The sequence below is a fragment of the Eupeodes corollae genome, chromosome 2 (assembly GCF_945859685.1).
Source record: "Eupeodes corollae chromosome 2, idEupCoro1.1, whole genome shotgun sequence".
In the NCBI taxonomy this organism is placed as follows: Eukaryota; Metazoa; Arthropoda; class Insecta; order Diptera; family Syrphidae; genus Eupeodes; species Eupeodes corollae.
The window spans coordinates 30,676,584-30,820,762 of record NC_079148.1 but is presented as its reverse complement, the minus strand read 5'-3'; the positions used below and the strand labels follow the sequence as shown (position 1 = coordinate 30,820,762).

The 144,179-nt window shown below is 32.3% G+C and overlaps 3 protein-coding genes and 1 long non-coding RNA gene across 6 annotated transcripts; 1 reads left to right on the top strand and 3 right to left on the bottom strand.

The window, feature by feature from the left end:
- Window positions 1-34,813: 34,813 nt before the first annotated feature.
- On the bottom strand, window positions 34,814-87,864 carry LOC129944483 (b(0,+)-type amino acid transporter 1). Of its 2 annotated transcripts, none has more exons than XM_056053937.1 (8): window positions 87,721-87,864; window positions 51,042-51,260; window positions 45,028-45,129; window positions 36,966-37,208; window positions 36,276-36,774; window positions 35,528-35,624; window positions 35,143-35,461; window positions 34,814-34,940 (listed from the first exon to the last, which is right to left on the bottom strand). In XM_056053937.1, exons 1-8 carry the CDS (start codon window positions 87,764-87,766, stop codon window positions 34,870-34,872), a joined length of 1,596 nt encoding a protein of 531 aa, XP_055909912.1. In that variant the 5' UTR covers window positions 87,767-87,864; the 3' UTR covers window positions 34,814-34,869. The 2 variants fall into 2 exon arrangements, with proteins under 2 accessions (XP_055909912.1, XP_055909911.1); XM_056053936.1 differs by lacking the exon at window positions 87,721-87,864 and adding an exon at window positions 51,431-52,405.
- Window positions 87,865-98,636: 10,772 nt separating this feature from the next.
- Window positions 98,637-111,943, bottom strand: LOC129946814 (RNA-binding protein RO60). 2 transcript variants are annotated; one of them, XM_056057158.1, is made up of 7 exons: window positions 111,829-111,943; window positions 111,477-111,719; window positions 110,636-111,361; window positions 110,381-110,513; window positions 110,125-110,312; window positions 109,889-110,067; window positions 98,637-99,399 (listed from the first exon to the last, which is right to left on the bottom strand). In XM_056057158.1, exons 2-7 carry the CDS (start codon window positions 111,675-111,677, stop codon window positions 99,258-99,260), a joined length of 1,569 nt encoding a protein of 522 aa, XP_055913133.1. In that variant the 5' UTR covers window positions 111,678-111,719; window positions 111,829-111,943; the 3' UTR covers window positions 98,637-99,257. The 2 variants fall into 2 exon arrangements, with proteins under 2 accessions (XP_055913133.1, XP_055913132.1); XM_056057157.1 differs by having other exon boundaries at window positions 111,477-111,730; window positions 111,829-111,932.
- A 4,760-nt stretch (window positions 111,944-116,703) lies between these two features.
- On the top strand, window positions 116,704-127,870 carry LOC129946885 (zinc finger and BTB domain-containing protein 46-like). The gene is made up of 3 exons (XM_056057253.1): window positions 116,704-116,845; window positions 127,167-127,202; window positions 127,264-127,870. The coding sequence occupies exons 1-3, from the start codon at window positions 116,840-116,842 to the stop codon at window positions 127,678-127,680; spliced, it is 459 nt and encodes a 152-aa protein (XP_055913228.1). The 5' UTR covers window positions 116,704-116,839; the 3' UTR covers window positions 127,681-127,870.
- A 2,983-nt stretch (window positions 127,871-130,853) lies between these two features.
- Window positions 130,854-131,848, bottom strand: LOC129947071 (uncharacterized). Its single transcript, XR_008781680.1, has 2 exons — window positions 131,389-131,848; window positions 130,854-131,333 (listed from the first exon to the last, which is right to left on the bottom strand). It is a non-coding gene; the product is annotated as an uncharacterized LOC129947071 (long non-coding RNA).
- Window positions 131,849-144,179: the final 12,331 nt, after the last annotated feature.

Genomic DNA, 144,179 nt, shown 5'->3' with positions numbered 1-144,179 from the left:
CTTAAAATACCACTTCTACGAAAAATCTTTATCCCTTAGAAATTACTATAGATATTATTGTTTTGCCAAAGATGCTTTTATTTATTTGTCAGTTTCTTGGGAAAATAATTGAAATAGTTTCTTGGAAATACACCAAAACATAAAATTCAATAATTGATTTTTGAGGGTTATTATTCTAAAGATATACAAAATACATACATACAGAGATCTTTAATTTATCCTTCCACACAAATACAAATACAAATAATAATTAATTTTTCATTCAAATAAATTTATATAATATTTTCCTTCTTGTTAAAATTAAGCTATTTAAGAAAAAGTTATATGCAATCTTATGTTTTAAATTTCACTCGTTCTTATATTCTTGGTGCTGGTGTTGTTGTTGTTGTTTTTTTGTTTTAATTACATTTATGCTAACACAACAACAGCCCATTAACACGCTTCATTCACCTTTCCTTCCATAGGAGCACATTCTTTTCGAATTCTTCCCGGGGCTAAGAGATTTCAGTGAGCAAAAAAAAAGGAACAAAAAACACAAATGTTTCAAATACATTGTGCCTACATAAAGTTAAGCAAACTTTTACTGGGTAATTTACCAAACGAGATTCGAAGAGCAACAACCAGAGGGATGTTCTCAAATTTAACAAACATACCACATCACCTTCACTTGATAACAGTGGAGGATTAGGTAACATAATCTGTCTGTTAGAAGGGCGAAGTAGTTGATACTTAAAAAACGAGTATTAAGTATTGAGAGAAAATAACCGATTTTTATTTGATAACAATATCAATATCAATATCCTTATATGAGTCTTATATTTAGATAACAGATAGATCAGAGTTGCAGAAAAACTTCTTGCATGTTTTTGGCCACATCCAGAATTAGATCTTTCCACAAAAGGTATTTGAAGATTCACATACCTAACGAGAATTTCGAGGTTTTAAGCTGCAAATAGAATAGCATTAACACAAATGAGAAAGAGTTTAAGAGACAAGACAAGGCCCTGCGGCCCACCAGAATTTATTTCTTGAATTTGGGACTTCATCCACCCCAAAACTACTTGTATTGTTTGAAAGGTTATTTCCAATCCAACGAAGGAATTGTTTGTCGAACTCGAAGACACACATTTTTGATAAGAGAGTCTAATGCTTAATTCTATCAAAAACTGTTGATATATCAAGCGGAGTCATCTTACTTTCTCCAAAATGATTTACAGATTTGTTCCATGAAATTACCAGTAGACTTATTGCTGAAAAAGCCGTATTGCTGGTGATTAGGAAGCGTTAGGTCTTCGAAATATTTCTTGAAATGATAATTAATCACTGTTTTCATGAACTTCGGATAGAAGGGAACTAAGTTCGATCCGTTGATAATTTGAGGCGAAGGAGGGACCTATTTTGTTTGTATGCTCTCATGCCTTTTTAGATCTACCCAGAATGAGGTCTGACAAATGTATGTTCAGAATTTAGAGATTTTTAACAGCCATTCCTGGATTTTCTTGCCTCAAATTTTGCAATTTCTGCAGTGAAAAATGGCTTCAGCACTAACGATGGTTGTTCGGTCAAAATTTTGTTTTAATTTGATGTCGTTCAAATACCTAAGACAATAACGAAGACATTGCTGGTCATCGATTGAATCCAGTTCTTCTGTGAACTGAACTTTTAAAATCAAGTTATCGTTTGTGGAATGCTAAATTCCAAAAATGTAAGAAGAACAAACAAATTTACATGGTTTTCAACACTTCGGGCATACGGTAGCAATAGTCCCAGTTCCTCTCGATTAATGGACATGGTTACAGTATTTCCCGGCACAAGAGTGCTTTTTTACAACGACCAAAAAGTGCTTATTATTTTGTGAAACTATTGTGTTTGCAAAGTTATCACCATTTCGATGAAGCGTGTATCCTTCCGTTTTTTAGTAATATCGTTGTTCTTAGTTGTCAAACGTCAAAAGAAGAGAGCTTCAAAATTTAAGCTATCGAAAGAGCTGGCTATTCAAAATAAAATGTCTTATTCGAAAAATTCGGAAGTTACTCTGTGAGAGAGCTAAACACAAAATGTCAATTTGACATTTATTAACAATTCAAATTATTGCAAAATGTACAGCGACCCTTAGTTCAAGTTGAGAATGGGCCTAGGGTTAGGTATGGTTTTAATACGCTCCTGATTGAAAAGTATGAAAAACCTACCTACCTCCCTATTCCTATAACACTCTTATTTAAAACAACTTTATATGACAACAACGAACGACTCCAAAGACATCACATCCCAAAGGGAACTCCCTAATGCCCTGAAGGTTGTATAAAAGTGTTTAACTCAAAGTAAAATATTCGCGCGCTCCCTTTCTACAAGAGGATGATAAACATTCAAGATTGTAAATTAAGTTTTATTTTGCTTCCACGGAAAGAAAATTCACTGCAATTACCTGGGATCCTTTTTACACTTTCGCTTCGTATCCAGGATGGCATCACAAAAAAAAAATCGCTAATAGTTGTTCTCGAGGTGAGATCACCTTTATATTCATTGTATATGTGAATTTAATTTAGTTGCGTTCTTCGTATAACGGTATAACGTCAGAAAAATATTCAGAGCCGTACATTCAAACCAACTCTCTACACCCATACATCTATAAATACTTTATATTTTGGTTTTGCAACACCTATACACTCGTAAAAATTCGACAGTCAAGGCGCCACGAAACATTTTTGTTGCCTCAAATGTGTAAAAGTTCGGCGTTTTTTGTTGTGTTGTTGGTTTTCTTTCTTTTTTTCAGCAGGACGATTTATTTTCTTTTTATAACCCTCAAATTGCTACAACATGCATCTTTGTATTCAGTGCTGTTTATTTTAGCGCAAAAACCTGCGAGATTCTTCCACCACCCCCAACAACTCTCTACATACTGGGTTCTTCTTTTGGTTTTAATTTTTTGAGTTCTTTGAAAATGCTATGGTTTTAATTAATTTTTTTTCTGACGTGTAACTTTTTAATTTCTTTTGCTTATGACGACGTTAAAAGGCCTGGTAGGTATAGGTAGGTAGGTAGGTAAGAATAAGGTATAAGCAAGCATGAAATATTTTTCAAAGCGATTAAGGTAAGAATATTACTCCAAATGTAGTCATGAGTGCAATTTTATGGTGAGTTAAAGTATAATTTTATATGGTTAATGTGCATTCATACAACAAGTTCGATATATAATTTTATGAGGAAATTAAAAAGAAGATGCATGCAACATTGGAAATTCACTCATTTTATGTATTTTTTGAATGCATTTAATTCGATGAAAGTTAAATTATTTATTAGTTCATTAAACATTGAAAATTAAAAAAATATGGTTTTTGAAGAAGGTCATCGTTTTTGGCGTTTTATATTTTATTTAATGATTTTTATTTGTCTTAACGAAATTTTAAATGAAACAAATATTTAATATAAAGTAAAACTAACTTATTTACTATTGATTATTTACTTATTCTATTTCGAAAATTAAATGCGATTTTTGTTCGATACATATTTTTTTAAGGAGACTTCATTGTTCCTTTTCTGTTAATAAGTCATTAACCAATATATTTTCTAGTTTAACTTGGAACGGACACCTTTCAACAAAATTGAAAAGAACTTCACTTTCTGACAGATTACGTATTTTACAAAGGAATAGTAGACCTTTACGATGGGCGACAAAGTTTGAGATCATCAGTGCTTCTCTTAGACGTCACTTGTATGAAAGTTCATGATACTCTTCTGATACAGTGAGTTTGATGCTTCTTCTCGGGACTTATGTCTCAAGTTTTCAAAACACCTCGTAATTATCTACTGCATTATCATTTTTCACGTTCTCGTCTTCTTCAGTCTGTAGAGAACTAGGCCCTTATGCCTTACAACTCTCAACCATTCCTTAGTATTAAGGGGACCTACAGTTTGCATGCCAAATTCAAACGGCTAATTCGAGGAAGCTGTTGACAAGGTTACAAGTTTTTTCAATTCCTTGAAAGAAGGAGTACCCATGAAACACACTTTTAGGTGGAACAGGTAAGGATTTACGATATTATTGATGCTAACGGGATCCCTTCCACTGGATCGATCCATTTTATGATTCCCTGGCCACGGCAGAAAACAAACGATCACTGTGAAAGTGCATGTGATTTAGGTAAATGGTTTTTATTATATTTATGAATGTGTATTGTTAGTTTGTCCTTTTAGCATCCGATGGCAATTTGTTTTCTGAGCCTGTAATTCTCGAAACAAAGTCATCTGCAGATGGAGTTAATAATGACAATCTGGATATACTTTTTGAAGAATTTGGTGGCAATATAAACAGAAACACAGGATCTGATAATGATTTCAGTTCAGATGACTCTGTCCGTGATCCCATTTTCGAGCTTTCAGACATAGATATTTCTTCAGATTCCTTTGGAGAAGAACTATTGCAGATGGGAAAGCAACTTCAGGAAAATTTGGTTGATTCTCCTCCACGTACTGCAGTTGAAAACCAATTGGAATATGATTCGCGAAAAGTCATTGCAATAAAAAGAAACAGATTAGAATCATACACTCGAAAAACTGGAGTAGTTGAGGCAAGGAAATGTAAGCCTCTTTACAGCTGTCGACAAAATTGCAAGGACAAAATCCCTTTTGAAAAGCAGAAGGAAATTTTTAAATCCTATTGGGCGTTGGGAACGTTCAACCAAAGAATCCTTTTTATCGGAGCTTTGATAGAAATAGTAGATAAAAAATCACAGACATTAAAAAAAAGCGAGATTCGACCCCGGAACCGACAGCATCATATAAAGTATTTCATTAACTTTGAGAAAGATAAAATTCGTGTCTGTCAAAAGAGCTTCAAACTATGCTTCAACGAAACGGAAAGTTTTTTGAAATACGTTGTAAAAAAAAATTGGAGCAACCGAATATGCCTTTTAAAGATCACCGTGGTTTGGCTGGAGCAAGTAATAAAATGGCTGACGAAAGTCACTTCTCAAGGCGGATTTGACATTGGCAACTATGTACAAACTATTCTGCGAAAAACATCCGGGAGTACTCGTTAGTTTGAGCAAGTTTTCACAAATATTTAAAAGTATGTGTTGTGTATTGTAATATATGTACTTAATTATTATAATTATGTATTTACTTTATACTTTGGTAGGTATGAACATAAAGTTTAAAAAGCCCAGCATCGACACATGTAATAGGTGTGACACCCTGAAAAATAGCGAAACGTGATGGAGCTGAGGAACTTGCAAGCCTTCAAAGTGATTTAGACCAACACCATACCATGACCGACTTGGCATACGACTCTAAAAGGGAATATAAAATACTGACCAAGGAAAATCCCGGAATCAAGGTTTTTGCAATTGACCTTCAACAGTGCCTTCCAACACCATACCTCCCAAACTCTGTAAGTTTTTACAAAGGCAGCTGTGGACATATAATCTTACGGTTCATGATTTTTACTCAAACACCCCGTATTGTTTTACGTGGCATAAGGCAATGGCTAAGCGGGGAGGAAATGAAATTGCATCATGTTTGCTGAAGCATATGCAAAATGTAAGCGCATATTGTAGATCATGCACTGATAGAAAAAAATGAAACGAACAGAAGTACGAATTCATCATCCTCATGATTAGTATAATTTTGTCCGAACCGTGGGTTAACAAGGATTTCTTTGACTTTGGTTCTGTTTCAAAAACAAAACTTTTGTGGAGGAACCGGGATAAAGACTCAAACAAATTTGTATGGAATAAGGCGAGATGGTTGAGATACAACAGAACTACGTTTGGTAAAATTGAATACAAAACAAGCCTTAATAAAAATCTGCCTTTTTCAACCATAAATGTTGCAAAACGGGGAATCAACTCAATTAAATTGAGTGAAATTACCAATGCCCCAGCAAAAAATTTAATAAGTTCACACAAAAAAACCGATCTAAGAAGCTTATTTCCGTTTATTGATCCTGCATTTCATTAATTTTATAACAACCTAGATACGGAAATTCAACCTGTAGCTGACATACATTCTGACCTAGTAGATGTAGACGAAAATGAAAGTTCTAAGCCTTTTCTTATTTTTAAGTTTTTTGTACACTTTAACATATCTATGAACTTGAATTTGATATTTTTCTTTTAATAAGTTTTGTTTTTGTGAATTTAAATACCTCTAATCATCTGTTATTTAAAAATTTGTTTTAATAAAGAATTATCGCTTAAATTTATTCAAAAAAAAAAAACATAATTATGATGAAAAACAGCTTATCTTATTTAAGTGAACATGAACTGAAATTTTCAGTTTGCAATAAGAGCTCATATAGATGACGTGTTGCTTGTCTCCATGTTTGCTATGTTATGTATTTGTATGTTTATTTTTAAATAAAAACGATTATAGGTAGTTTTCTTAAATTTTTTTTACAATTTATTAAAACTTTTATGTTACGAACAATTTTTTTTTAATCGGGCTACTGTTTAAAACAAACAATTTGAATTTTAGAACAATGATTTCTGCCTCGTATACGAACACTCTAATCTTTGGAACCACATAAACTAATCTCTTTAATTTGTTGAGATATAGTTTCGTTTTGAAAACATTGACAATATTTTTAATTTACAAATTCTTTTATTTTGTTGATTATTAGAATGCGGACTTTGACCACTATTTAAAGCAAAGAGTTTTTTTTCAGAAATAAAGGATAGAAAGAAACGCTTTTATTATTTTTCAAAACTATTTCAATGTTCGAATTGGAAAATTGAGAAAGTCTATTTGAAACTTCCCTTAAAGGTTATTACAAACATGTTTGCTATTTTTTTCATTAGTTTTTTGGAGTGTTTTAAAAATATTGAAACAAAATTATTTTGTAAATTGTGTGATTTACAGGGCCAGCCAAAGGCAATCTTGCGTCCTGTGCAGGATAAGTAGAAAGCGCCCCGTTTTTACATTTTCACACATAAACTGATACACAAGCATAAGCCTTTCCCACATTACCCAGGAGGTAGACTTTCAAACTTTTAGTGCGTTTTTTGTTACTGAGGTATCCCAAGTAACTCTAAACCATAAACTAAAACGAAGCGATGAAATGAGCAGAAAGGAAACTTGCTTTTCTGGCCTTACATTTTGCAAATTCAGAAATGAGATCATCAAAGTCTAAAGAATTTAATAATTAATTTTTAATGGACATTATAGATAAGCCTAACAATCTCTCTTGAGTCATGGTTGTCCTAAGCTAATTTTTAATAATTTAAAGTTTAGAAAAACTGTGTTCTCTGTATTAGGGATTTGGTGAGCAATTACTAAATTCGGAGCAAAATCTTCAAGGTTTAAACTAAAAATAAAATTTAACACATCTAAACTTGAGTATTGTGGTGTAACAAGCAGGAATATGACGGTGAACTCTTAAAACAATTCTTCTCCATCTAAATTTTTAAAACTACCTAAACTACCTAAACCATTCTGCAAATTAAGGCATTATTGGTTTGGTTAATTGAACAAACCTTCCCATTAAATTTTTTATCGGAACGCATTAAAATTAACCTTTTTTTTATTTTCTAAACATTTTATACCAGTTGAAAAATTAACGGGCGGACTTTTCAAATATTTACTAGTTTTATTTATATTTTCTAAAACTTCAAACCAAATTTGCAGGCAGCAAATAAATGTAAAATAAAAAATTGTATTTCCTAACGATTCTGCCTCTAGATTTCCTATTTCTATAAGCGCTTCAAGTGTTTCTTCTAAATTTGTTTTTAAAGGCCTCAATACTTCTAACCTGCTCTCTCATCTAGTTTCAGAAAGGGGTTTCAAAGTAAGACTTGGAATTTGTTTCTTATAAATATCCCACCTCGTTACGGAACTTGAAAAAAAAGTTATACAAATATTGAATTGTACCGAAAAAAATAAAAGGAAATATAATGAGCACCGAGCGGCATCATTAACAACTTAATTTAAGGAATGCGAGCAACATTTAAATTTTTACACTCTCTGCTCCTTTTCCATTCTATTAAAAATTTCATCCCCTGTAAGTAGGCACTTAACTCTTAATAAAGCCCAAAATCAAAAAAAAAAAGCAGAAAATCCAAAATCACTAAATCATACTAAAATTCCAAAATAGTAAGATTCCGAAAAATTATATAAAATAAACAAGAACTATTTTGTAACGATTAAGATTTAAACATGGTCCGGTATTTTAAATTATTGGGGTTTTCGTAGTTTTAGGTTTTCTGGATTACATTTCAAAAATTATGTCTCATGATTTACTAAAATAAATGTTGTTATTAATGAGACACAGGACAACCAGTCATCAAAAAGGGTTAAGATAGGAGTTTTCTCTAATCGTGATTTTCAAAGGACTAGTGGTTTTCGAAAATAAATATGGTTTAAATAATTCCCATTTTTTCTGTCCATAATATGGATAGCGTCAAGTTTACGATTCAGTCTTAATGTCTGAATAACTGAAATATTTTAATTTTTTTTCTATCCGAACTTATTATTTCTTTTAAATGAAATGCAAGCCTTATATCATCCTTTTTATCATCAGGTGAATAAAATTAAACTTATTCACCTGTCGCAATGGTTTGTTCTTGTTCTGCATTATGTTGGTTTTATTTTGTAATTTTTGTTTTCTATTTTTCTCTGACATCGCAGAGAATGATGAATAGTTTTGCTTTAAATATTTTACAATTGCAATAAATCCACATTGACAAATGAGCATGCAATACATTTGTCATGGTCACGAATTCATATCGCTGCATCAGGTTGAAATCATCTATATTGTAGGTACCTACATACATACATAATGTATGCATAGTACGTATGTATATGTATGCTAACTAAGGTCTTACACGCAAATCCGCTCATCCAGTTTTATAAATGTCCATTTCAAACGTTTTAAATTATTACTGCTTTCAAAATTTGACTTAAGTTAGGAAAATATCATAATTCTTGTTCTAGACTGCTATTAAGATCCTTCTTCTCTAAAGCTCTACTCAGGAAGTCCCTTGGTTAGACTAAAAGGGACAAAAGCAAGCAAGCAGAAAAAAACAAGCAACAACAACATAAATCTTACCAAATTGAAAAGGATGACCCTACTGCTAGCACTGCTGCTGCACCCACCACAGACACCGACACTACCTCTTCACGGTGAAGAGAAGTGTGTTATTCGCAAAAAGAAAAACAGAAAGAAACCATCCTTCTTGAGAACGTTGACTAGCCCAACACCTCATGCATCTTTTTGGTACCAAAGTATCATTCGAAAGAGCATAAAATGCAAAGTCCTTTAAGTTTTTATATATACACATACATACATAAATGTATATGAAAATAAATCGCAGTGAAAGTAGCGCGCATGAAAAAACATTCATATGTACTATACATACATGACACATGTATGAATCCATGTTACCACTTATCCTTAACGTTAAGGGCTTAGAAGAATCAGCCTTTATATATTTATGCAGCTTCTCCTCCCTATTTTGTGATCCTTCGTCTATTGCGCCATCCTCTGCTATCTGTTTTCATTAAAATGACTACTTGTGCAGAGCACTTTGTCGGTTTGGACGGATGGTTAACCCTGTGTATAATCAGGGGCTGATATGGGGAACGCAGTGGATGGACATGCTCGCGTACGTGCATGTGGTGATGTATACAGAATCATGAGGGAGCAATCGCCATTTGTTTGCATAAGAAGTCAGGAAGCGTTTTTATTCCGGTGCATAAGCTTAACCAAAAACACTGTTGCCAAATTATCTGGATTTACATTTGTATTTTTTTTTGAATATTTTCTATGGAATAATAAAATCAAAAATTGGCTGTTTTTGGGAACAATATTATAATAGAACATGTTTCCATGATTGCAAATTAAAGCTCCGGAATAAAAAAACGGCGAATAATGTACAGGGCTGACGTGATAACATACAAAAAAAAAATTAGATAAAGAACAAATAATTAAAAACAAAATGTAAAATCGGCCTAAAGCAAATTATTACCAACCTCTACAAAACAAAAAAGAAGAGAACAAAATTGTATTTCACGAAATTTAAGAAGTATTTAAAAGTTAAACTAATTAAAATCAATAACAAAATTTAATTCTACAGTTGATAAAATAAAATGTATGTCGAAATTGACACTTCAATAATTAGTTTCAGTTTTTCTTATTTTTTAAAAACAAAAAATCAAGCAAAAATATTCATTTGCACTTGCAAATTGCAGTTAATAATTTCTGGGCAAGATTAAGTTCAGTTTTTATTTTGAAAATAAGACTTATTTGACGAACTAGAAGTAGTTTGTCTACACCAGAACATAATTCGAAGCATCGTTCTTAACGTTGCTGAAAAAACGAGTCATCTATGCAGGTCAAGCAGTTTTAACACGACATTTTTAATTCCTCCCGATTATCAATTCGTAGTGAGATTGAAAAATTATTCTTTACAGCTAGATCGTACCAGTATTTGATAGGGCTGTAAACCTCGCCAAGTCAGATCTTAAAGGCACGTTTTCAGAGATTTTGATCAAACCAATGCACTACCTTAGTTATCTAATCTGCATTTTATTCAGGTTTTTAAAATTATTTGTGGATGGCCGGTTTCCACGTAGATGATTCGTAGATTCTTTTCAAAAATTCCTCTAAACACTTTCTAGTTCTTCCAATTTCTCTTATAACAAAAGAAACTATTTATTGTAGCGTTAAACTTTTTTAATTTTGAAGCTGGATTAAAGGAACGGTTATTGAAAAAATTAGACCACATGCCGCTGAAATCCCTTTTTCATCGCTTGCATTTTTTTTTATTACTTCACTTCTTCAACAGCATCGTCCACGAGGGTCCAGATACGACTATAACCTATTGACCAAATACGTCATCTGAAAGCAATTATTTTTGATTTTGAACTATAAGTTTGCAGGCCCCATATATTATAATATTGTCGAAGCTCGTTAATTTGTAGCTATAGAGTAAGTGAATTGTCAGACAAGATAACTTAATCGTCTTCGTAAAGTAGAATTTTGACAGTTTCTTCGCCGATCCGTACTTCCTTTCTGATGTGATTTACAACATCATTTATATAAAGTGAGAAAAGGAAAGAAACAAAGACACAACCTTGAGGAGCTTTAGCTTGGCATTTAAAATGTCTCGATTTTCCTGGACCGTAATATATAGTTGTACTAGTGCTTTTAAGCATCTTCTCGTAGAAGCTTAGAAATTTGGTTAATAAACCGATTATTGAAAGCTTGTATATTAAGGACTTCCTTCGACGAAAAAAAGCATACAGAAATTCTTGTCGATGAAATGCATAGCCAAGGTAACTAAAACAAGGATTTGATCAAGAGTTGAAAGATTTGCACGAAAGCTGGCTTAGTACCAAATGGTCAAATAATTTTATTCCACCCATTTTGTAAGTCGACGTATAGAATTTGTGACAACACTTTTCTTAGAGAATGCACATTGACATGCACAGGCCCATGTTATTGCTACCTTCTCCAAGACAATACAATAAACATATGTACTTTGATTTCTATTAAAAAACACCGTTTTTAATATTAAAATGAAACCTCTAACGGAATACCCTATATCAACAAAATCTTAATTTTGATTTTCCTCGCTTTGACAATTTTATGATATTTCCTCGTATAAAAATAGAATGGCAACCATACAAAATACTTAAGGGTCTTCTTTGCAAGACTATCGCATACCATAAGGACTATTCACGATAATGTAACATTTGAATGTGACTGCAGTGGTGCAGTAAAACGTTTATCGACGACAACTCTACAACAAAAACCAAAGAACGAACGAACCGAACTGAATGGACAGACAGACGGACAGCATACAGCAATAAGTAAAATGACAGGGATGCCAAGGACGACAAAGCCTCATAGCTGCCTTATAGCCCACCATAAGAGTATAAAAACAAGATTATATTTGTATGTATGTATGGTATATTGTCTCAAAGGGAAAGTAGGTTTCCTTGCCGAAGGAAATCGTATTCATTGTGTGCGCAAGTGTTCAGTCTTTAATGAGATCATGTGCGTCTTATGCTGATGTGTTTTGAGTCTGACGTTGGTGGGGTTGCTGCTGTCTTGAATCCAATCCTCGTTTTTGTCCTTACTTGTCTTCCCTTGTATTATCCTGGATCATAACACATACGAATATATACATACATACATGCATAAGTACATGCATTTAGATATACGATGGCACATATTCTGTAAGGACACAAAGGAATTGCAAATAAATTGTGTTATATTCCTTGGGGAATGTTTCTTTTCTATATAAATGATCAACAAAAAAACAGGCAAAGCTCTACACCTCGGTGGATTGCATCATCCAGGTCCTGTTTTTTATTTAGCCGGTGTTTTTTTGTTCTTCTATTTGTCACAAGCTCACAAGTGCTGCTTCTCATTAATTTCAAGGATGCACTTGTAACTTTTGGAATAAAAAAAAGTTGCATTGGGGACTAGGGAAGCAAAGCACAAAAAAACATATACAAAAATAAAGATGAAGAACATTGCTGTTTTTTTTAAGGAAGGATCCATTGATTCGTTTCGTTCGGATGCGCTATGGCTCTATACAGCTATAAAATGTCTGCATCTGCTCAACGGAAAGGATAGGATGTACTTTTGCATGCATAAATAAGCATTTTGTTTGCATGAAACCGTCATCAGTCAAATCAAGGAGAATTAATTGGAAATTCACGTACCTACGCTTCCGTTCTTTGTTGTCAACATTTTCTTTTTTTTAGTTTTGGTCCACTCTCTGTCTATCCCCGTCTTTCTGATAAAATGCAAATGAAAATCGTCGATCGAGTATAAACGACATACACACACACAAATACACAATTCGTTTAAAAAGGCTTAATAAGGGATCAAATTTAAATTTAACTCGAAATCGAGAGCCATTTCAATTGCAATGACATTTTTGTCTTTTTCATTACAAAATTATACATTAATAATTAAAAAAAGACTTATTGAATGATACAAAGGACTTAAGCACAAATTAAAGAGAAATTAAGTTAAACTATGAACACTATTAGAAAGAAATTCGGTTTGGTTATCGTATTTATGAAAATTTTTCAACTTAAGTAAGAACTTATTTTATCCCTCAGGACATTTAATTGGTCCTCAATTATTATGCACAAAGAGACTCCAGTGCAGATTTGCTTACAAACTTAAGTCTCTATAAAATTCTTAAAAGGATAAAATCTATGAAACCTAGGGAAAACTTTTGTTTAAAACTAACCTCTTGAAGATCTAGCAAACCTATCTATCATAAAATACAGATGTACATTTCAGAACATTAAAAGGAGATACCGGATGGCAGAAAAGATACCGACTTCAAATAAATTTTGTTATATAAATAAAGAGGCAGAAAGATGCAAAAAGGGCTCACAAAAAAATTGCATGGGTGGTTTTTTTTACCATATCAGTTTAAAAAAAAGTTGAAAATTTTGATAAACCCTAAACATCTTACAAACCAATAACGCTAGAGACTTGAATAAAATTTTATATTGTATATTGTAACGTGATACCAAACAAAAATATTTTTGGAAAAAATTCCAACAAATTTTTTTTTATAAATCAAAAAAACTGAAAGAAAAATTTGTCATCTCGAAAATTTTACGAATATAAAATGATTTTATCGCCAAAACAATTTTGTGCAACGAAAAATAACCTTTCTAGCATCTGCTAAAATTTTGAGAAAAAATAAAAAATAAAAACCTAGAGAAAAAAATTAATAACAATTGTTAAAAATTGATTTTCGGACTTCCCATCTATCCTACTCTACTTAGTCCTTGAAAAACAAAATTTCTTCAGTCTTTTAAATTCATTGTCTTCTAGCCCTTATGTACGTCCTCTCTTTCCTATCTCAAGGAATAGGACTTTAATATCGTTTTGGAGAAAGTTAAATAATTGTTTTCTGAAATATTTAAAAGCCTTAGATAGGGTAAAGATTTCATTAGAATTCATGTTAACAGTTTTAGATTCCAAAACCACGAAATAAATGCTGATGATGTGACCCGGTGTACTTTGTGTCGCGGGCTTTATTTTATTCCAAACAGAAATAGAAAGAAAGGCATAAAGCAAGAGAGTAATTTGACCTAAAATTTTCATAATCGCAAACTCCACGAAAAACATCAGCTTTCATTTGAAATGCAGTTCTCAAGTTACAATGGGGTGCCCCGGTAAATCCGGAAAAACTGTTTGCTCCCTTTTATGTAATGTAATAAATTAGGAGACACACAAGCTCGTAAGGAACCAGGGTTTGGTAAATTACAACTTTTAGACGAATTATGCCTGCATGGAAGGGACCTACAGTTTTTATGCCAAATCAAAAGCGACTTATTGCAAAAACCAATCTTCATGACAAGAATTACTCTCAAAATTTTCCAATTCCTCTCAAGTGGCATCACCGACGGAAAAACTTTCAATGACATTGGAAGGGATTGATGCCAAGACCTCTGGTATAATAGTCCTACGCACTAACCATCACGAAACGGGTACTACAATCATTGGTTAGTATTACCTTCTCTGGAGATTATTATAGAGCCACGACCTATTCTTTTCTGAGTTGAATTACCTTGAAGTTATCTAGCCGTGGTTTTATCATGACGGATCTATCGGCCAAAAGCTTTATCAGAAGAAAATGCCACCAAGACCGAAATCAATGTCATATTACCAAGTCAATTTTAAAATATCAAAACGCTCAAATTACTTACAGAAGTATCACCAAAAAGTTGTCATGTGTTTCAACTTTTGAGTATTCTGACAATTTTTTTGTTTATTCATTTGAGTTTTATATTTTATCGCCCAAACTCAAACATTAAACGAACGAAAATGTCAAATCGCCCAAAAATTCAGAAAGCGTTACAATTTATTTGTGGCTGTATTTCACTTTCAGGAAATGAACTAAGTCCACTTTTCAAAGTAAAATAAAACTAAATAGTTTGACGTATGTTTATAGTTTAATACGTATGCGTGGGCATGCTTCCCCTCTGCAACCGACATATGTACTTGGTCTCACTTAAGGATTTGGGGTAGGTGCGATGTTGGGTGTACTCAAAGACTCTTAAAAACTTTGCAAAAACCCAACTTGGCAACAAACGGGGGGGGGGGGGGGGGTTGCAGATATGTAGCACTAAAATGTATGTGGTTAGGTGATAAGACATAAGTAACGATAGAAATCATAATCGTCATAATGCCAAAAATAAAATGTCACAATTTCCAAAGCCGTCTGTCGTTAAACCCAATCTCAAAATTAAAAATTCTTTTGGTCAAAATGACAACTAACAATTTGGGCAATTTTTAATTTAAAATTTATTTAGACATTTGACGAAATTTGCTTTGGGTTTGTTTGAAATTTAGTTTTTTTAAATTTTGGACTTTATTTGGGGGTTATGATTTTGAGCGAAAAGGCCTTACACTACTTACAAGGTGGTGCAATCAAAGTTACAATATATAAGAAGTATTACATTATTATTGCTGGAAAAGTCATAGTACCTCGTAGTTACAGCTTTTTTTTTAAAAAAGATAAAGCAGAACCTCGTAACTAGAAGACTATCGAAGTATTGCATTTACAAGTACGGCGAAAAATTAATTTAAGAATGGTTTAAAAAGTGATTGTAAAATGTATTTTCACAAATCTCAAGGAGTTTTAGATTCCTAACAACAACAACAGTCTGTTCCCTTGATCCCTCCTCCCAATTCTGCAAATTTTTACAAAGGAGAATGAGGCCGAAAAAGTTTTAGTATTATTTAAGTTAAACATAATATCTGTTTATATTTTTATAAGTGCATTTTATTTATTTTACTAAGTATAAGCCTTTTTGCAGTCGTTCTATATTTGTCATTATTTCCTTGCTCTGCAAGAGTAGATTTATGCAACCAATTCACGTGTTTTTACTGAATTAAACTTTGTTGTGCAATTTCCATCTCAATAAACTATGATGAAAAATAAATGCTTATAAGTTTATTTATCAAAAGCTTCAGAAAAGAGATATAAAAATTAACAATTTAATTTAAAACAAAAAATGCTTCGATCTACAGTTCGGCCTAAGTGGACGGACAGACTATGGACTTTATTAAATTCATTAAACACTCTAAAAAAAAAGAATATGGAGACCGCCTCACATAACACTCATATACACATATTATGTGCATACATATGTATTATAAACTGGACTGTGTTACTGTTGTGAGTATGAACGTGAGGCCGAGTGGATTAAGTGCGCATTAATCTGCCATTAATAAGTAGCCTGCCTAGTGATATTGATTATTATTGTTTTTTTTTGGTTCAGAATCGGTATGCTGTTAATAGTCGATGGCGCTGATGCCTCTGTCAGCATCTCGAACGTGATTTATTTTTAACTCAAACCATCAGCATAATTTATTATTTTTGTGGTTTAACAATTTTCGTGCTAAAAATAAACTCAGCCAATCATTCAGTGCAGCAGCAGCAGCAATCCCCATTTGATCCCCTATTTGAGCCCCCAGTTTTCGTTGCTGTTGTGTTCTTTTTTGTAATATTTTTTTTTTAAAGATAAATCATGAGAGGAAGCATTTATTTTTTAAACAATTTCTTTTTTTTGTGTTGGTTCAATTGTTCAATTTCAGCATTGCCGGAGCAAAAGTTAATGTTAACGCTCTGGGAAATTTTAATGGACAAACTTTCCGCACGCCGGTCATGGACCAACACGGCTACATCAGCTGGGGTTGAAGTAAGCTGAAGTTTGGAGCATGGTTATGAGATGATGAGGGGTTGTTCAATGTTGCAATTGAAATATTCTATAAGCTATGAAACTGAATATATATGTATGTACATGTGTAGGTAGAAACAAGTTCTAGCTCTAGCTCTGCTGGAGTGTAAATGGAAAGTTTGTTGGTCTCACGTTGCTATAGGAAACGCCACTCAACTCTGTGTCGATATAATGTCAGTTTTGTCCTTCAAACTGCACTCAACCATGGGAAGGAAAACAACTAACAAAACACAGCAGGAAACCAGTATCAACGATACGACTATGAAACTATGAGAGACTACGACTACGACTACGGCTACGACAAGGACGATGACGAAGAAGATGACACACAATATTCATAGATCCGATTATGTTCTGTTTAATGGTGGAACAGAGTTATACACAAAAAGTGCAAACTTTATGAAATTTGTCATTTTCGAAAGTAACTTGAAATTAAGCAACACCCAACCGGAGACGAGACGTAAGACTATCTATACAATACTTTCATGACAACAAGGACGAAAGTGAAGACGCTGGCTGTGGATTGTCTTCTTCTTATTCTTCTTCTTGGTCTTCTGGATTCTGGAAAAGAGTTTTTTTTTTATTTTTATTTTGAAATTATTATACCAAGCAACCAAGAGTTTTCTTCTTCATTATACTTTGCCTAGGTTCTGGTTGTGTGACTTTTGTGTATATCGCTGTTGTCCTTGCCTTTGATATTTGGATGCCAGGATATGTACTTATACTATATAAATTGTATACTCTCGTCCAACTACTCTATACTAGGAATTTTTGAAATAGGATAGTTTGCTGAAAAAGTTGAGATAAGGAAATTAAATTCATTACAGGATGCGGCTAAGGTGACTCTGACTCTTACTTCCGTGCATAATTGTGTACAATATAAGTTCATAAGGAAATGGGTCAAAGGGAGAGTTATTCAAAATGTATGAGTGTGTTTATGTAGGAGTGAGAGGTATTCAAGTACAAGTACAAAAAGTATTCTTGAAAGTTGGTCATTTTGTTGAAAATGATGTTGGGTAAAGCATTTTTGGTTGAATGTAATCTTGGTTAAGAGAATATAAAGTTTTGTAAAGAACATTATAAGGGTGAAGATGTCTTTTTCTTTTGGTATAACCCCAAATTTATGTACTCATTCAAAGTGACACTTTAAATTCATGAACAAAATAATGCAGTATAAGGATTTATCTTTAAAAAATCATTTTCTGCATTGTTGTGCTGCAATCTGTAAAAATTGAAAGCTTGTGTACATAGTTGCTTAATTTAGGAAAGTCATTTTTTTTTAAAAAAGATGTGTGTATTCTACAAGAATAAAATCCATAAGGACTGAATGACTTTGACGGTTAGTACCAGTTATATTATTAAAGTTATCTGTCAAACTGACGGTCATTTATTAAGTTTCTTTTACCAAACCATCAATCGGATGGGCTGTCAAAAATTGCAATAGATGAAATTGCTTAATAAAAACGGGCTCTTTCAGAGCATGGACATTTTACGTGGGTACGATGTGAGTTTTGCAATGAAATCGTTCAATTAATATTAATATGTTCTAAAGTGGCAGCAATTAGCAAAGTTCGAACTGATATTGGCATCCCTGTCAAAATTATGCGTTTGTACAGAAGTATGATAGAGAATGCACGCTGCTCTAGCAAGATCTTAAAAGATCTAACCGATGCATTTAATGTAAAAAAAAGTGGTACAATCTCATGTGACTTCTTTAACATAGTTCCGGAAACTAAACCGTCAACACTAGAGACTGACGATGATACCAACATAATTGGAAATCAAAGCGTGAGCGGTTTTGAGAATTGCGACGTAAGCGGAGAAGATGGCTTAAGTGTGCTGTCATCAAAAAAGGACATTAAACGACGACGAACGTCTTGGACATAATCTCACCATGGACAGCTTTAACTTTGCGGTAGTTAAGGATTTCTTCTTTCTAGACAGCTAGTTGAGGCCCAGGTCCTCCCCGTACTGTAGCGCTACCTTAAGTAAGTAAGCATATGGGATTTGGAGTACTTGAAAGATGTTTTATATATATTATATTTTAAATAGCACGCAATGTCAGCAGCTGTCACTTTTTAAGTTGTCATATTTATACATTCGCCAAATTAAGATATAAATTTCAAACAGTAACACAATTTTTAAAAATTCACTACACACTGTTGAAAATTTAGCAGCCAAAGTTCGTAGATTTCTAAAAGAGGTGATCACAGTTGGCTGCTGATTCATTTTAATTTCACATCTTTAGGCTTTTTTCTTTGGACCCACCTGTAAACTGAAGTTCATGCTAATGATTCACAGTCAATTCAAGACCTTAAGGTCGAGAACAGACGGATATGTTCAAATTCGTCATCTAAAATTTGCTCAAAATGACAACTGTAAGAGTGGGGATCATTTAACGTATATCATTCCTATATGAATAAAACCACTTAATGAAAAAACCTATTTATTTTACACATAATGTTGATGATATCTCCCAGTGCACACATTTTTTGAAATAAAAATGGTATCAATGTATGAAATTTTGTCACAATGCACTTTTATGTTCCCCTGAAAAATTTATTATGATTCGTCAACTTAGTAATGAAATTCCTAAAACTGATGCAAAGGGGAGTTTTCATTTGTATTCTTAAGCGAGAAAACCGCAAATAAAAGAAATTCCAACATCAAAATTCGTAAACTTGATTACATTTCAAGGTACGAGTATGTGTTGTTAAGTTACTTACAACACCGTGAACTCCAGAAGCACTTCATAGTTTCATTATTTTTTTAAACGAACTCCAAACTATAAATGGATGTAGTATATACATTCTCACCTTTGCCTTCGTCAAATGTTCTACAACAATCTTAACTATTTCACATGTTTTATGACTCTTGGTAGAATTTATGTTACCTGCATCATCATCATCATGTAACACCTCCAACTCTCTTAACTCATGTAGGTACACTATGTAAACATCGGAATTAAAGATCAGTATGAAACTTCGTCAGTTATAGAAATATATAAAAGTTACAAAGTAAAAGGTGTTGAAATGAACTCAGAAATTATGAACAAGTTGTAATAATTGAAAACTTCAAAAGTTCTAGAACATACATTGCATACCTAACCTATGTATATCGTAACGTATCTTCAATGTGAGTTTTTGGAGGAAAATAATTGAAAGTTAAATAATAAGGATAGGTATGGTTCCAATGCTGTTGGCAATGCTAAATGCTTATTTTAATAGTGAGTAAGTAAAATACAAAATTGAACATTATAACAAATTTATATGTGAGATTTTGAAAAGAGACTTGAAAATATAACAGAGAAGTTTTTACGAATGATAATTTCCAGTTAAACAGAAAAAATAGAAGAAGATAGATTTATGACATTCTATTAAACTTGTCTAATGACTAAAATACTAGTGGGTGATGGTTAGTGCCTAAAAATGTCATGCCAGAGGTCTTTTGTTCAATCCCTGATTATGTGACATACATTTTTTTTTCAAGGGTCCTTCCTCTTGCGAGAAGCTAATAAATCCTATGAAAGTGATTCTTGTCAAATAAGACATTTGGATTTGGCATAAAAACTGGAGGCCCCATGAAGAATAGTTAAGAGTTATTAGTACTAGTCCCTATCTCTCTAAGTCTACGAGATGATGCTTTGCCGAATTAAAGGTAAAATATTTTTGTTTGTTTTTTTCTTACCCAGGAAATTGCAATGATAGGAAAACATAGAGTGTGGCAAGGCGCTATACATTCGCGTAGTACGGCTAAGAAATGAATCTCTGTACTTCATAGTACGGCCGAATTAGGCTCAAGGGTAAGTTGATGGGCATGCAACTGGCTATTTCCCTAGAGCATAGCCCGTTAAAATAACAGTAAAAAAGTGTGAGTCAAGAAACTTGGCGTTGATGTTCGAGTGACGTAATCGAGTTGATAATGTTCATTTTAAAAGCTCTTCTTTGAATACTGTTCAAGAGGATTAAATAAGTTACTGGACAACCAGCCCAGAAATGAGAGTTATATTAAAGTTTTGGACGTATATAGGTTTTGTAAATTGTAGCCAAATTAGATTAGGGTTTATCTCGCTTTAACGATACAAGATAGCATTGGGTTTTCGAAGCAATAGATTCCACGCCGTTTACAATGTACAATGCTGTGTACGTCGGAATTCAATAAGCTAATCCTTTTTTCCGAACAGAAGGGTTGTGAGTCTGGAAACGAATATGAAAACGTAAGATAGCTATTGTCCGCGAAACAATGTATTAAATTAGAAGTAGCAGCTAATGGGGAAAAGGGTATGAGATAAAACAGAGCCCTGGGGCTTACCAGCATTTATTTTATGGGTTTCAGACTTGAATCCGTCCAAAACAACTTGTATTGAAGACTGAACTGTTCGAAAGAAAATTTCTAATACAACGAAGAAGAGATTCGTCGATATCAAAAGCACGCACTTTCGATAGTAGAGCAAGATGCCAGATTTTGTCAAATACTTTGAAATATCAAGGGCTCCACTGTTCGGTGAGATGAACCATGAGATCAATAGTGGACCTATTGCTACGAAAGCCGTATTGCCGGTCATTAAGAAGTTTTTGATCACCAAGATATTTCTCAAGCCTATAATTATTCAGCGTCTCCATGACCTTGGAAAGAAGGGACGTTAGTGCTATTGGTCGATAATTTGTCGGACAAGAAGATTCGCCTTTTTTGGGATTGTCTGAGTTTTCCAACTACTCGGAACGAGCCCAGTAGGATAGATGGAAAAGCTTACGCAATGGTTTTGCTAGAGTGGAAAAACACTTCTTCAGAATAACAGCGGCTATGACACCCGGACCGGCGGATTTATGAATGTTGAGATCTTTAAGAACTCTCGCCACAGTACGAGTACGAAAATAGATTGGTCCCATAAAATCATTTACGCGTTCAAAAACTGGGGGATGCATGAGACTATCTGGTAAGATGGAATTTTCGGCCAACTGCCTTTTATTTTTGTTTAGTTTCAGTCTTAAATTCTTACGCCTAACAAGCAATTATAATTGTTCAAATACAATGTTATCCATTTTGCGGTTTCAAAAGTAAACGTAATTAAAACACACATTAAATATTTTTTTTAATAATATTTCTTTTCTATTATAAAGTTTAAACGTTGAAATTATGTATGAAATACTATATCATTTAAATGACCACCACACGAACTGTTGCAAGCATCGATTCTTTTGACGAAATTTTCGACCACTTTTTGAAAAATATTGGACGGTATCTCAGCCGTAGCCTAACCAATATTGATTTAAAGTGCTCAAGAGTTAAGTTTTTATCTGAGTAAACACGATTTTTTTGCGTAGCTTCCCAAACAAAGTGCAACGGTGTCTACGAGCATGATATGGGTGGCCAGTTGATATCGCCACTACGAGAAATTACGCACCAAGGAAATGTGTCGTGCAATAAAGCCATATTCACTGGAGCTGTTTGGCATGTGGCATCGTCTTGTTAAAACCTAGTTGTATTCTTCAATAGCAGACAAAAACAAGTCGGTTATCATATGACCATAAAGTTCAGTATTGACGGTGACAGTCGTTCCATCGTCGTTTTCGAAAAAATAAGGTAAAATAACACCTCCGGACCAAAGAGCGCACTGAACAGTAAATTTTTGTGGATGCAATGGCCTTCTTCAATTACTTGAGAATTCTCAGAACGACAAATACGACAAATTGTAGGCGTAGTTGGACTATTATATGAACCATAATATGTTACTGTGGCAGAATCACCATTTTGTAGTTGGTTTTAACAATTTGTTTGCGTTGTTCGATAGTCAAATGATCCATTTTTCTAAATGTCAGACGCTCAGCTGACAAAAAAAAATCGGTTCAATAACTTAGTTCAACAGATGTCGAATTCCAGACCTATACTTTTGAAACCGCAAAATGCATAACCCTTTATTAATTTAAAGCAAACTTGTCAAATTCTTAGTAGTAAGAAATGTTCTATATTAAATTACTTAAATGGTTTAACGTTCAAAGTTTGGATTTTTTTAATTTGTGACCATTCTTTTGTAGCAACCTTAAGATAACAACAATTTGACATGCAAAATTTATCTGAATATAAATTGTTTATATGTATAATTGTATCTGACCCAATACACCTTAAATTTTGTAACATGAGCTTAAACTTTAACTTTTCTTAAATTTCAAGGTTAGGTGTCTAGAAAATTTCTATATTAAATCCTTCTTCTTTAAAAAATTAATTTTCCCCAAAAATTGAATTTTAATAGCAATGTTTTACAATAAAAAATGTACGTCGTGTTATATAAGCCAAATATTAAATTACCTGTAACAGCCAAAAATTTAAAGTTTTCAGCATCCAAAAAAACATAAATTCCGTCAACTGTCGAATAGGACCTTTTTCACAAGAAGCAGGCATCGACTGTATGAAAATCATATAACGGAAAATGGATTAGTTCGAAATCCTCCTCCACCCGTTTCACCTCAAGAGCTCAAAATTCTCTGATGACGGGTGTTCGAAATTCAATTGACCACGTTTCTAAATGCCAAAGTGACAACAGATATTTTCACGAATAAAAGGGACATTTTTATTCGATTTTAATATTCACAGTAAAAAGAAAAAATAACCAGAATCCAGAATTTTGTTTTGAAGTCCAACAAAATAGAGTACAGTGCGATTATCTAAGGAAAAATCTACTTTAAATCAAATATTAAAAATTTTCAATTGCATCTATTCGTAGATTAATGTGTGGCATGAAAATAATATAAATAAAAAACAATTTTAAATTTCCAGTGCGAAAATACAATATTCATAAATTGCTTATACAAAATGCAGAGAGAAAAACACCCCCTAACTCCTGCAACACGTCCGAAAAAGTATTTTTCCCAAAACAAAATTAGAAGATTCTTATTATGAGCACGATGCAAATGTGAATTTTTGACATTATAAACTTAAATGATACCTATGGCGATGGTGAATCCTGATGGACTGTGACTCTGTCTGGCTCTGGAGCCTCGAGGATACCAACTAACTATAGCTATAGTACACCTATAGATGTATTTTGTGTTTTGGTGCTGGAATATTCCAAATGCAATGACACTAACAGATATACATATATAAATATAAACCAGATGTAGTTTATATCACTTTTCAACACTCTACTGCTATATGCCATAGGGAAATGAGAATAACATCTGAGCTTCCACACTAAATCGATTTGATAGAGCAAGAAGAACTGGAGGAGGACAAGGTCCGGGAAACTAGATGGCAACTGGGTTATGACATGACACTGAAGAAGGGCGTGTAAATTAACCCCCGTGGAGTTGAAAGTATAGTATATATTTTTTGGGTGGTTATCATACATATACATATGTATATACAAACTATCAAAGGTACCTATGCTATAAGATTGCACATTTTGAAATCTGGGTAGAAGGACCAACTTACCCACAGCAGCTGACGACCTACGACGACGCGACACGGACAGAGCGGTCGGTAGCACAGCAACAAGGAGAAATTGAATTTCAAAGTGAAGTTCATTTGCACCATGGTTCTATGTGTACTGTATTTATATACGAACATGCAAATGTACTCACTCTTAGCATAGAGTACATATACTTTTTTTTAAATTTAATTCAGTTCCTAATTATTCGTGGGATTTCGTTTGAAATGAAGAAAAGAATTAATAAATTCACGGCTTCCTTGAATTAATTTGCTTTCATGATTTCAGACTAAAATTCATATACAGTACATTTAATGACCGAAAATGAACTGTGTACGAGTACACACTTGGTTTTTAAATTTATGAAATAAAAACAATGTTCTTATATTTTTGAAATAGTAGCAACAATTATAATTGGCAGTAAGTCTACTACAGAAGAACGTTTACACTAAGTTTACAAAATTAAAATGTTCAACAACAGTGTACTGATTTTGTGTATGTACTGATTGAAAAATTATTTCTTTAAAAGTAATTTTTCTTGAGAAAAATCTTTCCCCCAATCCTAGCGTCTGTTCCGTTTGAAATAGGATATTATATACACACATGGATATGTACATACATTAGGGTGGTCCGTGTTTTGACATTGAATGCATATAATGACAAGCATTACCTAACGTTCTGGTCTGAAAACTTTTGGCATAAATGCCAGTGTTTTATTTCTTAGATGAATGAATTTCAATTCTTATTTGTGGACTTAAATGTTGATGCGATTTGCATTTCTGAATCTTCTGTTCATAAAGAAATAAGTAATTATCTCTGCAGGTTTAATAAAATCCTGCTTGGATCATTTTATAGGCCGAACAAGATAATTGATGTCTCACCCATTATAAACATTTTAGATAATTTATCTTATGCATTTAATCTGGTTGTGGTAGTAGGTGACTTAAACTATAAAATTCTTCAAGATTAGAGTTTAGTTGATTCTTTGAAAATGCTAAACCTGTTCCTATAATACAATACAACTCTACTCACTCACTTAACGAATTCTAATACATTCTTTGCTATAATCAACGCAACTCGCATATTCAAAGAACCAAATTTTTACATGACCAAAAGTTACGGCAAAAAAACACTGCAATGTCCCAAAGGCAGACAAAATTTTTGGTCATTTGTAAAAAATATAAGGAATTCTACCTTTTCGTCGGAATTCTTTAATTCCCACCCTCGTTGTTAATGATACTATATTTTTAAGCTCTCTTGAGAAAGCTCATCACCGCTAATTCAACGCTGGCAGTGAGTGTTATGACTCCGCTTGTCATTAAGCCTGTTAATGATTCTGTGGGACTAATCTTCTTTCGCACTTGTACTGTGGCGAGAGTCCTATAAAGACATCTCAATAAACATAAATCCGCTGGTCCGGATGGCATCCCCGCTATAGTTCTGAAGAGATGTTCTTCAACTCTGGCAAAACCACTCCGTAAGCTTTTTCATCTATCCTACTCCTCAGGGCTCGTTCCGAGCGAATGGAAAACAGCATTTGTTCAGACTGTTCCCAAAAAAGGCAAATCTTCCTCACCCTCTAATTACCGACCGATTGCACTTACGTCTGGTAAATTATCAGCTTAAGAAATATCTCAAAGATCGAAAGCTTCTTAATGACCGGCAGTCGGTTTTTGCAGCAATAGGTCCACTGGTGATCTCATGGTTCAACTCACTGAGCAGTGGAGCAAATCTGTACATCGTTTTGGAGAAAGTAAGATTATTACACTTGATATTTCAAAAGCATTTCATAGGGTTTGGCATGATGCCCTCTTATCGAAAATGCGATCTTTTGGTTTTCACGAATTCCTGCTTCATTGAATTAGTTATTACCTTTCGGATCATTCAATACAAGTAGTATAGGGCAGATTCAAGTCTGAAACCACATAATAAATGGTGGTGGGCCCCAGGGCTCGGTTCTATCTCCAACACTCTTTCTCATTTTATTAATGATCTCCTGTCTGCAGCTTCTAATCTAATTTATATTCGTTTTCGGATATGGAACTGCAACGGCAAAATATGGTTAGTTCATTGAATTCCGATCTAAACAGCATTGTACAATGGGGATTAAAAAACCGCGTGGAATTTAATGCTTCGATAACCCAATGCTGTGTTGTGTCGTTAATTCGAGATACATCTCCCTTGCCATTATCAGTGGATGGCACTTGCATCGAGAAGACGGAACATCTCGATATTCTCGGTACTAGGTATGTGTATCACCAACCACCTTTTCGGGAATGATCACATACGCGATGTCTCCAAAAATGCAGCAAGATGTTTGGGTTTTCTAAGGCGATGCAAGAAGTTTTTCTCCCCCTCTGATCTGGCTATTATCTACTCTCATCTCTGGGATTGTGTTGCCTCTTGGACAGCATTGAGCGTAGAGCATTTAAATTAATCAATATCATTTAGGTCGCTTGAACATCATCGTAAAGTTTCTTGTCTCCCGCTTTTTACCTTTGTTTTAACGGTTTATGTTCAAGTGAAAAAGTCAGCTGCATTCCTCCCCTTAAACAGTTCAACCGTAATACTCATGCTTCTAGGAATTCTCAACAGTATACTTTCGAGCCCAACTTCGGTCCTACTGTCAATTACAGAGATTCGTTCCGTAGCCGTACTATGCGAATGTGGAATGCCTTACCACACTCTGTTTTTCCAAGCCATTGCAATAATTAGGAATTCAAAACTAATTTGCACCGACACCTCCTTTCTCTCCTCTTCCTAGTGTTGAAAATTGTATAAGTTGGGCGATATGTTTTGTAGGCGAAAAGTCTTCAGCATTTTTCCTACTTAGAGTGATACAATCTTCAAATCTTTTGTGGCTATAATCCTCAAGTAGAAGATTTGATCTTTTAGTCTCTTCCTGAGATTTGATCACACTGTCTCCTTGTTTGTCTGACATGATGGCAATATTTTGCTTTCTATAGCCTTTATTGAGTTTTTATTCTACGAATTTTCCTATGGTAGTAATTTCGACATGGAAGTCCCATTACTATTGAGAGTTCTAGGCCCAAAGACCTCTTCACCAGTTTCCTTAAGTGTTATGGGCTCATAAATGGATTAATAAATGTTGTTTGATGTGAGGATCACATGTAATTTCTCAAAGATCTATATAACTTAATTCCCTTTGAAGTTATGAATTTTGATCTCATTCATAAAATGTAAATTCTCCTTGTTTAAATACATATTAAGTCAAAAACAAGTCGAAATGAACATCATTACCGACGAAGATTATTTGACCATAAAAGTGCAAGCAAACATTTGTTAGTCGTACAGATATACATATCGATCGAAGTTCTATACCTCTTAGAAAATATACAATATACACTACTTACTTTTGGCATTGAGGTCCTTCGAGCCCCAAAATTTAAAGGAAGAAATAAAAATAAGGACCACCCTACACAAACCTTTACTCAACATTACAATGTTTATGCTATGAAAATATAAAAATTAAAAAAAATATTCTTAAGTAGGTATACTTTAGCAAACTTCTTAACATAAATCTTTCTTAATTTATTCCCAACACACACATTTGTCTTTGACATAAAAGTATTTTAAACTTTTTGACCATCATCCAACATCAAACATTCGTCCTTCATCTGCATCAGCATCCAAGCATCAGCCATAAGCGTCAGGGGCTGTGGTTGACGTTTGTTGATTCCACAAAGTGGATTATTATAATTCACGAACGAAGCTTGTGTCGTATGTGCTGTGAAATACCTTCCCAGCTTCTCTGTGCAAACAATGCTCCTTCAGACGTTCGCGTTGTTCGTTCGTTGCATACTTGCTATAATATAAAACATCAACAGAAAACAGAACGTTTTTAGCGCAAAATTTTTTGCACATATACAAAATCCCTTTTCCCAAAGTAGGTACGACAGAAAGTTCCCACATACCCAACCTCATACATACATAGATAGATATACAATATAATTCATAATCCTTGGATTCGGCGAAGAAATTATGATACGTGACTGAGATAATTAATTCGAATTCTTTTCTGCGGATGTGAGGCGGGATACCAAACGAACTGTAAACCATTTTAGATTCCGGAAGCAACATAAAGCGGTTTACTTGTAGGGGATATCCTTATCCAAAGACTTAATAATGTATGAGTACTTGAGAGTATATCTGTGATCACGACGACTACGACGACGATGACGATGCTACCACAAGAAAATATTTTATATATATATACCTATGAGTTTGTATGTATATGTGTTAGAGGTACTTTTGATGATTTTATCATCTTTTTTTTTGTTAACGAAGTTAGACAGACGTTTTTATTTTTGAATCCGAGATTTCCTTGAAAATTAGATCAATTATTTGATTAGGATAGCTGGTTAAGGTTGATACTGTGATGTGATGGGACATGGGAGTTGAAACTGGCCTTTTCTTTTTCTTTCCATAATAATAAGTGGTAAAGTGTGTTTGTGAACAATTTAATCAACTACGAGATTCAGTGGTGGTTTTGCAATGTCCTGACGACGATAATGACGATGATGATGGGTTTTCTATTTAAACAGAAAATATAATAATTAAGAACGTGTTGAGAATTTATAGATCCATAAAGAGGGTTTGAATTTATTTAATTTAAAATTATAAACAAAGAATTTTATTGACTTAGGTTTCTACCAAAGGAATGCTTTTGAATTTTAAAATAAATATATTAAATTAAAAAGAAAAACAAGGATTTTGTTATTGGACAAAGGTTTTCGATTATTTGTTCAGGTGACAATAAGTTTTGGAAGGCTAGAGGACTTTTTAAAAGTTTCTTTTGAAAGGTGACTTCTTGATTAATTACAAAGAAGAACGAGTAAATATTAGAACAGATATTTTTAATTTTCTTTGCGTTCGTTTTTTTATATAAAAATATAAATTTAGTTCAATTGAATGCTGCAACATTTTAAACAGTTCTCGTTTAAGGGACCATTTATATAGCTATCATTGAAATCAATGTGAAACATTTTTTGAATAGATGTTTGACTATAATTACTATTGATTAGAAATGAAAATTATATACTGATCGATAGGAAATCACACAAAGAATCTTTTTTTGGTGAAAAAAGTTTAATTGTGCAGTTATTTTTCTCTAAAATGGTTTTTTCTATTTTGTGGATGGAAATTCATTTTCCTGAACAGCTGATACTTTTAGGTTCAAAAGTGATACAAATCGTTCAACTGTTTTGTGTTTCAATTTCACACAATGCCAATGACAGATTTCTGTCAGGAAAATATGTCGGTTGATTACAATCAGGAAATTTTGTTCAATGACTGAAATTTTTAATGATTGCTATAAACGACTTGTCAAAAAAATTTCAATGATTGGTTTCAATGATGAAAACCAATGAAAGCTATAACTGCCTCCAAAGTAATAAAGCCGACTCTACTTAAAGCGGTTTCGTTAATTTTTCTTAATTTCAAACAACTCTTCGAACTAATGAAGGTTTTTCACGTGACCTAACGCATTTGTATGGTTATTTTGTTTTAACTCATCTTTAGGTCATCGCCTTCCCAGCTAAGATGACAGTCGATTCAATCCAAGACATAATTCGTAGAGTTGACTTCGAATTTAAAAATGATTTGGAGCATAGTTTTTAAATGTTTAAAAATTAAAAATTATGTTTTAAAATATAAAAACGTTATCCAACTAAATGTTTCATTTTCGCTTTGAAAATACTCTTTTTTATATTAAAATAGTTTTCAACTCAAATATGCACAAAAGTTTTGAATTCAAATATCGAAGGTTGTATGTATGTATATACAAAATTCTATTGTTGAAGTCTGTAAAAGTAGACGTTTTACATTGATTCAGCGTTGCCAAACTCACGTGCATAAAATTCAGAGTTCAACAAAATTTGTGAGTAATGCTTAAAGTGTATGCTCGTTTGGCCATTGTGTACCTAAACATAAATATTCAAATTTTGTCTGTTATTTATTTATTTTCGTTATACATATCTAAATCAGAAACACAATTTAAAACTTGACTTATTCGAATACAAAGCGACATCTGCTGGATTCTTAGAACATCTATGTTTATCATATGAGTGAAAGCTTTAAATTATAAAGCTTTTTCGTGTACACAATCCAAGCTAAACAATATTTATGTTGCGTTTTAATGAGTGCTGCTTTATATACAAAAGTGCTGCCAAAACTCATATACCAAAACTCCTACAGGGCGTTCCACAATCTTCGACAAAGGAAATTATTTAATCCGAACAAATTGTAAGACATTTTTTTACTCTTCGCTTTCTTTTATACAAGTTTTTATGATTTGTTTATAATTGGCCCTGATTCTCCCAAATTGCAATCGATTTTTGATTTCTTTATATTGTTTAACCAAAAATAAGTAATAATTACTATGCATACAAAGTTTCGCTCGTTTTTTAGTGTTAAACCTTGTAAATATTGTATCAATACAAGGTCTTAAATTGTATTTGAAATCAAGGCCATGTAAAAGCCTAAAATCAAGTATATTTTTTGTTTGAGAATTTCAGTGCTGCATTTTTTTTTTACAAAAATTTGAAATTTTTTAATACAAAATCTTAATGATTTGTTTTCTTTTGTTTTGTTCCAATGAAGAGTATAATCACAGTATAGTTATTAAAGAAATTTGTAAATAGAAATATTTAGAAATTATTTTGTTCTGGATGAAAAAACTACGATCGTTGACACATTCAACTACCGAAAATGTTTCAGAAATTCGCCAGTTTATCTGGAACACTTTTTTATCAACGAGCAAGTGAGCACCTTTAAAATACTTCGCTTTGCCAAAAACCTGTCAAGAGAAAACCACAAATATCTGCATTTTAATTTCATAGTTTGTATTGAAAATCCCTGAATGCTGAATGCTTTCACTTCTTTTTTTCACCTTAATTCAACACATTTTCACCACGAACATGACATTTGAATTCCTTATTATGACACAAACGAATGCAAAACAACATTTACAATTAATTTTTAAATTTACTTAAGCAATTTGTTTTATTTTTATAATTATGGTTCATCCAATGAAGAAGTTCACTTATGTGAAAGAACTTTTGTGATTTCCTTTAAGCTGTTTTACTGACCCTTAAATAAAAGAATTATTTTAACAAATTTCTGTTGTAAAAAAAATGTAACTTTAAAGTAAATTAGGTCAATTAAAAAACTTAATTTTTCTAAAACTAGATTTTTTTATAACTATAAGTGTGCCCAGATCAAAGAAAAATCTTTAATTTCATTAACAGAGATACATATCTGTAATGTTACTTAAATGCTTTTTATGTGTGCCCAAACCAAAGAAACATCTTTGAAACGTTTCTGAAACATGATAAAAAGCAGAAACAGAGAAATATTTGTGAAATGTTTTCTAAATTTGGTATGAAATGTTTCTCTGTTTCCCATTCCCTTTGGGAAGCTTTATTTTCCAAGCATTAACATACGTAGGTAGAAAGTGCGTTAGTAGTTTTAATATAAATATAAAATGTCGCGAATTATGTTTAGCAACAAAAAATGTATCCAATTAGTTGTAATAATGAAAAAAAAAAGTTTTGTCCAAAAAACTATACAAAAATAAGAAATAGAGAAACATTTCAGAAATGCTTTTCAAAGCGTCCACACCAACAGAAGAAAATCAAAAATATTTATGAAAGGTATCTGCTACGTTTCTTAAACATTTTTTAAATAATTTTTCCTAAAATGTTTCGTTGATGTGGGCATACCTTTAGATATTTAAAACGTGTTGAATTTTACCAACAATTTTAAATACGTTTGTTCTTTTCATTAAAAAAATAGAAAACTGTGTGAACAATTCTCTTATACTCACTTTTCCTGTTTCTATACATTTTATATATTCTAAACGGTTCCTTCAATTTTTCTGGATTTAATATAGATTTTCTTTGAATAAATAATTCTATGAACGAAGAAGATCATTTTTGATATCCCAAAACCATTAATTGGAATCCGTATCATTTGTTGATCTGCAGTCCGTTCAATAACACTGGTCGGCAAAGTTTTCTTATTGGCATTGAAATTGCACTCTTTGAATAGGTTTTTTGCCTAAATTCAAATCGGACTTCGAAATTCATGTATCATGTTCGATTTTTGAGATATCACTTTTTAAAATTTAAAAATCACGAACATATAGGCGTTGTTTTTTTTCTCTCTGGCAACAGTGAATAAAGCAGCTGACGCAAGTTTAATGTTTTGTTTCGCTATCAAACATCTTCAGCTTGCTTCTTCCAGAGAGCTACGAAGCTCATTTTTGTCTCATGGGTACGTAAATAAGCAGAATTTTCGATTTTGGAGTGAATATCAGCCAGAAAAAGTCACAGTTTGGTGGGGTTTATGGGCTGGTGGCATCATTGGACCATACTTCTTAAAAGATGATGCGAATCGTAACGTAACTATGAATGGTGAACGCTACCGTGAGATGATATCCAACTTTTTTTTGCCTAAAATGCAAGAGCTTCACTTGCATGATATGTGCTTTCAATAAGTCAATGCCACATGCCACACAGTACGCGAAACAATGGACTTATTGCAATTTAACGCCTTTAGACTATTTTTTGTGGGGCTTTGCTAAAGCTAATGTCGGCCGAACTGTTGGAAAGAGTATGCCAAAATTGTTGAGGCTATCGGAATTTATGAAGTAGCTTTTTTACCCTTATTGCGAGTGTCGTTTTTCTATCGATAAACGACTTTTATCGATAGTCGAACATCAAAAATACATTTTGGTATTGCGAAACTCTATTGTGAATGAAAATTTTCGTCTAGGCTTTCGATCGTTATCGTCTGCATTTTTCTGTTCGACTGCGTACAACGCGTATAATTTTTTGGACAAAAATGTAATTTTTTTTTAATTTGTTGACTTTATTTTCTGGCCTGGAGATTGGACTAGAAATTCCAGACAGCCTAAAGAATAATGAGAATGACATTAATAAGGACAATATGGAAGTCGAAGAAGACCCAGATATGACTCATATTGATTTGTACGAAAATTTTTCGTCGGAGAATTCAACTCGCTTTAGACGTTCTGAGAAAAAAAGAACAAAAAAAACAAACGAAGACGAAAGAATTGCACTTTTGATGAAGCAAATAGATGCTCAAGAAGATTTTCATAAGGAAGTCAAAGCTGCAATAAAAGATCTGAAAAGGAAAATTGGAAGCTTCGAAGAGTATTCCAAGAAGATTTATTATCAAAAAAAAAGATAAACATAAGGAACTACTGGCTATCAAGAGGGAAAAACTCTTTTTCAGTTAAAATATTTATATTATTACAAATAATATTCGAAAATACTTGAAAAGTTGTTAGATTTCAACTGGCTTACAAAAATCTTTTAAAAAAATGGGTTTCTTGTAACAAAAAAAGGCTAAACAGTTTAAAAGTGAGTTTTGTTCTTGTAACGAATCTGTTATCTAAACAATTCTATTATATCAAGTTTTTGAAATATATTAAAAAATTTAAAAGAAATTCGAAAACGGGTATATTTTAAACTTGTACAATTAGTTTAAATATTTAGTTTAGATTCGAAATCAGCATCAAACATTGAGTCCAAAACGTATTCTCCAAATCTATTACAGTACCAAATTCAAGTTTTTCTCAGAACTTCATGTAGATTCAAATAAATACTCATAACTAATGAGAATTTTCAGAAACTAAATAAGATACTTAAATGCTTTGAATTGTATTTAAAAGAAAAGGATTTGTACTTTTCAGAATCATCATACAATTATTTTTTTTAATTGTGCAACAGAAAAAAACATAACTCTATCGACCAGTGAATCAAATTTGTTGTAAAATGGTGACACTAAAAATACAAATTTTAAGTTCCCTTCATAATATGAAAAACGAAAAACTATAAATTCAACTTCTAAAAAATTATTAATTTCATTCACAAAATAATACTAATACTATCACGAAAGGTACTCTTTATTATGCAATTAGTATATTAATCAACTAACAAAATTTTATAAAAATACAAATTTTAAAAATGTAAACAACAAATACATTGAATAAATATGTATACCATATATTTTCTAAGGTTCTCACTTATAATTGTATAATATATAATACCATTATTACAAAATGTTTTTATTAAAAACAAAATAGATATTACTTTTTCGGAACCATTTTTTAAAAAAATTGATTCTTTAAGTTGCATCATGTCTTTAATAAGAAAAAAGAAAAGCACAATGTTATTATTTATAAAAAAAACATTGCGTTAAAATAATAATTACTATTACTTAAGAAAGAAGAATAAAATAAATATTCCAACGACAGCCTTAAATAAAACAAATGATTATTTTTTTTTTGTATTTTTACACTTTGATATAAAGTATAATACATTTTTATTATTTTTTTCTTTTTTTTAAAAACTATTTTAAGTAAATACTTTGTATTTATTGCATAATAATTCTTTTCCTTTTTTATTTTTTGCTAAGTAAACTTTCTTTTTTTTTTGCATTTTTTTGTTTATTTTTATTAAATTAGGTACCTAAAAATATATATGTATCATATACATATATCTTTTATAACAATATCAAATGTACACAATTTGAACATGGTTATCTTTAAGCACATTTCTAAGCTAAGATCTGTTTGTTTTTGTTTGTTGTAATTCAAGTTGAGAATCTATTTTTTATGTAAAAGTAAAATATAAGATTGCAAAGATTACTTTTTATTTAAATATTTAGTTGAATGTTTATTCGAACATGGCCATTGATGATGTTGGCACAACTTCCAGAAGCAATTGGAAAAACAAAGTTACTTTTCCTGAAATTAAAGTGAAAAGAAAGTACGTTATTAAGTTTTTTTTAATAAAGTGTTATTAGTTATAATAATAAAATAATACACTTATAAAAAAAGTATCAGCGTTTAAATCATAACTAACTGATATATTTTTATTTTTTTAAATGTATACGAGACTACGAGTCTTTAAAAACAACTTAAAACTAAATATTGGCTTGATACTTACGCATAAATCTTGGTGTCATTCCTAGCTTAACAAACGGCACATAAAAAATCAATCCAGCAAAAATGAATCCCAAAGCATACAAATACTCAATTTGTGGCTTATCAATTATAGGTGCAACTACAAGATACGCCGAAACAACCAAAACCAAAACTGGAATGATAAGTGGCACTTTATATGGCCGCGGATAGTTTGGTTTTGTGTATCGCATCACAATTAACGCCAGCATAGCACCACCATAAAATATCCACGCAGTAAAACTGAAGAAATCAATTAACGAATCAATTGTCCCATACAGAACCATAGCAGATGCAATTAAAGACTAAACAATAAAAAAATAAAATTAAATATAGTTTTTTACTTAATATTGTTTTATTTCAAAACTCACATGAAATATGAGGCCAGGTGCTGGTGTCAAACGGCGAACATGCACGTAGGAGAGAATATCAAGTAGATGTCCCTCTCGACTTGCAGCAAAGCACAGTCTAAAATGTAGAATATTTTATTTAGTTCAAGTTTTGTAAACAAAAAAATTAAACTGTTTGCAAATCATTTGAATATTTTAGAAAGAAACGTTCAACTTTTTAGACCATTTATTTTTAATCTGTTCTTGACGTATATGACGTTTATGACGTATTTGACGTATTAAACGCATTTGAAGTATTAAACGCATTTGACGTATTAAACGCATTTGACGTATTCGGCGTATTTGACTCATTTGATGTGTTCGATGTATTTGACGTATTTAAGGTATTCGACGTATATAGGAATCTAAGAAAGTTTGCCTAAAGCTTAACTGAAAAACAGAAATGGATGAATGAAGCCCCTTTGGCATATTGAGTATTTTTAAGTTCTACAGGGATCAGTGTTTGATCCAATCTTTTTATTTACATTTCCGCCGGAAATAACGTAACGTCAACACGCAGTGAAATGGGGAAATAATTTTAAGACTTACGTCTAAAAAATGGTGAAATAGAGAAAACGAAGGGTAAAATCTTGAGTAAGTGACCATAGTAATTAAGCTAGTTACACATTTAAGCTAATATTTTCAATTTTCTATAAATATTTAATTGATTTAGCAAACACGTACCTTAACGTAAGTTTGTTTTTATTTTATAGGATTTTGGGGTACATACCGTCCAGCTGCAAATAGAGTACCATTAGCACTACCAAATGTACTTATGGTGACACTAAGTGGCATCAGCCATGCCATTACGCCAAGTATTCGATTACCAAACGTCACTGCAACTGCTTCAGATTCAATCATTTCGGTGGGTGACATAGCAGCGAGATATGAGATATTTATCAAAGCATAAGCCAATGTTACCAATGGTATGCCAATTATAATTGACCTTGGTAGGTTTTTGCTTGGATTTTTAATTTCTTCAGTGACATAATTTAAATTATTCCAACCGTCATAGGCCCACAGACCGGTGTAAAAAGCCGTTGCAATGGCCCCAAATGTCGGTGGTGGTCCTGTAAATGCGTTCTGTAGATGCTGAGTATTTCCCTGAAATAGCTTATACGCTCCGCCACAAATCACAATCAGTACGGCAACCAATTTGGCAGCTGTAAAAATATTCTGTACAGCCATGCCCAAGTTTACACTATAACAATTGACGAACAGAATCATCACTGTTGAGGAGGAGGAGGAGGACATAAATTATAAGTTTTTTGTTTGTGTACAGTTTTTTGTTTTTTTGTTTTTTTTTTAGATTTTTTATTTCATTTTTTGTATTTTGGTTTTTTGACTTTTTTGATATTTATTCGTTTCCTGCTAGACAATGGCTAATGATTAAATGGTAAATGAAAATAAGACTACATACCAATTGCAAATAATGCAACCATCTTAACAACCGACGTTGGTGGATCACATTCACTCACGAAGGCTTCCACTGCATACTGTGCAAATGAAAGACATATTATGGCCATTTGGGATGGCTTTAACACCAAAGTCGATACCCATGAAAATAAAAATGCCGGAGCTGGCCCGAATGCGTCCATAAAATAGGCCCATTCAGCCCCCGATGAAGTGTTCATTGTGCCTAATTCAGCATACGCCAGAGCGCCTGAAATAAAAATTAAAAAAAAAATAAAAATTATTAAAATTTTAAAACTTTGTTTGATTTTATTTATTTTGCAACATTAAAAGAAAATTGAAGAGAAACATTTTCTTAAGGATTGAAGGGTTACTTAAGTAGGCTTAAATCCCTAAAATATGCGACCTTAGTGCACAAGAATTTGTCTGGACTAGTTGAGTTGATAAATCATGAACTTATAACCCAGTTCATGATTTTTCAAAAGACTTTTAACTTATCCAAGTAAGTCAAAAGTTCATTATGAACTTTTTTTATGAAAAATATTTCTTCTGCAAGTAGAAGTGTTGTTGAAAATATGCGTTTCTTGAGAACTTTTCGCGTCGCATGATTTCACGTCTTATGAACTTCAATTAGCACCAAAATCATGTGAAGCAGCCATTTGATTGATTGTTTTTCACACTTAATGAAAAGTTTGTATAATGAAATACAATTTTCAGCAACAATAGCCGCGTTTATGTATCGCTGTGAGTGTTTTATTTAGCTTTGGTTTCGAAGCCGAAAATTGAATGTCTCTTAATATAATTACGAGCTCAATTGGACTAGTGAAATCTTCATTGAGACTCAAAATATTCCTAAAATTATTTTACAAATAATATTAATGAATTTAATTACCAATGTGATATAACTAAACAGCCAATGATTTAAATTATTCAAAGACTAAACGAAGTTTTTATATTGAAAACGTTCGGTATTTATTTTGTTTTGTGAAGACATCATACCAAATGTTCAGAACTATGATGGCTTTTTTGGCGAAAATAAATCAAGGGGCAGAGATCACCAAGCTTTCACCTGTTACTATTCACACCATTCTTCATGATAGCGCCTCCAAAAAAAAGTGAAAATCGCATGTTGTAGATAGCTTTTGGAGGTGTGTAGTGAGAACGCGGACGGTGTTATGGATGGAATTGTTACTGGGGACGAAACATGGGTTCACCACTTAATCCTTCGTACGTATCACCCTTCAAAACCCATTTGTTTATATTGTTGTATTTGTAATGTCAAATAGATGTGACTTAAATAATTCCTGAATTTTTATGGGAAATTTCATAATTTATAGGAGAAATGTCACGAATACTTAAATGAGTTGATGAGTCTAATTTCCGGTTTAGCTTGTAGGCAAACCAAGATGGCTTCCGAGAATTTATTTCTTTATAGAGTGTTTTTGACTATGACCCTGAAAGCAAACAAAAGTCCATGCAGTGGTATAAAAAAGGAACAGAACCCTCGAAGAAGTTCGAAGTCACTGGCCACATTTTTTTGGGTCTAAAAGGGAATATTGCTTTTTGTGTACAAAAAAAAATTAAAATTATCAACAACACATCTAGGCTTTCACTTTGCATAATTTGCGGAAGAAAAAACGGGGTAAACTCGCAACGGGTGTGTTGCTTCTTCACTCTGTGTTGTTGAAAAAATCCAACACCCAACCTATAGTCCAGGCCAGTTTTCTGTGTCTGGATTTGAAAAAGTATATTCGTTGTCAAAGACTTTCTGATGATGAAGAACTGAAGTCGGCAATGAATGGGTATTTTGCAGAGAAAGAGGAAACTTATTTTTTAAGTGTTTAAAAAAGCTTATCTCAAAATGAAACAAATGTATTGATGTTAGGGGACATTATATTAAAAAATAAAACCAATTTAAATTGAAGTTGCATTTTCCTTCATATCAATACCGAATATATTGAACGCCCCTGGTACATTTGGGTCACCAAATTTTATTGCATAGATTTTTCTTAAAATTTGTACATTGTCAAAAAGAAACCTGTTGCACCAAAAAACTTGGCACTGCTTTAAACAAATACATTTTCTAAAATATTTGTTTACATGAAAAAGTCTTTTTCTTAAAAGACTCTCAGTAGAAAATAACTCGGGAAATTGTCTACGGTACGTTAAGGATGCAAGTAAAGGATTCGAAAGTAAAAAAGGCATTTGACAATAGCAGCAGGTTCCATCACCATATTTATTGCTTCAGTGGGTTTTTAGGAACAAAGTATATAGTTTTTGAAAATTATACTTAATTGAAAATGATTTCTTTATCCCTTTCATTTTTATCACATCATTTATTAGAACTTTAAGACCTTCTACTTTCATTAAATTGTGTCTTACATAGACAATATATGTACTCATATACACATACATATGTACTTTTGAATATTCATACACGTGTACTTAAACACTTTATAATTAAAATGGATGTAACTATCTGAGTACAATCATGAAAATTAATATTAAATGAATATGTGATGCATATTATATTTTTAAGAATTTAATTCGTAAAAGCATTTATTTTGTATTTTTCTTATTAAAGTGAAATTAAGAAGACATTTTTATTCATCTTGAAATTAAAAATGCGCAATAAGAAAAACTTAAACAATTGAAAGACGAATCAACATGTAGTAAATTGATGTAAATATAATTCATTTTTGTATATGTATGTTTGTAGGATATTTACATCATGCGACTAATTAAATGAAACACTATAAAAATGTCTGCTTTATTGTTGTAGATAGTGAAATATTTATATTAGAACTTTTTCTTTTTTCTTTTCTTTCAAAACACAAATTAATGATAATTGAAACGCAAATCTTTTATAGTTACTCGCAGATCCTAAACTTGAATGTCTTGCTTAACCTTCATCAACATTTTTGGAACACAAATTGTTCGTAACATGAATGAGAATGAATTCGTATATAAGTAAATATGTAGACATATTTTTGGATGGGACATTTATTGGATTTAATGTTATTATACACAATTCAGTGAGAAAGTTGGAGCCTTTCCATTTTTTTTTTTCAGAATCCTTATGATATCGTTGAACTTTGGCTTCATTAATATATATCACTGCAGTATATAGTTGGGAGAAAACGTATGAAAGCAAAAGTCTTAAAATAAAGAATTTTTTATGAAAGGAGTTCACGAAAAGTTATAAATTAAGTTTTCAATAGGGACACTCAAGACATGTAGAAACATTTATCATAAAAAGGGGTTTCGAACAGAAGGTTTAATTTTGAATACTCCAATATTTTGGCAGTTGTCACTTTTGAATGTGTCATCTTTGAGTTTAAATTCTACGTAAAAATGTTGATAAAATTTGATAAATCGGTTAGCTAGGAGATCTGGGTGGAACTCACAATATAAATTTTATGATAACTTTTCATCCTTACCCGACTGTCGGTTTGTCTAAAACTTTAACAAAACATTAATATTAAAATGTTGTCTGAGATAAATAATTTGAGGTCCATATCTTTCTTTATTCTCCTAATACTTGAAACGACAACCATTTCTTATCAGTTTTTTTCTTTTTGGAAATAAAGTTGTCAATTGAATTTTTCTAAAAAAAATAACTCAAAGGTCGCATCCATATTTTGCGTATGATAAAATAAGTTGGGGTTCAATATCTGTTTTTGTTCCGGAGATTTTCAGTCAAAAACCAATTTTAGTATTAGTAGAATTTAGATTGGATTTTTCTACGCCATCTTATACCAACAAAATTCAGCACAGACCCAAATTATTTTAAAGTCAATATCAAACATAAGTTCTTACCAATTTTTTGAAGTATATTTTGCAGATTTTATTTTGTATGAAAAAATTGTTGTATTTTTATAAAAATGTTACTGAATGTTGAAAAGAACTTTTTTATAAGACAAAGTTAGTATAAAATCAATATCTTAAATGTTTTCTAGTATATTTAAGTTGAAAATCAATTTTTAACAAATATTAGAAATGTTGTTTTTGGGATTTAATGTGTTGTAAAAAAAAACTGTAAATTCTGATTCTTCTCAAAATTTTATCAGATATCAAAAACGATGTTCTTCGTTGCATAAATTATTTTGGAGGTACACTCATATTTTGTTTTTAAAATATTAGAAGTGACATATATTTTTTATCACGTCACATTGTAAAATATACAATACCACATACTCAATTTTTTGAGAGTTCTTTCTGCATCATTCTGTGTTATTATCTGTATAAGAAAATTTATTTGAAGTCGATATCTCTACTGGTTCTTCAGATATGAACTTACGTACATACACATACATTCCCCTTTAGATTCTTAACCTCAAAATCAAGAAATGTCAAAATTTTCAATTCGACAAATCGAACCGATTGCAATAACTAGAATGGTTCTTTATTAGTCTATTAAAGTTTCTGTTTAAAAATACTTTCTGCTAGATATAAAATTTATTTGGGTTTAAAAATTTGATAAAAGCCGTTGTTATCGAATTAGACATTTTTACGAATCCCCAAAACTGTATCACGAAATCCGTTCGTAGTGGAAAGTCTCATACAATTTTGCATTACGAACGGATTTAATGATACAATTTTTCGGGACTCGTAAAAATTTCCGATTACGATGGAATTCATAATAGGGCTGATAATCTTAAAACCTATAACTTATCCTTTTTTCAATCTCAAATAAAATCATCTCCAAACAACCTAGCTTCCCACATTTTATTTCAAAATGTTAAGGCTACTATAACTCCTTGAGGGCGTCTTGAATTGTAAACAAAAACATAACAATGCATATGAGTCAAACAAACAAAATGTCGAAACCTTCGCTTTGCAACAAAAAAAAAACGAACCTGAGACATTTAAAAATGTTTGTGTCTAGAAGATTGGCGCCAATTTGTATCGTCTACTATAATGAAACACAACATAGTGTTGTATAAAATAATTTAAAAGTATTTAACAGACACGCCGCATATACCCTCAACGTTCAAATATTTTACTTATTTAATGCACATGATCTGGTTGCACTTGGCAATTTTCCACATTGAAATAAATAATGATTTATAAGAAAAAAATAAATAAATCTCAAGCCAACAGGTTTCATGTGTGGTGTGGGTCTTCTGTTTTCATGTAAGATAAGGATTTTTTGAATTAATGGCAAAATGTCAGTATACGAGTATATGCAAGTGTATTAAACTTTCATTGCCATTGAATTTTGATATTTCTTCTATTTTATGGTTTAATCATATGAAGGCAATCCTTTATTTATGAAACTCCATGGTTTGATATATAAAATCCTATTGAAGACAGAGTACAATTTTATTTTTGATGAACTTTTTCCCGAAAACCATACTTAATTGTAAAAAAAAAACCAAAAACTTTGACTTTGAAAAACTTCAAATAAGCACAACAATCAGTACAGAAACGTTACGCGATCCTTTCAAAATACTTTGGAATTCAGAGTCTTTGGCACCTTTAATTCACTATAGCATAGTCAAACGCTATATTAGATACTGACATACATCGTGAGGAGTTGCGCAAAAGGCTTATGAAAAATAAAGATCGGAAGGCTGCAGGTCCAGACGGAATCTATTCAATATGGAACAGATAAGTTAATTGAACTTTGTTTAATACCATCTTGATTATACCAGAGGTTATTTAACATTCCTTTTTTGGTGTTTTTGGTCCTCCAAAGTATTGCTAATAACTTTACTGAACAGAAAAAAGTAGCTATACGTCCTTTTTGTCGAGATTTTAAAGCTGCTTTCGACATAGTTGACAATAACTCTAATGTTCGAATAACAATAAAAATTTGTAAAAGGACTTGAAAATTTTTAAAGTGGAAATGTTTCAGCTGTTTGGAATAGAACAAGTATATTTAGTGGTTCTTGACACAAATGGGAGTTTAAGAAGGATAATCTCTTGGTATGAATCTCTTTGCCTTATTTTTAAATGACCTAATCGAATTCTTACATAGTGCAGTCTAAGTTTTATGAACACTTTTTGAAGAAGATAGAAATTTCCGCTTTCCGGACTGTATAGAAAAAGCTTCATTTTCAGGACGTCCAGCAACCATAATTTGTGTGATCTGAATTATTTTAGAAATGAGAATGAATTGGAACTTCAGGTATTTTTAAAATGAGAGGACAGCATTTCAGAGCTCATCCCAAGGATTTGCTAATATATTGCAAATTGAAATAAGGAACGGCATCTTGAAGAGCAATTTTAAAACTGAAGAAGCAGTGCTAGGATTATTGAACTATCAACGTAAAGATCCACTGGTGATCTCATGGTTTATCTCACCGAACAGTGGAACAAATCTTTACACCTTTTTTTAGAGAGTAAGATTATTGCACTTGATATTTCAAAGGCATTTGATAGAGTTTGGTACCAAGGTCTCTTATCGAATATGCATGCATTTGGTATTGATGAATCAATTCTTCATTGGGTTAGAAATTACCTTTCGGACCGTTCAATTCAAGTAGTAATGGATGGGTTCAAATCTGATATCCACAAAATAAACACTGGTGTGCCCCAGGGCTCCGTTTTGTCTCCGACGCTCTTCCTTATTTATAAATGATCTTTTGTCTGAAAATTCTAAACCACGCTGATGACAGTACCCTCAGCTTCTCATATTCGTTTTTAGATCCTCATCCTTGTTCTTCAGATGTGGACTACCAACGGCAACGGCTCATTAAATTCTGATCTTGAGAGCATTGTCCAATCGGGGAATCGAAAACCGTGTAGAATTTAATGCTTCGAAAACTCAATGCAGTCTACTGTTACAAAAGCATAACCTTCCCCAATGCCACTAGACATGAGTGATACTTGTTTCGGGGAGACCAAACAGCTTTCAGTTAGGTATGTGCATTACAAACCACTTGTTGTGGAGTGATCACATATTTGAAATCGCAAAAAATGCTTCTAAGTGTTTAGGTTTTCTCCGAAGATGCAAGAAGTTGTTTACTTCTTCCTATCTGGCTATAATCTATAAAGCCTATATTCGTCGGAAACTCGAGTAAAATTCCCATATCTGGGTTGGTGCTTCTATAACCTACTTGAGCCTTCTAGACAGAATTCAAAAAAGAGCTCTAAAAATGATAGATGACCGTTGTTTAACTGAAACATTTGTATCTCTTAAGCACCGTCGTAAGGTTTCATGCCTGTCATTATTTTATCGCTACTTTCATAAACAATGCTCTAATGAAATAGCCAGTTGCATTCCTCTCCTCAAACAACTGAACCGTAATATCCGTTCTTCTAGGAATGCTCATCAGTATCCTCTTGAGCTCAATTTCGGACGTACTGTAAAGTACAGAGTTTCTTTCTTTAGTCACAACACACGAATGTGGAATGCTTTACCAGACTCAATGTTTCCCACTCATTACAATTTGCAGGCATTTAAAACCAATTTGGACCGGTATCTCCTTTCTAATCTTATCCTCTCTTCCTAAGCACAGTGATTAATCATGATAAGGGTATTTATATCCCCTTGAGTAAATATAAAAAAAAGGCCAGAAAACTCTTTGAATATTAATATATAATATTGACATACGTAATTATTCATTGTGTAAACGGTCGCTTCGGTGATGAATATTTTATGCTATTTCACTTTTTTGGCCTAACACATGATTGTCAAAAATATCCAGATACAAAATTTCACCGCAATAAATATACATTTAGAAAATCTCAATCTTTACAACCCCTATCGGTAACTTCCTCAATTGTAGGCTTCGCAAAATTAATACATAGAATGGTATTACAAGAAAACATAAAGTTCACCACATCATAAGATCTAATATTACTTTAATTTTGCATTGCAATTGTGCGTATCTGTTAAATGCGCTAATTCAAAACCTTTAACATTTCTCTACCCCCTAATACATATAACATCTATCAATGTATCTCGTTGATGCAAAGTAATTTAATCAAGTATTTGAATAGAACGCATTCAATTTAAATATTCTAGCAAATTTATTACCTACTCGTATATAGAAATTCATCGTAACCAATAAGAATAATAATTAATTTACAATTTTCTTTAATTGAACAATAACACTTACCCAACAATGAGAGCAAACCACAGGCCAGCCATATTATAAAGCTTACACCAACAGAACCAGTACGAACCAGTAAACCTGAAGGTGACACGAAGATTCCAGACCCTGTGATGACAAATTAAAATTATTTTATAAATATTTTATTGATAAAACAGTATTATTTAAAAAATGTATGCTTTAATAAAAGTTGAAAATCCAATAATAACACAAAATAAATTATTTGTAACGTAAAGATTAAGATTAGTAAAGTAAAAATAAACTACTTTGAAACTTCACTAATTTATATTTTTTAGCCTTCTTGTAATAAAATTAATAAACTAATTATCTAAGACCAATTTTGTGGTCTCCTCAATTAAAAAAAAAACTTTGACTTGATCTCTAAAATAATTGAGTGAATAAGTTACTTAAGACACGTCTTCAAATAATAATAAGAACGAGAAAAAGCGCTGGCGATAAAACGGAGCCTTGAGGTAGGTCATCGTTTATTTTGTGAACCTCGGAGTGTAAGAGACTTTTTATTTTTAAATAAAAACTAGAACTTTTGGATTTAAAAATACGTTCTAAAAAACGTTCAGTAAAGTGTAGTATTTCAATTTCACAATCTGGAATGTACCATTAAAAATATTACACCTAGGTGCATAACTTTTATATATAACTGAGTTTCAGAAAGGCATGATTTAAACATTGAAAAAAGAAGATGTTGGCCCAGATGGGCTTTGATTTTCTTATGTCAAAAAAAATCTAGGGACGAGCTAGATGGAGAAGTTTTTTGGGTGAGGCTCTAGTACACATAGGACTCTAGCGTCATCTTAAGTAAATAAGTATGTAAATCTTGATATCTTTAAGTTTTCATTAAAATTGTGGAAAACTTTCTATAGCGATAATTGTATTCTTAATGATAGGCTTCAAGCCCCCACGTTCCGATCTTTCTTTAAAAGAACAAATACGTATCGCACCATTGCCAAATTTCAGTACTTGATTTTGTTTTTTTTTATTTTTTTAGGCAACAGAAATGACGCAAATTGTTGATTCATTAAATCTATGACAACCATCTAATAAATTCCATACAATTTCGTGAAGGAATCCTAGAGTCATTCAAAGAAACCTGGGCGTGTTCCAACATTCAACAATTATCATATTTTATTAATTTTTTATCTGTCTGCCCACGAATCTTATTAAAATAATTTTCTTAGTGACATTTCCTTTAAAATACTCTTGAAGGATTTACGTATTTCCGAATAAGATATGATCTGAGCACTATCTTTACGTTGCCACTATGTTTGACCAATAATGTTTGAAAATACGTTAACAATTTTTTTTTTAATATTTTTTTCTAAAATTTAGAAAAGTTTTGTCTCGATTTTTAAGTGACTCGTATACCAACCCCTTTTTTTTGTAAACTAAAATTCTTGTCTTTTTTCTTCTTGATTTCGAGCCAAGAAAATGAAATAAAAATGTGATTTCATTTTACAAACAAAGGGAAATAAAGATATGTTATGTATGTCTATATGTTCTTCTATCTACATTCATTTTATTTATAAATCCTACAAGTTGCGAAAGTCGGAGCCGGCTTATTCGACAAAATATTGTGTGTGATGGTTTGCTTTGCGTGCAAAGACAGGTGTTTTAATTTCTCATTATTATGAATGACAGTTTTGTTTTTTTGCATAATTTATTATGTTGCTAATTATTGTTACACCAGTATTTACAATATTGTTATTTTTGTTGTTATATCAAAAAAATATAATGAAGGTGTGCAACTGTCAAGGATATGGTTAGTTATTTTGTATGTCTTGTCTTATGATGGGTTTTCCTTTGGAAAAGTTGCACAAGAAAAGCAACTTGTTGATTTTGAGATTTAAATGAAAAGAATTAATTTTGTGTAAATATTGATTGGGGTTCTGAAAAATGTGAGTAAAGGATTTTTACTCAAGGGTTTATTCCTTAACACAAACGCATTTATTACGGGTTATTAATTTTGCGGTTTCAAAAGTATAGGGCTGGAATTCAGCATCTGTCAAACAAATTTGTTAAAACATACAATGAAAATGGTGATTCTGCCATAGCCACATATCGTGCTTTAAGAGGAGATTATGGTTTACATAATGGTCCGATTATGGTTTACATAATGGTCTGTCACCGTCAATTCGGAGCGTTATGGTCACATAACAACCGATTTTTTTTGCCTGTTATTGAAGGATACAGCTTGGAGAATATGTGGTTTCAACAAGACGATGCCACATGCCACAAAGCTCAATTGAATATGGCTTTATTTTAAGAGACATTTCCTGAGCGCGTAATTTCTCGTCGTGGCGATATCAACTTACCACCAATATCATGCAATTTGACGCTGATGGTCTTTATTTAGGAGGCTACGCAAAAGATCGTATTTATGCTGATAAACCTTTAGCTTTTGAGAACTTAAGAACTAACATTCGTCAAGATATGGCTGAGATACCGCCCTAATATGTGTCACCAACTGGTCGAAAATTATCTCAAAAGAATCGATGCTTGCAACAATTCGCGTGGTGGTCTTTTTTATGATATAGTGTTTTACACATAGTGTCAACAATCCGTCATTCCGTGAACGTATTTATAAATGTAATTATTGATGAAATTCTTTTTTACGACAATATTGACAAATTCAGATCGTATTTAAAATTGCCGCCGTATAATCAAAGGGCGTATTTTCCTTGTAGAAGATTTTGTATGTTTTCTTTTCATTATTGCGTATTTAATATAGATGCATAATACACCCATGTTATAAATCAAAGCTTAAATTATGCGCTTTGTTTTGTTCTTGTTGATTTTAACAAACTAAGAAAAACGTTCCCGAATTCTATAAGATATTTAATACTAAACAATATTTCTAATAAAGTATAGAATTCTGTGCGCTGCCCTGTCAAAGTTTTTTAAAATACATATTTTAAAACAGTATAAGCCAAAAGTCTTCATTATAGCTTGCAAATTTTTATTTGTCATAAAACCAATTTTGAAATTTGCAACTTTGGTGATTTTGAGCCATTTGTGTTTTAATAACGTTTACTTTTGAAACCGCAAAATGAATAACCCTGTTTAAGAGCTAAAAAGATTAACAAAATTAAACATCTTTTTTAACTACTTTTGGTGATTTTTTTCTTAAATAGGAGATATTTCTTATGAAAATAGTTTGTTATCTAAAACAAAATGATCCAATATTTTAATCGTCAAAGTTGAAGATAGTTGAAAACCAAGAGAAATAAGACTTTAAAAACTTGGCCTTATTGCACTCTAAAAAATTAACATAAGGCAAATTGCATTTTAAAAAAGTGAAATAAGACCACATTTTTTTAACAACCAAAACCAAATTATTTTTTCAGTCAGGTAGGTAACCCCCCCCCCCCCCTCCTTGGGCACGCTATAGGATTTGGGGTAGGTGCGTTGTTGAGTGTATGCAAAATTTATTTGTATACTGTTGAAAGTGTAATAAAAACAATTTGGCTTTATTTCATTCTGTTTAAGTGAAATAAGATCAAATGTTTGAATTTGGCTGTAATGAACTTTACAACATTTAAATAGTATAATTCTAGAAATATTGTCTTATTTCACTTGGCTTTACTTCACTGCACCATAAATGAGTATTTTGTATTTATTTTAAAATTCAAGTCGCCAATAAGTTTTGAAAATGTTTTAAATCCTTTTTTTAAAGTAAATCTGAAAAAACGTACTAATCTTACAGGCTTGATAACATGAAAACGGTTAGGCTTTTCATTTAAACGTTTTTTGTATAGAACTTAATTTCGTACAAAAATAAACATATTAAATTTGATAATTTCGAAGTTCTGACCAGAAATTCTGATAGGAAAAATTAAATAGAAAATAGAAAAGCGTCTCAAAAAATGTTTTTGGACTAAAAATTTTGAGACAATTCTCTTCCAGCTATCTTAAAATAATGGTTTACGACTGTAGCCTATTACATATTTTTGAACAACATGTATTTATTTTGAATTTGTTTTAATTTAAATCTAAAAAATATATTTAAATTGTTAAATTATGAGTCTTGTGTTCTTTTTTATACGTGAAAATACGAGATTTTGAATTGATATCAAAATTATTTTAAAGGATACCTAATTCTCTGTCGGAATTAGTATTTACATTTCCTGTACGCTAGTTAATTTCTTTTTAAATAAAATTCTTTGGATGAAATCACCAAATCCTGTGGAAAAAGAATTCCAAATTTTAAAGGATACAGAAACATAGTAAGACACTTCCTTTTGAGAAATTCAATGCAGACTTTTGCTTTTATTCATTTGATCATGGATTTATCTCATTCAGTTTGAATTTATTATATTTTGATTTAGTTAATTTAATTTTACTTTTAATTTTCTTTTATTATCAAGTTATTTCATTTGATTTAACTTTATTTCATTTTCTTTTATTTTTTTTTTTGTTTTTTTTTTTAATGAATAATAATTTATTTTGATAAATAAATTCAAAATGTTTATTTAAATTAAATTAAATGTTTGAAAATATATTGGATCTACATTTTTTATAATTGTGTAACCAAATGAATTTTTTGAAAGTCTGGAACGTCCTAAAATTCAAATTTAAAATAAAACAAAATCTTGTAGCCCACATAAAATCTTTTATTTTTATTTTATTAGAGTTTATTGTTTATCTTTTTATTAAATTATTTTTTTTGGCTAATTTGTTTTATATTTCTTTATTCAATATTTTTTATTTTTTCAAAATTTTTGTTTTCCTTATTTTATTTCGTATTTATTTATCGTTTTTGTTATACGTAACTAAATTTTGTTCTTTGCTTTTATTTATTATTTCTTTATTGTTATTATTTATTTAATGTTTTTTTTTTGTTAATTTATTTGTATTGTGATTGAGAAATAGGGACATTTTTGTTTGAGGTTAGAACATTTAACATAAGATTTAAGTAAACTACAATGAATTCGATTCGATTCGTTTTAAAATAAAAAAGACACGAAAGAGTCTAAAAAAAACTTGGAAGTGGGAATAAGTGAATTTGTGTACAAACAAATAATGTAGTTCTGTTTTCTAAGAACATATTGATTTTTTTCGGAAATAATTCCTTTTGAAGTTCTTATTATTTTATTTATAGACTATTACCTTCAAAGAATAAAGTATTTGTTTTTTAGTAAAATAATTTAACTTGAAATTCTTTATTTCTTTTCAAGTTACATTCTAAATTAATTATTTTGTCACGTGTTGTGAAAAAATGTAGCTCCCATTATGTAAAAAATGGCGTAGGTGTATTTGTTTGAAGGCGTAATTTTTTTTGTTTAGGATTTTTTTTTGTGGAATTTGAATTGCTCAATTATATTTAAAAATATACCAATATTATTTGTCACATGACTTAAAATTTTTAGAAAAAGAACGTGGTGGAAACACACATCATTTAAACTACATAAATGGTTTCCATTAGCTTTTTACCTAAGTGCTTTTTCCATATGACAAGCTGTCAACTATCTATCAAATCATTTTTTTTTTCACCGTACGAAGTTCGAATACTTTCAATATTTTTTGCATCACATGCCGGTATAACTTTTTAGATTTTTGAAACGAATCTACATTTTGTTTGTTTCACTTTTGGAAGATCTTAAATAAACAAACAAAAAATACATATAAATAAGCTTTTAACAAAGACAAGTTGCATTGAGATGTTAAAAGTGGTAGCTAATGGAGGCCAATTGAAAATATCTCAATCACTTCAATGGTCACATATTTTTATGAGAGCAAGGATCTTGTTATTTTAAATACAATTAGTGGTTCAAAAACAACTTCGATATATTTTCTGCCGTGAAGTTTTTATTTATAAATAAATTTATCAAACAAAATTCAAAATTTACTGTTCTCATCATGACCTATACTTATATTTTCTATTTTAAACATACTTACTCACTGGATTAAAACTTCATTCTCAATTTTAAATAGATAACCTACCTACACCTTTGATTTTATATATGTTTTCATTATTTTTATATAAAAATAAAATTATTACTCACCTATCATTGTTCCGACAATTAAAGCCACCCCACTGAGGAGTCCCACCCGTCTCTGGAGGTGAATAGCGTCGTTCGGCGCTGTGCCCTTCCCCTCCAACGACTTCCGCATCCCCCCGGTCCCTGATGAGTCGGTCTCTGTCGCTTCGGGCCCTTCTGTCCCAAAATACCCATTGATCCCCGTTGACCCGTTTGCCGCGGCTTTAATTGGCACATTATTTCCTTAAAAAAAAAAACACAAACAAAATTCATTAGTTTTACAATTTTATATTTTTTTTTTTACATTCACGCACATTTTTCGAATTTTTATATAGTTTTTTTTTTAATCAATTTAATTGTAATTCACTTGTGAGAAAATGTTTGTATACATCTTTAAATTTAAATAAATTCACCTTGATTATTATCTGAATTAAATTTGCATGTGTTTTTTTGCAGGCAAAAAAGTTGGGAGATTTTATCGCGCATGGCATGGACGAATGTATTTTTTCACGAATGTTTATCCGCGATTACAGTCAAAGACGTAAAGAATTCCACAAGCCTTGTGACTTGTTTTTATCTTAAAAACGAATAGAGTTTCGAATCAACAAATTTTTATATTCGCCGCTCGCAGGTATTTTTCAAAAGAATCGCGCAACCGTAATATAGTTTGGTTGATGAAATACTGTTCAGATTTTTCGCACTTTATTTTTGTTTGATTTGTTCTTCTTTTGTTTTTGATGATGAAATTCACTCGAAATTTAACGATTGTATTTTCGTTTTCAAGAATTGTTCTGTTTTATTTTTATTTATTTGTTAAAGTTCTAAATGTTTAATGTATTGGTTGAGTGAGACAAATGAAATAAACTTTCTCTTGATGTGTGTCTAGCTACGTGACACAAAAATGGCGCCCGAGAAAAGAATATAAATAAAAACTAAGGACTATATAATGTCTTAAAAATAGCACAACTTTAAGATCTGGCATACACACATCTCACATCAGATTTTAAATACAACAAAAAGTTATGAACGAAGCGCCTTTTCATAAAAAATTCACTTGGTACTAAAAAAATTTCAAAATTTTTAAGTCCATTCTGTTTTGTTTTTCTAAGACTTTTAAGAACAATATTCTTTTACGTGATTCTTCACTACTTGTCGATCTTTAACTGATCATCATATTGTCCAACTAAGGCTTTTATTTTGTATCTTAGGGATCGATGGTTTTTGCAAAGTGATCGAATTGTTTAAATAAATGTTCGATAAATTAACTCAATTGGTATTTTAAATTGACCAAATTAATAAGTTGGAAAATAGTTTCTTTTTTCTTAATGGACAACGTGTCGATGATTGTCACACTTTGGTATATCGGCACGATACGATTACGAGTTGAGTATTCTAAATTAACTGAATGAAATAAATTCTTTTCATAGATACTTAAATGATAGATACTTTACGTACAGAGTTTTCGTTTTTATATTTTTATTTTTCTTTTTCTGTTTTGAGTGTGTGAAGGCATTTACAAGAATTAAGCTGTTGATATTTCAAAAAGTTCTCTCACTCATTGTCGATATTTGTATTCACTCGCAGAAGTAATTTTTTTCGAGTCGGTTTTTGAGTTTTCGAAAATGTATTTTTGTAACCATGTCGACATAATAAAATACAATTTTTTTGAGAATGGGTGTTGCGAGGGGAAGTATATTGTCTTTGGTCTCAGGAGTATTTTTTTTCTTTTTCATTTTTTCTTATTAATCTTCTTTTTATTTTGCATCCATCAGCAGAAAATACACATACCTACATACTTACATTAAACGAAACCATCTGATGGTGTACGTGCCAATCTCTTATAACCCTAAATGAAATTATTGCCAAATGAGTTGTTCGGTTCATATTAATTTGGATGGTGTATACATAGATTTTTCGATGGTTGATTATTGTCATTAATTGATATATTGAATGGAATTTGATTACAAAGACAGAATTGGTTTTTTGACACGTGTAACCTGAAGGAATCTGAGTTTGTTGCAAAAAATGAGCACACACAAGGAATTTTTGAAATTTAATATATATGTATATATTTAAAACGTTGAAATTGAATAAAAAGCTGGCCTTAATTATTTATTTTGACAAAACATTTTCGAAGGAGTTCAAATTCGAAGATACAAAGTTCTTTTTAATTAAAACTACGAAATTTGTTTTTTTTTTTTAATTAAAGCCTTCACAAACTAAAAAGATCAATATTTGTTAATTTACAAGCACTCAATGTCCCTTTATATGTTTATATTTAAACACAGTGCGAGTATTAGGAAAATAGGGAAAGATTCAAGAGGATATATTGATGCACATTGGTCTTAAAGTTCTGAACATCAAAATGGGAGGGAAAAACAGAATTGGCTAAATCATTCCACATTCTCGATGTGTGATTTAAGAAAGAATCTCTATACTTGACAGTACGCTTAAAATTGAGCTCAAGGGTAAACTGATTAGCATCAGTGCAAGTATTACGGCTGAATCGTTTAAGGGGTGAAATGCAACTGGCTAATTGAACAGAACATTATTTGTAAAAATATCGATAAAACAACGAAAGGCATGAAACAATGCGGTGATTTTAATGTTTCCATTATAGTTCTATCGCCTATCATTTTTAAGCCCTTTTTTGTATTATATCCAAAAAATTTAAACCTGTTTTAAGGGCACCTGCCCAGATATGCGAATTATATTCAAGCTTTGGACGGATGAAGGCTTTGTAAATTACAGCCAGATCAGAAGGGGTGAGAAATTTCTTGCATCTTCGGAGAAATCCTAAGCACGTGGCAGCATTTTTGGCAATATCAAATACATGATCATTCCATAAAAGGTGATCTGTGATACACATACCGAGTACTAACAGTTGATTAGTTTCTTAGATGAAAATGCTACTCATAGATAGTGGCATCAGGAGTGTGTTACGCTTTACCGACAGAAGACAGCATTGAGTTTTAAAGCATTAAATTCTACACGGTTTCTGACTCTCCATTGAACAATGCTTTCATCATCAGAATTCAATGAGCTTATCATACGCTGCTGTTTAAATTCCACATCCGAAGGACAAGGATGTGAATCTAGGAACGAATATGAAAAGCTGAGGGTACTGTCGTCGGCGAAACAGTTGAAGGGATTAGAAGTGACAGACAAAAGATCGTTTATGAATATAAGGAAGAGAGTCGGAGACAAAACGGAGCCCTGGGTTACACCAGCATTTATTTTATGAATTTCAGACTTGAAACCATCCAATAAATCTTGTATTGAACGGTTAGAAATATAAAATGTTCATCAGTACCAAAAGCACGCATTTTCGATAAGAGAATTTGGTGCCAAACTTTATTTTTTTTATTGGATTTTCATAAAAGATTTAATAAATGCTAACAAAAATATTTCAATGAAATAAAATCATTTTGAAGTCTCCATTTGTTTTAATAATATTTGGGTATTGTAATTAGTTTTTAATGACTGGTACTTTTTTTTCAAAACCTTACCAGGTCACCATTTTTCTTTCTCTCTATAAGGATATAATTATTTTATTTAAAGATTTATAGATTCTTTTATTAATCTCATTGTCGAAAAATTACAAAACGAATCTAAAATTATGAAAATTTAAAAGAAGTATTTTTTAAAAGCCAACTATAGTGAATTAAAAATGTATATGAATAAGAAATGATGTAGGATCACGGCAGATAAAACCTTTTAAGATTTAAAAATAATTCTACAAAAAATCGTGCTTTCAAAAAATAAATTTGTATTAACTTAATTTTTCAAAATGTTGTAATATTTTTTTTTAATCTTAGTATATAGCTATTTAGAACTTATTAATATATGTTTAACAATTCAAATTCGTAAGAAAATGATGAAGCATTTTCAAGATATCGAATGTTTCATATTAAAAAAAAATCAAAAATAAAAGCAATTACATTGTTTATCAATGAGAAAGCTTGTGCGGAAATCAATCAAAACTATAAAAATCGATTCATTAGTTCTTGAATGTTTAGAGAAAATTTGAAAAAATCTATCGGTTCGTTTTGTGTCAATCGACTTAAATCTTTGGGCTGTAGGCAACAGGACAGAAAGACCATAGGAATTAGGACACCCACTTTTTCGACTTCTCTATCATCGTAATATAATGTTTGATTAAAATCTTGAGATCAAAAGTTTTAACAAAGACAAAACAATGTTGGAGTATCAAAACCAATTTTCGAGTTTTTAAGTTTTAGATGTTGGTACGTTTGATACCACGTTATAAGGCTCGAAATATGTGATCGTAGAGTAGAGTTCAAGTCATTATACAAATTTAGGTGAACTTTTATATTTCGACAGCATTTGTTTTCAACGTATGTTTTTAAATGAGACACATTTTTTTAATCCCTTTTTATTTATATGCATGTTTTCAGTTTTTGTATACGAGTATATGGCAATTCAACATCAATTTTAGTACGGCTACTTTTAAGAACAAAACCTTAAAATTATCTTGGCAAGTCTTTCCAACAAGATGAAGATAAGAAAATGCAAATCCTATTTCAACCTTTCTTAGCATTAAATTATTCTTATAGTTCTCTGCGCGTCAATGTAATCTTAAATTGTAAGACTAAGTAAAAAGACAGTTTTATTTTTGTTTGCTGAATCGACTTAGTAGTTTAATAATACGGAAATAGAATTATGCCATCTGTTGCACGCGAAGGCCTACACATATTAAGATTTCAATCTTTCAATGAACCCCTTTCCTTCAGTTGTTAATTCAGTCAGCTTTTATTTGCAAAATGGAAAACATTTAATTATTCCTGGTATTTTTTGAACATATCCGTTGTGCGATTTATTATGTTAAAATTATTTCTAGCCTGAATTTTGATATATTTTTTTTTTAAATACGTAAAAACTCAAAATTATCAATTGTTTAAAAATTAAAATTTCTCACTGTTCCATATATGAAACCCCGAAAAAATCGGACTTAATCCTTACGTTTTTTTAAATTTAAATTTAATCAGTTATTACAATTATTTTATTTCGTTGCCATTATTAGATAATTTGTTGTCACTATTCAAAAAATCTAATTGGTGACTTTTTCATAACAATTATAACCTATTTTAAATATCTGTTTTTTAGTTTGTTTATTTTATTTTTAAAGTATAATAATTACTTGGCAACATTGCAAATATTTTGAAAGTTTTTATTTTTATTTCATTAAAAATTAAATGGAAAATTCACTCAAGTTTCATTATTGTCGTTTTTTTTGTTTGCTTGCTTAACGCCGCCGCTGCTGGCCACCCGGTGTCTTGTTCACTATATAATATTTTGATTCAAATGTGATATGATTTTGACTATACGTAAAAAATTAAAATCACGCGCATTCAGAAGTCCAAAGAAGAATCAACCAAAAACAAAAAAAAATACGTACGTCAGAGAAAACAGACATTTTAGTGGTTAACAACAAATTGGCATAGATAAATTATATATTTTTAAACTCAAAAACCATTATAGAACACAAAACAATACCAATCTACCTGAGAGAATGAGATTTTGAAAAGAATTTTTATGAATTTAAGGTGATGGTTTTTTTTTGAAATAAACATTTTCACTTTAGAAAAATAAGCAAAACTTTATATGAAGATAGACATTGTTTCGAAATTTGATTTTTCTTCTTCTTTGTTTTTACTGGAAAATGCTCGTAGGATAGTTTGTTTTTTTGTTTATTTTATTTTTGATTAATTTTGGGATTGGTTTGACATAAAAAATAAAACAATTTTTGAAGAGAAGCAATATTTACAGGAAAGATCTGTCACAGTATATTTTCACTTTAATCATTCTTCTTCACAATTGTTTTTCCTTCTACTGCGTATACTATATAGAAAAATAAGCGATTTTTTACAATATTTTTTTAACAATAATTTTTACAATTGTTCATAAACGAATTGCTGTAGCTTCGAAGTTTCAAAACTAAAAACTATTTTTGTAAAATTTTCACAAAATCAACTATTGAATGTGGCTTGTTTCATTTTTGCATATTTTGATTAAACATTTTATTTACTTTTTTTAATTCAAAAGTTTTAATTTTCAAAATATGACGAAATGTCACATTTTTTAGTCTATTTTACTTGTTAAAAATAACAAAAAGATAGACAAAATTGTAAATATTAATAAACAAAATGACATACCAAAAACTATTAAAAATTTTAAACTATTGTATTTTTTCAGGAATCTACTTAAACCTGTGAAGTATGAATTAGTCGGAGCATGTGCCTAAAAGTTTTTCAATTTTTCCAAATCGCTTCGAACACAAAACTTCTCTACTACGAAATATGCGAATAAATCTTAAATTTCAAGACTTTTAGTATCAATGTCTAAAGATATCGCAATGTTTTATATGAAATGACTTTCAACAATCAATTCCAATGCACTAGACGGTGTCGGTCTACACATCATTTCAATGTCATTTGAATTTGCATCTAAATATTATTTCCGTAGCCGTAGACAAAGTCTAAAAATAGAACATTTTCTTTGACGTCGAAAAATTATTCAAATTTTATCAAGAAAATGTATCTACTTGATGGATAAAATAAAACAACACTGAGTCTCATATTCACTCATCTTCTTATTTTCTTATTTTATAATGAAGAAAAAAGAAGACTTGAATGTTTTCTAACTTACAAAAAGAAAACACTCTTTTTAATTTATCTCTTGACTTGATTTAAGTTGAGTTTGATTTGAAAAACCATGCAATTTATTTTGATGTAGTTCTTGTGAAGACAAAATAAATAAATGCAAAAAAGGCGTACACTCATCACATACAATTTTTAAGAAGAGACACTTTTTTGGGTGACAAAAGAAATGTCACTAGAGAAACATTTCACATTTGTCATATTAGATTTTTAGTGAAATAAATGCACCAGTGGGCCGAGTGAACTTGCCTTCTTGTTAAATTTTTAAAATGCTTCTATATTTAAAAAAGCTTCGAAATTTGTTTTTTTTTTTTAAGTTAGACCAAAAATAATTTCAACTTAAAATAGGCAATCAGAAATCTTTAATTTCTTATTTATTTTACATTAAGCTGAATGAAGTAACAACTTAAGAAAGGGGGTTCGTTCGTAGAGTATGGTCTCACTACGCGTAGACCTTCGCGTGCAAGAGATTGCTTTATATTTGTTGACGCTTGCTTTTTGGAAAGTAAATATTGCTACTTATTTCTATTTCAGCTAACAAAAACAAAACTGTATTTTTATTTACATAGTTCTTCGATTAATTATGAACATATTACAACGAAGACGAAAAGAGAACTTAAAGGAAATTTTATGCTAAGTAAACTTGAAAATCAGAATGAGAATAAATTTAAGTAATCTTTTTTTTTCTTTTTGTTTAAAGATTTGATAGGTTTTATTTTGAAAGTAAGTTGTAAATGGTTTATATATTTTATAGGCCGGTGTTGGTTTTGAATAAAACAAAAACGGTTTAGGAAATTACTGTCGGTTCCTTTCAAAGGGTGATTTGTTAGCTATTATATTTTTGGCAACACTAGTTTGACTCACGTTACGTCTTTTGTTTCACTGTCAAACATCTTCAGTTTGGTCTATAATTTAACCATGAATCTTACAAACGAAAAACGCTTGCAATTTATTGAATTTTATTATTAAAATGTGTGCTCTGTTAAGAAAGTTTATGGCGCTTCTTCCATTTTATGGTCAGTTTAATCAACTCACTGAAGTGGCTATTCGGGCTATTGTGAATAAATTTCGCACCAAATTTACCTTGTTGGACATTAAACCACCAACACGCTTACTTTGAGTGCAAACTGAAGAAAATATCACAGCCATATCGGCGAGTGTTAATGATGCCCATCAATTATTGATTCGTTCGCAGCAATGGGGCTTCTGTTACTCAACAACGTGGAAAATTTTGTGGAAGGATTTAGGTGTGATGCCTTTCAAAATACAGCTGTTGCAAGAACTGAAGCCGAACGACCTACTGCAAAGTATAATTTTTGGTGAATGTGCTTTTGTAAAGTTGGCTTAAGATCCAATTCTTATAAAAGTCACAGTTTGGTGCGGTTTATGGGCTGGTAGAATCATTGGACCGTACTTCTTCAAAGACGATGCGAATTGTAACGTAACTGCGCATGGTGAGCGCTATCGTGAGATGATATCCAACTTTTTTTTGCCAAAAATGCAAGAGCTTGAAATGTATGATATGTGGTTTCAATGAGACCATGCCACATGCCACACAGCATGCGCAGCAATGGACTTATTGAGAGGCGAGTTCTGTGAACATTTTATTTCACGTTGGGGACCGGTCAATTGGCCGCTTATATAAGGCGATTTAACGCATTTAGACTATTTTTTTGTTAGGCTATTTTAAAGCTCATGTCTATGCAGATAAGCCTGCTTCAATTGACGCATTGGAAGACAACATTGAAGCATTTATTCGTGAGATACCGGCTGAAATGTTGGAAAGAGTATGCCAAAAGTGGACTAAGCGGATGGACTATTGAACTATTCGATGAACAAAATTATCGATGATAAACATCGAGGTTCTATGCCGTTAATGTGCGGAATTATCTAATTGTTTAGCTCTTGAATTATTGCTGACTTATATATACGTACACCTTTTTGTTCACATAACCCCAAAGAAAGGAGTCCAACGTTGTCACATTATATGATCTTGGTGGCCAATTGACATCGTTTTTAAGTAAGATAACACGGCCATTGAATTTGTCTCTCAAAAGAGCCATTGTTTTGTTAGCTGTGTGGCAAGAGGCACCGTCCTGTTGAAATCACATATCTTCCATATCCATATCTTTTAATTCGTGCGGTACAAAATCCGTTTTCATCTCATGATAACCAACACCATTCACACATAAATGCCTAACCGGGATCATTTTGGAAAAAATACGGCGCGATGATGCCGCCAGCTCATTCACTGAACCAAAATTCACTCTTTGTGGGTTCATTGGTTTTTCCACTATCACTCTGGGCAATAATTCGCCCAAATGCGGCAATTCTGCTAATTAACGAATCCACTGAAGACGATTTTTTTCGAAAATTGATCATGATCATCCACTGTTGCTATTTCTTGACATGTTGTTGACAAATGACCACACTTAAAGAGGCTTTAGTTCTTGATTGAATTGGAAATTGTGTGCGTGTTAATTCAAGTCTTTTATTGGAAACGGTAACGAGTTAAGATGGTAAGGTTTTTTACATCTCCCACAGACCCGGTTCGCTCAAATTTTTTTGATTGTAAGCTCTTTTGGACGATTAAATTGACCAACAAAATCACGAAACGCACGATTTTGATTTAAACGCTCTTTTTCATAATATGTTAGTATGAAATTAAGAAATTTCAAATGAAATGCAAACAAAAATTGAAGTTAAGGTGTGGTTTACATTCAACATAAGGATCAGGAGTCACCACAAAGTTTTGGTAAGACAATAACAAACATTTAAAAACTCACAAGTAAATAAATTAGCAAACATTAGTTGAAATAAATTGAAAATATCAGAGTTTATCTTGAGTTTTGAAATGACGTTAAGGTGTTTTGTATGTTGGACACTACTCTACGAACACATTTATCAAACCTTAAAGATGTGTCAAACGTCTACAAATGAAAACCTTGAAATTTGATTTAAAAACTGGAACAAAAGTCAAATGTCTATCAGCAGGAGGATTTCATTTTTCCTTTCCTCTGCAGTGGTTCTACTTATGATGTTGTATTTGTACATTCTTCTTGCTTAAATTATATTGATTCGTTGGTTGTGTAGCACGTAGCTCATTTTTGTAGTGAATGTTAACAGTTTCATTGGTTTTTGAAGCATGTATTATGTTATGCCTTTTGCTTGTTAAATGTCAAATGATGACTTATTGAAAAGTGACACCTGTTAAATAGCGGGATATCCCCAAAAGAAACCTCTTAGTTGGAAATCCTTTTTACAAATATTTTGAAGGTAATATAATTCGACCGAAATATGTTTAGTTTTATATTTTTTTCTTGATATATGAAAAGGCACAGTTATTTATAATCTCGAGTTGGATTCTTTTTTTTTATTAATCAAAAACTTGCTCTACGTTAAAAAAAAACTTTTTCTTAATCAAAAGCTTTAGCATTAAAACTTTAAAGTTTGAACAACTTGATGATCTAGAAAACACTCAATCAGCATAATTTAAAGAAATTATTTTTTAATGAGACCAAGATTGAATACCAAATGTAGTGTCTATGATGAAGTTATAAAAATGTCAATAAAAAAGTTTCAAATTTTTCAAAATAAAAAATAAAATGATTATTATTCAACATAAGTACCTAATGTCTTATACAATTTAAAAAAAATGGAGAATTGGTGTTAATACAAAAGTCTGTCCTGTCATCATCTTGATTGCAAAGTCTCAAATATCTCTTAAGAATCAACTTTAAGGTCACATCTTCATCCTCTCCACTCTTTTACCAATCCAAGTACCACTTGAAAGATTTTTCGTAAATCCCTTACTGAATTGGAAACATCTCTGTCTGTGACATCAAAATCCTATTTGCCACAAAAAAGTAGAATGTATTATACGAGTTTTTTGTTTTTATTTGTTTCTAGAGCAAGGACATTTGTATTCACAATAATTGCACCATTCTCGAGAGCTATACAAAAATTGCTATTGGTTATGCAAATGACATATCTTTATAACAAGTATTATAATTAGAAAACATATTTTAATTGTTTTCCAGACATTTTATTTCAAGTGCATGTGTTATCTGTGGCTTCGTAAAAAGTCATGTATTAAGAACATTTAATGAAAAAATGAGGAGGATCTTGCAATTTTGTATCCTTAATAGCTCAACGATTTTATGAGCTTGTACTTTGGTTGAATGTTATTCTTATTTTTGTCAACTTGAATGATAAACGATTATTTTTTTGTTTTTTTTTGGTTTTGGGACTCAATGCACAATATTCCACTTTTTATACAAAAGGTCAGAAATAAATATCATCCGCTTGAATCCACTTTTTTTGACTTTTGACGTATGAACATAAAATAGCTCATTTCACGATATTGACGTTTCGATTAAAAACGCATTGAAGACAATTAAAAAACCTTTCAAAATTAAAGTTGACCTAGATTTTTTTTAAGATTCATTGAACAAATGTTAAACTTTTTTATTCCTAGCTGTATGTTCAAAAGTTATAATTAAAACTCAACTTATTTTAGATCTTTTTTTCAAATTGTAAACATTCATAGAATGAGTCTGCATGTGTTTTTAGAATAATTTTATTATCTTCTTGCAATCACATTAAAATATACCAACTTGTGATATACATTCACACATAACCAAAATCATCAGATATCATTTGATTTCCAAATTATTAAGTTATTGCATGCAATGTTTCAAAGAACTGTCTACATTAAATAGTATCTCTGTCCATATTTGAAATGTTTAATCTATCATATCTAATGTGTTATTTTTATTTGAAAGTTGTCAATATTGATATTGTAATTTGCAGAATGTTATGTCTGTAGAAAATTTTTTTTTCTCGAAAAAAGAAAAATAAAAATGAAAAAATAATGACACCTTTTAATAATAAATTTAAATAGGTAGGTAAGAGAATTTTAATTTTTTCTTGGAAAATTTCCAACTTTTTATACACTGACCGCAATTTAGGTGATTTGTGATTTAATTCATTTCTCGTGATCATAATTACTTTTGTTTTTCAAAATAAAAATACAGGGCATTAGATGTGTTCGTATAGAAATGAATGTATGAACAACCTATCCTAGGTACATTAGGTGTAGATTTTTACATATTAGACTACTTTAATAAGGTTAATTTAACAATAAAATATGTCAAGACAGCTACATATACTTTTAAGACTTAGAACTATATCATTTAATTCCTCGAAAAATCGTTTTTTGTTCAATGGAGGGATTTTTTTTTTTAAATTATGAATTTTAATTAATATTTCTTTATAAATGTTTAAAAAATATTGACCCATTTTTGAAAGAAAATTTAGTACTTTTTTTAAATAAAAATAAAGCGGTTGTGTTGCAACCCACACTGATAACTTCCATCCGTGCCTGTCTGTCGATATTTTTAAAAGTTCAATAAAATATTAATAACAACATTTTGTTTGATTTTAGAAAAGCTGTCAATTGAATTTTTCTAACAAATAGCTTGAAGTTAAAAACAATATTTTAAATAAATTAGGAGGTGCAACATTCCATTGAGAACAAGTGCGTAGTGAATTACAACTCTCAACCATTCCTGTGTCTGAGAAATGTTGTAATCTAAATAGGGAGCCTAATGTTTTAAGCCAAATCCGAAGGGCTTATTTAAAAAAGCACATTAATGCCAAGAATTACCCTTGGAGGATTTTTCAATTCCTCGCAAGAACAGTACCCGTGAAAAAAAAACTTTAGGTGGAACAGACAAAGGATCGAACCCAAGATTTCAATATCCGTTCTTATTCTCGAGATGTTTAGTCCAACATCATTTTTGTAATTAAAAAAGTAGATTTTTTTCAGTTTGTAATAATTTTGCAAAATTGTTGATTGGATTTTCTTTTAATTCGATTTTTCGGTTATGTTAATGAAATCTAAAACCCTGCATACAAAAAACATTTTTAAACTCAATTTAAAAATGAGGCTGGGATACGACCCACACTAATAACTTCCCATCCCGTCCGTCGATTTGTCTTGCTTAAAAATGTTTCTATATGTATTAATTTTTACCAAATTTGCGTACTATTTTTTGTAGATTTTATTTTATTGAATATCGAAAATAATATTTTTAATTTTTAAAAAGCCATTTGAGTCGAAAGTAAATTTTTACCAATTTTCGGTATTGTTTTTGTTTTTTTGTTAAAAAAGTGTCAATTTGATTTTTCTCCAAATTTTATCGAATGTTGAGAACAATAGTTCTTATAACATAAAATTAGTTTCAAGCCAATGTCTCAAAGTTTTAAAAAGATATTTTAGTCGATAATCAATTTTTGTTACATATTTTTTGTAGGTTTTTAATTTTTTGTAAAAAAAACTGTCAATTCAATTTTTCCAAAATTTTACTGAATGTTGACAATAATATTTGTTGAAAGATTAAAAAAGTTTAAAGCCAATATCTCAAATTTTTGAAAATATATTTGTGTCAAAAGTCAATTTTTACCAACTTTAATTAATTTTGTTTTTAGGTTTTTTATTTTTTGTAAAAAAAAACTCTCAGTTCGTTTTTGCTCAAAATGTTTCCGAATGTTGAAAATAATATTTCTTATAAGATAAAATAAGTTTGAAGCCATAATCTCATAATCTCAATCTTTTGAAAGAGATTTTAGTCGGAATTCAATTTTTACCAACTTTGAGTAATGTTTTTTAGGTTTTTATTTTTATAAAAAAAAAACTTTCAATTAGATTTTTCTCAAAATTTCATCAGATGACATAAACATTATTTTTTGTTGCAGAAAATTGTTTTGGAGATGAAAAAGACTGAGTATTGGATTTTTTCCCAAAATGTACTTGTTTTGTTTCACGTTACAATATATTATATAAAATTTAATTCATGACTCTAGCGTTTTTGGTTCATGAGATATTTAGGGTTAACCAAAATTTTCACCTTTTTTTTAAACTGCTATGGTAAAAAAACCACCCACACACTTTTCTTGAGAGCCCTTTCTGCATCTTTCTGCATTATTATCTGTATAACAAAATGTATTTAAATACGATATCTCTTCTGTTTAATGAGCTATGGAAGACGGAAAAAACGTGGCGAACGTACGGACGCACTGACATATTTCCAAAAATCTTTTATTTCGACTCTAGGGACCTTGAAACGTCGAGAAAAGTCAAAATTTTCAATTTGACAAATCGGACCCATTACAATAACTTCCTATGGGAAGTTAAAAAAACTCATAAACGATTTTCCAACAAAAATTCAAAAATTTGAAAACAGGTACATTTTTAAATCTTAAGATCAGGAAATATTTTTAAACAGACGTTTTGGAAACAATAGCAAGTTTGTGAGACCGCTTGTTATAATGCATTTTTTTCCTTAAAAAACTGACTTTGGAATTGTTCTTAAAATTGTATTTATTTTTAAAAACAATATTTTTAAGAATTTAGAACTAGTTTGAAAATAATATCATTGATTTATACCAAGATAACGAATAGCGCATTTTTTTCCTTAAAAAACTGACTTTGGAATTGTTCTTAAAATTGTATTTATTTCTAAAAACAATATTTTTAAGAATTTAGAACTAGTTTGAAAATAATATCATTGATTTTTACCAAGATATCGAATATAAATGTTTACCAACTTTTGTTAGTATTTTTTTAGGTTATTTTTGTAAAAATACTGTCATATTTTCTAAAAAATTTGCTTCAATATTTGTATTTTTTGATGCATACAATTATTTTAGATGTTACATAATTTTTTGTTCACAAAAATTTAAGGTGGCAAATATTTGTTTAAGCTTTTTGATTCATTAAAACCCGTTAGTTATTTTTTTTTCATTTATACGTATTATATTTCACGTTTAATTGAACTCGCTGGCGTTTTTAGTTGGGAAAAATTTTATGTCAACTAAATGTTTCACTGTTGTCTTGATGTTTTTATATGGAAACAAAATTTATTTTAGATATGACGATCGAAAAAGGTATCCAGGACATAAGAACGTAAACACACATAGACATCTTCCTAAAACCTTTTATTTATACTATAGACCGTGAAACGTTAAGAAATGTAAAAATTTTAAATTCGATAAATCTGACGATTAAAAAAAATTGTCTATGGAAAGTTAATAAAATGAATTAAGTTAAATGATTTCAATTAAATGTGGAGTTATTAGTTCAAGAAAACATTCCCTTTAATTGGTGCTCGGATTTGGCAAGACATCGTTGATGGTTAAGGAAGTGATTGAATTTTTGCACAACTTTGCGTTTCAGTGGTTGATTAATTTTGGCACTTAAGGTGGCTCTGCAGTCCTGTGTGAACTATGGCCTTACCCAACAAACTTCTCCATCTAGCTCGCTCCCCAGCTAATTGTCTCCAGTTTCGCGCTCCAAGTTGGATGAGGTCACTTTTCACTTGTGCGCACCACCTGATCCGTGGTCTTCCTCTACTGAGCTGTCCTGTGGGTGTAGATTCGAAGACTTTCGGGGCCGGAACATTTGTTTTTGGCCTAAACTTCTGTTTAAAAAATTCACTGTTTAGGCAACACACATACTAACTTCCACTTTCTATCAAGATTCCGAGCAGGAAACATCAGTCAATATCTAAATAACATACGATTCCAAAGGAATCCACTAGAGGGACCACCTTGTAGCCTCGTCTCAAATGTCTTTTAGTCATTATCGTCCAGTCTCGTCTTGTCTGGATTCCACGGGGCTATACTGCTCTCATTATCATTAATTATCATGCATCTTTATTTTGACCGACTCACATTGTATCTAATTTATTAAGAAAAATGATAAACAGATATAAACTGCGTTTTTATTCATGCAACCACTATACAGTGCTTGTCATCATACTAGACAGAAAAAAAAAATAAACCTCAAATAATTGCAATGTCAACAAACCATGGAATTTCAAAAGTTCTTAAAATATGCATGTTAAACCATAAAAATAAAATTAAAAAAAAATATGAACCTCATCGTCATCAGTTGATTTATTTATGATTCCAAATTTAGAATTTCTCTTATTGCAGTCTTAATAATTATGATGATTTTTTCGCTAAGTTGGAATTTATCGTTTACATGAATGATTTTTGTTGTGAAAAAAAAATAATTCGTTTGCCTTGAAGGCACAATTTGAACGTGCCTTGACGTCAAATAGTGGGCCACTCGATGTCAATGTCGGAATCGATTCAAGAGATTAAATTAAAATTAAATCTCAAAAGAATCTAATATATTTACTACTCATAAATGTAGGTATATGTCTATAAAAATTTCACTAAACAAACATTCGAAATCTTGATTTCCTGAAATTATCTATAATTATATATGAATTTTGAAAGGGAAATTATATTCATAGGATAGTTCGAACTTATTGCTTGTTTATTTTGTTGCGAATTTATTTCATAAATGAAGGTGTTTTCAAATAAATACTATTTTTTTTTTCATTCATAGTTCATGCCTTTTTCAGAGACTAAACCACTCTAAAAGTGTATATTATAATTCCAACTTTATTTCTTTTTCTCCCTACTGTCGATTAAATATATACAAAGTAATGTAGAACGAAAATGAAACAAAAAAGTTATCTAAACGCAAAATTTGTTTACTAATTGACGTTCTCATATTTAGCTCAATAAAACATTTCATTTCAGTACCAATAATTTTATATGTACATCACACATTCATTGTAGTCTTAATCGATAAATGTGTGGTCCAAATGTATTTATGTTTGTTTTATTGTTGAAATTAATTTCGTAGGATGCAATAATGTACAGTTTGTGCGAGATACAATTCAAAGATACAAATTGAATAAGAAATAAGATACAAAGACGCACGGTTTGACTTTGCGAATCTGATCAAGCGAGACCGGACTCTGATGTGTAGTAATAAAAACAATAAATTTGAGTGGCAAATGACACAATATTTACTCAGCCCAATGGACGTCTACGGAGATAGAACGATAGAACCCAACGAAGGAATATAAGAAAAAATATAAAATACAAATTATCAAATTCTGAGACGCGCATATAAACATCAACAATTTAAGTGCTGATCTTACATTTTTATTGAGAGAACCGTTTAACAGAGTGTTGAAGTTTTTTGAATTTATGTGAGACTCTTTTATTTCTGGCACGCAAATTAATTTTACTAATGAAGAACTACTTTATATGTATTTTTACGTGTTTTTTTTTTTTTGTTTAAATAATGTACAGCAGCAAGTGGAAATTCATATCTTTTGGCAGATGTTTGCTTATAATTTTTAATTATTGAATTTGATATGTGAAAGAATAATGACTAGTTATTTAATTTGTTATCAAAGGACAAGAAGGTTTTTTAAAAAGCTGAAAATGTAACTTTCAAAATAATATATTCTTCTACTTTAGTACAGAACTAATTTAAAATTAGTTTCGTATGTTGAAAAAAAACAATACAATTAATTTTATTTATTTCTTTTTATAATTTTAAAAGATTTGTTGACAAAACAATAACGTCTGTACTAAATTTTTAACTACTTACAGAATGTATCTTTAATAATTTTTACAGGGTGCCCCACAGGCCACAGACGAAATGCATAGATTCATGAGATCATTGTGAAGTAATTTTATCGTTTTCTCTTCTTTTCCTAGTTATGATCTTTAAGATTATAAATTTTTCTATAAACATTTTTAAATTTTAATTTGTTTTCCATTTTATTTCTGAAAAGAAACTTAAATTTTTCAATTTTGTTTTTCTTGAAAATCGTTAAAGCATTTTTTTTAAATATAAAATTATTCAATTTTTGTTTCCAATGTACATTTTTGTTTGATTTTTTAAGAGAATCCTAACCCGTTTTCGAATTCTGAAAAACAAAAATTGAAATATTTTTAACTTCCCATAGAAAATTTGTCGAATTTAAAATTTTGACATTTCTCGACTTTTCAACAAAAAAATGTACGTGCCTGCGTGGGTGTGCACATTTTTTCGTCGTCCGTAGCTCAAGAACCAGTAGCGATATCGACTTCAAATACATTTTGCTATACAAAAAAGAAAATTGTGTGGGTGGTTTTATACCATAGCATTTAAAAAAAATGTGAAAATATTCGTTAACATTAAATATCTCACAAACCAATTGTGCTTAGGACTTGAATTAAATTTTATATTATAAACTGTAACTCGAAAATTTTACTAATAAAAAATGATTGCATTTCCAATACAATTTTGTCCAACGAAAAATAACGTTTTTAACATCTGGTAAAATTTTGAGGAAAATTAAATTGCCTATTTTTTATAAAAAATAAAAACCTAAAAAAACATTACTTAAAGTCGGTAAAAATTTATTTCGACTCAAATATCTTTTAAAAACTTTAGATTATGGCTTCAAACTTGTTAAATCTTACAAGAAATATTGTCTTCAACATTCGGTAAAATTTTGAAAAAAAATCGAATTGACAGTTTTTTTTACAAAAAATAAAACCCTAAGCAAAAAACTGAATAAAAGTTGGTAAAAATTGATTTTCGACTTAAATATCTTTTCATAACTTTGAGATATTGGCTTTAAACTACAGTTATCCTTTGAAAAATGCTGTTTTCAATATTCAGGAAAATTTTGGGAAAAATGTAATTGACAGTTTTGTTTACAAAAAACAAAAACTTAAAAAAAACAATACTTAAACTTGGTCAAAGTTTACTTTCGATTCAAATACCTTTTCAAAAAGAATCTGAGATGCGACCAACACTGATAACTTCCTATCACGTCAGTCGATTTGTCTTGCTAGAAAGTTTGTAGGTTTTTCGTGTTGGGTTAAAAAAGTTTTTAGTTGAATTATTCTTAAAAATTTCAAAATTGCCAGCAATATTTTATTAAGAAATAGTTTAGTTTAAAAATATAGTTTCGTTAAATAGATTTTTAGTCGAAAACAAATGTTTAACAACTTTTGTTAATTTTTTTTTGTAAAAAAGCTGTCAATTCGATTTAAAAAAAAAAATTACTGAAGGTTAACAACAATATTTTTTTTTTTAAAGATAAAAGTAGTTCAAAGCCAATATCTCAAAGTTTTGAAAAGATATTTAGGTCGAAAATCAATGTTTACCAACGTTATGTTTTTTAGGACTTTTATTTTTTATAAAAAAAAAACTGTCAGATGTTAAAACTTTAGTTTTCGTTGCACAAAGTTGTTTTGGAGATAAAATCATTTTGTATTCGTATAATTTTCGAGGTGAAAACTTTTGTTCAGTTTTTTTGTTTTATAAAAAAACCGTTAACTGGATTTTTTTCAAAAAATATGTTTGTTTGGTATCACGTTACAAAGTATTATACAAAATTTAATTTAAGGCTGTTGCATCATTGTTTCGCGGGATATTTAGGGTTAACTAACATTTTCACCTTTTTTTTAAACTGCTTTGGTAAAAAAAACCACCCACGCAATTTTCTTGAAAGCCCTTTCTGCATCTTTTTGCTTTATGTCTCACAATTTTCATTATTAAGGCCCAAAGAATAAGTCAAATGGTGTGAAATAACAAAATCTCGGTGTGATCATCGCTTTGAGAAATAACATTGTCAGGAAACTGTGACTGTAAAATTTTTATCATTTTTACATTTCTTTTAACAGTTTCAATATCTTTTTGAAGTGTGTTTGGTTGAACTTTTAGTATTGGCGTATGACAATGTCAAAAGTGACAGCTACCTTAATAGTGAAGCTTTCAAAATATATAAAAAAATTTATTATTTTAAAACCGTATAGAAGTAAGAACGTTAATCTGTAAAATTCAAAAAATAGGGTTGATACAAAATTACGAGACAACAATTGCCGAGTGAACTTTCAATTTCTTTGCTCAATAGGTTGCAATTTAGTAAATTTAGAGGCATTTAAATAAATGATATCAAATTAAAAAAAAAATAAGATACATAACTGGAAATTTGAAAATTGCTTTATATTTTATTCGACCTAAAATCATCCCTATATAGGTACTGATAAGTAGCGTGAACTATGGGGCACCCAGTTAATTGCGTAAAAATATTTTCAAAACTAAATGTTAATGATTAAATTGTATATTTAAAAAAAAATATATTTTAAAGCAAAAAGTACACCCACATTAAATGAGATTAACCTTTAAGTGGGTTAACACGGATTACTAAATTTCATTATCCTCGGAAGTTACCTTTAATGTTATTGCTTATAAATATACTTCAATTGGCTTCCATAAGAAAATATATAATAATAAAACATTTATGATAAGAGTAAAGCTAAGATTTTGAGCCGAAAAATAAAAAAGGTCACTTGGGCGTATGTGAAACAAAAATATTGTAAATTGATTTAGCATGTCACACATGTACATACATATGTTTGCATATACATTCTTATAATTTAATGGGTTTTTTTAATAGAAACAGATTTAATAGCTATAGAAAATTATAGGGCAGCTGCTTAGCAATATAGTGATTTATATAATCTCAATGATCTTTGATATTTTCTATTAACGGCTGGTAACGATTAAAAAGGAAATATGTCACCACCGGTTTTTCTTTTAATTAAAATATTTCTGTTGGTAGTTTTTCAAATAACATACAACGTCAAATGGAATGTGAATTATAATTTTCATTAAAAATTGGTGTTATTTTTGTTTAACATTGAATAATTTAGGAAGCGGTGACGATAAGCTCATTGACATCTGTTACTCATATTAAAAATATATAAAATCAACAACAAAAATAAATCTTAATTTTGAAAAGTAATTTTGTTGAGAACTAAACATTAAGCGAACATTTTTATTACGCAAAAATATAGTACTCATTTAAATTGAATGTACATATACGTTGCTTAACATCAAATGAACGTTTGACATGATATCCACAAGAGGTTTCATTAATGTCGGTTAACCTGAACCTTTTAGAGCTTAAAAACTAAAAAAACGAGCTTTGAAACGAATGACTTAACTATTGCTAAATAATGTGGTAAGGCTTTTTTTATTTTTAATAGCTTTATCTTAGTAAATTAATCATTTTTATTAAATACATTTACTACCGTACCATTAATAGGTCTATTGAAGTACGGAATTTAATTTATTTTAAATTTTGAAACAAGCTTGATCCAAAATAGCAGATAAAAGATTATACGTTTATAAGTCGAAAGTATTTGTATGGTATCTAAAGAATAGGATAGTTCCAAAACAAAATACCCCATGACAAACTTAAATTGATCAATCAAACAATATTTTTATATTCAAACCGCTAATTGAAAACAAATTTAAAAGTACAAATTTATAGTGGAGAAAGCAGTTAGCACCTACAGAAGTCCTTTTTTTATCGAATTCTTTTTGAATCTTTTGGAAACATACCAAACATGCCCACTTAAAGTTGTTCACGGTTCAATAAAACATTGATGTAAATGGAATAGGAATAGCGCCCACTAAGCAACTACAGGATGGGCTTTCCGGGGGATTCTTTTTATATCATAAGTTAATTACATTAATAAAGCTTTTTGCAGCTCAACATTTTAAAATGAGTCGCTATACGTTTTAACAACGATGGAAAATATTAAACCTTATTATGTATTTTCAAAGTGAGACCACGTAAATCCTAAACAGTGCGTTATTTAAAACTCTATTCAAGAATTTCATTAGACTGGTATCTTTATGCAAGTGGATTATACTATTGCTCTCCTTCGTCGTACATTGCTTACAGACGAGAATGTGATTGCTGTAGTCGAGAGCTTAAGACTTAATTCACGAACATCAAACTATTTATCGATCTCAAAAGCTCAACATTTTATGCACCAGCCTGAGGATTATATTCCTTAAGAACCTTAGATTATTTGCTCTAATAGTCCAATTGATTCAGCAATTGAAGGCACATGTCCATCCGTTTTCTTACAGCTGTGCAGTTTTGGTCTTATAGCTTGAAATTGACAACGATTTCAGTAACAACGTTATGGTTAAAGATGTTCGTTACGGCTGTGATAACCTAATTTTTTCTTACAGACTTTTAAAACATGGATTTAGAAGACCTCTGCTTCATGATGCAGGATGGCACCAAATTTTCAAATCGTGTCATCAGTTGTCTTGGCGATGTTAATTGATTACCAATTTTATTTTTCAGACAAAAATGTTATGCATTTAAGGCCAATATAAACCATCAATCCATGACTCCAATATAATGAAAAGGGTCTTGAAAAACTGGACAGAATACATTACTATAAAGCCAGCCCTAAATAATATTTTCCATAGTTAATAGAAAAGTTTTGCTCTTACTTATAAATCAATAAATCTTGTTCATTTTGTTGCACTTTTAGCAATTAGCTTGTATTAACCAACACGTTGAAATAAGTTAACCAAATCGATATGTCTGCTGAGTCACTAAAAATAAATGTTTAAAAATATTTACTTCAAATAGTTTCAAGTAAAGTCTAGACAGCATACAATTTCTTCACACCAAAAAATAATGATCTATTTAAAACAGAAAAAAACTAGATGAAAAAAATTTCAATATTCTTAAACAATTAAAATTCTATATTTCCTTTAGAACTTATATAAGATCTCATGGCTGCAAAATTTCATATACACAATTTTTGTACACCTCCAGAAAAACTACAAATCTTGCTGTGCTAACTACTATAGTCGTAAAATGTATTTTTGTAATGTGTCATAGGAAGTATAAAATTCGGTCAAAGACCTCAATTTTTATTACACACAAGGAAACACTTTCTAAGACAAAATCTAGTGAACCATAATTCCTTTCATTTTATATTTATGTACATTTATAACAACTTGACATGATAATGTCTACAAAAAGTAAAGGTGGCCATTTGTAGTGAGTTAAGAACAGAAACACTAACAAAATAACATCCTGATGATGACCTAAAAACAAAATTGCATTACATTTTGAGTAACCTTATTTTAAAATTTAATAAGTTTTATTAAAGTAACTTTTTTTCAAGCCTGACCCACTATTTGAGATTTGAGTACACAAAAATTTCAATTAACCGATAGAAAAAAGAACAAACAAATTATATATAAGAAACGTATAATCTGGTCACTCTAAAAACTCATCCCTACAACAATTCTCAAAGCATTGGTCTAGTCTTATTGTCGGCCCCCAGGTTTAAAATCAATGGATACGCCGCCGGAGACTGTAAGGATGGATGAATAAAAAATATTTAACGCCTGCGCTCTGGTTGTGTCCTTGATTTGACATCATCACTAGGATTTCAATGTGTTAAAAAATATATATATGTATACATATGTATGTATAGGCACTTTCATTTTAAGGACTTTATACAAGTCTGAATATTGTGGGAAAATCCAAAGCCTAAAGCAAACATTGAAAGACTGGAAAATACAAATCAAGTGCATTTGAATACAGTTCTCCGTAAAATTTACTACCCATCTACAACCGATACGATTGCATGTCTCACAATAAGTTTGTAGAGGTAATAAAAATAGCTTTTTTGAAGAGCTAAGACAGGTAGCGAAAGGGGGCATTTTAAAGTTCAAATGTACTGTACATATCTCTAAAGAGTTCACGATGGATGGAAAGTCTATTATTCAGATGAAATCAACATACATACTTACGTTACCTAACCTACCTAGAGTTCGAATATTACGTTTGCATGTTAAGGGTCAATTCTGAAAAGTGTGTTTATAGAACTTGCCGAGTTTTGAATGATTTTGGATAGCATGGCACTGTGTTTGTTTTGAGGTGGTTTTTGATCCAATTTTTGTATCATTCGTAGAGGTTAAAATTCCAATGAATTTTATTATAACTTATATGATACAGAGATACACTCATACCTCATTAGACAATTTTTTTCTTCTTGTTTACAAGTGAAATAAAAACTTTTGTTTATAAAAGTTTTTAATTGTAATTTTGTATTTGTTTTCTTTTACAAAGTTATAAAATTTGAGTGTTTTTTAAATGGCACATTTTTAAATGTTTTATTTTTTAATTCGCAAAATACATGGAATGTAAGAACCCCACCTCGATGATTATTTTAATAAGTGGTTAGTTTTAATTTGAGGTTTTAATATTTTACTTTCTTACCATTAAGAGATTAGTTTATTTTTGAGTCAATAATATGGAAGTTGGGTTTTTTATAATATAAAAATGTTTTAATTGTTTTTAAGGAACCATATGGCAACTTTTGCATTCGTACAAAATTTCAAACAAAGGTTTTAAACAGATTTGCCTTGGGCGTTTTTATCATTTTTGTAAAAACTAAAAAATAAAATATTCCCTGTATAATTGTTTTGGTCAAAAATTGGAAATTCGAATTTTCGCAAAAACTAAGCGATACATTTTTAGTAAAATTTGTTGCCCTTAAAAATTGGCTTCTTTCAATAAAAATAAAAATATCTTTTTGTATTTCTTCTGAAGGGAACCACGTTATTTTTTTTTTCTCAGAAACTCTCAATGGGTATAAATATATTGTAAATAACTGCATTACAAAAATATTTTTAAACAAAAATTGAAGCACTTTGTATATAAAAAAGGAATATAAAAAACCACTAGTAATTTTTGGGAATTTATTCTAAATATATGGTCATTCATTTCGTATTTTTAAATTGGTAGCACTGACACTGTCAAACTGAGCTATAATTTAAAGTCTCATAAGATTAGTTGAATGGTTTGTCATTTATGATAGAATCCAACTACTCTTAAACACTTTTAAAACTTTGCGGCTGTCAAAATCGACCGAATACGCAAAAACTTGTTCTAATTGAAAGGAAATGTGAAGGAAATATTAGTTTTACCGACACTGTAAGACTTGTGCAATTGTGCATCATCGTAATGTTTGCTTAGTCGAAAATAATGATTCGAATTTGTTAATTATTAAATGTATGGTCAAAATACCGCCAAAAATAATTCAAATTAATAGCTTTTTGAGAATCTTCCCAAAACAACCATTTGAATGATGTTTTTCTACATAGTTATGTGACAAAGTTAAATCTCTATGAAAAATAGAAATTGTTTTATTTAGTTTTACTTTAGAAACCAAAAACGAATGACCGTATATATAAAGATGTTGTGTACATTTGAGTAAAGGTACATTTTTTTCAAATTGAAAAAACTACCCATTCTATCTTCTCTTTCTTCCTCACTCCTTGTTATCTCAAATGGAAATTGTTGTTAATTGGAAAAAAAGATTCCACATACGCCACCGTGAACCTTCAATAAAACTGTCCATTTAAGTTTAGCTCAGAATTGATGAGGGCCTATCTCTCCACTCCTCTTCTATACGTAAGACAGTTAATTAAAAAAGGGTCTTTCTAGAAATAATTTACCTAATCGAAAGCTTTCACAAAATTCCAAATAATTTATTGCTATGAAAGATTTTTAAATAATTGAAAAAATATTTTTTTTTTTAAATTAATTTTTTAATTTGTATGCACTTAGTTTGCACCGATGATGATAATATTTCATCATCATATTCATATTTTGTGTTTTTAATGAAGTAGAAGATAATTTTTCACAATTAAACTGAATAAGAAATATTGCAACACTTATTATAATTAAAATCTTCACTTAAACGAAACTATAAAAAATTGTGAAGAACGAAAATATTTTTTTTGAATAGAAAATAGTGCTGCAATCTGATGATGATCTAACACCTTCTTAATGACAAATATTCTAATTACAATTTAAAACTATTAAATGTTCCAAACAATTGTTATTGTGTATAATTTTAAGTCCAAATTCGTTTCGCCCAGGCACAACTAGGAGGCTCATCAGTTATAGATTTTATCATACCTTTCTAAGACATAAGATTTAAATCGATGACTAATGTCATCAATAAAATTTTAAATTATATTTTGCACCTTAATATATATGACTGCATCTAAATACTGAGCAATGTTATTTTTCTAAAACAATTCCTTCCCACTATTTTCTTTAATAAATCCACCCTTGCCTTCAAGATTGAGATTTTTTCTCTAAGTCACGCCGTTCCGGTGACTGTTTCTACAATTGTTTGTAATTATTTTTTATTGTTACAAAACTAAAACAATAGAAATATAAAACATTTCAAGATTTTTGTAGTTACAGTAAAAAAGTAAGTGTAATGCAAATCCGATCTGTATTTTAATGGGTATGTGACAATGCTATATCTTATAACTGTGAATATGAATATTTTGTTTATGAATACGATAGAAATTTAAATTATTGTGTGTAGGTTGCATGAAATTGCCTTATGACATTTGTGAAAATTGAAAATTGCAATAAAATCTAACCAAGTGTTATGGAAAATTATTGTTATGTATGATTCAACATCCTACTTGAAATGGTTTAACCGTAGGTGCTTATGAAAAATACCTCTATCAAGTAAGGGTAAGTAAAAGTGATGTTATTTGATATTCATGTGAGGTAAATACTTGTCAAGGAGCATACACGATAATCCTTTTCAACGGTCAAGTAGTTTTCCTTTTTACTTAATCAGATTAAAGTGTAATACTAGTAGTTATACGATGTTGATCCTATAGGTTACGTACTTCATGATATTATGGAAAAGTACTGCGAACTCTTTATTAGGTTATACGAAAATAAAAGTGAGAATAAAATAGGTTTAAGGCTTGGCTTGTTCCTCATGTACTGTTTAAAAGACAAGGTATACTTTTTCCATATAGCTAGTAATTGATATGTATTTCAGGACAAAGGCGTTCGTTAAAATGTTTATCCAGGGCGTGGAGGTGTTTTGTGTACTAATGAAAAAAATAATTTCTATAAATTTATGAAGTGACGAAAAGATAGGGCAAAAAAACTAAACAAAAAAATCATTTTTTTAAAAGACTTTTGAGAAGTTCTGTGGTAGTTTCAAGAATCAACAAATATTTTTTGTGAAAAAACTTAAAAGAAAAATACAAGCCCATTTTATAAACATTGACAGTTGCGACAGGTGAAAATTTCTTTATTTACATCTTGACAACTGTCAAAATCTGTTTCTTAAATAATTTGACGATTTTGTAGATTTGTAATTAAAAACCCAATAGTTGTCATCTTTACCTTTCATAAAGAAATGGTCACGACAATGAATTGTGAAATATTGTTCCACAATTGCCAGAAATTTTCCAACGAAATTGCATTTACAATTCTTTTATGACATGAAAAATAAAAATTACAATTTACATATTTGTCAGTATTTAATTGTAAATTGAGACAGAAAACTAAGTTACGGCCAAGTGTTGATAGTGAAAAGACTTAAAATGATGGCTGTTCTGCAGTATTCTTCTATTTAGTAACCTTCACATCATAGCTCAATGTTTCACTAATATTATGAACAAAATGCATATTTTTATATTCTTAAAGCAACTTTAGTATACACTTTAAAAAATGATGTTGATATTAAAACTCTTGATTTTTATTATTTCTTATGCACTTAACTTTTTAATAATCAAACACGATTTTTAACACTATGATATTTTAAAATTTCTGTTACTTCTAGAATCTAAAAAAAATACAAAGGTTTTATTCCATATTCATCTACATATTTTTGATAACAACACATTTTAAGAGTAAACAATAAAATTTTCAGAATTTTTTTTCACTAAGTATAGATTAGTATGGAAATGACAAAATTGTCACTAAAATTTTTCGCATCTCAATATTTTATGAATAACAGATTTTTCAGGCAAATGTGATAATTTCTAGAATTGTCATCTGTCAATTTCTATAAAACAGAGCTGTGGTTTAATAAATTATTGTTTTACAGTATTCAAAATACTGTTAGCTAAGATACTTTAAGATAAAATTCTGGGGTGGAATCGCGTAAGGTGATTGTTGATTGTTGACCATCAAAATTGATGATTTTGCTCCACGTAAGGTGATTATCAAATTGACTATCACTTTTTTACTATGGTTTGTTGGTGACAGCTATTTAGGTGTCACTTTCATATATTTTGATTAATTTTTTGTGAGAAAGATAATTTGTGTGAACTTCAGCTCCACTTTAAATTTTAAATTTAGTGAAAAAAATTAAAATATATGAAAGTTAAAATAAAAATAAGTGAACAGTAATGTATACTTCAATGCAAATGTACTATTAGAGCACCAGAACGAGAAATAACTACACAAAAGTTTAATTGCTAAGAATCAACTTAAGGAATAAAGCAACTTGGAACTTCCTAACCCAATGTTACTATGTAACTTTCTATGAATATTTATAAATAAGTTATTTACATTATGTATGTATATAAATTATTTATTTCAGATTCTTAAAAAATGTTCGATTGAACAAAGAAACGTTTGTGTATGTTTTGCGATTGCTCCTATCCTTCAACTGGCTGCAACTTTAAATCTTCTTGGGGGTGTTTATCAACGACTGTGCTGTCGGTTCTATGCCCACTTTTCATTAAAATTGAGCCTTAGATTCAACAAAAGAATATTTTTTTTTGAAAACTATAACAAATATTTTTATTAATTTATAACTAGTATGAAGTATTTTTAGCAGAAACAATACTGAGCTGATTGAAATGACATTTATCCCTGTTGCAATTTGTACACAGTTTCCCAAACCTGGGTAAGTGCTGCCAGCAAATAGTAAAGTTTTAGCGATCACTTTACACAGAACAAAGAAAGGTTGATAATCAAAATTGACCATCAAAACAGTGACAATCAACTATCGCCTTACGCGATTCCACCCCTGTATTTAAAATATCTATAGATTTTTGATTTAACATTTATTTTCTTATTTCAGAAACTTTTTAGGGATACAGTAATTTGGACACATAGTGTTATGAAGTTCAGTGTTTTGATGATACAGAAATTTCGTATGCATAATTCTAAATTTACAGTATTTTAAAATACAAAAATTCGAACATACAACATTATGACAAAACACAATCATACAAAATTCTGGAAAACAGTATTTCAAACAGCTCTCAAACTTGTAGAATGCACTAAATTTTGTATTCAAAAACACTGTAAATTTAGAAAACTGTTAACTTAAATGTAATTCACACAGTGTGTGTGTGAGTGCAACAAGGGAAGCCAGTAAATATAGCGACGACGTGACGGAGAGTTCCAGAGCCAGGCGACCAAGTTGTTAAGCCTGTCTAATGGTTCTAAGGGCGTCAACAAAATGACGTCACCACCCAAAATGTATCAGAGCCAGGTGACCTGAGAGGCATCTTTCATACCGTATCTCCAAATTAATTATTTTACTTGTCATAAAACTGACTTAAAACTTGTAAAGAAACAACTTTTTAGGAACAATTTTGTGTTGATAATATAAGATAAAAGTGCGCACTTTTAATCAAGAAGAATTTTGTCCTACAGACTTTTTACTGGACAGAATTGTGTTCATTAAGTATTTTGAAATACATAATTTTGACATACAGTATTTTAATTACAGTATACCCAACAGAATTTCTTTCCTAATCCCGAACAAATTTTAAAACAGTGCCATTTCCGTAATGGTTCATCATCATAATGCTCTTTGTTTGTATACCAACAACTTTGTAAAAAAAACGTATGGTTTTAAAATAATTAAGATAAAACGGAACTTTAATGCTTCTCATCCCTTTTTTAAGAGTACTTTTAAGAGGGGTAAGGGGAGTGAATATACAACTTTGTCTTATTTTGCTAAACTTCATATAAACATTTCGAAAAATCAAAGTTTTCCGTGCGGAGTTCGGTGGCGTATGTGCAACATTTTTTTTGTTAAATTTATTTATTTGTAGAAAGTGGTTGACTGAATTATTAAAATGCAACAGTCCGTGGAGAACTAGGGCATACAACTCTCAACCATTCCTGTGTGTGAGTACTGTAGTCAGGGATGGAGGGGACCCACAGTTTTAAACCGAATCTGAATTTCACAAAGCACTTTTTCATGACAAGAATTACTCTTGGAGGATTTTTCAATTCCTCGCAAGAGGCAGTACCCGTGAAAAAAAAAACTTTGGATGGCGTAGGGTGGGATTGAACTCAACACCTCTCAACGCACTAACCATCATGCAACGGGTACTATAGATTTGATTGAATTACCTATCCAAAAAACTTTTATCAACCCCACACTCGTAGACAAGTTTCGCTACCAAATTTAAAACACACAAGAGGTGGCTTATTGTTGATTCATAGGCAATTGCATGGCTCATAGTCATAATTTATCTTCTACTTAGTTAAGCTTTTGCCATGATCGAATTTTAAATTATTCTAAATAAAAAATTGCTGGCTCATGGGCACAAACCTTATCTACATACATTTATTGAAAAGTTGGTTGTCTATCTCACGTATTTTAACAAAATCTAGGTTCATTCAATAGACCTTGTCAAAGTCAAAATTTGGTTATGCATCAAAAGGTTTTCTATTGAAAAACAATATTTCTAGGTATAGAAAGTATATATAGATTGAATCAATTTTTAGACGCAGCTTTATAGTATCCACTTAACTTGATTGTATTACGTTGCCCTCTAACACTCTCTCCAACAATTATAATTACCTAATATTCGTGTTTACAACTTATTTAATATAAATAGAATCTCCTAAATAAATCTGTTTAAAAATCACTGCAAATATATAATTATATCAAATTTTTGTTCATAAAATTAAATTATTTTCTTTGATATTAAAAAAAAAAACTTGTTTAAAGCCGGATAAGGCCACAGGCATGTGCATTAATTAACACGCAGTATGTCATTACTATCCATTAAAAGTAACGCTTATTAAAGACGTCTCCTTAAAATTAAACAGATTTATTGATTAATTCATTTTAAGGAATAATTTGAAATTCAAATACCAAGGCTTTCTTCAGCTATCTCAGCCAAAAGGAAAAATAAATGAATATATCTTAACATTAATTGAGCCTTCTTGCTAGTTTATATCAAGATGGTAAGTTCATTTGTGTATTGTGTGTCCTTGTTTTAGACTACTCCTACCTCAACTCAATTCAACTCAACTCAACTATCAGCAAAAGAAGTATCTATACAAATTTGGTGCCTCAATGTCTAAGGATAAAACAAAACACCAAAAGACCGAAACAAGGAAAAAAACCCTTAAAGTCTAGGAAAGAAGCATGAAGAGAGATGTGAATTTAACCTTTTTCAATGTTAAATACCTTGTTAAGCATGTATCTGTATATCCTTTTGCTCCGGGATACTATAGAGATCTGCAAGCAGGACCAACGACAACCAAGACGACGCGACGACGACGACAGCATGGATTTTATAGCGCAGGCTCTCTCTCTAAATTTTACTAAATTATATACATATAATATAATATTGTATAATATATATATTTTTGGTAATTGTAACAAACTTTATCTACAAAACAACGAGAATAAAGGATTCAAATCTACGATAACTCAATTATTTATGTATGAAGATTTTGAATAAGATGAGAATCTTTTGGGAAAAACAACATCATGATGATGCGAAGTTATCCTTGGATGAGTAAATTTATCTGGACTTTTAGTTCACCTACTTTGTAAAATTTGTATATATGTAAATAATTTTTTCATCATCAAATGAAATCCTAATGTGATGATCTACTGTCTGCTTTTCTGAATATTATGCGAATGAAGATGAAGAACTGGTTAAATCGTTCGTTACCATAATGAATTGGGTCACAATTTGTATGGCGCCCAACGAAGACGACGACGATGGTAATTTTCTACTTTTGATTTCTTTCATTTTTGTTGAATCTAATATTTTTGTGATTATTAAACTCTTCTAGATAAATAAAAAAAAGAGATAAATTAAGATGAAAATACATATTTTAATATTAACATTTATGCTAAGTGCAGAGAGAGAGGTATGAAAAAGTTTTAAATAGACCATTACTCTTACATCGCCAATTTGCTGATTTTACAAAGTTCGTTCTAGATTATCGTAGATACAAATTATTTGGCATAAATAATGGGTTCGATTCGAATGGGAGGCACTTTGACAATAGACCGGTAAATGACTTCATCTAATGACATGCTTTAAATTTCAGCTATACCTATAATTTTAAGCTAAATTATCTTTTCGACTAAAAGTTGAGTTCATCATGGAAAACTAAACTGTTCCAAGAAAAAAAAAAACAAAAATCAGTAACTGATGTAACAGAAAGCACTATTTTGCCACATCACATTATTAAAATCCATTTCGTAATAAAGTATGGGCTCTTGTCTGTGAATCCACTCTTTAATAGATTTCATGGGAATAGAGCACCATAATCTATGTATGTACATAAGTACAAATGTCGTTCTTGCAGTTTTCAAAGAAATAATCAATGTTAATTGTCCAATAGCAAATAGGAGTGACCTTGTAACGCCACAACCAACGTGACTATCACACTTAATAATGTCCATTGTTTTTACACATTTGTAGAATTTAAAAGAAGAGGTTTTGGAGCAACATAAAGTGCACGATTGAATTGTAGAGATAGTTCAAGAGTTTATTACAGTCTCAAGGGCCTTATGCACAAAAGTTAGATATAGTTTTTCGCTTCGGAATAAAAACGGAAGAAGTTGATTCTGATGTTTTAAAGTTCTTAAACTTAAAAAAAAAACTTTTGTTAAAATAAAGCTGAAAAATTTGAAAATAAAATTAGATTCTAGAGAATCTTTTAATAAATATAGTTATTTTAAGATTGCTTTTTGCTATCGCATCAATGTTATTAAAATTATTGGACACGACTTTGAATAAAATTAAATATTTATTTTAGCGTTATTTTTCTTTAACAATAACATTTAAAACACTTTTCAAACACAAAACATACCTAAGGGCTAATTTTGGATGTAGGAAAAAGTGAAATGAAAATCTTTTTTTAATAAAACTGATTCTTACTCCGAGAAAAAGTGAAAGCAAGCACATAAAACTTTTTTTTTTTTAATGATGTAAAAAAAAGAAAACGGAGTTATTAACTACAGTGAATAACATTTTGATCACCTCTTTGTTTTAAATTCACTGAACCCGAAATTGTTTTTGTGGTAAGAGTTTTGAAAAAGTAAAACCAATAGTGAAAAGGAGTTTTTCTATTTACTTTTTGAAGTACGAAAGCAATGTTTTTTCAATATTGAAAATAAAAAGTACTCCACCTAGTAGCTCACCTCAGTTGACTCGTAAATAACACACTTACCTAACTCGTTTTCGGTCTCAAAAAACAATACTTTTTCAAATGATTAAAATGATCTTAATTCGAGAATCGCCTGTTCATTTTTCTATCACATCAGATTTTTAAGATGTGATCCTTTAAAAATCCTAAAAACAACCAAAAACGGGTTTATTAAGAATAATTTAAAACTCAAAATATATCTCTAAACAAAAAATTGTATCATGTTTTTGCAAAGAATATCTTTTTAAAAGTGTTCAATAGTTATGAGTCTTCAGGTCCGTTCGCGTACCCTTCTAAAACAATCCAATTAAACGAAAAAATACGAAATTTAACCAAATCCTGTTCGCGTACTCAAAAATTTCGTAGTTTTTCGTAAAAGAGAGCGCTCACGAGAGAGTAAAATATTTCCCCAAACTACGAATTTTAGCCCAAGAAATTTCTTTGGCCTGATTTGTGAAAATTGTCTAATATGATAGAAATTCAAATATTGTGTGAAAAATTTGTTGTTTTTTCGTTCGCTTACTTTTTAGTATTTTTTTTTGTGAGAGAATTTAACCCCCCCCCCCCTCTTTAAAATATCTGTTTTCTAATTTAAGTGCAGAAAGTACGCTAACGAACCTTTTATTTGACTCTGTATGAAGTGTTGAGAAAACCTTGAATTTGATATTTTAATAGTTTTAAAAATACTTTTTGGCTGTTAATTTCGAATCCAAACTTTTATTTTAACTATTTCAACATTATTTTTATATTTTTTAATATATTTCAAAAACTTTATGTAGTAAAATTATTAAGACAAATAATTCGTTATAAGAACAAAACTTACTCTCAAACAGTTTTACCATTATGGGTTGAAACCCGTTCTAGCACGAATGGTTTAGTGTTTCTTTAATATTTTTTGTAAGACCGATCAAATCTAACAACTTAAGCTTATCGAATTTTATATGAAATAATAGAAATATTTCAATTGAATATTAAAGAAAAATATTATGGTCTTAAAATTTGATTATTGATTTTATTGAAAAAAGCTACTTCATGAATTAAGACAGCATTAAAAAGCCTTATATACAAGTTTTTTTCAAATTTTAAAAAGGTAATACCTCAACAACCTGAAGTGAAACATTTATTTTGAAGTCGGATTGGAATTAAAGCCATCAAAACTCATTGGAAAATGCAATTTTATTAACACGAAGAAAACCTTCCCTACTATTGTAATCATAATTGAATTGGGCACTTCTTCGTGAGTGTAAGTGGTAAGTGAAGCAGTTATCGTGTATCGCAAAATGATAGCAGACTTTTTGAAGCTAGAAATTGAAGACATAAAGCTTGACGATAATGTGGTCAACTGTCCGTTACGATCTTATTTTTTTCTTTGCTAATATTTAAAAGAAAAGTTTCTTAAAATAGGTAAACTATTCAAGAGCTTAAGAAAGAGATGATTTTTCACAATAACGACATTAAATCTAAATTATCTAAGGATCATTAAGTTATTTGGTGAAACCAAATAACTGTCCAATATTTGGTTTCACCTATAACTGTCAATATTTGGTTTCACCTATAACTGTCAAAGAAAATTTAAATGTGTAGTTCTCTAAAAACTTTCTGTTTAATTTAAAATTAACATATTGCGAAATACCAAAAGCGTGATGGTTAGTGAATAAGACTGTCTTCGGTTCAACAAATCCCTGCCTGTGTCGCCTTAAGTTTTTTCATGGGTATTGCCTGCTGCGAGGAATTGTAATTCTTGTCATGAAAAGTGTTTTCTCAAATAGCCGCTTGGATTTGGCATAAAAGTGTAGGTCCCCTCCGTCCCTGACATGACTCGCACAAAGGATTGGTAGTTGGAAAACAATCTTGATATTTTTATTTTAACATTAGAATTTAACATACTTACAAATTGTGACTTTTTACATAGGTACTTAAAAATTGTGCCTTTTTGAGTCATAATAACTAAATAAAGAGAAAAATTAGTGAAAATATTTGTAGAAGTAAATTGTCACGTCACACAAACCAATAAGCATCCCTTTTGTTGTTCTATATCGTTGCGACAACTAAAATAAATGTTTTTTTTGTTTGTACTTCTCAATATTTAAATTAAGAATTGTATTAATTTTTAATAAAGCGTTTAGTGTCCTATAAAAGTCTGGTTCATGGAATGGCAATAAAGTAGGACCGCACGTCTTATAAGACGAAATGGGAATAAGCCATATAATCAAAAATAAAAAGAATGGATAGTACGACAAACTAACAGAGGGGTATTTTGCTCCATTTAAAAAACCCGTACCTAAAATTCCATGAAATTTTCTATAAATTTATAAATAATTTGAAAATAATATCTAAGAAAATTAATTAAAATTCCTGAAAAAAATTAAGTATGGCAACACTAAAACAAAATACAGGGAAGAAATATCAAAATAAACCATTTTTCTGTGCGTTTTATGTGAAAAAGTGAACTTTGAAAACTAATTTTAAAAAAATATTAATGGTTGTAAAATTGCGTTTTGGACTCACATATATTCAGAGCAAGTATAAAAGTATTGAATTCAAAGGTTTTGAACTCATTTTTTTAACACAAAATATTTTTACTAACGCTTGGTAATTTTTTTTTTTAAATTAAGTCACTATATTTTTTTAATAAATAAAATATTATTTAATTAGTTAAAAAATGTAAATATCTGGACAGAAAACACCCTGTTCTTTTAACTTAAAAATGAATTATTGCAAGAAAATATCATTTTAAAAAGCATTAAAGTGAAGTTATCAGTTTATTTTTAAGTAAAAAAATTCAACAACCCCAAGTTACTCCTTGAATACCTTAGTTAAAAAAAAAATACGCTAAATTTAGAATGTAATCCTCCAAGTATGTACAACACAATGCCTAGATACCGTTAGTCAGCAGCTGTCGAAAAATCCAATTGACATTCAGTTGTCATTGTCGTTTTGCTAGCTGACCAATCACAAGACTAACAAAAATGTTAAACGCACGCTGATGGAATAACTGGCTTACGTCAATAAAACGATTCAAAAAAATAATCAAATCAAACCAAAATAGTTACTTCATGTTCAATACACATAATATATAAAAGTTCCGATAAAGGTCATCAGCTGTTTACGCTTCACCTAAACTTAAACCGCTGTTAGACCAATGCAAAAGACCGAAGAAAATACCGCAGTTTCGTACATATTATATCCCAAACCAACTTCAACTTTTTTAATGAATGAAGATCTAATCACTGTACCCACATTGTAGCAATATCAATATATTATAAGATTTTGTAAAGTTAATTGAGTTTTTTTATTTTCACACACGATTGGCGCCCGATTGAAGTTCCCTATTATGTTCGCGAGGGATAATCGTGTATGTGCGTCAACTACTAAAATGAGTTTTTCTGCCCACGAACTTGGTCGAAAATTACAATCTATGTTAAGGCATTTCAAAAAAATAATAAAATATCTACCAAACTAAAAACAAAAAAAAAACAACCCGATATAAAACTCCCTCTTCTCTTAAAACTCAACTCTCTACTTTATGCCCTGCGCAATAGCTGGGACTATGTTCCCATAATATAAAATTATAGCAACCATAGGAATCTGAATGGAATTCTATGTATATTATTTTTCTTTCCCTTTGCCACCATATCCATCCCAATTGTAGGTATCCTTAAGGACTAACAAAATTCCCATATTCATCAACTATTGCATCATGCGGTTCTGAAAAATTATTCTTAATCTCGAAAACACATGGCAGTCCCAAAGTATCAGAAGAAAATACAAACTATAAAATAAAACTCACGAAAAATATCCATTCATATAATTTTTTTTTTGATGCCCTATTGGACAAATCTCGTTAACATATTTTTTCGAAGGGTGCGGATCCGTTTTTACACGTTCCCACTCATTATCACTTTTGAAAACTTCATACAACTTATTTTTTAAACACGTTTTTGAAACATTTTCTCACAAGCACTTTAAATTTTTTCTGGAGATTTGAATTCACAAAAATTTGTTGAACTAATTAATTAATTATTTTTTTTTTGTTTAATTTTTCTACTCTCTTACCACTGGCGAAAAATTTATCTGCGTTTGGAAGGGCATGCTGATACATGACTCGTTACAGTGCACCAATGTCTTCACTATCATGTCACTTTAACCACTGAGAGAATGAACCGCTGAGAGGAATGCCAAGTGTATTTATAAGAAAAAATGTTCTGTGAGGCGCAACCGTATACCGGTCGTAGCTCAGCTCAGAAGCACCAGCAGCGGCAGCAATCGAGAGCAGTGTCGGTGTCGGTATCGGTGTCGGTCGTCATCATCATCCCCCCGAAATAAGGGAGCAAAATGGGTGGACAAATAGGGAAAACATGGGAGGCATGGGAGGCGGTAGCGGCATTCGTATAGTCACGTCTGATGTTCATTTTTATTTTTCTTATCTAGTTTTATATACATATACATATATTAAAGCATGACGTGGTTTAAAACGAACCAACCACCCCCAATGTGGGTTGGAATGGGGTATTCATTTTTAGGTTTAACAGCTTTTATGATGCTGAAAAGCTTGACGCTCTGGAATCAGCTCGCTTCATAGTCGTAGCATTAAGCCGGCTATAACGTGGTCTTGTGAAATTCATGTTGCCAAAAATCCATCTCAAAGAATTGGTTTTATTTAAAACAAAACAAAAATAACTTAAACCAATTCGTTTGAATTTTAATACCTGCTCTTATTACTTAAGAAATTCAAATGCAGCTGAATTCGAATAAGCAATTTTATCTATCGTCTCATGATAACCAACGGGTGCTAATTAAAATGTATCGACACATTTTTCCATTTCAATGAAAGTTGACGACGATCGACGACAGCGACGATTGGTATCAACAAATTTTAATTTACATGTACCTACTTATGTACATACATATTAACCATGTATATGAAATATTTATGGTTTGTAAATTTAATATCTAAACTATACAAAATTATAAAATTACATACTTTTTACCCACATGCATATCATGTTTAGTTTTTGAGTCACTTATGTTTGTAGATATAGTAAAAAAGTGATAATGTAAAATAATAATAAGCGTGTAAGCAAGCACAAAAATTCTGCGACGCAAGTTTAATATTTTAAATTGTATGAATGATCCAACCGTCATAAAAAAAAATATAATCAAGCTAGTCCGACAAAATATTGTAGACAAAACCCATTTTAATAATTCAACGTGATGAATTTTAACACCTCAAAACATGTCAGATTTTAGAGACTATTTTTATCACTTGCAATTTAAGGTTTACTTTGTGTTTTTGTTTTTCCATTTAATTAATTGCAAAATAGTCCAGACACTCAAGGTTGTAGGTTTTTTGGTCATACGCAGACGACTTTAGTTTTTCTTTATTTCTTTTTAAAGCAACACCTTCAAAAAATGTACTTGCTCAATTTTATTGTACAGTTTAACGGGGGTTTAAAAAGAGGCTTACAGCAAATATATTCAAGTTTAGATAAGTGCGGCAGTACCCTCAACTTTTCATAATCGTTTTCAAATTCACAATAATGCTCTTTGGATGTGTAATGCTTATAAACGTCCAAACCTTGGGTATAACTTTCATCTCTTGGCTGGTTCTCCAGTAACTTCCTTAAGACTCTTGAGCAGTATTCAATGATATCGTAGATTCATTTACTTCGCTTGAATACCACCGCGCGTCGTAATGTTTTTTTATCTCACCTTTTTTACTTGGCCTTAAGCAATTAAACCTTGGACCTCGCGCATTTAGGAACTCTTATCACCAACAGTATACCTTCAAGGTCAACAGAGATTCATTCTTTAGCCGTACTACACGAATGCGTAATATTAGTCCCTCCTCTTTCATTATCTCTTACGAGTATTGCAATATTTTTTGTTTTTATTTAAATGCATGTCACAAAACGTTCCAAAGGATTATTGCAAAGCAGATTTCGTTGCTTGTTAATGTTCGATAAAATATTTTTACATTTTGATTCATATTATGAAATTTTCGAACATGAAGATTTAAACAATATTCAAGAGGAACTGGAAATTCATGAAATTGAGACAAATTTGCTTCGAAGCCAAACAGCTTCAACTCAACTTAAATGCATGAACGTTTATTAAAAAACAAAAAACAATATTATTACAAGCCTGTCTTTGGTTCTTATTTAAAATTTAAAAAAAAATCACTGACTTCATTGGCGTTTGTCTTAGAACTATTAAATATTGTTCTTAAAACTGATTTTAAAACAAATTAATAGCCTAAATGACGTTATATTCATTTCTTATGCGGCATATACATACATTGTTCAGATGCTTGTCAAGCATGTGAGAGTGTATTAGTAAATTGTTTGACGTGTCATATACACACATCATGCATAAGCTTTCAATCATTTATTTTAATTTTGAGGTGAATAGGCGTGCGGTTGTTTTATCGGGAAAAATATGTTTGCGAATTTGATCGTTTCATTTCATTTAAAAAATATAAAAGATAAAATATGAATGACACTGACGACTGCTGCATTGCTGTGGGGCTAGCTCTAGCATTTAAAAAGAAAAGACAGGTTCGGAAGAAACGTGTGTGGATGAAGGAATGGTTGAAAAAACGAAGCCAGTTTACTTCTTCTTCTTCTCTTAATGAGCTAAGATTAAGTTATCAAATTTCAAAAATTTCCTCCGCATGGATGAGGAGACTTATGATAAACTTCTTCAAATGATTACACCCAAAATCAAAAAAAAAGATACTCAAATGCGTAAAGCTATACCAGTCAGTCAACGTCTATCGATAAGTCTTCGTTTTCTGGCTAAGGGTAATACATTCGCGGATTTAAAATTCGTCAGTGCTATATCTGTCCATTCTATTGGTCGTATTGTCAACGAAACATGCGAAGTAATTATTGAGGTCCTAAATGATCAGATAAAAGTAAAAAAGTAAAACAATTATTACTATTTGTCGTTGATGAATTTTTCTGCAAACATTCATTGTGTTTGATACTTTTGTTTTTTGCAACTGCTCGAAATTCATTATTTGGTTCTAACAATCGCTTGGCTGCTAGAATTATTAATTCGTCACTTGGATCTGACTTTTTTCGTTTTCTTGGCGCTTCTGCTTCGACTTCCTTAAAAAATAAAAACATACATATGTACATATTTAATGTAAGTTTGCATTGGACATAATTCAATTTTTTCTTCATAGACGCCTAAATCAAAAGAAGATTGGCAAACAATTGCGGACGACTTTTTTATCGGTGGAATTTCCCGAACTGCGTAGGAGCGTTAGATAGGAAGCATATAGCAATAAGAAAGCCTGCAGATTCTGGTTCATTTTATTTTAATTACAAGAAATTTGTTAGCATCGTGCTAATTTCAGTCGTCAAAGCGAATTACGAATTCGTTATGGTAGATATTGGCGTCAACGGCAGAATATCCGATGGAAGTGTTTTAAGTCACACAAAATTTGGAATGGCGTTTAATGAAAACACCTTGAATTTACCCTTGAATTTACCAGAACGTAGTCAGGTGCCAATGAGCGGCAAGATGCTCCCATATGTTTTCATTGGGGATGATGCATTTCAACTATCGGAACATCTAATGAAACCATATTCTCAGGCAGGACTAAACGAACAGCAACGAATATTTAACTATCGGTTAAGCCGCGCTCGTCGAATCGTAGAAAATGCTCCCGGTATACTGGTTTCACGATTCGGAGTGCTTCAAAGAACTATTCCACTTTCACCAGAAAAAGTTCAAACTGTCGTCCTCGCGTGTTGCTAGTTACACAACTTTTTGCGAGCTAAAGCATCAAACCATTATTTTCAATCGGGCTCTGTTGATCAAGAACTGTTAAACAATGGAACTATTGATCAAGGAGCGTGGAGAAGGCAATGTGATATAGCTTCTTTAGAAAATACACTATGTCGAAATTCAACAGCTAACTCAAAACTGATCAGAGAATCCTTTTGCGATTACTTCAACAATGAAGGTCAAGTCTCTTGGCAAAATAAATTCTTAAATGGCCATTAAACTATGTTTAAGTTTATCTAAATTATAAATGCAAATTTCAATATAATAATACTCACTTCTGTAATATTTTCTTTAAATTCTATACTGCTTCTTGAAGGGCATGGTGCCTCATTATCACAAAAAATCCATTGCATCGAAATAAAAAAGTGTTGGTTCATTTTCCTCGGTGAGTCCAGAGACACTCCTCTCCAATCCCGAAATTCGTTTTAACTCCCTCCTATAATTTGTTCGCAGGGTATTAATTTTTTGAGAAACATCTTTTTTTTTGTAGCTTCAGGATACTTCTCTTGATACTTTTTGAGAAGCTTTTCATATTGGTTATTTTTAAAGTCTCGATTGGCGTATTCTTTCCCTTTTATATTCCACAACGCTGGCAGCGAACGATAGACTTCAATAAACTCCAAAATGAATGATTTGTTTTCCATAATTAGTTTTCCGATACTCGATGTTTCTTCTTCGACAAATATTAAAAAATAAAGCTTGATTGATCAAGCAATCAATTTCGAATATACATAATGTCAGTGCTGTCTATCTGATTGAAGAAAAATCAAAAAAATGTATGTATTACCCTGGTTACAAGACGAGATCGAGGAATCGAATCGAATCGAATTGAGATTTCGATCTAGGTATATGGTGGCACTGAATCGAGGAATCGAATTCAAATGGGATCGAAATGACATTTCGGTTTTATTTGTGTGCGTACTGTACTTTTAAATAAACTTACAATCTTAGAACAATGCTCTAAACACAAGGACGAGCGCCAAATTAAATTCAGCTTAGAACCAAAAATACTCCATTTAAATGGAGTCTTTTTGCTTAGAACAAACAAGAGAGAAAAAAATTATCGCACGCACACAAGCAAAACCTCACACACCAATAACTCGATTCCCCGATTCAGGTTTACAAACAAATTTTCGATTCGATTCACCTCTTTCAGTGGGATCGGATCGAGTAATCCTATTTCGATCCGATCCAGGTCTATACGGCGCTAAATCCTGATTCAATTCGGATTCAATTCTCCTTGTAAACGCGGTATATACTCTCTTACATGCTTGACAAGCATTTGAACAATGTATATACCGCATTAGGAATTTAAAAAGACGTGTAAAGCTAAGCATACACGATTGTAAGATTTTTTGCAAAACATTTTAAATATAAATAAGCAATATCTTCCAACTTTTAATTGACAAAAGTTTGTTAGCAGGAAATTATCTTAATACATATAAATTACGTGTCACGTTTTTTGTCCGCAATGGACTCCTAAACTACTTAACCGATGTTAATCAAGTTTGTACACCGTGTGCAATTTGATCAAGTTTGAAAGATAGAATAGCTTCAATCTGAATTTATGATCGCAATATTATTGTATTGCAATTAATTTCACTATTATTTGAGAGTCACAATTACCTGTTAGCTCCAAACAGTTCTAACAGATAGCGACATCATGGCTGCGTTCAATCTCGTGTTGAATAGGGTATCTTGGATAGGTGGATTTTGAGATACCTTGTTCCATCTAGTGTTGTTTATTATAAACTCAAACATAATTATGTTTATTTTGTACAATTTGAAGAAACGAGCTATGACATTGATAAGAATTTGCGAGCATAGAAGTGGCTCTGCTTAGGTATTTAGTTAAGTTTTAAAGTATATTTTTTTTAAAATATTATGGATATCTGAGGCTAGCATTATAAGCTTAATAAGTTTTTAATGATGATTAGTAGATGATTGTTTAACACCATTAGATGGTGTTAAACAGTACCAACAACTTTCAGCTTTAATAAATAAAAGATAACCTTAATTGAAATTCTATAGGTACGATTAATATTTTACTTGCGAAATGTCCGACTTTAAACGATTTACGTTTAACAGAAACGAGGACTTTTATGAAGTGACAATACCTAGATATAGTTTGGAATTCGGAGGCACATAGCTTCTTAATCGGCTATTATGTACAGAACATCCTCAAATACAACTTCAACTAACATTTTGTATCTTTTTGTTTACCAACAAATACAGAAGGCTGAAATCAATCTTTGGATTCCTTTCTTGACATCTCAGCTGTTTTTGATCAGCTGTTATTTTTCACGTAAAACACTAACAAAAAGGTATCCATATACCCCTTCTGTCTGAGATTGAACGCAGCCACAGATAGCGACATGCCGACATCATAGGACATCTGCTGTCAAACTTCCAAACATTTCATACAATCTTTGTATATAAATATAAACAAAGATATAATCTACAATTTAATAACATGACCACCACACGTTCCTGAGGTTAAAGTATAGGTTAAATTAAATCGATTGCAAAATGATCCATGAGCACAACTATTTTAACAAACTCTAGGTGGCACAATTTACCAACATGCGCAGCCACAAAACTCATATGGCCTTCACTGGACCTAAAACGCTCTAAAGACTTGTTATCTCAAAGCAGACTTCATATAAGCTAAGAACTAGCTAAAAAGGATATCAAATATCTTCTTCGCTTTATAAAAAGCTCAAAATGGTTCGACTAGTAAGAAGTAATTCTCTAGATTCATGTGGCATCACAATCTGCCTTTTCTTTGGCCTAAGTGCTTGGATTCTGAATCCGCAGCCACTTTAACCTAAACTAACCTAACAACTATTTTACGAACAATTACTTGACATTGGGACCGGTAAAATAGAACTGCACTAAACTGCCAGACAATTTCTGCACTGTTTTTCTGTAAAAAAAAAAAAATGAATTGATTCACAGTATTTTTCCCGATACACAGACTAATTACTTGAATTATAACTGGCTCAGTCATCGGACTATTTGGCTGCCAAAAAACGTTAAAGTAAAAGTTAAAAAGCAACGCGTGGCCGGGTCAGATAGTATTTTGTATTTTTTTAATTTTGTTTGTTATTAATTGGGAAACACAAAATTCCCGCCAACTGTCAACTGATTTTCTACCTAAAAAACAGTAATATTTACATTCATTTTTTTTAGCTTTTTTATTGAAAATACATCTTGTCATCTTTACAAATCGATTTAAAATTGTTTGAATAGTTAATTTTGGTCGATCTACTAAAGTACGAGTTCTTGAAGTCTATTTTCTCCCCATTGTCCCTAATTACTTTCAAAGTTGTCCTAACGGATTTGAAAAATTTATCAAAACTTCAGGCCATTTTAAATAATACTAAACAATCTGGAAAAGAAATACATTAGACAGACAATTAACGGATATTTGAGCTTCTCAGGTATTGAAAACTTAGTGTATACGAATACGAAATTGACGTAGTCTTGTCTCTAGTATTTGGATAAAATCAACCAACCGAATAAACGGGCGTTTTTCACTTGATAGAAAATTGGCAATTGTCACCTAATTAGATGCTCTTTGAAGACTTTTGACAGTTCGGCCAATATAAGAAATCTTCAAATAGTGACACTTGGCTTAAATTAAAAAAAGAATCATTCCGTCAAAATGTTGGCTTTAGAAATTTCAAATTCCAAATTGAGTTTCTACAAAACTATTCGCATCATTTCGATGTTTTGAGTTTGGATAGAAACATCGTCGAGTTAGCGATGAATCATTTTTAAGGTTTTGATTGAGTTCTGGTAAAAGTTTTCTTGGTTTCTAACTTGTTCCGTTAGCAACTGAATTGAACACATAGTTATTTATTGTCTGGTTCTCTTGGCTGGGGCCCTACTATATACATAACTCGATTCTACTTTTGATTCCATTCGAAACTCCTTTCCGATTCTACTTTCATACGTAGTACGATTTGATGCCGGTTATATCAACTTGTTTTCAAAAAAATTTGTACTTTCGAACAAGTATCGAGTTGTTTTAAAACCAAAAAAAAAAAAAAACATTAAATTTTGGACAAGAATAATTATTACCAAAAATGGACACTGTTGGAATTTGGTTCAATTTGCAAGGAAATGAAAAATAGTACTAGGAAATTGAACGCAGAATAATAAATACAAAATAATTCCAAAATAATGGAGCTGAGTTAGAAAAGGTTTGTACATATACATATATACGGTAGAATATTAGAACGCATTCTTAATGAAATATATATGCTTTTGTTTTGGTTTTGTTAAGAACTTTCGTCTTTCTAAAGACGGATTTATGTTCTTACTTAACACCATATCAACCGACGTAACTACTCGCAGAAGACAAAATGCTGTTCCGATTAACATTAAGTTATCAGCAGCATTGAAGTTTTTGGCAACAGGAGGTTACCAAAACTAAATCGGTGTTGACAAGAACGCTGGACTTGCACAGTTAACCATGTCAAAAATACTTGCCGAAGTTTTGACATCAATCGAAAGAGTCATGTGCCAGCTGATGATGAATTTTGAAATGAATAAGAAAGGGAAACGAAACAAAAGTCACGAGTTCCCGGTGTTATTGGGGTGGTAGATTTAACTCATATTCAACATTTTACTTACACTTTGACAAAAAACTTACTCGCAAACACACTTGATGTAGAGGATTATTTTCAATTCTGCCTTGTTTTGAATTCTACTTTCGAGTGACGTAGTTCCTCGTTTATTCCAAAGTTCATAAGAATATAGTTGGCACTTCTAGAACTATTCGAAATTCGATTCTCGTTGGTTCGAAAGTAGTCAAATAGATACATAGTACCAATTTTTCGAATTCGAGCAATTCCGTTGTAAAATCGAGTTATAAATACTTGGTGTTTCGTTTTCCTCCATTTTGTTTTTTTCATTAGCGTCAGTGGTATTTGGCCTGATTATGAGGTTCGCGGCGAATCGTTTTGCTAGCGAGTTTGCCATTTTTCAATTATTGCTTTCGCTTTCGCCTTCTTCGTTTTGAATTTGACCAATTAACGAATTCCACGGCGAGTTTGAAATGTCATAATGGTTGTTGGCGAGTTGAATCCGATAGCTTTTTTTGGCGGATTCACAGACGAAAGTGTTTATTATTATTCAGTGTTCGATTTCGTGGATTATTTCTTTATTTTAATTTAAAAATGTGAGTTAGCTTTATTTTAATTTTCTTATAATTTATCCACAACAAAATATAAAATTTTAAAATTCATTCAAGGAACGATAAAAACAAGCAAACAAATCGACATCAATTTTTGGCTCTCGTCGAGTTTATGAAAAAAAATAAGGGCATTGCAACGGGAGCACTCGTCGGTCCTGAATATCGGGCTAAAACAAATGAACTGTGGGACAATATTTCAAAAGTTTTAAATAGCCTAGGACCCCCTCGAAAAAAAAGAAGTTTAAGAGTTTCAGACAAAACGTTTGAGACTGTTGGTTGTGCCATTCCAAGCAGTACGTCTTGTCCAACTCCTTTTTGGTACGATCCCTCAGCAAGAAATCTCATAGTAGCGGCAAGCTTTAAAATTGAAGGAATGCCGTTGCTGTTCTGATCCTTGAATTCCTCACTGATGGCACTTGGTGTAACATAAAAATTAAGCTTCAATGCTACTTACTGAGCTGCCAATATTCGTTAAGGCTACCACAGTTTCCTCTAAAATGGTGCAAGACTTTTGCTGTATTGTTCTTCACTAGTGCCCGCGATTTCCTTCTTGTCTGAATAAAGTTTTTTTTATGCAGGTCTAAGCTATTTAACTTTAAAAAAATAGTTATAATTAAGTACACTATAATCACAATGAAAAACACAAAAGATCACAAACATAAATTTTTCCAGCCACCAAGACTCCTCTGTCTTGGTCCCAAAGAAATAAGCTGATTGGCCAGATCTTGTCAAAATGCAGTCACAATTTTTTTGTGCCCGTTTTGTGTGGTTTTGTTCGATATTGGGATAATCGTTTAACAGCTTCCCCATTCGCTCATTTTGTCGTGGGTTTATTTTTTAGTTCTGCCTAAAAACAAAAAGTCCATTAGAAAATATCATAAGTTAACGTAAATAATGTTTATTTCTTTATTACTTACATTTTAATTAATTATATATTTAAAAATAAAACATATTCCGTAACAAGGATTGCGGAGATAAACTTGTTTGTAATTACCAAAAATAAAACCATTATAGGAACTCAATCATAGGGCATCGCATACAACTGGTAGGGGTGGATTTTTTCGGATAAAAGTTCCGACCAGGTAGTCAAACAATTCGTGTGAAATTGGAGAACATTCTGCTCCGAAGGTTGTTTCGAACCCAAAATACTCATATCATACATACAGTCATTTATTTTAACAACCGTGATTTTTTAAAAATTGGCAACCGTCGAATATCTCCCATTCCCATTTGTAAACCGTTGTTTAGAAAGAAACTGTATAAGTAAGTCATGTTGAATGGCATCTTCCCTTAGTCCATGGAAGACCACTATTATCTCAATTAAAATTCCTTAAGATATAAAGAAAAAAAAAAAACAAGTTATTGTATGCTGCAGAGTTTTATTTCAGAGTTTTTCTTTATTTTTCGGAAAGGCTTTCGTTTTGTTTTTTGATAATGAAAACAGTTCAACATTTTATTATTTTTTTTTTCTTTTTTTGTATGGAAACCACCTTTCGGAATAATTTCATCAATTAATGTAATAAAAAAAATTAACAAACTATAATTGTGTAAACAATAGCTTAAAATTATTAAATGTTCTTACGGTTTTGTTTCAAACGTTTTTAATATCACATTATGTTCGCGGTTCAGAATATTTCATAGTTAATTTTATTATTTTAGTATTTTTGTTTTTTTTTTAATCATTTTTTTTTGTTTAATTTAAATTTATTTTAAAAAATGTTGTGACTTTAATTTTAGATTCTTTAAGAATAATATAATTTCAGTTAACAATTGAAAAATAGATAAATATTCATCACTTTTTTTTTTGTAGTTTTACTATTTTAAATTAACTTGGACCTGTACAAAAGACAGAAATACTTTTTTTGATCACATTTTTGTTTCGGTTAAGTAAAAATTTCGAGTACTAATTAATAGAAAAATAGAATACATTTTTGTTTGAATGAGTTGATTTTTCCTTGTTTCAATTTTATTATTTTTTTTCTAGTTATATTTTTATTGTTTTTTCTTTTGTATTCGTATAATGAGTTGTTTTGTTTTGTTTTTCTGTGAACAAAAATATAAGGCTTATAATTTAACTAAATCCAAAGGCGTGGTACCAGTGAATTTTGAAAGGCAGTCATGGATATTCAATTTTTTTTTGTTTGTTGTATTGTTTTTGATTTTCAACGCCAAAATGAAGAATTTTTCATTCAGCAAGTTACTCTTTGTTTTTTCTTTTGATTCTATGCTATTTAAATTTAAATATGTAGATATTATGTTTAATGAAATGTATATGTAGGTATGTAATGCATTTGATATTAAGAATTGGTATGTTTCTTATTTTAATTCATTGTTGTCGACACTTACGACACTTGTGTTGTTGTTAATGTTTTTCGTTTGATTTAATGAAACACTTTTTTCTTGTTTCTATTTTTGTTTTCTTAAAATTCATTTTGGCCAACATTTGTTACACTTATGAATGTAATGTATTAGAGATGAGATAATTAGGTTTGATTTGATGAAACATTTTTGTATAGAATTTAACTTCGAATGATTAAAAGATTAACGATTAAGTGAGTCGAGTTGTTAAAGATGATACAAATGTTTTGGAGATTCAACCGAACCTGTTAAGAGCAAAGCTGTCAATTACGTTTGCTGTATTGGAATCCAATCCACAAATTTCCAAAATGTTCTCATTCCTTTCGGTTGAATAAGACATTGATTTTTTGTGTTTCAACAAGCTGATGATAACAAATCTGAAAAAAAAATAGAATTGGTTAATTTAGCGCTACGTAAAAACATAGAGTACCAAAAATATTAAAATAAAATAAATTATTTAAAAAAATGTATCCTAAAAAAAGAAAGACGTATTAACCTATTATTGTTTTATTTTGTATATTATTTGGGAATGCATTTAAAGCTCGTTCCGAATATCATGACAATTCTAAGACAAATATAAAAAAGAGGCTGGGATGCGACCCACACTGATAACTTCCCATCCCGTCTGTCGATTTGTCTTGCTTCAAAGTTTGTCTATAATATGTACTCGTACCAATTTTTTCCAAATTTGCGTACAATTTTTTGTAGATTTTTTTTAATGAAAAAACGGACTGTTGGATTTTTATATACAAATTACTGAATATCGAAAACAATATTTTCTGTGAAATAAAATAAGTTTGAAGCCAATATTTTTAATTTTTGAAAAGCTATTTAAATTGAAAGTAAATTTTTACCAAGTATTAGAATTGTTTTTTTTTTTAGAGTTTTATTTTTTGTAAAAAAAACTGTCAATTCGATTTTTTTCAAAATTTTATCGAATATTGAAACAATATTTCTTATAAGATAAAATTAGTTTGAAGAAAATATTTCAAGTTTTTGAAAAGATATTTGAGTCAAAAATCAATTTTCACCAACATTTGGTAAATTTTTATTAGGTTTTTAATTTTTTGCACAAAAACTGTCAATTCGATTTTTTTCAAAATTTTATTGAATGTTGACAACAATATTTGTTGAAAGATAAAAGTTGTTAAAAGGCAATATCTAAAATTTTTGAAAAGATATTTGAGTCGAAAATCAATTTTTACCAACTTTTATAATTTTTTTTTTAGGTTTTTATTTTTTGTAAGAAAACTGTGAATTCAATTTTTTTCAAACCTTAACTGAATGTTGACAACAATATCTTTGAAAGATTAAAGTAAATCAAAGCCAATATCTCAAAGTTTTGAAAAGATATTTGAGTCGAAAATCAATTTTTACCAACTTTTATTAATTTTTTTTTAGGTTTTTATTTTTTGTAAAAAAACTGTCAGTTCGATTTTTCTCAAAATTTTTCAAAATGTTGAAAACAATATTCCTCATAAGATAAAATAAGTTTGAATCCTAAATTTTAAGTTCTTGAAGAAATATTTGAATCGATATTCAATTTTTACCAACTTTGAGTAATGTTTTTTTTAGATTTTTATTTTTTATAAAAAAAACTGTCAATTAGATTTTTCTCAAAATTTTATCAGATGTCAAAAACATTATTATTCGTTGCAACAAAATTGTTTTGGAGATGAAATCATATTTCAGTCGTAAAATTTTGGAGGTGACAAATTTTTTTTTCAGTTTTTTTGATTTATAAAAAAAAACCGTTATATTAATTTTTTTCAAAAAATATACTTGTTTGGTATCACGTTACAATATATTATATAAAATTTAATTCAAGTCTCTAGCGTTTTCGGTTCGTAAGATATTTAGGGTTAACCAAAATTTTCACCTTTTTTTTAAACTGCTATGGTAAAAAAACCACCTATGCAATTTTCTTGAGAGCCCTTTCTGCATCTTTCTGCCTTATTATCTGTATTGTTCTTGAGCTATGGACGACGAAAAAAACGTCGCGAACGTACGAACGTACGTACACACGCACGCACAGACATCTTTCTAAAAATCTTTTATTTCGACTCTAGGGACCTTGAAACGTCGAGAAATGTCAAAATTTTCAATTTGACAAATCGGACCCATTACAATAACTTCCTATGGCAAGTTAATAATATATAAAGAATATGTCCAAATCACTGAAATATTCTGTTCTGACTAAAACTTTTGAAAATTGGTAAATTTAAGGGCGTAAACTTTAACGTAAATCACTTTTTTGAAAAAAATAAACTATCTTCTTATATATTCAAGGATGTTTTTTATGGCGAGAAAAATTCCAATAATTGCCGGAAAAACCATCAAAACAAATGTTTTCTAACTAAAACAAATTAAATTAAAAAAAAAAAAAACAAAGAAAAAAGTTTTGATGTCGATTTCCTTTTGTTTTTCTTGGATCTTCTGTTACCTTATCTACTGAGTTTGCTTTTGTCAACTGATAAACAAATCCATGTATCGTGCTTTATATATTTATATTTAAACACAGTGCGAGCTTTAGGAAAATAGGGTCTTAAAGTTCTGAACATCAAAATGGGAGGGAAAAACAGAGTTGGCCAAAGCATTCCACATCCTCGATGTGCGATTTAAGAAAGAATCTCTGTACTTGACTTGAGCATTCCTAGGAGTGCGAGTATTACGGCTGAATTGTTTAAGGGGTGGAATGCAACTGGCTAATTCGACAGAACATTGTTTGTAAAAATATCTATAAAATAACGAAAGACATGAAACATTGCGACGGTGTTCTAGCGATGTAAATGTTTCGATTATATGTAAATGTTTCGCCTATCATTTTAAAGCCCTTTTTTGAATTCTATCCAAGAGATTTAAACTTGTTTTGGGGGCACCTGCCCCAAAATGCGAATTATATTCAAGCTTTGGACGGATAAAGGCTTTGTAGATTATAGCTGAAAAATTTCTTGCATCTTCGGAGAAAGCCTAAGCACTTGGCAGCATTTTTGGCGATATCGAATATGTGATCATTCCATAAGAGGTGATCTGTGATATTCATGACGAGTACTGAAAGTTGATTAGTTTCCTGGATGCAACTGCCGCTCATGGATAGCGGCATCGGGGGTGGGTTGCGCTTTAACGACAGGAGACAGCATTGAGTTTTCGAAGCATTAAATTCTACACGGTTTTGATTCCCGATTGGACAATGCTGTCAAGATCAGAATTTAATGAGCTTATCTTACGCTGCCGTTTAAATTCCACATCCGAAGGACAAGCATGTGAATCTAGAAACGAATATGAAAAGCTGAGGGTACTGTCGTCGGCGAAACAGTTTAAGGGATTAGAAGTGACAGACAGAAGATCGTTTATGAATATAAGGAAGAGAGTCGGGGACAAAACGGAGCCCTGGGTAACACCAGCATTTATTTCATGAATTTCAGACTTGAAACCATCCAATACAACTTGTATTGAACGATTCGAAAGGTCATTACTAATCCAATGAAGGAGGGATTCATGAAAACCGAAAGCACGCATTTTCGATAAGAGAGCCTGATGCCAAACCCTATCAAATGCTTTTGAAATATCTAGTGCAATAATCTTACTTTCTCCAAAACTATGTAAAGATTTGTTGCACTGTTCGGTGAGATGAACCATGAGATCACCAGTGGACCTATTGCTACGAAAGCCATACTGTCGGTCATTAAGAAGCTTCCGTTCTTCAAGATATTTCTTAAGGTGAAAATTAATCAACGTTTCCATGACCTTAGAAAGAAAGGACGTAAGTGCAATTGGACGGTAGTTTGAGAGAGAGGAGGATTCGGCTTTTTTAGGGACAGGCTGGACAAATGCAGTTTTCCATCCACTTGGGAAGAGTGGAATAAGACAGATGGAAAAGCTTACGCAGTGGTTTTGCCAGCGTTGAAGAACACCTCTTCAGAACAATAGGGGGAATACTATCCGGGCCAGCGGATTTGTGTATGTCAAGTTCTTTCAGTACTCTTTCGACGGCACGAGTGCAAAAGAAGATTCGTCCCATAGAATCATTTACGCTCTCAAGAACAGGAGGACTCATGACACTATCCGGTAGCGTCGAATTAACAGCAAAATGGGCTGCAAGCAAATTGGCTTTATCAATCGAGCTTACATGGGGAGTGTCATTGTGGACGAGCGTTGGAACCGAGGATGACCAAATGACCAGAAATTTTTACTACCTTTGGGACATTGTAGTATTGTTTGCCTTAATTTTTGATCATGCAAAAATTTGGTTCGTCGAATATGACCATTACAGGTCTTTCTAGATTGTTTAAACTTATTCCGGTTTTCCTCAGTCGGGTTGGCTTTATATCAACGGAGACTTACATCTCTGAACCTAATAACCTCTTTACAGCTAGAATCAAACCATAAGTTCTCTTTGTGTTTGATAGATTTCACCCTATTCGGGATAAAATTTCTCATTCCACAAAGAAATAAATTTTTTACCATTTCTGCGCTGGAATCCACGTCACTATCGAGGAAGCATATTGACCAGTTAAAGTTCCTGAAGAATTCATTGAGACCGTCCCAGTTGGCTTTCTCATATTGCCAAACGGTTCTCATAGGAGGTTTTTCTTTAACTGGGTTTTTTCGACATGAGAATTTTGCAGAAACGATGGTCTGATGTGCCTAGAGGCGGTAATAAATTAATTGTGTATTTATTAGGGTCAGAGGTAAGAAACAAGTCTAGGGTGTTGGTGGATTGACCTGCAATGTCAGGGATTCGAGTTGGCTCATCGACAAGCTGAGTTAATTGATTTAACTCAGCAAAGATCTCAACATACCTTCCTTCCGGTGTTGACTGGCCAGAATAACGAAGCCAAGAAGAATTGTGTACATTGAAATCGCCCGCAATGACGATTTCAGTGTGAGATTAATGGGCAACAATTCTTTGAATGGAGTCAGACAGAGCATCAAATTCGTTAAAAGTTGAATTTCTGTCCAGATTTGGACTTCGATATAAAAAACATGAATGGATGATGCGCTTATTTACCGTAAATTTTAACCACATGAAATTGAAGTTTGTGTTAGAGCACAAACCATATTGTGGCTGGAGTTGGTACGCAACATCATTTCTTATATACACGGCTAATCCATGATGAGGAAAAAATAATGGCACTAAGTTATACCCATTTAGATTAAATTCTGAATGATCGGAATCTTCACCTATTTGAGTTTCACTCAATGCCAAAACAGCTGGCCTGTTTGATGCAGTATGGACATATGTGGCATAGAAGTTCTTTCTTAAACTACGTGTTGGTTTCGTTGCTGGCGTCTTTACTCGTAGTCTGTTTTAAAAAATATCTTAGGAAAAACTCTAAGGGGATTTAAGATGATTAGTCTAAAAGTAGCTTCTCATGGTTAGTCTCCAGTTTCTTTTCTATTACTTCTAGGAACACATTATAATATAATATAATATTAATAAATAACTTGAAATACAGTTTCTTTTTATTTAAACTTTTTTCAAAGTTAAATAAAGAGTGAATTTTGTAGCGATTATATTTTTGGCAACACTGGTTTAAACAGCTGACTCATGTTTCGTGTTTTGTTTCACTGTCCAACATCTTCAGTTTGGTCTATAATTTTACCATGAATCGTCTTACAAAAAAACAGCTCTTGCAAGTTATTGAATTTTATTATCAAAATTCGTGCTCTGTTAAGAAGGTTCATCACGCGCTTCTTCCATTTTATGGTCAGTTTAATCGACTCACTGAAGCGACTATTCGGGCTATTGTGACTAAATTTCGCACCAAATTTACACTGTTGGACATAAAACTACCAACACGCTTACGTAGATTGTGAACTGAAGAACATATCGCAGCTGTATCGGCCAGTGTTAATGATGACCATCAATTATCAATTCTTCACCGTTCGCAGCAATTTTGCCTGTTACTCAACGAACGTGGAAAATTTTGCCAAAGGATTTAGGTGTGATGCCTTTCAAAATACAGCTGGTGCAAGAATTGAAGCCGAACGACGCACTACAACGTAAAATTTTTGGTTAAAGGTCTCTTCGGAAAGATGGCCGAAGATCCACTTTTTTACTGAAAAATTGTGTTCAGCGACGAAGCTCAGTTCTGTCTCAATGTGTAGTGGGTACGTAAATAATTGTCGATTATAGAGTGAATATCAGCCAGAAGCAATGCAAGAGCTACCAATGCGTCCAGAAAAAGTCACAATCACAGGTGCGGTTTATGGGCTGGTGCCAACATTGGACCTTACTTCTTCAAAGATGATGCGAATCGAATGAATGTGACAACAATGGAGAGGCGAGTTCGGTGAACATTTTATTTCACTTTGGGGACCGATCAATTGGCCGGCTAGATCAAGCGATTTAAAGACTTTACGACTATTTTTTGTGGGGCTATGTTAAATTTCTTGTCTATACATAAAGTCTGCTTCAATTGACGCATTGGAAGACAACATTGAAGCATTTATTCGTGAGATACCGGCCGAAATGTTGTAAAGAGTATGCCAAAATCGGATGGACCATATAAGGCGCAGTCAAGGTCAACATTTCCATGAAATAATCTTGAAAAATTAAATTTGACGGACCCCCCTGTATCCATTGCGGTTTATCCCTAACTATTGCCAATATGGTAGTACGGGCAACTTAACCTTATTTTTTTCATAAAATTCTCGCACAAGCTTATCGATAGGTAATTATAAAATGCAGTCCGGGCGCACACAATCGGACTACACCGGTTTGATCCTTCCTTCTACGTCAAACGAGAGCCCGTCGCACAGTGCGTCGATCCATGGAAAAAATAAAAAAAGAGGCTTGCATGCGACCCACACTGATAACTTCCCATCCCGTCTGTCGATTTGTCTTGCTTAAAAGTTTGTCTATATGTACTAGTATCGATTTTACCAAATTTGCGTACTATTTTTTATAGATTTTATTTTTTATGAAAAAACGGACTGTTGGGTTTTTATATAAAAATCACTGAATATTGAAAACAATAATTTCTGTAAAATAAAATAAGTTTGAAGCCAATATTTTGAATTTTTGAAAAGCTATTTGAGTCGAAAGTAAATGTTTACCAAGTTTTAGTATTGTTTTTTTTTAGACTTTTATTTTTTGTAAAAAAACCGTCAATTCGATTTTCTTCAAAATTCTATCGAATGTTGAAAACAACATTATCTATAAGATTAAATTAGTTTAAAGCCAATATTGTATAGATTTGAAAAGATATTTGAGTCGAAAATCAATTTTTACCAACTTTTGTTAAATTTTTTTTTAGGTATTTAATTTTTTGTACAAAAACTATCAATTCGATTTTTTTCAAAATTTTACTTAATGTTAACAACAATATTTTTTGAAAGATAAAAGTAGTTAAAAGCCAATATCTACAATTTTTGAAAAGATATTTGAGTCGAAAATCAATTTTTACCAAATTTTATAAATTTTTTTTAGGTTTTTATTTTTTGTAGAAAAACTGTCAATTCGATTTTTCTCAACATCTTTCAGAATGCTTAAAACAATATTTCTTATAAGATAAAATAAATTTGAAGTCTAACTTTCAAGTTTTTGAAAAGATATTTGAATCGATATTTAATTTTTACGAACTTTGAGTAATGTTTTTTTTAGATTTTTATTTTTTATAAAAAAAACTGTCAATTCGATTTTTCTCAAAATTTTATCAGATTTTTAAAACATTATTCTTCGTTGCTCAAAATTGTTTTGGAGATGAAATCATATGTTAGTCGTTAAATTTAGGAGGTGACAAATTTTTTTTTTCAGTTTTTTTGATTTAGAAAAAAAACCGTTAGATAGATTTTTTTCAAAAAATATACTTCGTTGAGATCACGTTACAGTCTATTATATAAAATTTAATTCAAGTCTCTAGCGTTTTTGGTTCGTAAGATATTAAGGGTTAACCAAAATTTTCACCTATTTTTTAAACTGCTATGATAAAAAAAACCACCCACGCAATTTTCTTGAGAGCCCTTTCTGCCTTATTATCTGTATAACAAAATTTATTTGAAGTCGATATCTCTTCTGGTTCTTGAGCTATGGACGACGAAAAAAACGTCGCAGACGTACAGACGTACGGACGTACGAACGTACGTACACACGCACGCACAGACATCTTTCTAAAAATCTTTTATTTCGACTCTAGGGACCTTGAAACGTCGAGAAATGTCAAATTTTTCAATTTGACAAATCGGACCCATTACAATAACTTCCTATGGGAAGTTAAAAATTAGTCTAACTAAACATGATTATAATACACGCAAAAGTCATGGTAAAGTCACTAATAAGTGAACTGTAACTTTTTTGTAAGATAATATTTACCCCCCTGCTGACTGCCCACCACAAAACATGAGCTTAGTTGATTATTCAAATTGAGAACGTTTGCACTGGTTCTTGAATCCTTGGCCTGCAGAATAAAATAATTATCTAAATAAACCGGTTTTCAGTCAGATCTTATTCACTAAGGTAAGTATTAACGAGCTACTATTCAACCATCAGTAGTGATTTTAAAACGAGTGTTGCTGGTTGTCGTGATTTTTTTTTTAAGTGAAGTGGGCTTTTCGACGGAGTAAAAATTATCTGCCCCAACTTGCGCCTTTTTTTAAACGCCATTAACTCCCCTGTTTATTTAAAGGATGTTTACCAATAGGGAGCTTTTTCAGCAATGGTCAACCCATTCTACCAACAGAATTGCTGCTGTTCTAGAGTTTATTAAAAAAAACGTAATTGAGGATGCAAGAAATGAAGCAAATTTAAGAAGACATATTTTTACATTTTGTTCAAACATATAAAAAAGGTGGCAAAAGTGCAGTAGGAAGCTTGATCGTTTTCTAGAATGGAACAGGGACTGGCTCAATCTGGTGCACTCTTTTCCGGACAGCATTTCTTACATGAAATCTAATAATCAAAATCTAAAAAATAAACGTGGAAGGCCGATAAAACCCTTTGACGAGTGTTGCAAAATCAAAACTAAGAAGCAGAGAGTGGAAGAGCTGGTGAAGACAAGATATTTTGACGAACTAAGGTTTGCATCAACGCAAGCAGCCACAAATTCATCGTCTTGAAGGTCCTTAGCGGAAGAAAATAAGGTTTTTTCATCCGAAGAAGCTTTGACACTGTACCTTGACATGGATTTAAATGAACGAAGCTACCAAGTTTTGTTTTCCAAGCATCTCCGCTCTACGCCGGATAAAACAAGGTATGTTGCCAAAATCAATTGTGAATGAAACATCTACTGAGGTGGATTTTGAAGATGTTATGGCTAAAACCGTTGAAAACATATCAAAATCTGTTATTATCAGAAAAGACACAAAAGCCAGATTGGTCTGCAAGTGGGGCTTTGTATTGTAGGCCCCTTAAGTTTTTGTTTCGTAAAGAGTGTCCTGAGCTGGTGAAAAAAGAGGAGGCTACATGCAAGATAAAATAAACCAACTTGGTGAAACTACTGTGTGTGTAGCTGGGCATAGCTTCAGAGTTTCATTCGAATTTCACTTAACCATTTTTGATGGAAGTGTGTGTAATGTGCTGTCGGAAACCAACTCTTCTTCAAAATGCTACATCTGTGGTCCATTACCCAGCGAAATGAACACAGTCAAGTGTTACGAGAAAACTTCTAAGGAAGACAACTATCGGTTTGGCTTATCCACTCTTCATCTTTTAATTTTAAAAAATGGCGAGTTCAAGGAGAAGAAAACAAAACTGTGTTCAAAGAGGAATAAAACGAATCCAGTCAGAATTTAAGGCAAAAATGGGTTTAAATGTGGACCATCCTAGGCAAGGTTTTGGTTCATCCAATGATGGCAATACTGCCAGAACTTTTTTTTCTGACCCTAAACAAAGTTCTGAAATAAAAAAAAATAAATCATACATTGATTGAAAGATTTTCAATAATCTTACGTGTTATTTCATCGGGTGCTGAAATCGACCATGAAAAATTCGATTTGTTACTCTGTGAACCTAAGAACCTTTACTTAGAATTGTATGGTTGGTATTACATGCCCTGTACACTACACAAGCTTTTCTTTCATGGGATTGAAATTATGAAAACTTTTCAAATACCAATTGGACAAATGTCTGAGGAAGCACTAGAGGGCTTACACAAGACTTTTCGTCGCACTAGGCTCTGTCATGCAAGAAAGTCCTCGAGGTCGAACAACATACAAGATGTTATAAATTATATGTTGTTAATATCTGATCCCCTCGTTTCATTACAAAGAAAAATCGTGCGCAAACAAAGACATTTTGATGCAAATGTAAAAAAATTCCTTATTTTTAGTGAAGAACATGATTGTTCTTGTGATGATTAGGAATATTTTATTTTAAGTTTCATTTTTTAATTTTAAATTCAAGTGTTGAAAATCTTTTCTTTTATACTCCTTAAGCTTAAAATTTGAAAATTATATTTTTTACTTTATTACTTTGTGTAAACTTTATTTTTTGTATTAATAAATCATAAACATAAATAATAAAAACTTAATCTGAGCTTTGATTTTTTTTCCTGTGCGACGTACCTCACTAAAAATCTGGAATTTATATCTATCCAGTTTTGCGTGTTCTTTAGACCTAATCTTGCTTAGTCAATTTTGTTTAATGGTCGAAGAAGAAACATCAACTTTCTTAAATGATACATAATCTCTTAACCTACTTTCGACCTTGGGCATGTCTTGAATGGTAAGTTCACCACCTTCACTCTTTTGGACAGATTTACCGAAAATGATAACAAATTTTACGAAAAATAACACAAACGCTTTAAACAGACCACTTTTAGATTTGAATTTCACAATCTTTGTAAAAATAAAATTCTTTGTTAAAAACGGCAATTTAAAAATGTTAACGAAAAAAAATACAAAATAAAATGATTTATCACTTACTTGGCTTTTTTGTTCTTCATTTCACGATACTTGTCCAAGAATCTACAAAGGAAACTCGAATTCTGATTTGGATTACTGCGGCCAGCCGATGGTACAATAATCAAGAATAAATCATAAACCTGTTTACGATTTAAAGCTTCCATCAAGGGTTGAACAAGACGTTGTGATGACTTTTTATACTAAAAAATTTTAAAAAAAATGCATATATTGAAGGTTAACATAAATTTTCATCTTACAGTAAAATGATCACAAACTTCCATAGCTTGATTGAGTTGAATCCCCTTTTCCCAAGGAATTTGAGCTAACTTAACTTTGTCTTCAGTGTAAGCAAAAATGTCAGTGTACTTTTCTCTTTTGAAATAAGAAAATGCAAATGATATAGCAGCTTCGTAATAAGTTACCTTTTTGTGTTTTGTTAAGAATTCTATAAGAAAAACAACAAAATAAAATATAATTTATAAATTTATAAGTATCTTTGTTTTTTAATGTTACTTTTTTTGTAATTATCCTGCAAAGTCATTGTGACAAAAGAACGCAAGCCAACAGCACGATTCAAGCTGAATGAATCTCGATACATCTGCTGAAAGACACTCATGCGCATTGTGATTGCTCGTTTTTCGGGAACCTTAAATTCAAAACAGTTAATCATATTTGGAAAATAAGGAAGACAATCAATTCTAATGCTTAGAACTTTAAATTGAAATCTCTTCTTAAACATAGAAACAAAAATATAAAAACAAACCAAACCTTTTGCAATTCAGAAGCAGCAATAGGAATTCCCAGACGATCCATGCGCCACAGGAATACACTTGGATGTATGTTGGCCTTCTGCAGAGCCTCCCTATTGGTCAGGGACACAATCGTCCGGAATAACTTGGTATTATCGAAATGCCTGTGCTGGTGGAATGTGTGCCACTTCTTGATAATATCCAGCAGACTCATCTCGGGCAGCAACATTTCAACGATATTCGGGAACTTAAATAAATTCGGAGGAACCTGATCCCAAGTGAGTCGCAAATTCTTGATAATCTTCGTAGCCTCGTTCTTCTTTGTGGTCGTACGCAGAGTGCTCATCTCCATGATGACATCTTCGTTTTTGAGTTCATCCTCCTTGATCAATTCACTGCAAGTCTTCAAGAATGCCTGGCACACGGTTTCGTCGCCCAGAGTCTCGTCATTGATATGGCACATGTAGATCAGGTTTTTGTGCGAAAATCCATACATGCCCCGATGTGACTTCCACATCTCTCGCAGCTCCTCGGGGGTGCATTTCTCGTACCAGGCGACGACGGCTTTTTTGGTCGTCCTCGATAGACCCTTGCGACCCTGTAATTGCTGTATGGACTTGGAGTACTTGCAAAACATGAACAACTCTTCGGCGGTCTTGAGGACAAGTGGAACGACCTTGCGGACATTGGTCTTAAACTTTATATCGACTTCACTCCCCAAATAAGTCGCATATGCAAATATAGCCTAAATAATTGAGGTCAACAATTAGCATTCAATTCATAAGGTGATAGGAGGTCGGAATTTGGAATTCCGATAGGCGTGGTAGGGTACTAGGTCAAATCAACGTGCTTATGCTTACCTCATCTTTACGTGGAAGATGGTCGCTTTGCTTTAGGATGTCGCTCATGTAGCCAACAAATGCGACATCGTCCAAAGTGCTTATCAACTCTTTGAGCGGAGGGTAGAGTTTTTCGACTTTCAAGCCAACTCGAGGTCGAATATAAACTGGTTCGAAGTTGCCCAAGTAGCAAAAACGTTTAAGCTTTTGCTTGGCATCCATTTCCAACAAGTTTTGTGTTTTAAAACTGACAAAAAGGAGCACCTACAGAAAACCTGATTTGATTAAAATATTTTATCTGGCAATGAAAAACTTGTAACACAAATGTGTAAGTTTTTGGAAGAAATAAATTAATAAGGTAATAAGATTTTACCTAAAAATTCACAATGCTAAAGGTAATCTTTTCACAACAAAAGAAATATTAAAAAAATGTGCGACTGCCGCAAAAGCGCAAAAAGAAACAACGACAACCTGCGTCTTGAGAATAGACTTGTTCAACAAGTTCATGAACCAACGATTCTAGTTCAAAATTCCAGTTCAGATATGTGATGTGTCAGAGATCCCAGAAGGTGTGTTTGATAACATGAAGTCTCTCAAAATTTTCACAATTAGCTGTCAAAGCAAAGAATTTAAGTAGATACCCAATGAGACATGAATAATTTCCTTATTCTTTTCTATTATTTACAATAACTTCCAATTGGAAAATGAAGAAAGAGTAAGAAAACAGATAAAAACACCAAAATATCAAACCTCAGCAGCCATCTTGTTTTGTCTACAATTGAAAAACAGCTAAAGATATTTTAAAGCATTTAATTTTAATGAAACAACTAGAAATTTAAGATTTCAAATAAGATTCTTATTAGCTTGACTCATAAATCAAGTTCGCTAAAAATCATGTCGATAACTTAATCGGGCGAATGAAGTTGCAGATAGAATCTAACTGATTTTTGACATCTCGTTAAGTTTTGTAATCGGTGTGGATACAAAAATAACGCTAAACTTAGAAAAACTACCATAAACGACAGAAAATTGCATATTTTCCCATTTTGTAGTATACCTTCACATTTGTTTGCAATCTTAGTGCTTTTTGCCCTAGAGTGGGTTAGATTTTAAATGAAATTTGCAGAGGTTGTAGTTCTAAGGCTGCGCATGCACGACCGAACCAATTTGACATTTAAGATTGAGATTTGTAGTCATTAAGATACTTTTATTAAAAGCTGAAAATCCAAATGGATCGACAGAGCTAAACCGAGCCACCTCACTTTTCCCATATACGGCCAATTTTAAATATACTCTAGTGCACTTGAATCTTTGGATCTGTCATGTAAGGCCAGCCTTAGACACGAAGAACACTAATTTTTGCACAAATTTAAAACATAAGAAAATGCCATAATAATTCAGAATGTTGTAAGTTTCGGTAAGAATTTTTTTAGTTAATTTAACTATTTTTCAGATTTGTACTGTATCCGATTTTGCAGATGAGGTGAAACATCTCTCATATTGGTAGTGAGCTCCTGAGCAAAGTGTTAAGGGGAAATTGTTCAGTTTTTTGTTAATACATTAATGTATTAATTTTAACTGATTTTGACATTTTTCTCATAGTAAAAAAGCAAATAGATGAAAATTAACATTTATACAAAATTCTGCTATACATTTTAGTTATGCTAAAAAAGTACCAAAATGAAGCAATAGTTCTTTTGGCTTTATCTAAGGAGCATCTCATACCTGATAACAAAATACGGAATCTTTGCTTCCAGACGCCAAAGCATCTTTCCACCGTGTTACGAGTAGCTATATGAGATATATTGTATTTTATTTCTGCATCCGTTTCAGGATGTTCAAATGGTAGACATGTGCATTCAAGAGGACACAAGCGTCCATAGATTTTTCTCAGAACCGACCTCTGTCTATCAACTCCAACTCTCACCTCCCCGCGGTGAACATCGGGTGCCTAGTACCTCAACTGGAGATTGGGTTCCAACCCCAGTGGAAAGTTGTTGGGGGCAGCAAACGAGAGAGGGGGGGAGAGGTGTTTCCACTAAGGCACCTCTCCTTATCGAGGCGGCAGCGGACGAATTCTCGAGATAGAATCAACGGTGGCGTCTACAGTTCCAGTAAGGTTGAACTACTTAGTGAACACCTTATAGGGCTTCTTCGACATATTCGGAGCCCACTCCTATAAGGAGCGGTTCATCCGGCTCCCCTTCCTTGGAGTTATACTAAGGATCTGGCCCTCCAGGTTGGGGGTTGTGCCGTCGGGGTGACTTCCTGGCCACGTAAAAACATCATAGTTTCGAAGCAACGGACGGATTCACTGTTGACAACCCACGCAAACGAAATAAGGACAACGAACTTCGGATATGTACGTGGAATGTTAGGTCCCTTAACAGACCACGTGCAGCCGAACAATTAGCGGAAGCCCTAAACTGCTACAAGGCAGATATTACAGCCATCGAAGAAGTGCGATTGGATGGACCGGGCAAACACAAACTAAAAGACTGCGATATCTACTACGGCGACTGCTACCGAGAACAAAGACAGCGTTTATTTGGGGGTGGATTTGTTGTTGGAACTAGACTCAGGCAAAAAGTCTTGAGTTTTAACAGTGTGAGCGAGCGCATCACGACAATCCGCATCAAGCCTAAATTCGCCAATATAAGCCTCATATGCGCGCATGCCCCAACAGAGGAGAAAGATGAAGACACCAAAGACATATTCTTCGAGCTCTTGGATAAAACATATGAGCAGTGCCCTGGCTATGACATTAAAATTGTCTTAGGAGATTTGAATGCCAAGCTAGGAAGAGAAGACATCTTTGGTGGGATAATCGGGAGATACAGCCTGCACGACACTACCTCCGACAACGGATTCAGGCTGGTCGATTTCGCTGCGGGCCGAGACGTTCTGGTAGCTAGTACGCAGTTCACGCATCTTAATATCCACAAGGGGACATGGAAATCTCCTGATCAATCAACCGTCAACCAGATTGACCACATTGCGATCGACGCACGACACTTCTCCAGTATCCAGGATATCCGAACATTCCGAGGGGCCAACATTGACTCGGACCACTACCTCGTTGTAGCTAAGGTACGGCTACGGATACTCCGATCCAAGCCAAAACAAGGAAGTACTTTAAGAATATTCGACGTTAGACGGCTACAATCGCAAGAGACTGCCATGACCTTTTCCGATCAAATCTCTAATAACCTCTTAAGGAGTCCTATGCTGCATGAATTAAGCATTGAAAACCAGTAGCAACATTGACTTGCAGCCACCAAAGATGTCGCCTCTGAAGTGCTAGGTTTCATACGCACAAAAGGACCAGAGCTGATCACGAGCTCTACAAGCAGAAGAGGAGAGAGGAACACCAGCTTCTTAGATGTAAAAAAGAGAGCACGAAAAGCACGCGATCGAGAAGATAGAGGGATGTCACAACAGAAATGAGGTTCGTAAATTTTACCAAAAGGTAAAAACACGCCACGAACCGAAGCTTGTAAGGACGATCAGGGTAACATCGTTGTGGAACCGCAGTCTATGTTGAGAATATGGGAAGACCACTTCTCCAAATTTATATAACGGCGATGACGACTGTTACTGATTATTGCAGGAAACTTAAATGTATAGCAACTCCGGTTTGTTAAGTTGCCTCAAACAGTTAAGCACCTTGCACATGAGTTACGAACTGCGAACTGTGGATGTTCGCATATTTTGACTTTTCTTTCACATGAACTTTATTTATAATCACATACAGCGACGAATTGTCAATTTATAATTACCCTTTTCAACAAACAAAACAAGAGTGGTTTAATTTTGAGGTTAAGTTGTGCGCGAATATTTTATTCGTTGGAGTTTGGATGGTATGTGAAACGCGAATAAAGTTTGACAGTTCGTATCAACCACATTGCAATTCGTTACTACACAAATCGCAAATTTTATTATCCTAATATTAGTTGGGTCTTATAATTTAAATGTGTTTTCGTTTGAAATTGACTTTTTGAAATGTGTATAATCACGTTTGTTCGTCCATTCTTTTATTCGCTGTTTGCTCTCAAGGCTTTTTAATATTAAAAAGGGCCTTTCCTTGCAAGAATCAGAAGCTTTGCAAACATTTAAAAGTTCAAACACTCATTAAAAGCTTCTTATTTTCAAAACAAACACATTCTACATATATCTTTGTTTTTATGATATATTTTTTTCCTGTGAATTTCAAATTTTAGCTTATTTTTTTATTTTTCGCTTTTCTATTTTTCTAAAATCTGTAGTACCCGTGGCATGATGGTTAATGCGTTGGACTGTCATGCAAGGGGTCTTGGGTTCAATCCCTGCCTGTGCCACCTTAATTAAAAAAAATAATTTTCGCGGGTACTGCCTCCTGCGAGGAATTGACAAATCCTTCGAGAGTAATTCTTGTCATGAAAAAGTGCTTTCTCAAATTAGCCGTTCGGATTCGGCCTTAAATTGTAGGTCCCTTCCATTCCTGACAACAGTACTCGCACACAGGAATGGTTGCGAGTTGTAAGTCACTAGGCCCTGGTTCACAACGGACTGTTGCGCCACCCCATTTGATTTGATTTGATTTTTCTAAAATGTTTTCAATGTATATAAGCTTTAAAGTAGTATTCACATGAGCGCGACCAACGAACGACGAATGAAATACAAAATGCGAGTTTATATACGTTTGAAGACATATTTCCACACAAATTCGTAACAAAACGATAGCAATATAGTTTCAATTTGATTTATGATACATACTTTTACTTTTCATTATAATATATTAATAAATTTAAGAAAACAAATTTATTCGTCACGAAAAAAATTATAGTTGATACGAACTGTCAAACTTTATTCGCGTTCCACATAATCCACACTCGCAACGAATAAAATAATCGCTCGTACTTAACCTAAAAAATCGTTCTTATTTTGGTTTCGGTGGTGAATGGTGTTTGGCTGTGGCTTCATTCGCGACGAATTAGAAACTCTCATGTGAAAGAAACGTCAAAATCGACGTTCATTCGTTGGTCGTTGGTCGTGCTCATGTGAAAAGTACTTAAGTAATGGCTCGCTGACATCTTTGTTCTCGACATATTGTAGTAAAAGCTTAATGTAGGCCTCAGAACGTATTTACGATTTAATATAAGATTCTACTACTTTTTTCTAAGAACGTAAAAATAATTTGATATTTCGGCGCCATGTGCAGTTATAAACCGTTATTAAAATAATAAAATATATATTTTTCTATTGCTCAATGGATAATGAGACGACCTCAGACTTCTTTTTTTAAATTAATTTTTAATGTTTGCTAAAGAAATTTAATTTTAAAACTAAACAATCAAATAAATGTAAGTGAACGTTAAGAGAATAAACAAGATTCGATTTTAATAATGGAGGTGAGTTTTTTTTAAAAGATTATTTCATATTTTTAACTTGATTGATAAACAAATAAGTTAGCTTCGAATTGTTTATGCTAATATTTATTAATAACTGTTGTTAAATTATGTATATTTTTGTTGTTCAGTTTTATTTTGTATTTTTGAGTGAAATTACACCACCAGAAAAAAACTTTGGGTGAGCGAGGAACTTTTAAATTAGAGTTCTAAAGAATTTACTTGGGTTTTTAATTATTAAATTAGTTTTACTTTTTATGAGTATTGTTTTTATGAATGAATTAAGAGAAAGACAATAGAACTGTAAACTTTACAAATAACAACATTTCCATCACGATGTTGTGTACACATTCGTTAACACCCGGACGGATAAATTAAGTTTCTGAATTATTTTATTTTTATTTTATCACAGGTATCAATACAAATAAATTTATATAGTCCGGTATAGATAGCGCCGGGGTGCTAGGCCCTTATGGCTGTTAAAATAATAAATTTATAAAGTGTTAAGAAATATAGTTAGTTGATCATTTTGAGTAGAAAAGTTGATTTTGAAATGTATTTAAATAGGTTAAATTTGATTAAGTTTATGTTTATTTAGTAGCGGGAAAAGCAGTGAGTTATCTGGATGAATAGTTGTATCTAGGAGTTTTTGTAACGGTGGGATATTGTTTGCAAAGTGTGTTCTTGTTAATGGGCATCTTTGAAGAACATGGTGTAAGGTTTGAGTTTCCTGACAGAAGCTGCAAAGTGGTGTAGGTTCGTTTTTATAAAGATTTTTTGGACAAGGTATGACCTAGCCTTATCCGAGAGAGTTGCACTGATTGTAATCGGTTCAATGACTCGTTGTAGGTCACTTGTCCTAAGGTTGTCTTATGTTGTCTTAAAAAGGAATGGGAGTTATTCCAACGTATTTCTGCTTCTCGTCGTATATTGTCAGAGACAATTTTGAACATTGAAGATGCAAACGGGGGTATTATAAATTCCAAAGGCATTTTAATGGTTTCACGAGCCGCAAAGTCTGCCTTTTCGTTTCCTGGAATTCCTGTGTCCTGGGGACCATATTAAATGAATTCTAGGTAAGTTGGAGCGGATAATTTAACGTAGAAGATGAAAGATTGGTGTTTTGTTTTTGTTGCCATTTCCTCTCCAACAAAAGGATTTTGGTTTGGGGTTGTAAGTTTTTGTGAGAGGATCTTGTCACATTTATTGTCGTATCTATATACACAATAACTTGTTGTTTCTTCTGCTGTCGAGGCGTCTGTGTATAGTATGCAATTAAATTGTCCTGTAGTTATTTTTTCAGCAATTTTTTTTCTGTAGATGTCGGGCGGTGTTCGTTCCTTCAGCGTCTTGTCAATGGTGCTTTTTGGGAAAAGCCAAGGTGTTGAATCGATGTCGCAATTAACTGTTTCTGGTATGGTGATATTAGTAAATGTGAGGTATCGGATAGAATTATAGAGTGCACTTTTTATTTTCGTTTTTTTTGGAATCTGTGCAACCAGATCTGCATATTTCGTGTAGCGGATGTTTGCAGTCACGAGGCTTTGCATAACAATTTTGATTTGTGTAATTTGTTTCGTTTCTAAAAAATGGTGTGTTTGTTTCTGTCAATAAAGCATCAATAGGTGTAGATGGTAGAGCTCCAATAGACTTTCGTAGTAGTGCATTCATTTTGATTTGGATCATCTGATCGTTCCCTTTTGTCCAGTGTGAATAGATGGAAAAGCTATGTTGTGTGGCACCCCCTATGAGGGCTTGCGCTATATTTATAGATGTGTTCTGGTGCGGTCCTTTGTGTTTTTGGCAGATAATTTTGAGTAGATTCAAGGATTTGTTGAGCTTGTCAGCTACAAACTTCGCGTTTGTATGCCATTTCCAAGTTTTCGAGCAAATCAGACCAAGAATTCTTAATTTTTCTTTAAGGGGAAAAGCAGAGTTGTTAAGATTGATAGTTCTGTTCGGACAAGATCTTTTTCTGCATATATGCAGAACTTCCATTTTTGCAATAGGTAGTTTAGCTCCAGTATTTGTGCACCTAGTTTGTGCTTTCTGTAAGATTTGATTGAGCGTATGGGCAACTTCTTCTGGGCTACCAGAACTTAAAACGAAAATGTTGTCAGCGAATGTTAAAGTTGATTTGATTTGTGGATCACCATCAGTGTTCAATTCATTTAAAAGCGAATTTACGTACGTATTGTACAATATTGGAGATCCCTCTGGCACACCTTTTTCGATTGTGTTGTCTAATGAACAGTAGCCATTGACACGTTCCTTTATTCTTCTGTTAGACATGAAGGAATAGATCACCTTCAATAAGTTTGAATGGATTCCCCAGTCGTGGAGTTGTTGTATTACTCCAAAATAAGTTACTTTTTCAAAAGCCTTTTCTAAGTCCATGGACAAGAGGACCGAATGGTTTCGTGAAGCTAGCTCTGTATGTACTCCTTGGTCAAGCATATGCAGCAAAGTATGTGTGCCTCTACATGGTCTAAAACCGTGTTGTCCACTGTTGAGACATTTTTCAAGTGTCCATTTGTGTCTATTACCAATTATTTTTTCAAATAATTTGGATAGAACGGAGAAGAGAAAAATTGGGCGGTAATTTTCGATGGCTTGTGAGTCCGTGTTTGGTTTTGTTTTAGGAAACTTTGAATGAAGTTTAAATCGTTTTTGGTTTTAATATTATTTCGTGGTTTTTGTAAACTTTTAATAAATTAAATTAAATTAAATTAAATTTCGGTTCGCTCTAAATGCCATACAGTCAAGTCAATACATTTATTGAAGCTTGGCCTTCGAGATCTTGCGCTTGGCACTCCGCAGGAATATTTTTTGTAGTGTTATATGAAGTCGTCGCTTATTCAAGTAAGCCTAAGACGATTAACGCTTTAGAGAAAATATTCGGCGTTATTGCTGACATTCTACCCCAATAATTGCAAAAGTGATGGAAAATTTGGACTCGACAGGAATTTATTGGAGTTAGCTTTTCGAGCTATCTTCAAGTCTTTTGAACTATTTTGATTTTGCTTTATGAAAGCTCCCCTTCGATGGATGCAGCGCCGGATTTAGCTTTTTTGGGCCCTAGGCCTGAAGAGTAAATGGTGCCCCTTTGCATATATGTATTCTCTTATATTGAATGGTTTACTTCATACAAAATTAAATACCTACCTAGAACACAAATTACAGTCCGGATTAGTATTACCGGATCCAGTATGAGAATGCATCTCCAAAAATGGCCATTTTTTTAATGATTTCCTCGCTAATTTTGTGAGCCATTATTTCAATCAATTCTTCAGGATGTCCAAATTTTGAAATATGAGTGGACAAGAAAGGTTCAAACTTTACTATTAATTCAAGAAGCCTCATAAAATTGCCATTATCTGATGAACCAAATTTGTCTTCAGATCTTCTAAATGCTAGACCACGCACGGACAATAATACAAATAACAGCAACCACCCTTTAAGTACATATTTAAAGCTTGAACATGACTCCTGCATTCATTTGTCAAAATCTGTCTTAATTCCGCGGTGAGTTCGTGTAATGTAATATATCAGCGCTTCTTTATGAGAGCTCGATTTTTCATGATTACCTATTAAATACGCATTTTTCTAATCATAAAAACCAGCACGATTTATAAAAGGTATTCCTGGCCTGCTGTGATCAGGAAATAGCTAACTATAAAAGCAGAACAACGCTCTTTTTGAGATGAAATACAAAATCCATTCACGTTGATAGTTCTCGCCTTTTTTACCAATAAAATAAGACGATTGGCAAACTCTAATTGTAACTTCTGTGTATGTTCGTCGAGATTTAAAAAAAGGAACATCATAATTATTGTATTTGCATCGTTCAGAGACGATCCAATATTCAATATCTTCAGCGGAAAACTTATTCCACGCAGGGTCAGGATTTCTATTTTCATGAGCTTCTTTTATTTCATTTGTTTCAGTTCCCGAGTTTGCATTGTTTATCATATTGTCCGGTCCAGATGGAACGTTATCTACATTTCCATGAGTACCTTAATTATCGTTATTCGAAGGCTCACCAAAAACTAGTGACTTATAAGTTACTTGGTATTGATATTGCTTCTTCTGCATCAAAACCATCAAAATCTATTATCCATTTTGCTCGTATAAGCAATCAAAATTCAGTTGCTACTACTTTTGTGGGCCCTTTTTACGGGATGCCCCAGGCCTGGGACTGGTTGGCCTAAGGGTAAATCCTGGACTGGATGGATGTAATATTCTTTCCGTTTTCCTCATAATTGCGGATAATTAAAAGATTGGTAAATGATATACTGACCTTTAAAAATATAAGATTTTTTAAATACAGCTACAAAAATATTAAGGATAACAAAAAGAAAAACAAAAATGATCGAAAATAAAACAAAGATTTCGTAAAGCGAAATAAATTGGAAGCAATAAGGAAATCAAATAAATTGGACGCAAAAAATCAAATCAAAGAAAGCAGGTAAAACCAAACGTCGAGACTCAAAGATTTAACCTTGCTCCTTGTCGTTTTTTTCATCAATTATTTATCTTTTGACCTTTAATCGGTCCTAGCAAAGTTGAGTGGAATAAATTACATTTATTTGGTGCTTCTAGCCCTCTAAGGTCCAGGCTATATTATTTCCTTAAAAATTATACCAAAATGTAATATGAATAAAAGCCATAAATTGGATATACAATTTAAATGTCCGGATGAACCTTATTTTATGTATCCGGATTTTTTAAATTTTGAAAAATAATATTTCACGACGTAAATACTAATTACTGGTTTTGCCTTCCAAACCTTCCCTTTGATATCTTACAATAGATTCTCTATTAGAATAAGCTCGAGAGACTGAGCAGGGTGTTCCATAAAGTCATTCTTTTAATCTCAAACCTATTACTTTGGTTTATTATTTGTTTGTTTTGAGTTCATATTTTATTGGATTACCCATATTTGAATGGCATTTTACCGTCAGCGTATCGGCGCATAATGTTTTATATTTTTTAATTAATTTGGGCAATCACTTACTTAAGGTGGCGCTACAGTCCGGGGCGAACCTGGGCTCAACCAACATTCGTCACCAGCCAGCTCGGTCCCTAGCTAGCTGTCTCCAGTTTCGCACGCCAAGTTGGTTGAGGTCCTCTCCCACCTGGGTGCGCCACCTGAGTCGCGGTCTTCCTCTACTGCGCCGCGCCGTCCCTCGGGATTGGATTCGAAGACTTTCCGGGCTGGAGCGTTGATGTCCATTCGATCTACATGACCTAGCCATCTAAGCCGTTGGTCTTTAATTCTGTTAACTAGGTCATTGTCACTGTACAGCCCGTACAGTCCGTCGTTATATCTTCTCGTCCATTCTCCATCTATGCGTACGGGACCAAAAATCACCCGAAGAATTTTTCTCTCGAAGCATCCTAAGACGCTCTCATCTTTCTTTGACAGGGTCCAGCCCTCAGCGCTATAAATGAGAACCGGGATGATGAGTGTCTTATAGATGGTGACTTTAGAGGCCCGAGAGAGGACTTTACTTCTCAATTGCCTTCTTAGTCCAAAGAAGCAGCGATTGGTAAGAGTTATTCTTCGTTTCAGCGCTGCTGTCGTTGTCTGAGTTAATAGCGGTGTCTAGGTAGACAAGGTCCTTAACTACCTCAAAGTTATAGCTGTCCATGGTGCCGTTTTGTCCAAGACGTCGTTGTTCAGTGTCCTTTTTTGATGACAGCCTTCATTGACCACTAAACCCATCTTCTTCGCTTCCGTCGCAATGCTCAAAAACGCTCCACTGACATCACGCTTTGATCTTCCAATTATGTCAATATCATCTGCGTATCCGAGTAATTGGATGGATCTTTGGAAGATTGTGCCTCTAGTGTTGACGGTTGAGTTTTGCACAATTCTTTCCAGAACGATGTTGAAGAAGTCGCATGACAGTGCATCGCCTTGTCTAAAACCTTTTTTGACATCAAATGCATCGGTGATATCTTTTCCGACCTTGATAGAGAGCGTGCATTCTCCATCGTCATTCTTCACAAACGGATAAGTTTGACAGGGATGCCAAAACTAGACATTGCTCGGTAGAGCTCTTCCCGATCGATGCTGTCATACGCGGCTTTAAAATCGATAAAGTGATGGTGGGTATCGATTTGAAGCTCCTGGGATTTTTCCAAGATCTACCGTGGTGTGAATATTTGGTCGATAGTGGACTTTCCTGGTCTGAAGCCACACTGATAAGGACCTATCAGGTTGTTGACGAACGGCTTAAGACGTTCACATAATACGGCAGAGAGGATCTTATTCGCAATGTTAAGGAGACTGATGCCTCTGTAGTTGGCGCAATTTAGAGGATCTCTTTTTTTTGATGTATCGGGCATACTATGCTGAGATTCCACTCATCGGGAATGCTTTCTTCCGACCATATTTTGCAGATGAGTTGGTGCATGCTCCCTACCAAGTCATCGCCTGCTGCTTTGAATAGTTCGGCGGTGATGCCGTCAGCTCCAGCAGCTTTGTTTGACTTAAGTTTAGATATAGCTATCTTCACTTCATCAGGGTCGGGTAGGCGGAATTGTTGATCTGCGTCGCCGAGGTTGAGTGGTTCTATCTCCCTTATAGCGGAATTCGATCGTCATACCCGTTATATAATTTGGAGAAGTGATCTTTCCATATTCTCAGCATCGACTGTGGTTCTACTACGATGTTCCCTTGATCGTCTTTATAGGCTTCGGTTCGTGGCTGGTACCCTTTGGAGTTTTTTTTTACCTTTTGGTAAAAATTACGAACCTCATTTCTGTTGTGACATCCCTCTATCTTCTCGATCGCGTGCTTTTCGTGCTTCGATCAGCTCTGGTCCTTTTGTGCAGCGCCGTTTTGTATGCCTGCTGTTTCGCTACGTGCGCTTGCTGGCATTCGTCGTCTAACCAGGGGTTTCGCTGTGGGGGCCGTGTGGAACCTAGCACTTCAGAGGCGGCATCTCTGATGGCTGCAGGGCAATGTTGCCACTGGTTTTCAATGCTTAATGCAGGCAGCATAGGACTCCTTAAGAGGTTATTAGAGACTCGAATGGAAAAGGACATGGCGGTCTCTTTCGATTGTAGCCGTCTAACGTCGAATCTTCTCACAGTACTTCCTTGTTTTGGCTTGGATCGGGATATCCGTAGCCGTACCTTGGCTACAATGAGGTAGTGGTCCGAGTCAATGTTGGCCTCTCGGAATTTTCGGATATCCTGGATACTGGAGAAGTGTCGTGCGTCGATCGCAATGTGGTCAATCGGGTTGACGGTTGATTGATCAGGAGATTTTCATGTCCCCTTTGTGGATATTGAGATGTGTGAACTGCATACTAGCTACCAGAACGTCTCGCCCCGCAGCGAAATCGACCAGCCTGAATCCGTTGTCGGAGATAGTGTCGTGCAGGCTGTATCTCCCGATTATCCCACCAAGTTGTGGGCAACTTGTGAATCAATAATCGTGTAGAAATCGACCGGTAATTGTATGCATCCAGTTTCTTATGTAGTAACTTTTTCGGTGCCTATCGCCCATGTTCCGAATTTCGATCGAAAGTGAATTGAAATCACTTTTCAATTTCACGTGAAATGAAATTGCATGTTCTTCAATTCGATCGAATTCGAAAACTTCGAAATTGCTTCGAACTGTCAGAACTGAAGAATCATACATTTTTATTTTGTTTCTGAAGTAAAATGTTTGCTGTTTAGAAGATGGATGCAATATTATTATCAATTTTAAATGAAAAAAGGAAGAAGAATTCAAGACATAAAATAAGAAAGAAAAAATATATTGGATTTGCTGACACATTTTACGTGTGTGAAAATTATGTAGAATTGTTCTGATAAATTAAGTTATTTTAGATTAAGCAAAGACGCTTTTTTATATGTTCTAAGGGAAATAGAACCTTTTATAATACCTTCGTCAATTCAAAACTTGCTGCAACCCTCCGATTCCTAGCAGAAGGAAGCTTTCAAAGATCAATTCACATAATTAAAAAATGTGATTTGAATGCGTTCGAAAAATGGAACAAACCGAAATACAGAACATCCATTTGCATGTTCGAAAATCCAATTCACTATAACGAATTGTGGAACACCCAAATTCACTTTCGCAAAGTGTATTCACAATAAGTGAAATGCAGAACATGGGCATATATCTAACAGTTGTTTTGAGAACGTTTCAGCGGATGTATTTTTGAACTCAGCGTAATAACTGGAAGTGCATGTCTAAGATCACCTGAAAGGAGTAACAGAGTGACGCCAAATAGTCTGTCATTGGTTTTTTATATCTTTCAATGTCCTGTTCAACGCCTCAAGCGAATGTTAAAGTGCCATAGTGCATTCATCCCAGATAATAATTTTACACTATTTCAGCGTGGTTATGGATGATTCAATTCAGTGTCTATTAAATCAGATGTATTTCGATTTATTGAATGCATACCGAAATGACTGAGTTGGCAATTATAATTCAAAGAATTCACAAATAGCAATCAATGCTTCACTGTACATAGTGTCACTGAATAAGTGCGTTTTTTTGGAATTCCATATACAGTGGCGAGCAAAATAATAGCAGTATAATAAGCAAGAACCTATAATTTTTCATAAATCAATAACAAAGCCACTTTTTCGCAACTCTACTGTATTTTGGTACTCAGAGTAATTATGTTTACAGGTGTAAGATAATTTAACGGTAAATTCTCATTGCTTTGTTTAAATGGCGCTTTGTCTAGTTTGATTCATTATCTTAGGCGAGCAAAATAATAGCAGTGATTGATTTCAAAAGTGATAAAAAGTAAGTCCTCTTATTCTATTTTATAGTTCCATTTAAATTGTGATAAAATTATTGAATTTATGAATTTAAAGTGGGTCGAGGCAAGCATTACACACTGGAGGCGGGAAATTATAAAAAAGCCTGTTTTGGAAGGCAAAACCTATAAAAAGATTCAAGAACTTTTTGGCTGTTCGGCGAAGATGATACTGAACGCCATAACCTTTGAAGAAAAAGCAGAAACCAGGGGACGAAAACAATCTCTAACACCATCTTTTAAAAAAAATGTGTGGTTTGCTTTTTAAAAAATAATCCTACAGCAGCAGCTACAGAGATTGCAGACGAGTTTTAGGTTCTGTGCGGTGTGTCCAAGAAAGGTTCCACTTTTAAAGAAGAACCATATAGTTAAAAGGATGAAGTTTGCGCACGAGCATTTAGGATGAGCTCCTGAAAAGTGGCGAAACACTCTCTGGACCGATAAGAGAAAGGTGGTTCTCTATGGTGGTAAAGGATGTCGGCAGTTTGTGAGAAAACCCCCAAACATGGAATATAACCCCAGATACACCACAAAAACAATTAAGCTTGGGGGATCCTTTATAATGGCTTCGGGATGCTTCTCCTATTATGGAGTTGACCCAATATACTGGATCAAAAGCATTATGAATCAGCATTGTTACGTGGATATTCTTCAAAACACCATGCTGCCATATGCCGAATACGAAATGCCGCTCAAATGGGTCTTCCAGCAGGATAACGACCCAAAGCATACCAGCAGAGTATCCAGGTAATGCTTTCAAGATAATAGGATAGAGGTCATGGAGTGGCCTGCACAGTCTCCTGACCTCAATCCCATCGAGAATCTATGAGCAGATATTAGAAAAGAATTAATCAAGGCAAAGCCAAAAATAACAGAGAGTTATGGAGCGTTGCAGAGCAGGCTCGGCAATCAATAACACCATTAAGATGTCAGGGACTTGTGGAGTCAATGAAACGTCGCTGTGAAGCAGTTGTAAAAAATAATGGTCATGCTACCAAATACTAGCTTTTGTTAAATAAAATACCGTTGAAAAGAACTTTTTGTTCCCTTGTTTTATTTTAGTTTAATAGAAAAAGGAAATCGCACCTCTCCACAACGTTCCACTCTTGTAGAATTGGCTTCAAAGGACAAAAACGAGACGGTTTCCGGCTTCAAGCTGGTCTAAGGTTCTAACTGATAAGTTATAGCCAAGCTGATAGCAATTTGTACAGGTTAAAGCAATAATTGCGTACAGCAGACGTCATTGCAACAAAATGCTGCATTTCTACCTTCTTCTTTAAACAAAACACTAAACTGCACCAAATATTTCCCAACGTTTTTCAAGCTTAAAACTACTCATTTTGTTCCACAGGGTTATAAAACTAATCTTCTATCAAGATTTAAAGCGGGAACAGCTGTCAGCTGTGAAATAACCAATTATTTAAAATGAAAGTAACAAAAATCTCATAGCTACAGATTAAACCTACTTACAATTTACTAACAACCGAGTTTCTTCTGAAATAACTGATTTAAATGTATCTAAATTATTTCAGGTAACACCCATAAATAAAGATGCCCCAAAAAGCAATGTAAGTTTTAAATATAATTTCATTGTCAAATTTTCAACAAACAAAACCTAAATTTTTCAAGATCAAAACAAAATCCGAATACTCAGATTCCTACAAAGATGAGGAGGAGGATGATGAAGATGGTGTTGTGGGGGGACTTCAAATAAATCTGCCAGTCGTTAATTCCCTAAGCTCACTCAAAATCGAAGTTAGGGGCTTTAATGATCTAAATGTCGTTTGGCTATCAAGCATAATGAAACAATACGAGAACCAACTATGGATGAAACTTCAAACTGATCAACGAAAGACATTCAAATGTTTATTTTGTTCCAAAGTGCTTTATCATTTTTGTTCCCTTAAACATCACCTTTTCAATCATTTAGAGATTTTTCCGTTTAAATGCTTTGCATGTAACAAAACTTATACGAGTAATAAAACTCTAAACAAACATACTCGATCTAAGCATACGACTAATAACAAATCAAAAAGGACTCATTAGGCTGGATATTGACTTGACGATAATTTATTTATATTTTTATTTTTATTTACTATTTACTTGTTATTTTGTTTTACTTTTTTTTTTCTATGAAATGGACAAAATTTATTTATTTTTTAATTTTAAGAAATAAAGAGAATGCTTTTGTTTATTTTTTTTTATTCTGCGTGGACAAATAAAAAATGCTATTTTTTACAAAAAGAATGTTACTTTTTATTTCTTATCCATTGTATTTTTTCTGTAAATTACAGTTTCTAGGGAATTTTGCATTAGTGCTGATTTTGTAATAATTGTTTTAGGGGTTATAGGTTAAGTAGCGATTAACTTAAAACAAATCATAAAAGAAATTGGTTATAAGATTATTATTTATAAAATATTTATTTAATAAATAAATAGATTACATAACGCTGGTTCTACGAAAGGACCTCGTAAGAAGTTTTGGGGTGTTTTTCAGAATCGATAAAAAGCTTTTAAAAAAAGTAAAGGATGAAAAACAAATAAAAAAATGTATCAAATCACTTGTTAGGCGATCCTTCATGGTTACATACTATTTTTGTTCTGAATTTTGCGTCCTCCAATTTTGTACGGTTACATACGAGGTATTTTTTTTTCCTTTTTTTTTTTTTTTGAAAAGTGATGTGTTACTAAGCGGACGTGCGTGACTGAGTGGGAGTTTTAAGTTGAGTTTAAAGTGGTTGATTTTCCGTTCCAAGTCCCTTAAGTTGTATATTAATACTATAAAACAACTACCGAACTCGTTTTTTGTTAAAACTTAGAATAACTTTAATTGGTTTATTAAATCAATTAATTTTAAATTCTACCCAAATTGTCAATCTTAAACCTTGAAAAAAAAACTGTATCCGTCTCACTCAACTTTCATTAAACATTGCACAAAACATTTCCCCTTAAAACCTACATTAAAGCTTTAAAAGGGATCACGAAGCAAATTAGGATCCTCCGATTCACCTTTTCCATCTAATCCGAAAATAACACCATTATCAAAAGCACAACCACTATCACGACTGGAGATAGCAAAAAAAAAAGCTCTTGAAGAAAACTTTTCCACTATGGAATTGATTGCTTAAATTGAGAAATCTATGCTTGCACAAACCGAGGCTATCACGTCACAGATTGCTGATTCCGAAAAAAAAATCACTGATAAAATAAAAATAAACAAAGATGTAACTGAATTAAAACTCTATTGAAAGTATAAATACACTGCTATCCGTGATTGAAGCAAAACAAGCAGAGTTTGAACCCTTAAAATAGGAAATTTTCGAGCTTAAACAACAAATACTTGAGCAAGATGAAAAAATTAAAACTATTTCCATGCAACTGAAATCCAATGATGAACACCAGCTGCTTAAAGAAAGTGAGTGATGAGTGATGCACTTTTACACGGCGTTCCACTCTTGCCAAATGAAAATCTTCGCTTGATCTTTAATCAGCTTTGCACAAACCTTAATTTTAAATCACGAACGATAAAAAGTATTTTTCGTATAAGACCGAAAACCGACACCGAATCGCCATCGCCACAATTATTATTAAGTTTTTTACACCACACGATAAGCTGTTTGTCTTGCGATCGATTGCCGAATACAGAAGATCAACAAAAGTACCGCACCAGCTTTATGATCTTGGCCTTGGCACTGACAGTGAGAATGCAACGGGAAAATCAAATGTTTTCATTCATGAAAGCTCAACACCCATAAATCGCTTTATAAAGCAGAATGCTATGAAAATGAAATGCAGCTACAGCTACATTCGGTTTACGTTAAAACACAAAAACGTGAAATTCACGTTCGGAACGCAAAAATCACCATAAGAAACTGAACAAAATCATGAACAGAACATGATGTTTAAGAGTTAAGTTTTTCAGAAAAGGTGGCCCATATGAGTAAAGAGAGAAAAGAATCGTTAAGTAAAAAGACATATTAATTTTTTTTGTTTTTTAATTAAATTTTAATATTTAAAAGAAAAAATAGTTAGTATTGCTGGTAGGGGGCTTACGTCAAACTCCCCTTTATAAGCTTTTATTTTTAAAGAATACAGCAGGTGGGCCACTGACACAAGATCAGTTTTATATTTAATTTCCAAGTTCTATTCGATAATGATAATTGATATATTATTGGTACATATAAATTTGTTATCATCAGAACAACATAAACTTAATTTGTTTATACATTCGGTGTATATTGTATGCTGTTTAGATCTAAAGCCTAGTACATACTTGTGAACCATCTCGTGAACCCATACACATTTCAGTTTTTGGTTCACCCGTGAACTTGCTCGTGAAGCTGAGTGGAGAACAAAGTGGAGAGTTTTCGTTCACGGGCAATTCACGTGCAAAATGTACGGGAACTGTTGGTGAAGCTTTGACATTTGGTTTCCGCATGTTCACATCGTGTAATCACAAGTGTGTACCAGTGAGCAATGTAAAAAGTTTACTTTCTCCACTGGCGAACGTTCACTTCACGAGGAAGTATGTACTAGGCTTAAAGTTCAACAATTTACTTTAGAAGTTTTGTTTGTTTAGCCAACTGTCTCTGTAATTTTGTAGACATTTTTTCTACAGCTGCTGATTTAACATCCTTAGCTTATTTTATTAGTGCTTCTATGTCTACTATACATATTAGTTCTTAATCCTATAAATTCCTTCATTATTCTACCATTATTTTCATCTTTCATAAATCCTAACTTTTTCACATTGAGCTGCGCAATACCGTAGCGGTTTTGGGGTGGATAGTCTGAAGTATCAAATTTATCTATTATAACATTTCTTATATCATTGTAAAAATCATCTGTTCTTATTTTATAAATAAATCAATCCATGCAGGCCAGATGTAGGTTGTCAGTAAATTTAGGTTTCATGTACGCATAATGAAAGTCGTACATTTTATACTTTGAAATCTCCAAAACACAAAAACCTAAGTAGGTACATAGGCTTATTATATACACTGTGAATTCGTTTTAACTGGGCCCTTATTATGAATTACGAAACAAACGGCAGAAAAAACGAAACTCGAAGAAACGAAAGTCATGGTGAAGAGCGATTATAAGATACGAAAATAGAAAGCAAAAAAAGTTGCCAGGCAAAAACGAAAAATGATAACTTTTTTAAAGGAGCAACTAACTTCACTCCTATTAACAAATGTCAAAATATAAATAAAGTCGAGGAAGTTTCAAAAATAAATGTAATTTGCATAAATTCTATAAAATGTTTTTTCACTGCGACTATTTCCTTGAAAGCGAAGATGAATCCCAAACTAACAAAAAAGAGGAAATGCGTATAAAAAAATACAAAATGTTCACTATTATCTGGTTGTAGCTCAGTATTTTCATTGTTGTCTGGTTGTGGTAAAGAGTCATCGTTGAACATAACGAGAAGTACTTCCTGCTCATCTGCTTCTTCCAAAGTCACATTAACACTGGTGCTGCTGCCGGCCGCCACTTGAATATTCGCATCACTCGGATCACCGAATTGTTTCCCTGATAAATTCCCTGACACGGCCTCATTTAGGTCTAGAATCGCAATTACTATTTTTTCATTTTCTGAATATTTTTTTTTGCTTATTCGGGCCACCCCCTGTGCCACTTCGATAGAGCAAATTTCCACGCATTTTGCGCTAAAGATTGTACCTAAAATCTTTCCATACCTAACGAAGAACAGAATTAATCATAAACGCAAAGTTTTGTTTTAAGGAAACCTACACTTTTCCAACCATCCATTGGTTTCTCTAGAGCACCGCATGCATTTAGCTTATCAGTCAAATCCTTCCAAAGAACTTTGGATTTGGCTTTAGCTTGGCTCGTCGGCAAGTAATTTTTTGCTATGTTTGGATTGGTTTCCATAAAAGCTACCAGCAAATCCAACTGCTTAGCATTAGTTGTAGGCCTAGAAGGTTAGAAATAACTTATTTGTATGTTTTTGACAATTTTATTTATTATTTACTTACATTTTTTTGCGCACTTAACAAAACAAAAACCAACCAAACAAAAACAAAAAAATAAATGACATTTGACATCTACCCCCAAAACGAAAGCTGAACGAGAGCTGAAGGCACTCGTAAATAAAAATACGAGTATCGTCATTTGTGCCACTAAAATCGTTTTTTCTAATCGCAATTTAACGAATAAGCGTTATTTTGAACGAGTTTCGTTTTTCATAATAACCCCCCTGAATAGCAGCCATGGTTTCTGAAAATTCTAATATGCTATGAAAATTAGGTGGGCGACTACCGAGATGGGTACCTTTGCTTTCTATTGAATCGACAATTCGAACATCTTTTTGTTTGTCTACATTTTTTTTTCAAAGTTTTTCCGAATACAGCATTATTGCAAAGTTTACGCTCATACGCTGATCCTTTTCAAATTTTGTGGTGGCTTTTTTCTTAGTTCATTGTTTAAATCAATATATTTTTTCAGCCATTAAGATTGTTTGAATTGCATCACTCTATGAATTTTCTTAAGCACCAAACCATTATCAAGGCATTGAATTAATGTTTTGTAATGAATTATATAATTAACTTTATTATTCAAATCAGCAATGAATGAAAGCATCCCACGAAATACCTGGCAATGTATAATAGTCACAAGGGTCTAGACCATAAATTAATCTAAAAAAAGTTCTAAATTTTTCAAAAATGTCTGATAGAATTAAGACGTCTGTAATTAAATAATGTTCAAGATATTTTCTTAAATTACTACATTAAAAAGTGACCAAACTTTCTCAGCATGATTATAATCATCTTAGTTGCAATCCTCTTCAACCAAAGAATTTCTTAATGATTCTATTGAAGGAAGCTTCGTCTCACTTAATTTTTCTATAGAATCTAAATAATCATAACATAAAACACCCTTACCAGTCATAAGTTGAATAGATTCATCATCTTTGAAAAATGTTGATAAAATTTTAAAATCTTTTTTTTTTAATCTATACTTGAACGTACAAATCTAAATGAGTCTAAGAACCGTAATTCAAGAAACTCGCTCTGCTTACTATTTATTAATAGTTTTGTTGATATGAATATATATTTCTCATTGTTAAGAGGAATAATATCGATAAACTCTTTAATATTACCCAGCTCTTTTATAAATAAAGGAGAATCATAACCGGTCAAATTATGGAAAAAAATTTAATGAATTTAGGTATCTTATAGTTTAAGTTACAATTTGAATGCGCTGCTACTCTGAATTTACCAGTTAAGTGATCATGATCTCGTACCTTTACGTCACCCCATACTGCCTTCTTACAAATGTGACATCTTGTTGCCTGCTAAAATTTGATTTCATCCCGGGGTGTCATGTTAATTTTGGTCTTCTTGCTCAAATGATGTCGATGAATATGTTTGGAGTCTGCAATCAAGTTCGTAACAAAAACTCGTGCACGGTCTTCACCTAGAGTAAAAAAAAAAATGTATATATTACAGCGCTCATAATTTTCATATAGCATAAGAGATAAAGGCTCGTATTTGGTTGCCGCTCATGAGCATAAAGCCAAGCAGAAAGGACCTGATCCGCGGTCTTCAGAGGCAAAATCCGCTGGTTCCCATACACGATTGGGCTGTAGTTAAGGCAGAAGACCCGCGCCTCTTACCTTCTGAGGATTAGCGCGGAGAGTTTAGGGGCTCTCGAAAAGGCCGAGTACAAACACAGTTTTGGCATAAGGAATGCCAAAATTAAAATTCTGAAGAGTCGGGAGAACAGACACCGACAAAGCTGATGACAACGTCGAGGTTGACGATGTTATAAGCGGAGTCGAGATCCCCAGCGAGTTGCCGGGCCCCAGCTCTGCAGCTAAAAATATTTAAAAAAACGCGCTCAAGGTCATCCAGATTAATCTGAAGCACTCTAAGTGTGCTTCAGATAACCTGAAAGTTTTCCTTAGGAAGGAAAACTTCGACATTGGCGTTATCCAAGAACCGTGGATAAACGGCCTCAAGGTGCGTTACCTCCAAGACAACCAATACGACCTCTTTTATAAAACCGAAGATCAAGACCAAGGTAATCTCAGAAGTTGTATTTTAGCTAAGAACCATTTAAAAGATTTTGTATGTCCAAATTTTAGCACTCCCGATCTGACAGTTGTCAGATTTGAAGATAAGAACACACAGGGTTTGCTGTTGGCCTCTTTTTACTCTGCGAATAATGCTCCATCACCTTCGGCGGAGGTGTGCAAAATCATAACCGAAGGCAAACCTTCTGATAGGAGGTGACGCAAATGCTCGGCATACCCTTTGGGGAAGTTCTGTGATCAACGAACGAGATGAGTCACTTTTTGATTTTATTACTCAATACTCCTACTTTCGTCTTTCCGAGCTCGAATAATTATGATGGATGGGAGGATGTGCTTGATGTTACTTTAGTAAACAACCGTAATTTGTTAGTGGAGAATTGGAGGGTTTCCCCTTTGAATTCGTTTTCGGATTCTTTTTCAAATTAATTTCGAGTCGAAAAACCCTTCGCAATCCCAAAAGAACTGACTGGACGAAATTCAGTGAAATTGCTAATTCCAAACTAAGCAACTTACCGAATCTCACTGAATCGATAAGAGACCTTGAATCAAAGGTGAAAACCCTTGAAACTTCTATAAGTAAAGCTTTTAGAGTCTCTTGCCCAGTTAAATATAGCCGTAAAACCCTTCCTTCTTGGTAGAATGAAGAACTGTCCAGTCTTAGGAAAATGACGAAGACAATTTTCAATATCTGCCACAAACATAAGTTTTACCAACCATATAAAGACTCTCTTAAAATTTACAAGCAAGCCCTGTCATCAGCCAAAAGACAAGGCTGGATAGTATACTGTCAATCAATTGAAGACATAAAGGCTCAGCAAAGTTTTATCGAAGGAACATTGTAATCCTTCATTTCTAAAAAAGCCTGATGGAACCTGGACAGCCTCTCCAGCCGAATCTCTTGAGCTACTGATGAAGTCGCACTTTCCGGGTTGCGAGAGTGATAACCCCGAACCGCTTGAAACCACAGAGCTAAACGTAGCTCATATGGAGCAAGTCAATTCCCTTATAACCAGAGAAAATATTTTGTGGGCCATCAATACTTTTTCTCCATATAAATCCCCAGGCATGGATGGCATACTGCCAGTTATGCTTCAAAAGTTGCATGATTCCATGGATGGAACAAATTTTCAAAGGATGTATCCTTCTCAAACATGTGCCCATGTCGTGAAGACAGGTCAAAGTAACAACGTCCTTACCGAATCCGTAGAAGAATCGCTCGTTAAGTTCGGTGTAGAAGATTATTTCCATGCTCAGTGGCAGGAAGATTCGAGCCATTCTAGGCAATACAATCGCAACAAAACACGTGAGTAGGGGAACACCCCAGGGTAGTGTCTTTTCGCCTCTTCTATGGCTTCTGGTCATGGATACAATTCTCGTTAAATTAGAGAGATGTGGAGTGAAGGCGGTAGTCTATGTGGATGATTTGGTGTCAGGAAAGTGCACCTCTGTGATTAGTGAAATCACGGAGAATTTCGTTTCCGATTCTTTATTTGAATAAAAAAAAATATATTTTTGTGATCGCAGAAGATCACAATCAACAATTAAATAAAACGCATTCATGTATTTTAAACTTAATATTATTTATTAAATCAAAGCTTCAGATCCCTTACCACTGGTGGGGGGAAATCTTAGGCTATACATAGCATGACAAACTGTGAACTCAACTTGAATTGATCGATGAAACCCTTTTTATACTTATAAAATGTTTACTAAGCAAATCTATCTTCGACTGTTTAATAATTTTACAAAGTTATGTGAGGGTGTTCTGATAATGTAACCGGAGTCAGCTTTAAATAAAGTTAGCAGCTGGGCCACAAGTTGTGGACTAGGAGTTAACCAAAGTAAAACTGAACTGTTGCTCTTTACCACCAAAACTAAAGTACCGCCCTTCACGCTACCTCGACTCAACGGTCAAATCCTATTATTGTCTTCCAGTGCAAAATATTTGGGAGTTATACTCGATCCTAAACTAAACTGGAAACTAAATATTGAAGTACGGGTTAAGAAGGCCTGTGTTGCCTTCTACGCCTGCAGCAAAACTTTTGGGCAAAAAGTGGGGACTCCAGTCGAAGATGATTTTATGGACGTACACGGCCGTAGTACGCCCTATCTTAACATATGGTTCGATTGTGTGGTGGCCTGCTCTTAGCAAAGCCTATAATATTGATAAGCTAAAGATAGTTCAGAGAACATCTTGCGTGGGCACTACAGGAGCCATGCGTACTTTCCAACGGACGCCTTAAACGTTATTATGGATCTTCTACCAATCTACCTTTTTATTAAATACATAGTTTCCTGCAGCGCTATTAGGCTGAAGGAATAAAACAGCTGGTTGTCAAAACCTTATGGTCACAGCTACACAACGATATTGATTCCCTCAGATATTATCTCGGTAGACACTTACTACTGCACTCCTACTTTGAGCCTTAGTGAGGTTTTTAAGGTTATTTTCCCATCGAGAGAAGAAGGGAGGATGACATCGTGTCGATAGGTTTCGACACAACCATCCTTACTGACGGCTCAAAGATGGAGTGCGGAGTTGATTCTGGGATCTTTTCTGAGTCCCTAAATGTAGCTAAATCCTTTAGGCTTCCTCACTTTGCTAGCGTTTTTCAGGCTGAACTGCTGGCAATAAGGGAGGCATGTAAGATACTTAAACAAAACCCAAACCAAAACCGAAATGTGGCTATCTTTACAGACAGTCAAGCAGCTGTCAAAGCCATTAACTCGGCCACATCCTCATCTAAATTGGTCCAGCAATGTGATGAGCTTGCGAGCCTGAATATTAACCTCGGTGGCACCCTGATCTAGATTCTGGGCCATAGTGGTATCGTCATCCTCGACGTTGTCATCAGCTTTGTCGGTGTCTGTTCCCTGACTCTGCAGAATTTTAATTTTGGCATTCCTTATGTAGTAGTACCCGTGGCATGATTGTTAGTGCGTTGGACTGTCATGCAAGGGGTCTTGGGTTCAATCCCTGCCTGTGCCAGCTTAATTTAAAAAAATTAATTTCGTGGGTACTGCCTCTTGCGAGGAATTGACAAATCCTTCAAGAGTAATTCTTGTCATGAAAAAGTGCTTTCTCAAACTAGCCGTTCGGATTCGGCCTTAAATTGTATGTCCCTTCCATTCCTGACAACAGTACTCGCACACAGGAATGGTTGAGAGTTGTAAGTCACTAGGCCCTGGTTCACAACGGACTGTTGCGCCACCCCATTTGATTTGATTTTGATTCCTTATGCCAAAACTAAGTTTGTATTCGGCTTTTTTGAGAGACCCTAGACTTTCCTCGCTAATCGTCAGAATGTAAGAGGCGCTTTAACTAAAGCCCAATCGTGCATAGGGACCAGCGGATTTTGCCTCTGAAGACCGCGGATCAGGTCCTGTCCGCTTGGCTTTATGCTCATGAGCGGCAACCAAATGCGAGCCTTCGGTTGCCTAGGGATGTCCTTAGCTGGGATAAGCTTGAGCTTCAAGCCCTCCCAGCCATTGCTAACCTTAGCAATGCTTTCACTAAGGAAATCCCTAGAAAACCTGTCCGCACACTTAATTACCCTATGCCCCCTGAGCATCTCGCCAGAGTCAAAACTAGGGTAGGGGCCCTCACTGTTTGTTATAGTGTATGAAAACACCATCTCAGAGAGCTTGCCCCCGATAGAGTTCCACGCGTTCAGCAGACCTTTGCTGTTTGTGGAGAGCTCATCCACAACTGCTACGTAGAGGTCATCCCTGACAACCTCACTAAGAGTACGCAGTTGCGCTGCTCCAGAAGATGGTGCTTTCACTGGCTTTGTCCGGTCGTCAAGCTTGCTCTTTTTCTGAGACGTGCAGATCTCTACTTGAGATCTGTTTCGCTTAACAGCCTTTTCTCGGCTGGCCAGAAGATTGTTGTATTCATCAACAATCTTCTGGTACTTTATTTTATCTTGGGCGTCGCTCTCATGAATCACTCCGGTCTCTTCATTTTTGGCAATCTTGGCAAGAATGTGAGAAGCCGATTTGAAGCGGTTCCTGAGAAGAGCCCCTTCTGATTGTTTTTTGGTTCCCTGAGTTGCACTGCTAATCGAGGGTTTCGGTTTTGTATACGGTTTAGGAAGTATAGGAGTGCTATGAATAGCAATGCCTATACTTTCTGTGGTTTTGAGTTGCTAACAAGTGCTGGAACTACCAGCGCTAAATGAGCTCCCCTTCAAGGTCTCCTGGCTGGAGGCCAAGAGTTCATCCTCCAAGTCTGTGGAGGGTTCTACGTTCGTCTTGTCTATTTCGTCCATTTTTTTTAATTTATTGTATTTTGGTCCCACGAGTAGGTCGGAAAAAAGAGGTCAGCCCCGGCAGAGCCCATATACCGGGGTAAGGCAGAAAATAAGACGGACCCTGCCAAGGCATCCGAAATGAAATACTTTGGTTAAAGCATTCTTTCACGAACTTGATGAGCTATCTAAGACAAAGATTAGAGACCTAATCTTTTTTCTCAATGAGACAAAATGGCTCTAACATAATCGCTATGAAGCTTCTCTATAAATCTGTCCCTTTCAATCACAGGCCAAACGAGTTTAGGTTGCCTTAAGATCGCCATTTCTACCTACCTACCTACCTACGAGGGGCGTTCAATATATTCTCGGTATCGGGGTGAAGCTGTGGTTATATATATAAATTGTCGTATTTATCAAGTAATACTATTATTTTAGTGCATTCATGTAAAATTTCATATAAATGTGATTATTATTTACCGTTAAATCTCTATTTAAACAGAATCATAATAGCAACTGAGACGATGGTGGTGAAAATTGAGCATCGCGCTGTAATTAAATTTCTCACTTAGCAAGGAAAAAGTCAAAAAACTATTCATGAAAAAATGGTGGCAGTTTACCAGGGTTCCGCACCTTCATTATCAACTGTGCAAAAGTGGTCAAATGAGTTCAAGAGAGGCAGAGAGAGCATTGAAGACGACCAGCGCTCCGGCGCCCCAGCTTGTGCTTGTACGGGAGAAAGCGTCAAAGAAGTCGAAAAACTTGTTCTCGAGGATACCCGAATAAAGGTGAAAATGATGGCAGAGATCACCAAGCTTTCGACTGGTACCATTCACACCATCCTTCATGACCATCTTAACCTTTCAAAGGTCAGTGCAAGGTGGGTGCCACGAATGCTCACAGCGCCTCAAAAAAAAGTGAGAATCGCATGCTGTAGAGAGCTTTTGGAGATGTGTAGTGACAACGCGGACGGTGTTATGCATCGGATTGTTACTGGGGACGAAACATGGGTTCACCACTATGACCCTGAAAGCAAACAAGAGTCCATGCAGTGGCATAAAAAAGGAACAGACCCCCCGAAGAAGTTCAAAGTCACTCCGTCTGTCGGGAAGCTCATGGCCACAATTTTTTGGGACTCAAAGGGAATCTTACTCATTGAGTACAAAAAAAAAGGTGAAACCATCAACGCCAAATCCTACGCTTCCACTTTGCATAATTTGCGGGAGGAAATTAAAAAGAAAAGACGGGGTAAACTCGCAGCGGGTGTGTTGCTTCTTCATGACAACGCTCCTGTTCACACGGCGCGAGTTTCCAAGGCTGCTGTGCGAGATTGTGGTTTTGAAGAAATTCAACATCCACCCTATAGTCCAGACCTTGCCCCTATCCCCTTCCGGATTTGAAAAAAATGTCTTCGTGGAAAAAGATTTTAGGATGATGAAGAACTCAAGTTGGCAATAAATGGGTATTTTGCAGGGAAAGAGGAAACTTATTTTTTTGAGGGTTTAAAAAAGCTTATCTCAAGATGTAATAAATGCATTGATGTTAGGGGAGATTATATTGAAAAATAAAAACAATTTTAATTAAATTCGCATTTTCCTTCATATCGATACCGAGAATATATTGAACGCCCCTCGTAACTTTTGTAAGCAGTCGTTGATAAAAAAAATAAGGTGGCGTAACAGCCCGTTGAGAACGAATCCGAATGGTTAATGTGGGCCTTTATTAAGGTTAGCTGTTCAAAAAATAAAACAACATCAAAAGTGAAGTGAAAGATAATTTTATTTTTAAATAGTAATTTATGTTAAATATATATACGTTCTTCTATTATACATAACCTTTTTTATATTTTTATATTATTTATTATTTATTTTTTGTTTTTGTTTTTTTTTAATTTTATTACTTAAAATATTGTTAGTGCTTGTTATGCATTCTAGCCGAAATATTGTTCTTACAATTTTTTGTTATCAATTTTTGTTTTTCTTGATTTTTTGATATTAATTTATTTGTCGCAATGATTTTTACATTTTTTTTATAAATATTTATTATTCCGAAAATTATGTTTTCTGTTTTAATTTTAAGTTGTAGTTTTTTTAATAATTTAATATTTTTTTTTTATTGACGCAGCACTGTGAATACCAAAACCAACTAAATTAATAGAAATTTTAATTTAAAGAAAATGTATAATTATGTTTATAATATACGAACAGCATGGAAGACAGAAATGGTATAGTTTAATTAAAAAGGTGTGTGAGTAGTTTCAACGATTCGAAATCAAAGTGATTAAAAAAGGAGGAGATCGAAAGATTATAGAACAAAATGTTAAGTTAAATTCATCATGAATCATCATCCCTTATGAAATGAAACAAAGAAATTTAAAGTGGAAACAAATGTTTGGATGATATTGTTTCCAAAATAATTTGTTAGTACGTGTTTTCGTTTAACTTTTATAGGGTGTTTTTTAGGGGCAGATTATTTTAAGTTGGAAAAAATGTTTCCGAGAGATTCCAGTCTTGTTAAAAAGAGGAAACAAAATATTCGAATCGTGCTACTTCTTAAGATGGTGAAATGGTTTAAATTAAACAAAAAATTGAAAGATAAGAACAAAAGTAGATCGAGAATATTGAGCAAATTATTTCATCTATTGCCTTTTCCAGAGAATAAAAATGATATTTTACTCTTTTTACTTACTCAACAGCTCAAAGCATGTTTTTTTTGTATTTTGTTAAGTAAGTTTATTTTTTTTTTTAATTACAAAGATTTGTATATAATTTATTAATAAATATTAAAATGTTTATTGTATTTTTTATCATTATTGCCAGCTTTGATAAGAAAATATTTCCTTACTTTTTTTGTTTGTTTGTTAAGTAGATTGTGAAGTTTACTTTATTTTTTTTTTATTAATTTAATTCTGGTTTTATGTTTATCGTTTTTTAATTATTTTTTTTGTATTAAATTATGGTTCCTCTTGCGATTAAAAACGAGGGAATTGCTCTCTTTCTATTATATTATTAATCTATTGGTGTATTCGTGTGTGCTTAGATTTTATAATTGAAAAATTTGGTATTGTTTTGCGTTTTATTTTTTCTACATTGCCCTTTTTTTGTTTTTGTTATATAATAATAATAATTATATGAATGATTTAAAACAGAAAAACAGCGTATGACACGTATGCTGTTTCTTTTTCTTTTTTGTTTATTATTTACGTTTGAAAGTTTGTATTAATTTTTGTTTTGTTTAAAATTTTTAATCTTAAATATTAAGAATATATTTTTGCGTATAGTTTGTAATCCGAAGAAAAATTAAATTAAATTTTACAAAAAAAAAGAAATTTTTGTTTATATGCTTCTAATAGTGAAGATGTTTTTGTTTTTTCGCTATCGTTTCCAATTTTTTTGTTTGTTCTTTAGAAGGCGCGTTTTGTTTTGTTTTTTTTTCTTGATTTTATCACTCGTATTTTATTTAAAATTTTTATTTAAATTTTATACATTATAACGATTTTCTATCTATAAAAATGGGGTTGTTTTGTTTAAATATATATATATTTGTGTAGGTAGGTTTACTCATAGTTTCTTTTTTAATATATTTAATATTTTTGCAAATATTTACATTTTAGTTTTTTGTTTTTGTTGAAAAAAAAAGTTTAAAAAGTGCTTTGAAATTATATTTAACCACAATTTAAAATCTAATTAAGAAGTATAAATAAATAAACAAATTATAATTTAACGGCAGTGCATTTAAAAAAAGATTATATTTAATTACAAATTATTATTATTTTTTCCGATATAATCACACTACATTTATACGATTATGTTAAAATGTTGTTAATTATTTTCTTTTTTCTATATAAATATCTTTTTAAAAATTATTTTGAAAAAAATTAGCACCGATATTTTAATTAAATTTAAAATATACATATATGTACAGTTGTGTTCAAAAAAATAGGAGTGCCTGTTCTTTTAAGATTAAATCGTGACTCAAAAGTTGTATAATTTTTTTAAATTTATTTTTTCTTTTGTACAAAATAGGTAATCCAGTCTTTTATTATTATGCTTTAAGACTACTTTGTTTAAAACAAATAAGGTAGTAAAAATATGAATTTTATCAAAATAAAGCCAAAACGAATTGTTCAAAATAATAGGAGTAAACAAAATAAAGTTTAAAAAACTAAAAAAAGTATTCAGTATTAAGATTTTTTTGTCAGTATTTTGTGGAAAATCCTTTGTTTTTTATAATTGCTGCACATCTGCGTGGCATAGAGTTCACAAGAGACTGGCAACGCTCAACTGGAATTTGGTTCCATGTTTCCTCGACTGCGTCCCACAACTGCCTCGAATTCAAGAGTCTTCGTCGAGAAACACCCTTTTTCACATCTGCCCATAAATTTTCTATGGGATTGAGGTCAGGCTACTGAGCTGGCCAGTCCATGACCTCAACCCCATTGACCCGAAACCATTCCTTGGCAGACTTACTGGTGTGTTTCGGGTCGTTGTCTTCTTGAAATACCCATTTAACCGGCATATTCCAACTCGCATAAGGCAACATCACACTGGACATTATATCCACATAAACGCGCTGGTCTATTGTGCCAATGATTTGATGTATGGGGCCAACACCAGCATATGAGAAACTGCCCCATGCCATCACTTTAGCACCTCCATGCTTTACCGTTTTAGTGGTGTACCGAGGCTTAAACTCGGAATTTTCTGGACGTCGGACGTATTGCGTAGAGCCAGTTCCACCGAATAAAACAATTTTGGTCTCGTCAATCCACAAAATGTTTCGCCATTTCTGTGCAGGCCAATTAGCATGGCTTCTTGCAAATTTTAAACGAGCAGCTACATGTTTTTTTGTAAGCATCGGCACTTTTCGTGGACTGCGAGCGAAAAGATTGTGTTCCAAAAATCGCCTTCTTATTGTTACGCTACTTACTGTCAGTTCTAGATCTTCCTGGATCATCTTAGAGGACGCAAAAGGATCCTTTCGGCTGTAGCGAACAATACGTCGATCGTCATTTTCACTCGTTTCTCGTTTCCGTCCCCGGGTTTCGACTTTTTTTTCATATTTTACAGCATTGGCGATCATTTGGTCAGAGCACCCCAACATCAGCTTTATATCCTTATAAGTTTTTCCTTCATTTCGCAACTTTTTTATGATTTCCCGTTTTTCGTCGGTGCAGTGCTTTTCTTGGCCGACTAAATAACCAAACTTGTTTAGATATTCGATATTCCAACTATTTAATATGCCTATTTTAATTTAGTAACTTACTGTTTATTTTTTTTAAGCTTTTGATTTTTTTTTACGTACAATATAATTCACACTCCTATTATTTTGAATAGCCTGATTGAGAGTAAAGATCATTTGATCTCTGGTTACAAATGTAAACGGTTATGAATTCCAAACCAGTTCATTGTTTTATCATCTTTAATGTCCCGTTATACTTACCGGTAGAGAAATGGGCTGATTACCAGTATACACATGATAAAAAAAACACTTGAGCAAATTTTGTAAAAGCACTCCTATTATTTTGAACACAGCTGTATGTATCTATTATGTACATATATATGTATGTGTATTTATTTATTTTTGTATACATATATATGATGATTTTATTGTGTTTTCCTATTTTACAACTTGCAAAGCTTAAAAAATATAAGACAAAAAATTGAAAAAAAGATAAGCAAATCGATTTACCTAATATAATTGCAAAAGCTAGTAAAAAGAATATTATTTTTTTTTAATATTGATTAGTACGTTTACCATGATAACGACACATGATTTTATTTTATTGCGTGACGGACGGAAACTATCGAGAAAAATATTGATTCAAAAATTTAATAGAAATAAATCATATTGATATGAAAACTTGACGAAAGTCTTCCTTGGATTTTTAAGGATCTAAATATTTTTAGGTGAAAAATTAAATTAAAGTTGGAGTAAAAACATTAAGCCAGTTTTGTCCCGTTGGATACTTAAAGTTGGAAGTCAATGGATTCATTTTGGATGTTGGCTTATCCAATTTTTGAACATTATGCTAGTACGACCATTCCTTCCGATCACACTTAAGTATTGAGTTTAAATGTGTCTTATAGGCATCGAAACCACAGTGAAATCAAGAATTGATAGACTTATGCAATTCTTAAAATCTCGAAGTCATCCAACTGGGGCGGGCTTATTCTTATATATAAAAATGAATCGCAAAATGTGTTGGTTACCGCATAACTCAAAAACGCCTGGAC

Coding starts and splice junctions, on each gene's coding strand:
- LOC129944483 (XM_056053936.1), bottom strand. CDS start 51,503: ATGCGCGATAAAATCTCCCAACTTTTTTGCCTGCAAAAAAACACATGC. Junction 51,261..51,430: donor TAATTCAGATAATAATCAAG/GTGAATTTATTT, acceptor TTTTTTTTTAAG/GAAATAATGTGCCAATTAAA. Junction 35,625..36,275: donor ACTCTATTTGCAGCTGGACG/GTATGTACCCCA, acceptor TCTACATTTTAG/ACTGTGCTTTGCTGCAAGTC.
- LOC129946814 (XM_056057158.1), bottom strand. CDS start 111,677: ATGGATGCCAAGCAAAAGCTTAAACGTTTTTGCTACTTGGGCAACTTC. Junction 111,362..111,476: donor ATCTTCCACGTAAAGATGAG/GTAAGCATAAGC, acceptor TCAATTATTTAG/GCTATATTTGCATATGCGAC. Junction 110,068..110,124: donor AAGTTTGTGATCATTTTACT/GTAAGATGAAAA, acceptor AAAATTTTTTAG/TATAAAAAGTCATCACAACG.
- LOC129946885 (XM_056057253.1), top strand. Junction 127,203..127,263: donor AAGATGCCCCAAAAAGCAAT/GTAAGTTTTAAA, acceptor AAATTTTTCAAG/ATCAAAACAAAATCCGAATA.